General features: G+C 32.8%; 7 protein-coding genes, 1 long non-coding RNA gene and 2 pseudogenes across 22 annotated transcripts; 5 read left to right on the plus strand and 5 right to left on the minus strand.

Moving 5' to 3' along the window:
• Nucleotides 1–552: 552 nt before the first annotated feature.
• LOC146940490 (serine carboxypeptidase 1) lies at nucleotides 553–3,246 on the minus strand. Of its 2 annotated transcripts, XM_085754188.1 has the most exons (7): nucleotides 2,773–3,181; nucleotides 2,268–2,375; nucleotides 1,894–2,168; nucleotides 1,441–1,802; nucleotides 1,212–1,301; nucleotides 1,001–1,103; nucleotides 553–825 (listed from the first exon to the last, which is right to left on the minus strand). In XM_085754188.1, the coding sequence occupies exons 1-7, from the start codon at nucleotides 3,158–3,160 to the stop codon at nucleotides 673–675; spliced, it is 1,479 nt and encodes a 492-aa protein (XP_085610314.1). In that variant the 5' UTR covers nucleotides 3,161–3,181; the 3' UTR covers nucleotides 553–672. The 2 variants fall into 2 exon arrangements, with proteins under 2 accessions (XP_085610314.1, XP_085610313.1); XM_085754187.1 differs by lacking the exons at nucleotides 553–825; nucleotides 1,001–1,103 and having other exon boundaries at nucleotides 1,212–1,314; nucleotides 1,894–2,375; nucleotides 2,773–3,246.
• Nucleotides 3,247–4,953: 1,707 nt separating this feature from the next.
• Nucleotides 4,954–11,614, plus strand: LOC146940491 (5-methyltetrahydropteroyltriglutamate--homocysteine methyltransferase 1). The gene is made up of 11 exons (XM_085754189.1): nucleotides 4,954–5,127; nucleotides 7,006–7,359; nucleotides 7,615–7,702; nucleotides 7,922–8,049; nucleotides 8,134–8,525; nucleotides 8,611–8,774; nucleotides 8,850–8,930; nucleotides 9,019–9,185; nucleotides 9,276–9,381; nucleotides 9,489–9,739; nucleotides 9,839–11,614. Exons 1-11 carry the CDS (start codon nucleotides 4,979–4,981, stop codon nucleotides 10,407–10,409), a joined length of 2,451 nt encoding a protein of 816 aa, XP_085610315.1. The 5' UTR covers nucleotides 4,954–4,978; the 3' UTR covers nucleotides 10,410–11,614.
• Nucleotides 10,788–15,901, minus strand: LOC146940492 (uncharacterized). Of its 11 annotated transcripts, none has more exons than XR_015032035.1 (10): nucleotides 15,542–15,901; nucleotides 15,343–15,427; nucleotides 14,816–14,882; nucleotides 14,596–14,721; nucleotides 14,240–14,497; nucleotides 14,045–14,085; nucleotides 13,216–13,301; nucleotides 12,392–12,472; nucleotides 11,675–11,809; nucleotides 10,788–11,168 (listed from the first exon to the last, which is right to left on the minus strand). It is a non-coding gene; the product is annotated as an uncharacterized LOC146940492 (long non-coding RNA). The 11 variants fall into 11 exon arrangements; XR_015032027.1 differs by having other exon boundaries at nucleotides 14,240–14,514; XR_015032031.1 differs by having other exon boundaries at nucleotides 15,343–15,436.
• A 3,118-nt stretch (nucleotides 15,902–19,019) lies between these two features.
• Nucleotides 19,020–29,103, plus strand: LOC146940493 (uncharacterized). The gene is made up of 10 exons (XM_085754192.1): nucleotides 19,020–19,360; nucleotides 20,122–20,223; nucleotides 20,358–20,530; nucleotides 21,129–21,348; nucleotides 21,576–21,686; nucleotides 25,967–26,068; nucleotides 26,210–26,409; nucleotides 26,525–26,744; nucleotides 26,908–27,024; nucleotides 27,169–29,103. Exons 1-10 carry the CDS (start codon nucleotides 19,141–19,143, stop codon nucleotides 27,423–27,425), a joined length of 1,722 nt encoding a protein of 573 aa, XP_085610318.1. The 5' UTR covers nucleotides 19,020–19,140; the 3' UTR covers nucleotides 27,426–29,103.
• On the minus strand, nucleotides 27,582–28,378 carry LOC146940494 (uncharacterized; annotated as a pseudogene). Its single transcript, XR_015032036.1, has one exon. The product of XR_015032036.1 is annotated as an uncharacterized LOC146940494 (transcript).
• Nucleotides 29,104–34,824: 5,721 nt separating the features above from the next.
• LOC146940495 (uncharacterized) lies at nucleotides 34,825–41,498 on the plus strand. The gene is made up of 10 exons (XM_085754190.1): nucleotides 34,825–35,060; nucleotides 35,820–35,921; nucleotides 36,064–36,233; nucleotides 36,727–36,946; nucleotides 37,178–37,288; nucleotides 39,527–39,628; nucleotides 39,762–40,003; nucleotides 40,288–40,507; nucleotides 40,737–40,847; nucleotides 40,982–41,498. The coding sequence occupies exons 1-10, from the start codon at nucleotides 34,841–34,843 to the stop codon at nucleotides 41,314–41,316; spliced, it is 1,833 nt and encodes a 610-aa protein (XP_085610316.1). The 5' UTR covers nucleotides 34,825–34,840; the 3' UTR covers nucleotides 41,317–41,498.
• A 2,407-nt stretch (nucleotides 41,499–43,905) lies between these two features.
• Nucleotides 43,906–46,990, plus strand: LOC146940496 (double-stranded RNA-binding protein 1-like). Its single transcript, XM_085757974.1, has 5 exons — nucleotides 43,906–44,371; nucleotides 45,035–45,249; nucleotides 45,750–45,969; nucleotides 46,212–46,322; nucleotides 46,467–46,990. Exons 1-5 carry the CDS (start codon nucleotides 44,149–44,151, stop codon nucleotides 46,751–46,753), a joined length of 1,056 nt encoding a protein of 351 aa, XP_085614100.1. The 5' UTR covers nucleotides 43,906–44,148; the 3' UTR covers nucleotides 46,754–46,990.
• Nucleotides 46,991–69,394: 22,404 nt separating this feature from the next.
• LOC146940497 (uncharacterized) lies at nucleotides 69,395–74,142 on the plus strand. The gene is made up of 10 exons (XM_085754193.1): nucleotides 69,395–69,467; nucleotides 69,724–69,977; nucleotides 70,363–70,567; nucleotides 70,770–70,860; nucleotides 70,954–71,099; nucleotides 72,030–72,273; nucleotides 72,389–72,493; nucleotides 72,610–72,792; nucleotides 72,885–73,089; nucleotides 73,413–74,142. The coding sequence occupies exons 2-10, from the start codon at nucleotides 69,758–69,760 to the stop codon at nucleotides 73,895–73,897; spliced, it is 1,884 nt and encodes a 627-aa protein (XP_085610319.1). The 5' UTR covers nucleotides 69,395–69,467; nucleotides 69,724–69,757; the 3' UTR covers nucleotides 73,898–74,142.
• Nucleotides 74,143–82,239: 8,097 nt separating this feature from the next.
• Nucleotides 82,240–98,767, minus strand: LOC146940498 (uncharacterized; annotated as a pseudogene). Its single transcript, XR_015030018.1, has 11 exons — nucleotides 98,109–98,767; nucleotides 96,720–97,818; nucleotides 96,102–96,593; nucleotides 95,555–96,071; nucleotides 90,534–91,432; nucleotides 90,116–90,412; nucleotides 88,653–89,974; nucleotides 85,615–85,871; nucleotides 84,376–85,495; nucleotides 83,952–84,263; nucleotides 82,240–83,812 (listed from the first exon to the last, which is right to left on the minus strand). The product of XR_015030018.1 is annotated as an uncharacterized LOC146940498 (transcript).
• Nucleotides 98,768–100,646: 1,879 nt separating this feature from the next.
• LOC146940499 (disease resistance protein Roq1-like) lies at nucleotides 100,647–104,308 on the minus strand. 2 transcript variants are annotated; one of them, XM_085754194.1, is made up of 4 exons: nucleotides 104,196–104,308; nucleotides 101,791–102,383; nucleotides 101,152–101,592; nucleotides 100,647–100,934 (listed from the first exon to the last, which is right to left on the minus strand). In XM_085754194.1, exons 2-4 carry the CDS (start codon nucleotides 102,363–102,365, stop codon nucleotides 100,826–100,828), a joined length of 1,125 nt encoding a protein of 374 aa, XP_085610320.1. In that variant the 5' UTR covers nucleotides 102,366–102,383; nucleotides 104,196–104,308; the 3' UTR covers nucleotides 100,647–100,825. The 2 variants fall into 2 exon arrangements, with proteins under 2 accessions (XP_085610320.1, XP_085610321.1); XM_085754195.1 differs by lacking the exon at nucleotides 104,196–104,308 and adding an exon at nucleotides 102,499–102,592.
• Between the last annotated feature and the right edge of the window lie 3,239 nt (nucleotides 104,309–107,547).

Genomic DNA, 107,547 nt, shown 5'->3' on the forward strand with positions numbered 1-107,547 from the left:
ATTACAATAGAGTGCCCGTTTGGTTCAGCTTTGAATATAATTGATTCTGAGAGAATTGATTCTGATAGAATTGATTCTGACAGAATTGATTCTGAGAGAATTGATTTATGTTTGGATACAATTATGTAGAATTGATTAAACAAAATGATTTATGTTTGGATGCAATTATGTAGAATTGCTTTTGAATGTATAATTACTAAAATAGACATAGCTAAAGGAGAATTGATAAAGAATGAGAATTGATAAAGGGCAATAAAGTAAAATAACGTGTTGTAATAATAAAATATACAAACCTATACACGTTGTTCAAGGAGAATTGATTCTAGAAAAGCTAGAAGCTAGGATTTGTAGCTTCATGGAGAATTGCTTTTGGAGGACAAAAGCAATTCTGAAAAGCTGAACCAAACACGTTGTTTTTGGCTAGAATTGCTTTTGGCACTGTAGAGAATTGATTTTGGGCTAGAATTGATTCTCAGAAGCCAAACCAAACAGGCCCAGAAACTAACATAGTTAGAAAAAGAGAAATGATTTCTACAACCATTTTGTAACAACTTTTTAACAACTCTCTCATACTCTTACTGTGTTAAATTGAATTATTTGAAAGTATTTGTTTGCCGCAAAATTGTGAGGCCTAAATCCCTGACTCAGTCGTCCATGCATACTTAGAACCCATTAACTTATTGGTGAAGCAGGAGGCAGATTTCCAGAGAGGAACGATGAGATCAAAGTCAAAGCACGTTCTGGTTGCCAGCTTGGAACAAGATGTCCTGCTCCTCTTACTGTCATAAATGTCAATCCTTTGTATCCCACCACATACCCTCCAATCTGTTATTATAATAATTTGGTTACTTTTCACAAATATTATTACTTGATCTACAAGAGAAGTCAATAAATCAAACTATATATTGAGTAAACTAGCATTTCGTTGTTCAAAGTTGTAAGGATTACATCGAGTAATTTAGTCTTTCAAATTTACAAATTAAGAAGTTAACGACAGTACCTCGTTTCCAGAATACCATGGACGCCAAGCAGAGTCGATAGGGAGCTTAAGGGTGTTGATTGGATATCTTGAAATTGTGACTCCCACTGCATCTGTATCACCACTGTAGAAGAACACATCATCTAAATTTAGGAGTTGGAGTTGATAAAACAAAATTGCAACATCTCATTATTCACACAAAATTCTGCATATTATATGAAATTGAGCTTGCCTGTATATCCATAATTTAATGCCACTATCGATGAGATACTTGATGGTGGGTAGGATGGTAATTGGACTGTCTTTCCATTGAAGATTAATACTATCGTCTATCACTATGAATTGTCACAAAAAAATAACACATTCTTAATTAGCATAGGAAAAAAAATAGTTATAGAGGTGTCTATTCTAGACAAATAGTACTATTTTGCAATTTCTTAATAGTGATTATAGATTATTACCTGCAATGGCTCCAATTTGTAGGTTTTGCATGAAGAGCCTTTTGGACCTCTGGTCTATTTAGATAGGCAGTACCATAATAATCAGAACAAGGGTCAAAATCATTGCTTACATAACCAGTTGAACCATTTTTCAGAGAAGAGTCGTGACACAATGGTGCATAGATGTTAAAGGAGTCTATATTTCCTTTCTCAATCAAGGATATATTCATTGCATTGGTACAAATTGCTGAAACATTCTCTTTAGTGAAGTCACAGTACTTCTCAATCAATTCGTGAGTTTGATCCGAGTTCAAAGCATGAGTCCACAAGTTATCATATAACCCCTTTAAACTTGTAGCATCATCGATCCAAGCATTCCCTAACTGAAATATTTGAAGTACAGATAATAAAGTTAGATAAATGAGATAGTGAGTTATATTGCATTATTAGTCTTCTGAAGTTTGAACAACATACAGAAACGCCTTTGAGGTTAACAATGGTGTTGATATAGAGTTTATTGTTGTGAAGAATAGTGGATGCAAGCTGAGGAACATAATGACCGGCATAACTCTCTCCACTTATGTAAAAATCTCTTGTTTTGTACTGTGGAAATCTCTCCAGCCAGTTGATGAGGAAGACATAGGAATCCTTGGCAGTTGATTTATCTCCTGATTTGTCATAGTCAGATGTTGTGTTTGAGTACGAAAATCCTATTCCTGCTGGAGATTCCAAGAAGAGTACGTTCGCCACTGCATATTTCATAATGATATAAGTTGGTAAATATGCATGTCTCAAAAATGCATCATGAAGAAACAATGTAATTATATTGATGATGATGATTGTCTCACCTTCATTCCAAGCGTATGGGTTACGGTATAGTGTTTTGCCATCAGAGTTGATTCTGAAGGGTCCTAGCTCCTCAAAGGCTCCATACCCAAGTGAAGAACAGCCAGGTCCTGTATGGTTCAAACATTATGTTTTCGTAATCGAATTTGTTAAACTTGAGAGTCTAGGTATACTTGTTGAGCTTCTGTAGACTCAAATCATAAACTTGTTAGTTAAATCGAAAATCTACCGGTTTTACTACGATGTTTCACTATTATGATAAAGAAGTTGTCATCAATCAAATATTAACTGATAATCTATCAATTATTTTTATCTTGCGTGGTGTTGTAAATATTCAGGTTATAGAGGTCTTTGCAATCACATGGTAACTATTTTCCTCCTAAATTTTCACGATCTCAAAGATCGTAATGTAAATATAAAAAGATACATAAAAGAACATAAAAACGATAAAATGCATACAAAAGAACAACAGTTATCAGCATAAGAAGTTTCTGATGCAATGTTTACCTCCATTGAGCCACAAAACTAAAGGTTTAGTGGAAGAGTTATATGGAGACTCCACAAAATAATAGAAAAGTTCTCTTCCAGCCTCATGATCAACAGTGACATAGCCTGAATATTGGTCAAAATTCACTCCATAGGGTTGACCAGGCAATTTGTCAATCTTGTCAGCTTGCATTAGACCCTCTTGAGGTGGTGCAACATAAGCAGCAGAAGAAGAAAGTGTTTTCAATGCATCTCCCTCTTCCCAAGAAAGGGTCTTAGGAGGATTCTGTGATTTTCTAGACAGAATAAACTCATCAAGTTTATTAGCTTGACTAGCTTTGCTATATGGAAAAATAACCAAAAGACTCAAGTTGAGTAGTAAACAAGCATAAAGAGAAACCTTCTTCATCTTGTATTCAACTTGATTTCTATATATGCTAAGTTTCTACTTTCAAACTATTTATTTATAGATGAAAAACAGTGGCAATTTTGAAAGAAACAAGAAGTGATAACATTACTATTGACCACTGACCATGCATAGATCAGCCGGCTGATTTTAAATCAGTTTCTTCTCCTTGAATGTAATTGGTTTTTCTTGTTTCCCTTTTTCTAGAATCATGCATAAGTTATTTAACATTTTAGCACTTTGTAATTAACTTTGAAAGTTAATGATGTATTTATTTCCTCTAACTTATTTTTGTTATTGATGCAGTCGTACTAGATCTTCTATGAATTACGAATATTAATACAAGTGCGGATACGATACGAGAATATACAATTGTTTAAAAATTTATTTATTTTTTTGACAAAAATTGTTTAAAAATTTATGATATGATACAGCTAAGATACGCTAACAAAATCTTCATAATAAAACTAATTTGCATGTATAATACTTAAAAGAAAGTAAGAAACACAATTTACAGAAAATTATATTTGTGATTAAAATAGAAAATGTATCGTTATCGTATATATCGTATTCTATTTTCATTCTTGTTTTAGGATATCAACAAAAAATTCTTTAAAAGAACTCAACAAATTTTGTATAATGTTATCTGATTGAGTCTACTCTCTCGTTACCTTCATGCACAAAAAACAAAAATTTTAAGTATCGTTCATCGAGAGACAATTCAATTGATTCACATCTTAAATTGAATCATACACATCTCAACTAAATTTTTATAATATTATCTCATTTTTTACCTTTAATCTTTTATAGAAGAGAAATGATATTTTGACAACCACTTTTGACAACTTTTGGACAACTTTCTCTCTCATACTCACATGATATTGTTATCCTCTCTCTTCCTTTTTCTCTCTTCATTGTTTTTGACCAATAAGAAGTGAGAAAAACAAGGTTGTCAACAAAGTTGTCATCAAATGGATGTCAAAATATCATTACTCTTTATAGAATATGTATATGTGAAGTTCATATAAGTATTCGTGTGTATTTGTTGAATATCTGTAAATATCCGATAAAATATTTTTTAAAAATTTATAATTTAATTTCAATATTTAGTAGATACTCCCTCCGGTCTCAAATATAAGAAAAGATTCTTTTTTTAGATTCATTAAATAATTAATGTATCTGCTTTACAATGTAGACCAGATACATTAACTACTCAATGAACCTAAAAAAAGAATATTTTCTTATATTTGAGACCGGAGGGAGTACGTATCTAAAAATGTCCTTGATTCATACATCTCTTCATTCTAGTTTCTAAGGGCATCTGATTCTGTAAGGGTAGTGCTCTTAATAACAAAATATTATTTCTGTGTGGGGTATGTAATTAAGTAAAAAATAAGTGTAGATAAAACTTTTTTTTTTTTTGAAAGAAGTGTAGATAAAACTTTCTTTTTAACAAAAAATCATACTTAAATAATTTTGAAAATAGAGAATTGATTCACGTACACCGTCCTTCCCCTCACTTTGATGAGAATTGATTCACTAGAAAGGAAAAACACTTTGCCATGAAACATAGAATAATGAATATCAAGAATTACACATTTCATCGTTCATAATTTTAGAATAAAAGGTCAATTATGTTTTTATTATTTAATTGGCAGAGACTCGTTATTTTTTTTTTTAATTATCAATGATATTGAAATGAAGTTTTTAACTAGTTATTTAATTGATTTAAGAATTTCCATAAAAAAAGAAAAAGAAAAAAGTAGAAGAAGAAAGAAATGAGATAGACAGGGGGCAAGAGTGAAGGGTGGTTGCGTGTAAATGAACAAAATATTATCATTCCAGTGTCTCACGCCGTCCTTCAAATTCTCACTCTCTTCTCTCTCTTTCTCTCATCACTCTTATCACTATCACTCACCACAACGCTCCTTTCTTCGTTTCTCCGTTCGTGCTTCTTCTTCTTCTTCCAGGTTTCAAACTTTACCTTTCCACTTTCTTCTCTCATTTTTTCAACTTTTTTTGGCTGGTTACTTTCATCCCAGAAATGAGTTTTTATGTTTTCAGCTTGCCCTTTATGATTTTTCTTTTTTATTGCCTTCAAAATTTGATTTTTATGCTTTCTGCATGTTAAAGTTCGTAACTTGATTTCTGTTCTGTTACTTATGTTATATGGGTACCCTTTTGGTTTTATTCTTCATTTCAGTAGTGTAGTTTAACTATTTCATTTGGGTTTATTCACGATTTTACTAGTTCTAGCTCTTAATATGTTATGAGTATTTTAATTGAATTAAAGTTTGAATTTTGAGAAATTTTTGCTATGTAGCTCCAACACTTCAATTGCGGGTTTGGTGTTTGACATTGACGCATGTGATTGCGTTTAATCACATCCATTTTCTTAAATTATTATCGGTGTTTGTGTGTCGGTGTCATGTAGAGTGTCTGTGTATGTGATTTACAGCTCTTTTGAATAATAGGAAGGATGGGTTGATGAAATGGAGACTCTTGAGGTTTGTAGGTTGGGAACTTGAATTGAATACTATAGAAAGATTTAATTTTTAAGTTGTGTATTCAATTTCCTAAAAGATATGTAAAAGTGCCTAAATGCTGAGTATTCATTTCTTTTGATTTGGATTTGACTACCCTAAAAGAACCAATTCACTTTGGAAAAGAAAGGTGAAATATTTTAACTGTTAACGTGAGAATCAAAGTCAAGGGTGTGGATTTTAACCATTATGCATGTACCATGTGCATACAAAATTAACGGATGATTTTCCACCAATGATTGAAATGTCGTATCTTTTTCCTTCTAAAGTGACCTACTCATTGTATAGTGAACCTTTTGATATTTTAATGTGTACTGTATAATAGAAAACATACCTATGATCTGGAGATGGTAAAAGTAGTTGTTCAGTTTAGTCGCAAATGAACTTTTTGGCATTTGAGACGAGGTGTTGACTTCGATTCCAATGTATAATTCCTCCACGTTTACGAGGGAAATTGAAGAACTGTCTGATTGATTGTCTTCTAGCTTTAAGTTTCATTAGTATAACTTTATAAAAAAAAACATTTGCCATTATGGTTTTCTCACTTTACAATTAGTTGTTATATGGAAACCTACATGCAATTCATTTCCATTTATGATACATTCACATTATTCTTCAATTGTAACTGCACATCTGAAGGTCAATTTTTATTACGAATGTCTTTAATATCGCCTGCACTATGAGTTATAATCTGAAGGCCCAAATTAGTTGGTCAAGGCTATTAGGTCTTCAAATCATAAGTTTCTTGGTGTTGAAGATGTTAAAGTTATGATATAAAGTCTATTCTTGTTTACATTCTATTGAAGTCTCTATCACCAAGTTATCTAGAGTTTGATTTTTTAAGCTACCTTTCTTCTAATAAAAAGCTGAATTTTAGCTCAAGGTTGGTGGGCTTGTGCAGCATCCACGGTTCCAGACTAGAGGACTCTTGTGTGAAGAGACATGTTAAAGATATAATATCCAAACTATCATGTCACATGTGTGTCTTTACCTGATAGCTTAAGCTTTTGGCAGAGCTGGTTCATAAAATTAGACATTGTTAAATTTGGTTCCTACACAGGCAATATACATGCACTCTGCTACATTTTGTCTATAATTTGATCTTTGCCGATTTTCTTAATAAATCTTGTGTTTCATTGATTTATCTGGCTGTGTTGAACGAACATATTTCTATGAACTACGAATGCCATATTCCTATTGACTCTGTCATCATTTTACAAATGTGTAGTAGATTTGCAAGAAACATTTTTTTACCTTAATTGAGTGGTCATATGATATATTCAAATTGTGTGTTTGCAATAACAGAGCGATGTCATCCCATATTGTTGGTTATCCCCGCATGGGACCCAAAAGGGAGCTTAAGTTTGCCCTGGAATCATTTTGGGATGGAAAGAGTAGTGCTGAGGAACTGAAGCAGGTTGCTGCTAACCTTAGATCAGCTATATGGAAGCAGATGGCCGATGCTGGAATTCAGCATATTCCAAGCAACACCTTCTCATACTATGATCAAGTATTGGACACAACAGCCATGCTCGGTGCAGTTCCTGACAGATATAAATGGAATGGTGGGGAGATTGGTTTTGATATTTACTTCTCCATGGCGAGAGGAAATGCATCTGTGCCAGCTATGGAAATGACCAAGTGGTTTGACACCAACTAGTAAGTAACCCCTGTTAGAATTTTTTTTCTTAATTTTAAGTTATACATTTCAGAAAGTTGTAGGAATGGAGATTTTGATGCATAACTGTACATAATACTGTAGTAATTTGAAATAACTGAAAGAATGTATCGATATTTGAAATGCATTATATTCATCATTGTATTTCATATAAATATATAAATACAAGTTGAATTTAGTAATTTGATTTGATATTTATCATAGTTGTGACAAAATCATAATCTATTATGGTACAGCCATTTCATTGTTCCTGAATTGGGTCCAGATGTTAAGTTCTCCTATGCATCACACAAGGCAGTGGATGAATACAACGAGGCCAAAGCTGTAAGTTTAAAAATTGCTTTAGCTTAAGTATCGTAAATTTGATTTAATTATTTTTAATGAACTACTGAATACTCTGTTCTTGAAGAATCTTCACTACCTGACCAGTGATATATTAAAGAAGATTGAAACCTGGGAAGAATGTTTGTTACAAGAGAATTTTATTTTGAATAATTCATTTCATTGACTGATGTTTATAAAATGTATTTTGGTTCTATGCAGCTAGGAGTTAATACCGTACCTGTTCTTGTGGGACCAGTATCCTACTTGTTGCTGTCAAAACCAGCTAAGGGTGTTGAGAAGTCATTTTCGCTTCTTTCTCTAATTGACAAGATCCTTCCTGTCTATAAGTAAGGCTTTAATGTAGAGATATGTTCTTGAATCGTGTATTTTATTTTTGTTAAATTTTAATCGTAGTTTGGTATTTATCATAGGGAAGTGCTTACTGAACTGAAGGCTGCTGGTGCTACTTGGATCCAGTTTGATGAACCTACCCTTGTCAAGGATCTTGATGCTCACCAGTTACAAGCATTCAATTATGCTTATTCAGAGCTAGAATCAACTTTATCTGGTTTGAATGTTCTGGTTGAGACATACTTTGCTGATGTCCCCGCTGAAGCATACAAAACACTCACCTCTTTGAAGGCTGTTACTGCATATGGATTTGACCTTGTTCGTGGAATAAAGACCCTTGATTTGATCAAGCAAGGATTTCCTTCTGGAAAACTTCTTTTTGCTGGTATTGTTGATGGAAGAAATATCTGGGCCAATAATCTTGAATCTTCGCTGAACACCTTGAAGGAACTTGGGGACATTGTTGGAAAGGGTACTTATAAATTACTCTCTCTTGTTCTGTTGATATATATATGGTACGCTACAATCTAAATTTGAATTATCATTTTCTTTTGCAGAGAAAGTTGTGGTTTCCACATCCTGTTCTCTTCTTCACACTGCAGTTGATCTGGTGAATGAGCCCAAACTGGACCAAGAAATTAAATCTTGGCTTGCTTTTGCAGCACAAAAAATAGTTGAAGTAAATGCCTTGGCCAAGGCATTGTCTGGACAAAAGGATGAGGTACATCATACCCTCTAAGGATGTTTTGACTCATACTTGATATTTTTCTGCTTCTTAATGTGTGATATTTTGCAGGTTTACTTTTCTTCAAATGCTGCTGCTTTGGCTTCAAGGAAGTCCTCCCCAAGGGTGACAAATGAGGCTGTCCAAAAGGCTGTTAGTGCTCTTCATTATTTCAATTATGTTATTTCCATCAATTTTAAGCTAGTAGAATTTTTACATTATATTAGTTTCGTTTACTCAGGCTGCTGCTCTTAAGGGGTCAGATCATCGAAGGGCCACTAATGTCAGTTCTAGATTGGATGCGCAACAGAAGAAACTGAACCTTCCTAGTCTTCCAACCACTACAATTGGATCCTTCCCTCAGACTGCAGATCTTAGAAGGGTTCGCCGCGAGTTCAAGGCCAACAAGTAAGCATACGTCTTCTTAAGTTATTTACCACATTCCATGATTATCACATATTTTAACACTTAACCTGCTATATATCATTATATGAATAGGATCTCTGAGGAGGATTATATCCGTTTCATTAAGGAGGAAATAAACAATGTCATAAAGATCCAGGAAGAGCTTGACATTGATGTCTTGGTGCATGGAGAGCCTGAGGTATGAAGCTGATATTTGTTATTTATTCAGTGGTTTAATGAGGGCGTGCAAATACGGTCCAAAACAATAAATATTTATTAGTTGAATTTATTTTTTTGGCAATTCAGAGGAATGACATGGTTGAGTATTTCGGAGAACAATTATCTGGCTTTGCTTTCACTGCCAACGGGTGGGTGCAATCCTACGGATCCCGCTGTGTCAAACCACCAATTATCTTTGGTGATGTGAGCCGTCCCAAGCCAATGACTGTCTTCTGGTCTTCAACAGCTCAAAGTTTGACCAAACGGCCAATGAAGGGAATGCTTACCGGCCCTGTTACAATTCTAAACTGGTCCTTTGTTAGAGATGACCAGCCTAGGTATGCAAAAGAACCTTTACTGCTGCTGTGCAAGTTTGAATGAAATTCATTTTGCAGTATCAGTTTCATTTAACATTATGCAATTGTTATTGTTATTAGATTTGAGACTTGCTACCAGATTGCTTTGGCGATAAAGGACGAGGTTGAGGATCTTGAGAAAGCCGGTATTACCGTCATTCAGATTGATGAGGCTGCTCTAAGAGAAGGTTTGCCTCTAAGGAAGTCTGAGGAGTCTTTCTATCTAAACTGGGCAGTTCACTCATTTAGGATTACAAACTGTGGTGTACAAGACACTACCCAGATTCACACTCACATGTGCTACTCAAACTTCAACGACATCATTCACTCAATTATAGATATGGATGCAGATGTGATCACTATTGAGAACTCCAGATCAGATGAGAAGTTGCTATCTGTCTTCCGTGAGGGAGTTAAATATGGTGCTGGCATTGGTCCTGGTGTTTATGATATTCACTCACCAAGGATTCCACCCACAGAAGAAATTGCTGACAGAATCAACAAGATGCTTGCAGTTCTTGAAAGCAACATTCTTTGGGTCAACCCAGATTGTGGTCTTAAAACGCGAAAATACACCGAGGTTAAGCCTGCTCTCACCAACATGGTTGATGCTGCCAAGCTCATTCGCAAACAGCTAGCTAGTTCAAAGTGATTGATAATCCATACACTTAACAACATGAGCACCCCAAAAAACCCTGTAGATGGCCAATTATCTGCCCACGTTTACATTGTTGTCGTTAGTGAGGCTTATTTTGATGTGTGTTTCTTTAATGGCATTCTAAATTGTAATGCTCCGTTAAATTTTGGACTGCAAAGGTACTGTGTCAGTTTCTTTAATGGTTAATTTTGTTTGCATTCCCCACTTTATGGCATTCTGAATTGTGCGGCGCCTTTGAATTTTGCAGACTGCAAAGGTATTGTGTAAGTTTATTTTTGTCTGATGTTGACATAAACCCATGTCTTTCTCACATTAAGTTTGCTTTTCTAACAATGCTTCTCTCTAAAGTCAAAAAGTCTACAAGGCTACAAATCACTTTTCAATTTAATTTTATTATACAATTTTTTTATTTTTTGGATTCATCCCCTTTTCAGCACCATAACCAGACAATGCTTTTCTCTAAAGTCAAAAAGTCTACAAGCCTACAAATCACTTTTCAATTTAATTTTATTATACATTTTTTTTTTTTGGATTCATCCCCTTTTCAGCACCATGACCAAATTCTCTATAAATACATGAAGCATTGTTTTGATCATTGCCAAATCAAAAAATTCGGTTCCTTCCTTCCTTCCTTTCTTTCCTTCCTCTTCCTTGCTTTCTTTTCTTGCTTTCTTTCTTTCTTTCTTTCTGCCTACAATAAGCTTCTGAATTTCAATAAGCTTTATATTCATCAATAAGCTTCTGAATTTCAACCTACAATTAATCCATGCTGAAATTTAGCAAAAGAATGAAAATAAAAATCAGTAGTTGACATGCAGCATATAATTTCTCTTTATATTTCTGTTTTCCCCTGCTAATGATACAAGCAAGATAGATAAGTTATTTTCAGTTTCTTTTAAATGTTTCCAACTAGCAATGATTTCTAATGTTCTTTTAACAATTTATTTTTCACTACACAGGTATGATAAAAGCCTAATAGGGATCTTGCTGAGGAGGCATTGGCAATTTGTACAACATAAGCAGATAAATATAGTGTCTTCCATGCATCACATAATTTCTGTTCATTTTTCTGTTTTCCTTTTTCTTTGTCAAGGTTTTCCCCTTATGATACAAGCAAGATAGACAAGTTATTTTCAGTTTATATTAAATGTTTTTAACTAGCAGACAATTTTAATGTTATTTTTACATTTTACTTCTCACTGTACAGGTACAGGTATAATACTTCTCAGTGCACTATTAGATAGAAAAGGAAAACTTACATGCTTTTGTTTCATTATTTCTCCTCTTAACTCCCCGCAGAACTTGTGCTTCTTCTAGCTGCACAAAATTAAAACTAGATCCTTTTCTTTCAATGATTCAAAGAAATCAGCATACTCCATCAGTCAATCAACATCCTACAAAAATGTCCCAAATGAGTAAAATAGTTATATTCAATAGTTATATTCAAAGACAAGTTTGGATTAATTAATTTTTGTTATACAATCTGAGCCAAAAAGTTTTAAAACAAAATATCACTATTTATGTGACCCCCCTGAAATAAAAGTGGGTAAGATATGCAATGAACAAACCAAATGGGCAATAATGATTCAAGATTGTAATACTATATAATCCCTTATTTATCTTTAAGTTTGTTTATTTTAATTTTAAGGTTTTTTTTTGTTTAATTTGGATGTTCTTAAATCTGTGGCTGCATTATTTAATGCTATGAGTAATGATGCCAAACTGTGTGGAAACAATCCTATTATGAACAGGATTTTGATTTCTAAATTAAAGAAAATATTGAAGAGTTTGGATTTTGGTTTCTCATGTCTATAAACTTGGTATAATCGTTGTATTGAAAATGGTATTAAGCCCTATGCATTCTTTAGACATATTTAAACACTTCCTTTATTCATTTTCTATCATTTTAGAAGGATTTGGATATCTTAAAAGAGAGAAAAAGAGGTATTACTATTAGATAGAAAAGGAAAACTTACATTTGTTTCATCATTTCCACTCATAACTCCTTTCAGAACTATTGCTTCTTTAGCTACCCAAAATCAAAACTGGCTCCATTGCTAACAAATAAACAAACAAAAACATATTATTGTCAAGGATGGGCATCTTAACAATTATTTTCCCTTTATACACAATTTGAGCCACTTTACTTTCTCGCACCATGAGCTAAAAAGCAAAATTAGTATACATACATGATTTACAACAGGAAAAAAATATTTGTAGACAAGGAAAAAAATATTTTTAGAAAAGAATAACACAAATATAAATTTATGGGATACAATTGCTACAATTTTTGACTTTACATATAAATATCTTTTTGTCTAAAGTGCAGAATCTAAGGGTGATAGGCAGCATTTAAACAAAATCATATTGAAACAATAAAACAGTACGTCATAATTAAGGAGAAATTAATTATTGAAGAATTATACATTAAGCTTGATGAGGGGTAGCTAATCGGGGTCGCTAATCTTATGATGAATTTTAAGCAATTTTTGTGCCGATGCATTGTTAATGATGAAAAGAATTTCAAGATTTTGTGAGTATTTGATTGTGGAACACTACCAAAGAAATTAAACCTTGGATCCAAGAATGTTAAAGTGCTCATGCCCTGAACATTTATTGAAAAAGACTTGAAAATTTGTTGTTTCTTAAATCGAGCACATAAAATAAGGAAGTTTAGTGATTTGAGATGTGATTGTGCCAATGAAATTGTTGGTATTTGCATTGATAAGAGTAATATCACGAAGTTTATCAGTAAAACCATTAAGGGTAGGAGCATTTAGTTGGAAACAATTGAAATCACCTGATGCATTTTTTCAGTAGAATCCTTTATAGCTGCATAGCTGCATATGTCAGAACCTGCCCATGATTTTGTATCACCTGATGGACCTGAAGTAATCAAGGTTTTGAAAATTTAAATCACTAGATACACTACATGAAGTCTTTGGCCTTCAATTGTACAAAGTACAAGTTAGAAGACAAATGTATTAAAGAGAATAAAGAAAAGTTGACTTTTATGTATGTTTATGCAATCTGAGCAAAAAGAAAGATTTTTTTAAGCAAAATATCATTTTATTTATTTTAAAAGTTGAGGAGTTACTTTACAGGGTTTGGTGAGTTGAGATAAAAATATTAAATCAACATTGATTATAAATAATTTTGTATCTCTTCATCACCTCAAAATTTCCACATTCTATTTCATTTCAATGATTCATACTCATATTCTTCCATAACAAATCAGTGATTCATACTCATGTTCTTCGATAACAAATCATGTAGTCAAAGCACTTCAAATTCACAAATTTCAATTGGGTTCTGCTATAATTTCAAGAATTATGTGGCGAAGAGAGCAACCAGATTAGTCATCTAAAAAGAATTATGATTTAAAGATACAAGACCGAGTAATAAAACACGAAATTTTCATCGAAGTTTGTTCTGCAATGTTATATTGTTTGGATGACTAAATAATCAAATTTCATCCAGCTGTACACCACAATTAATGTAACAAACAATACAGCCTTCCAAAATCTTCACAAAAGCATCAAGGACCACATAAAAAAATCAGCTAACATAATCTTTTCGGGCCTTAAAAATAACTAAAACAAACAGGATAACAAAAGATAACCACTTACTTCTTAGCAATGTCACTTCTTCCAGCTTTCTCCACAATCACCTACACACGAACAATATATTTAAGTAATCATGCATATAACCAAGAAGATAAAGGAAATTTTCAAAATTCAACCCAACTACAGTAATTGCTCAATTGTTTAGTGGATATCAAAACTGATAATTGGAAATCACTACAAATGAATTAAACCACTTACCAGAACATTATGAAGATCCTGCAGAAGAACAAGAGGTATCTTCCCAGAAATCATGTTGTCTTAAGGTTCCATCTTCACTGCCTCTCCATACTGCATTCCATACTGCATTGGGGTTTCCATTTTCATTGAAACTACCAACTGAGGATTTTCTTAGACCACATAACTTACAACCAACTTTTGGACTCTACGGGTGTGGCATTGGAAAATAGCTGATGGAGTGATCGGATCATCGTTAAGTCCATCACACTTATGCAAGACCTATTGAACAACCAAACCTATCAACAGGAAAATCATATGAAGTTATGGGATTAAAAATTTAAAATTGCAATAGCACAGAGCGGGAAATGAAGTTATACCTATAATTGAAGGCAGTGAGCATTGAACATTCCCTTCACAGATTTTGCATTATATGCCAATATATATGACCTATAAGCTTCTTTAGCGATAGTGTTCAGATGATAAGTACTGGCCACCATCTTCTCCTGCAAAATCCAGATGATATCGTTAGAGATAAGCTGCAATTGCTTCTGTATTAAAAAAAAAAATTGATTGCCACTTTAGGAAGGAGGAATATACCAGTTGAGATTGTACTTTTGCAAGCAATTTATCATCAAAACACATCTCTCATGGGAACCTTTGCTGCCTGAAATTAAGCACACGAAAATCATGATCCAGGATAATGAAAAATAACTTTTCAACCAACATAATATTCTACTTTAAATTCACCATTTAAATTTATACAAAATTTAACCAAAAGTATTATCTTTCACGTAATCAAGTGATATTATATATAGTTCAACCAATACTAATTTACTTTTATCTTCTATTCCATATATTTTCTTCCTCTATCCAAACTTCAAAAATAAAAGAAAAAGTATTACAAAAAGAAAAAGTATTACAAACTTTGAAAAACAGATATATTTAGAAATCTACAACGGTGAAGTAATTCACACTACAATTCAAAAATTGTTTTAAAAATTCCTAAAAACTGAAAGAAGGGGAGGAAAAAAAAACAGAAATATATCCACAATTTTCAACATAAAATCAATTAAATGAACTCCAAAACACCAGAGAAAAAAAAAACACAAAATGAAAACCTTTACCATAAGCAGTATCAATCAGCTTATTGTAATCCCGTAGACTTTTCCTTCACAGTAGTGAAAGTCCCCCTTCAAACAATCGTTTTAACTGGATCCACTACAAGTAATCACTTAACACTTACTAGAAAACTCAAATTTAACTTTATAACTCGAAATAGAACAAGAATAATAGAAATAATGTCATAAAAAAGTTCATACGTACGGAGAGGACTTCGGGGGACGAATTCCGGCACGGTGGTCGACGGTGACGTGCCCAAATCTCGAAATAAACCAACCCATCCGACGGTTTTTCGTGATGAGGATCATAGATCCAGTACTCAATGGATGATCGGAGGTTGTCGGAACTCGGAAATGGAGTATCGGAGGCAGAAGTTCGACAAAAACTTCAAGTTTTCGAACAATGAAACGGGTAGAAATATAGATCGCAAAGAAAGGAGGAAGATGGTGTTGATCTCACATTCAACTAAAGCTTTGGAGCGACAAAGGGAGGCCAAGAAGGAGTCCGGCGGCTAGGGTTTGAAGGATGGAGAAGAGTTTTGTTTTTGGAAAGATAAAATAATTCAGAAAGGGATAGGTGGAATTGTTTTAATTATTTTAGCAAAAGGTGATAATTTTTTAATAAAATAAAACACTCACGTTTTTTCTTTTTTTTAAAGAAGGGGGAAGGACACACACATTGGAAAACTCTACAAATAACAAGAAAATATATATTTTTTTAATTTTGTAGGGGAAATAAAAATCAGTAAAAATAAGATAAGATTACAATGCCAACTAGCGGGGCATCTTTTTTATATTTGTGGGTGTAGAAGCTTTTTTTTTTTTTTTATGTAGAATTCTAATGGGATATGAAAAATGTTTTAATTGCTATTACCATTTGGGATTTCATCATTAAATTCATACCGTGTTGGCAATGGTTCAAATTGGCCCATCCACATGAGTCTCTTCTCGAAATCGAATAAATATATATCGATATGAGGTTGGTGTAATCGGTATAGTTTTAATTGCGTAAACATCGATATGGACATCAAAAACAACCTGAACAATAATACAATAACACCTTAACAATTTGAAAATGATATACTTTTGTATATTTAAGGTATCGTGTCGTGGCAGTGTCGGAATACTGACTCACACGTATTCGATTTTGGTACACGCTTAATTCAATATGTGACACGGGCTGCTGTGTAAACAAAAGGTAAACTTACCCGTGCGTCCGCGCACGGGTCACACACTAGTGAGACTACAAAGTCATCTATCTATGTGAGAGGACGTGCTCTAGTTGGAAAACTGAATGCTATATATTTTGAATAATGTTTTGATATTAGAGTTTGTCCTTTGTTCTCGCACATGATGCTTTTTTTGATGTAGGTATGCATTTTACAGTATGTAATAGGCATATGAATAAGCTGTTCAGTTGTCTATTTTGTTTATCAGTTTTTCTGGTATGTTTTGTTGGATAACTGGGGGGATTTGGAGTAATGCTATTCTGATGCTCAAAATCTCAGAAAGCTGCTCCCTTGCAGCCTATAAGCAAAGGAGCTGTCCATTTTTGAGTTGCTTTAGACAGATACTTAACTTCCATATATTACACTCTTAATTTAGCCTAAAATCTGAGACAAATTTTCTCAATCATAATAGTTGTTTGGAATGGAATTACAATAGAATAGAAGTTTTCCAAGATCATGTTCTTTTAATTGTTCTGAATGGAAAATGTACTACAGCTACAAGTATGCAAAACCTATAGGACATTGCTTGTCTCTGTTTTAAAAGAAAAAGAAAAGAAAAAGAAAAAAAACTAAACTCTCCAATCGATTAGAAACAATCTTTACGGTTTTCTAGCTCAACTGAGAACAAAAAATTTAGAGTTGAAATTTGTTAGGGTCATTCTTAACATTTGCATACACGTTAGGTATACATTGTTGTATAGTTTTTGGTATCATGTTATATGATTGCAAAGCTCAGTTTTGTGAGAAAAACATAATTTTTACTCCCTCCGTTTCAAAATTAGTGTCGCTTTAACAAAAAAAATTAATTTCAAAATGAATGTCACTTTCAGTTTTCAATGCAATAATAATTTTTTCTTTTCAATTGTACCCTTCAATTAATACTATGGTTGCACTACTTCCAAAGTATTATTTTTTCTTTAATAAAAAACAAATCAATAGTTGATTAGGATAATTTGGTAAAATTACTATGACATTTGACTACTTTATTCCATTCCTTAATCTGTGTGCAATTGGCTAAAGCAACACTCATTTTGAAACGGAGGGAGTATTGTTTTAGTTTTTTGCTGAATTTTAAGTAAGCTACGTGGGATATCCAATAAAATTGAAATGATTCAGAGATGTAAGGTGTGTTAGGACTTAGGACGGTGGAGTGTAGAAAAGAAAAACGGTAAAAGAAAGCCATTCAAAAAAAAAAAAACGGTAAAAGAAAGTAAATAAGCAACATAAAAAGTATACTACTGACGGAGTTGATTACCATACAAAAAACATATTTTTATCATATCAATAGTGTTTTTTTTTTAATCATACATGTTTATTGTTTAAATGTGTTTTGTTATTGTCTGCTAAAGAAGGCTATAGGGAAAGAAAAAAAACGATGTGCATTGGCAATAACAAATAAAAATTAGAAAAATAACAAAAAGTAATAATAATGGACACATACGGTGAGCCTTTTTACTTGTCGTAGAATAGAATGTGATTTGAGTTCAAGTCTAAAATTCTCTAGTTGTTAGATTATACTAAAAAAACCAACAAACACAAAAAGTTGACACTGTGTAGAAACTCGCATAAAAATACATTTAAATTCAAGGGTTGATTTGTTTGAAAGAGATAATAAATTAAAGATTTTGTTAACCTGTGTTATAAGTGCACGTATTAAAAAATTCAAAAGTAGCAATATTGCATTGGAAAACATAATATCTTTAACTATTAAGATATATTTTTATATTAAATTCCTTAACATATACCCGTACATGTTAGTATTTGCCATAAATTAATAATTTGTGGTGTTTGATGCAATTTTGTGTCAAAATAACATTTTTAAATACTAAATACCAAGGTTTGTGGTTCTCTTTAGATTTGCAAGAGTATGCTTAGCTATAAATTTGTTTCTTTTTTTAAAAGAGAATGAAAATGATAATTACAAGTTATAACAAAATCATTTAAAGAAAAACAAGTTATAGCAAAATTTCTAACCAACGTTATAAAATCAATCCAAAATAGTCAAAAAGAAATGTATATTTTCACAGAGAATAATCTCCATTTTGAGCATAGGATCAAATTTACTTTTTGGAGTATCTCCAACTTTGTATCCATTTTAGTGAAGGCAAGAACACAGTTAGTTTGATAGACACCAACCATTCTTCCTTTCTCTTTAACAATTTGTTCCAACAAACAATAACATTACTTCTCTAACACTCAATTCCAATTTCCACCTATATCATAGGATATCAAAATGTATCATACTTATTCTCAAAACGAATGTTTCTTATAAAAAATGCTATAAACAAAAAGACAAAATACACAAAATACCAAATTAGGCTTCAAAATATACCACATGGCTTACACAAAGCATGCAACTCTATATCACGTAATTTTAACCACATATCTACTACATTATATAACGGTGACAAAATATGTGATACTTCATTATTCAAATTACATACAAGAGTTTTTGTAAGTATAGTTGACATTGGTTTTACTTTTCATTTTCATAAATGGTTCACGTTATATCTTCTTCAAATTAATCTCATATTGTTCATGCAGTAGCTATAGTAGGAAGGAGTGAAAGTGAAAAATGTTCAAGACCAAGTTGCAGCAGCTATGCCACCAGAGACGGTGGAGTTTACCGAAATACACTGCCACAAATGACGGTCCACAACACAAGCCAAGCTTTAATGCCTCTGTTCATGTCAATGGTGTCACCTTTAATTCTTCTGATGCTTTCAATTCCTCCAAAGAAGCTCAAAACCAAGCTGCTATGAAAGCTTTCCGCAACTTTACTTCTCCTCTATCAGGTACTCTTTCTCAATTTTTTTAATCTTTCCTTGGAGATGATGATGATGATGATCTTGTAGTTGAGACTTTTGGTATTTCAAATAAGTTTTTCTGTTTGAGTTCTTAGATTGTTTACTTATGAGTTATAAGCATAGGTGATTGGGACTCAACACTGTTATATCATTTATTATTAGCTTTTTTATGAGATTATGGTTAAGAGTGATCATTTTATTCAGTTATTATGAGAAGAGTTTTTAGAATTTGCAAACTGTTTGATCATAAGAGTGAAATGATTCTCTGATGGTATTAAAGGGTTAATGTTGTTTCATAATAGACTACGTAGAATCCTGTTATGGAATTGGAATTAAGCATACTTTTCTGTATTTTAGAATCACATTTTTAGAAAGTCTTCTTGTGTGTTTGATTCCACTTTTGAACGAGGCAAATCGATTCTAGACGAGTAGAATTGATTCTAATTTGAAGCTAGAATTTTGCACTTTTGCCTCTTCTACGATTGAGTTTTGGCATTGAATTTGTTGTTCAAACCACTTTTATATGAATGTTTCTAAACATAAATCACTTAACATTTAATTCAACTTTAGTCGGAATCAATTCATTCAAAATCAATTTTTGTCACCGTAGGACCAAAACACTCTTGCATATTTTCCCTTTTACTCTTCTGCCTAGCAATGACTAGGACAAGGAAAACAATATGATTATAGGAACTAGTAGGTTACATACAATGTTACTCTAATGTTTGTGGTTCATGATTTCCATCTAGGCTTTTCAACACCAACAGATGAATATGGTTCAAAAGAGAAAGTTGAAGCTACCAAACTTCAAGAGAGTCCACTTCCTGCACAATCTCCAGTCATTATAACAGGTAAACAATTTCTTTCACTTTATTCACTAATGTGTTTGCAAATATATAAATATTTTTGTTATTATTATTCATATAATTACTTTCCTTTTCTATTTCAACATTATCTAACAAGAATAATCAACTTACTCTTCCAGATACGAATCGTTTGAGCAAAAAACATCTGCAAAACTATGCTCGAAAGAACAATCTTGATCCACCTGTTTTTACAATCAAAACTGAGAGGCTTCACTATAAAGCTGCTGTTGTTATTGATGAGAAATCATTTGAAAGCCCTACATTTTGCAACTCTATAAAAGAGGCAGAACAGGCTGCTGCAAAAATTGCTTTGAGGGAATTGCCGATTTCAGTTGACTTGTTTAAGAAGGTAAGTGTCCTTGAAATTTCTTATGTGATTCCAAATTGACATTTTATGATCATTAAATTGATAACTAGATATTGGATGTTAGATAACATATTTCTGAGCTAAGGTTGGGAAAAATCGTAGTTGAGTTACAAAATACATTTAGATGTTAATAGATAATAACCCAATTTATCAGTAATAGAATATCTACTTAAACTTGTGAGGTTGTTTAGCAGAGCTTATGGAAACAACATATGACATGTCCATAAGTTTTTTTCAGCTTATTTTGATTAGCTTGCTAGGATAGCTTCTGGAAATAGCTTATAACTTATATGAAAATAGTTGACTTTATATAGTTTTTACCATATAAATAGATTATACATAAGCACTTATATGCTAAGCAACTATGCAACAAGCGCTTAATTAAGTTGTTTATCAAAACAGGGTCTAAAATTATATCAATGTGTTTGAAGGTCAAACTTATTCAACTTTACTTGTATGATCGTGCTCTATCTACATTAAAAATAGTTTTAGTTGAATTTTGATTTTTATCCAATTAATTCAGGATGAATCTTGTCCATCCAAGAGTTTACTACTAGAATTAACTCAGAGAGAAGGTTATTCCAGACCCACGTATACAACTATAGAGTCTGGTTCTCTTCATATGCGAACTTATTACTCAACTGTGGAAGTAGAGGGCTTGAAATTTCATGGAAAGGCATCTAGATCCAAAAAACAGGCAGATATTGATGCTGCAAAGATTGCTTACATTGCCTTAAAAGAGTGTAAGTTCATTCACTTGATTTTTCTTTCATTCATAAGAATAATAAACAACTTTAGCCTCTATTATATCGTCGATATAATCATATGCTTCCGTGTCGGTACCGAACACAAAATATGCCTGAAATCTCGAGTGTCATTATTATATATATGCAGCATACAGCTGAATGTTTATATAGGCAGAATATCCATGAAAATGATTAAGCTTTGATAATATTATTGTCTTGCACAGGTGGACTGGATATGTATGCGGCTTTTTCTTCCTCTAACAAAGAAAATCAAGCAGTACAATCAACTCTTGAACCAGAGGTTGTTAAACACAAGCAGATCCTCAACTCTGAAGGTTTGTTTCTTCATCTTCAGCCAATAGTATATATTACTTATCAATAAATTTTTTGAATCATTGTGAAACTATTTCGCCTTTTTCAAAGTTGTAATACACTGATCATTGAGGACGTTAATGACATTGTGTTTATTCCTACAGATAAACGTTTGGATCAGGAGAAATTACCTACTGATGATGTCAAAGTTAACAATGACATGCACTGTGAATCTTTACCAATTCCCCCTAACAAAAAAATGAAGATGAGCAACATGAGCTCTTCATCTTTACCCAAATCATCTCCACTTTCACATACTGAACTTCCTTCTACAATTCCTGACTCCAACATGGCAATGACTTACAACACAAGTAATTACCTACTTTGCGACAGGTTCAATGTGTACACAAGTTTTCCAGATTTTGTATTCCCTGAGGACATCACAGTTCTGCCTATCGATGAGGATAAGTGGGTTGCAGCATGCTTGGAATTTCCAAATGACGAAGACTTCTGATTCTTGTGAAAAAGTTTCATATATTACTTTGCTTTCAAGTTTCAATTTTTAGAAAACATGAAATTATATGTATGTTGCTACTTGAATTCAAGTAAAACTTTAGATGGCTTATTTAGATGTTGTGCGTGTTCGTATTTAATTTCGGGAAAGACAAAAATGGTTCTAGTATCAAAAAGATAGAATTGATTTTTATATTTTGGATATTTTCATTTTTTAAAAATGTGTTACCATTGCTGCTATCAAGAACAATAGCTAATGTGAACTGTGAAATGCTGTTATATGACAAAAATGAAAACAATGATATAATCTTTTCTTATTTCTCACAAGGTCAGATAATCGTAAATACTTTCAATACTACTTTTTGATAAAACCTGTATGCATGCTTGGCATTTACATGGACATCATTTTTTGGGTTTTGAGATATGGAGAAAGGAAATTCAAACTAGGTGTTGATGAGAAGAAATTTAATTTAACAAGCGCGCCTTTAAGGAACACTGCAGTTACATTTCCATATGGTTGGACTGCATTAAGGTTTAAGGCAGATAATCCTGGTGTTTGGGCGTTTCATTGTCACATTGAACCACATTTGCATCTGGGAATGGGTGTTATTTTTGCTGAAGGTGTTCATAAAATTGGGAAAATACAGACAGAAGCTCTTACTTGTGGCGCTCCAGCGAAGATGTTCCTAAACAACACCCGCTATTGAGACTAGTTACGCATGCCAAACCTTGATTCCGAAGAGTTTTTTTTATTTCTTATCTTTATAAGTTATCACTTTATTGAATATGATTTGAATTAATGTTTAGAACTCTCTAGTTGTCAAGTTATACTACTTTTTACCAAATTCTATTGTAAATTTAATTTATGTTGGTGGTATAATCCAGTCCACTAGTTTAAAAAGGATAGAAAATCAATCCAAAACAGTAAAACATAAAAGCATATTTGCAGATAAATAGTAATCTCCCATTTTGATTATGGGTCAAATTTCCTTTTTGGAGTGTCTCTAGCCATCTTTGTTTCCATTTTGGTTAAGGCAAGGACAAAGACAGCATTGTCTGCAACCTTCCTGCAGCCTACTAGTCTAAGATAACTGCTCCTGCAGCATGCACATGTAATGAACTGTCTCGTACCAGTACAAACCAAGAAATGAAAAAAGCCAGAAAACAACATTCAGATTTCAGAATCAATCAAACAGTCAATGATTGACTTCTTAACATTATTATAATGATTAGTTATAACAAGAAGCATCAGAATTTATAAAGAGACAAAGTAGAAGAAAAAAAGAGCAAACAAACCAAACTTAAAACAAGTGATGTGATATTAAAACAGGTGAAATAAACAAGGTGTCAAAATATATCATACATGCTCTTAAAATGCTATAAACTAGAAAACAAAAATACACAAAACACCAAAATAGTCTTCAAGATTGACCAGACCACATGGCTTACACAACACTATCCTCATGGTTAGGAACTGACTATTTTTTCATGTCCCTTCTCTCCTTCACGCCCAATGCATTTCTCTGCATGCAACCGTTTATTATCATGTACTACTAATATTCACATGGTTAATAATATTAATTTGGCTTATTTGATTCATTGGTCCCCTAAATAATTTCAAGTTTTCATTTTGATCCCACAATTAATAAAACGTACCTTTTGGTCCCTCATTTTTTCCTCCGTTTGCCAAATAAATCCCGACCGTTAAGTTTAACCTCAAATGTATGTGGTCCACCATAGATCTCATTAACTTAAACCGTTTGATTTTATTTTTTAAAAGATAACCAATGGATTAGAGAGGTCTATTTTATCTTACCAAATACCACCAACACCTAATTTTTTTTCTTCTTCTTCATCTTCTACCTTTTCATCCAGTAAACCAAAACGTTGCCCCGTCACATTTGCAGAACTCAAATACATGAAATTGGTACCCTTATCCTTCCTTCCCTTAATGAATACAACTGCTACTTCATCACATTCATCCAAATCCCCGTCACATTCATCCAAACTCAGCAACAAAAAATTCATAACAAATTTATTCAATCAAATCCATTTTCAACATGAAGAAAACATAAACAAATGAAAGGTTAAACAAATTAATTTCTTTCCAACATAAAACCCCATAAAAATTAATGCCTTTGCTGATTGTATATTCTCCGTTTTTAGTCCTATCCATCGTCGTTGTAACCACCGTAACATTCTTCACTTTCAACGCCACCGAAAACTATAAAACCGTAAAACCGATTTCGCTGATTTTGCGATCTGAAGAAGTTGTTGAACAGGGAGATCTAAGTCGAAATTACATGTGCAACAATCCCTTATAACAGAGAAATCGGGTAAGGAAGAAGGAAAAGGATTTTTCAGAAGAGAATTGGACGGAGTTTGTTTCTTCGGCGCCAGAGAGAAACATTTGTTCTTGTTGTGTGGTTTGTGATCAGATAGCGAGAACGAAATCAAAGGAGAAGAATTCGTGTGTGTTAATTCAGAAAACGTTGTGTATGATTTTTGTTATGGGTTTGTGTTAATTTAGGATTTTGTTGATTTTTTGGATTTGTTAGGGTTTGTTTGAAGTAATGAAATTGTGGTTGAACTGTTGATGTGAATAATGTCCGTTAGAAGAAGAGATTGAAGTTGGGTTTTGGATTAGGAAGAAGAAGAAAGGTGGAAGTTTTGGGTTTTGGATTGGGAAGAAGATGAAGATGAAAGATGGAAGTTCAGTTTTGGATATGAAGAAGAAAGGGGTAAATCGGTAATTACACGTGCTGTTTTTTAAGATAAATCTAACGGCTCTTTTATGATAAATAGATCAAATGGTTAAAATTAAAAAAATTAGTAAGGTCTACGATGGACCACTTTTACGGTTGGTCCACCATAGACATTTGGAGTTAAAATTAACAGTCTGGGATTTATTTGGCAAACGGAGAAAAAAATGAGGGACCAAAATGTACGTTTTATTAATTGTGGGACCAAAATGAAAACTTGAAATTATTTGAGGGACCATTGGATCAAATAAGCCTATTAATTTCAATGTCATTTTAATCATGTATATATACTACAGTATATGTGTAACTGGGACAAAAGAATACTTCACCTTATAAACATGTGAATGTGATACTGATACCTCAGTATTTAAATTTTACACTCTACTTTCTGTAAGGATTGTTAAATTATAAGTGATAGTATCAATAGTAGGAGTATAAGTGAAAATGCACAAGTCCAAACTGCAGGAGCTATGTCACCGGAGACGGTGGAGTTTGCCTAAGTATTCTGCCATTCATGTTGATGGTCCACCACACAATCCAAGCTTTAAGGGCTCTGTTTTTGTGAATGGCCTTACCTTTACTTCTTCTGATACCTTCAATTCCTCCGGAGAAGCTCAAAACCAAGCTGCTATGAAAGCTTTCCGCAACTTCACTTCTCCTCTATCAAGTACCCTACTTCTTTCTCTTTCTGTAGTTGAGACTTTTGCTATCTTGAAATGAGTTTTCTGTTTGAGTTCTCTTTGATTGTTTGCTAATCAGTTATGATTGTGACTTGTGAGCTTCATATGATAGAAATTATGATAAGTTTTTACTGAATTTACAAACTGTTTCTGTCTAATTACACATAAATTTCTGTATTTTAGAATCATATTTTTCATATCACTTTGTTAGAAAGTTTTCTTGTATATTTTCCCTGTAACACAATTCTGCCTAGTTGACTGAAGGATAAAGAAAACAATATGATAATAGGAACTAGAAGGTCACATACAATTTTACTCTAATGTTTGTGGTTCATGATGTCCATTTAGGTTCTTCAAAACCAATAAATGAGTATGGTTCAAAAGAGGAAGTTAAAGCTGGCAAACCTCGGGAGAGTCCAGTTCCACAACAATCTCCAGTTATTAAAAGTGGTAAACAATTTCTTTCCCTTTACTGACTAATATGTTTGCAAATCTTTGATACTTTTGCTACTACTATTCAAGTGATTATTACTTTACTTTTCTATTTCAACATCAATATATCTAACAACAATAATCAACTCATTCCTCCAGATATGGATCATCACAACTATGCTCGAAAGAACGATCTTGATCCACCTGTGTTTACAATTAAACCTGAGGGGCCACCTCATGACATTCGTTATAAGCCTACTGTTGTTGTTGATGGGAAATCATTTGAAAGCCCTACATCTTTCAACACTATAAAAGAGGCAGAGCAGGCTGCTGCAAAATTTCTTGACATGTTTCAGAAGGTAAATAAACTGTGTTTGAAGTTGTCGAACTTATTCAAGTTTACTTTTATGTTTGTGTTTTATCCGCATTAAAAATAGTTATAATTGAATTTTGATCTGTATCCTACATATCCAGGATGAATCTTGTCCATCCAAGAATCTACTTCAGGAATTATCAGAGAGAGAAGGATTTTCCAAACCAACATATAAAACCACACAAATTGGTCCTCCTCATATGCCAACTTTTTTCTCAACTGTGGAGGTAGAGGGCATCGGATTTCATGGAAAGGCATCTAAATCCGAAACCGAGGCAGAAGAAGATGCTGCAAAGATTGCTTACATCACCTTAAAAGAGTGTAAGTTCATTCACTTGGTTCGGCATTCATGTTTAAGAATAACTTTGAGGGAGAATTTCGATATAACCAAACAAGTTTGGCCACTACTATATGTCGAAAAGAAGACACACCTTCAATTTGAAATGTTTGTGATTATGCTTATTAATATTTATGTCATGCACAGGTGGACATCATACATATGCTGACTTATCTTCCTCGATTGGAGAAAAACAAGCAGTAAAATCAACTCATGAATCACACATTGTTAAATCTAAACAGAAACTCAAACCTGTCCCTGAAGGTATGTAAATTTCTTCATCTTCATCCAATAACATATCTTACTAATTATCAATCACTTTTTTAAACCATCGTGAAACTAGTTTACTTTTTTCAAAGGTGTAATATGCTGACCATTGAACATGTTTATGACATTGTGTTCTAACAGATGAACTTTTGGATGACGAGATATTACCTACTGATTTCCAAGTTAACAATGGCAAACAAAATGAATCTTTGCTACTTCCCCCTAACAAAAAAATGAAGATCAGCAAGGAAAAGACTCCCAATGCAAACAGTTACATGCTTGGTAACAAGCTTAAGGTGTATACAAGTTTTCCAGATATTGTGTTCCCTGAGGGGATTACAGTTGTGCCGATTGGTGAAGATAAATGGATTGCAGTGAGCCTTGAATTTCCAAAATGACTAGGATTTTTTATTCTTGTGAGAAGTTTCATATATGACTTTTCTTTCAAGTATTCGAAAACATGATGTTAAATGTATGTTGCTACTTGACTTCAAGTTTAGATGGCTGATTTGGATGTTTTGCATGTTTGAATTCAATTTCGAGCAAGATAGAAATGATTCCCAATTCAGCAACATTTTATTTATTTATTTTTGCAATTTAATAACAGGTATAATACCTGCTACTTTCTAACAACAACATCATAGTTAGAACACAAATGTAACATCTCAAAAAACATTATTTCATCAGAATCAACAAAACAAGCTAAAAGCCACAAACAAAACCCCATAAAGAAAAAACTACCTGGTAGCATTACTCCTACCAATCCTCATGTTACTCCAGGGAAACTTGGCAGCAGAACCATCAGCCCGGTTTGAACCGGGTCGCTCAAACCTTCCCCGGCTCGAACCAGAACTCTCGAACCGATTTGAACCAGAACGGTCAAACCCTCCCCTATAATACCCATTTTGGGGCTTAAACCCACGAGGGTCCTTATTCTCATCAAGCCAATGACTCTTCCCCGGCGCTTCCTCAACAATACTAGCCGCCATAGCCTGTTTATTCAAACTCTTCCTATCCTCTTCAATCTCTCGAATTGGAAAAAGATTCGGGTTAATCAAAAGCGGGGTTTTTAGGGTTACAAAAGCCTTTTTGTAATCAGGTTTTGCAATCACTATTCCACCACGTTTCTTCTTCTTTCCGTCATGTTCAATGTTCGAACCTTTTCAACCTCGAATCCATAGAGGGATTCCAGAACGCGCTTGATTTCGATCTTGGAAGCTGATGGGATGGTTTTAAGAGCGATTTCATGGATGTCAGTGAAGGTGCTTGGTAGGAGAAGCTTGATTGGTAGGTTTGCGAAGTACACCACTCTTCTTCCTAATCTGCTTCCATGGTTCTCTTCTCTGCAACTTTTTTATTTCACCAAACACATGACAATTTTTAAAAGCCTTTTTCAGCTTATTTTCATAACTTCTCTAATATAGCTTATAAAAACAACTTGCAGCATATACAAAAAAAACAATTTAACTTTATTTTATCCTTTTCTATAGAAATGACTTATGTGAGCTTATACATAAGCTCTTATCATGATAAGAGCTTGTGCTATAAGCTGCAAATAAGCTGTTTATCCAAACAGCCCATGATGAAGCATAAATAATCAATCACCCATACAAATCTATATTTTTCATGTTAAGAGCAAGTAATGTTAATAAACCAACACTCGAAAAAACCATTGCACGTTACTTTAAACTTCAAAATTTGCTTCGAATCATACATGAGAGCAATGTATGAACTGAACAAATAAATCTGAAGCATTAAAGTTTAAATTTTCAACAAACAAAGCCAAAAAAATAAAATAATAACACCAAATGAAATTACATAATTTTGAAAAAGAAATTCACTGCGATTAGGGAAAAATTGACAGTGATTTTTCCCAAACCATACAGTAACAGTCTCAGAAATGAGGTGAAAATTAAGAAGTTAAAGTGAAGAATAAGAAGAAGAAATACTCACAGAAACGGAAAGAGTGACCGGAATACGAATTGGTGAAAGAAGAGAAGAAAAGAGAGGGAAAACGAAAACCTAATTAGGGACCAAAACGGTACCGTTTTGCCTCTGCTAAATTACTTGTATTTCAATTTGCCTTCTAATTTAACGCCCAAATTATGGAAACTCTATCATATACCCCCTTAAATTAGACATCATACTCCCACATAGCATATCAAATAATCATTTTATACCATTAACATGTTTGCAATCTAAACATCACTCAAACTAATAAACCATTAGAATCCTAATTTTGTCTCAAAAATTGCCAGGGTAAGTTTTTTTTGTGTGCAGAGTTGGAACCTCAAACCTTGTATATATTATGTATGAGCTAAACGGACATTGTCATGGTAAACGGACATTGTCATGGTAAACGGACCATTGGAAAGAATCCAACATCATACAAAGCATTACTTTAAATACCGGCCGCGTAAAAGAATTTATGATGTCATCTTATGAAAATTGATCGTCAATGTAAATTTTTTTTTTTTTACAATTGTAAAATTAGTTTAAACGTGAATATTACTTTTTTTCTCAAAATTTTATAGATTTAATTGGTATTTGAATAACCCCTTAAAAACTAGTTAGGATCCTCTCTTAGTGTCCTCTCCATTTCTTCTATTTTGAGAGATAAAGACACATAGAAATTTTAAAAATATATAAATAATTAATAGTGGTGAGACCCAATATCTACTTTTTATGTATTTATCTCTCACCAAATAACATTCTTTGTTTATTTTAAACAAATGAAGATGATCTTCACTCAAACTGAGTTAGGATCTTTACTTAAAAACTATGCTCGGCTAATTACATGGGTAGTGCTTGAGTCTCCCTTATTAAAGGGATCATGGGACTCACATTGGACTATGAGTTTCCTCCTTCGTAGTGTGGTCCATTACCACGGTTTTTGGCGTGCATCTCCACTATGAATGCACTTTTTCCCTCATTACTCTTTGCACTTAGTGGTGCTACATAGAAAACGATGGATTTTGTGCATAATTGTTCAAACCCATTAAGATCTAACTCAATCCGGGTTTATTCACCCCATGTACTCAATTAATGGTCTTGAGAAAGAACTATATTCGCTCGCTCGATATATTGTTTGTGTCATTTGAATAGAGAAGTATAGTTTACTGCAATATAAAAGTGCAAAATATCTATAGCTATAATTTTAATCAAAATCAAAATTTCATTAAAATTATTATTCGTAATTTATATGCATCAGTGCAATAAAAAGGTAAGATATGAGTTTGGAGAGACTTTTTCACTTTCAATTATACCATTAAATAAACACTACAAGAAAAACGTGAATTAGAGACGGATTTTAGGGAGGGACAAAATTATGTAACTAATTGTGACGGATTTAGAACATCCCTCACAAAAATTGAATTGTCAATCATTAGTGAGGGAATGGTTTAAGCATCCCTCACAAAATACCCCTCGTAAAATATCCCTCACTAAATCCCTAAGAAAATTGATGAGTTAAACATTTGTTTCGACATTTGATACGAAACTGATCCTTCTCTAATGACTCCCTCGCTAAAACCATCACTAATGTCAATTACATAGTTGGTGAGGAAATTAACTCGTCACAAACAATTATTGATATTAATGAGAAAACTGAATTATTCCCCCAATTGTTTCACGTTTTGGCTTTCCCTCCTCTTATGCTAAAACATTCCCCCTCTTTTTTCACAAACCCTAAAATAAAAAAATTTCCCCCAAAATATTCCTACAAAATCAGAACCCACATAGCATATGAACTCTAAAATGCACAAATCATATGAACTCCAACTTATGAACTCCAAACAGCATCTAGAACGTATGAACTCCTCAAACAACTTCCAGTTCGCATGAATCCTCTAATCTCTCATAAATCCTCAAATCAAACCAAAATCTTCACCGAATCTTCATCGAATCTCTCTCAAATCCTCAAATCGTACCAAAATCGAACCTCAAAAATCTCGGCCACCACCAAAAATTAGATTTTTGGATGGGGTATGCAATTCCCTTGTTTATAAGGATTTTTTTATTGAATTTTTGTTTAAAAAGAGCTTATGGAAACAACTTCATTAAACACTTATTGTAAAAGTGCTTATGTCCTCGTGAGCTTAGCTCAGTTGGTAGGGACAATGCATAATATATGCAAGGTCCGGGGTTCAAACCCCGACTACCACAAAAAAAATAGTAAAAGTGCTTATGTTCTCGTGAGCTTAACTCAGTTGGTAGGGACAATGCATAATATATGCAAGGTCCGGGGTTCAAACCCCGACCACCACCAAAAAAAATAGTAAAAGTGCTTATGTGGTTAAGCTATTTCTATATTAAAATGATATATTGTTGGTATCATTAAAAAAAGACGTTATATTATAGTTGCTATATTGTTGGTGACTTCAAAAGGTAAGCATAGTTAGTTACAATATGACAGTGCAAACTATATATACCTATAACTTTAATCAAAACTAGTGTATTTACCCGACGTTGTCCATGTTAGACATGATATCCGCAAATAAAATTTTGAATGCATGCTATCTGCAAATAAAATTTACCATGGTCCGGTGTGGTCGAATATATTAATGGGTACACATAAATAGAGTAAAATAAATCATATTTTAATTATCTGTAAATTAATAGATGCACATGTGGATGAAATTAACTGGATTTAGTAAAACTATTAACACGTATATATAGAATAAAATAAACATTTTTTAAGTACTAGGACTCGCATAAATTAGTACCCGTTATTAGATTATTAAAATTATATTATGGTCGTATTACTTAAATAGAAATCTTATCGTTATGAAATAAAATATAACTGGATTTCCTAATTAATCATTTTTGTTTGATTAGTAGTTTGTTTTCAAAGTGACAGTGTGTGGTAAATATGATTTTTTTTGTTACAAAGGATGCAAAAGTGTAAAAATATAGCAAATACAATATAAATTCTTATATTTCGTGTGTAAAATTCTTTTTTTTTTTTGTGGTGACCGGGGTTTGAACCCAGACCTTGCATATATTATGCATTGTCCATACCAACTGAGCTAAGTTGACGAAGACAAATTCTTATCTCTTTAATGACACCAAAAATATAACATCTATATCTATACTATATATAGAAAAAGAATAGAAGATGGTTTTGGGTTGGTTTTCTCACTTTCAATTATTATACCCTTAAACAAATTCGACTATAAAAATGCTATTTTGTAGATGTTATTGAAAAAAAAAATTATATTATATTTGTTATATTCTTGATATCATTGAGAATGATTAATGTAGTTTGTTACAATATAAAAGTGTAAAATATCTATTATCTAAATCTACAGTTTTAATCAAAGTCAAAATATTTTTAATCAAGAATATTGTTCAAATTTCCAAAATTTCTTCTACTAAACAGGAAATAATAGGAAATAATGAATTAATTAAAAGAAAAATTAAAACAGATTGAAAACAATCTTGTAACCTCTTTTTCCTAGTCACACGACCATACCATCTTTAATTCCTCTCGCTTAGGAAGGAAGTTAGTGCAGTATTTTTTAGGGCAAGGTAGTAACAATCGGTTCTCTCTTTCTGTCAAAAATAAAAAAGCAATTGGTTCTCTCCCTTAATCTATTAATTCTCTTTACTGATTCTACACATAGTAAAATAGAGAGAGGGGGAGAGAGAGAATTTTGAGGGAGAAACAAGTACAGCATTTAAGAAGTAAGAAGAATCAAGTGAGATTAGAGCTAGAAAACCTAAAGAATTTCATCATCAACAAGTAAGAAATATTCTATCACTTTCATTGTTTTATTCTTCACACTGTTATTATTCATAAAATAAGAAAAATACTCTCTCTTTGGCTTTAGAAACAAAATAGTAACATAGAAGAATAAATGAGAGAATTCTGTTTTTCATATTTAGCATTTTTAATACGAGGTATGTTTATTTAATTGATCAAGAATGAATATACCAACAATGAATTGGTATATTCAATACACCAACAATTTTTACTATGATAAAGGAAATTTTCAATGTACCAACAATGAATTGGTCCAATGATAAAAGACTTAGACTCCTTAAGCATGTGATCAAGGTTTGATTCCAGCTCATGCGTAGGAAAAAATTCTGTTGGATGGGGGAGAGCCCACCTCCCCACTGGTCTATCATAACCATTCTTGTGTTTTAATGAATATTGTTATTTTAGGCTTACATTTATGCTAGGATGTTTTTCTATTTTTGGAAATTTCATATTATATTTAAATTATGGCAAATGTTAACAAATGCCCTAAGGGCACTTGATAAGAGGTTTAAAATGGAAATTTTGTCTTGAAATTTGTGCATTTAACACATTAAAACATCAAAAAGTAACTTTTTCTACATAAAAGTTATCAATTGTTTCTATTTTTTGAATCCTTAACAAGTGCCCTTAAATTATAAAGACTTGACTTTTTGGTACTTACTATATTCAACACCTTTATACCACATAGGGTAAATTTTATCGAGTGATTAAATTTAGTTACAACATCTCAACAAAAAAAAAAAAGTTACAAATCAAAAGGAGTCTTATTTTATCTACAAATTGATTGGGTGGGAGTCGATTGTAAATTTTACCTTAAGTTAGTAAGGAATTAGAAGTCTTGAGTAGGAATTAGAAGTTAGAGGAATTGGATACTAAGTTAGTAAATATTTAATGAGTTTAATTAATATGTTCTGTCGATGTACTGTTATTTACCCAAGTGATTAATGTTATGTTGCCATATTAATTAATGAGTTAATTAATGAATATGACGATCATGTATTTTCATATTCATTAAATGACATGGAAACATGTCATTGGATGCTTGTCTAAATAATTGTACAGTAACGACTAATTACATTCATATTTAGTTTTGAAGGTATAGAGGTAGTGAAACAAAAATCAATATGTGAGAGTTTAAGAACTAATGTTTTGAAAGTAAGGGCATCACTCCACACACTTTCCTACTAGCGGTATGTGTTATATAAATTGTGTTGTGATACTATGTGGTGATTATCTTTGTATTACTGTTTGACGTGATTAGTTACTTTTTTTTAGGTGACATGACTAGTTTTTTTGACCGAATGTTATAGGTGATAATTTCAGTTAGATAAATTGGTGTTATATTATAAAGATTGGTAACTCATGGTTACCAAAGGCTTTAATCTTGTCTCTAAATCAGATGAATTTAGAGTCCATTCAAATAATCAGGATACTCGGCATGGATAAAAATATGTGTATATGTTTGTTATTGGAGATGACTCTCATTTTTGGAAAGATAACCGTCAATCTCTATTTTCTTCTTGGCGGTGACATCGAATAGGACAAATAGATCTAGTAGATGAGGGCAAAATGGTGGTGCGCATTTGGAGGCTTCCAAATACTCTCACACCGATGTTAGCCTGTGTGAAAAAACTTTTTACAAGCATCCAAAATTATGACCAGTTAGGTTCTCTCTTGGGTAGAAAAAGACCAAGAGTCTTGACTTTTGTTAATGCAAGCACTTGCTTATATGCAATCACAATGACTCAAATTTTTGAGGAAGTTAAATAAGGAGAAAAAAAAGTATTTGGTTTAGAGAATATTAGTATGTAAAAGTTGTTGAAACAACACTATCCTTCTAGTTGGTAAGAATTGTCCATGTTTTTCATGACCCTTATCTCCTTCACACATAAAGCATTTCTCTGCATGCAACCGTTTATCATGTAATACTAACATTCAAATGGCTAATCATATTAATTTCACATGGTTCCTCATTATTTAAATGTTCACATTAATTCTTCAAATTAATATTTTCATGTTCCTGTAGTAACTATAGCAGTGTGAGTGAAAATGAACAAGACGAGGCTGCAAGAGCTTTGTCACCAAAGAAAGTGGAGTTTGCCTAAGTACTCTACCGTGAATGTCGATGGTCCACCACACAATCCAAGCTTCAAGGGCTCTGTCTTTGTCAGTGGTTTAACCTTTACTTCTGATGCTTTTCGTTCCTCTAAAGAAGCTCACAACCAAGCTGCTCTGAAAGCTTTGCTCAACTTTTCTTCTCCTTCATCAAGTAAGTACCCTACTTTCCTCTCTTTTCTGGTTTTGCTTTGTTTCTCTAAAAGGATTTTTTTTTTTTTTTAATCTTGCCTTGGAGATGATTATGATCTTGTAGTTGACACTTTCGGTATCTTGAAATTTTTTTTTGAAGAAATTCGGTATCTTGAAATTAGTTTTCTGTTTGAGTTCTTAGATTGTTTACTTATGAGTTAGGAGCTTCATTCATATATAGATTATTATTTTTATTTATATTTGAGTTTTAGTTTTATGGTTGAGTTGAGAGTGATCATTTTATTCAGTTATGTGATTTTTTTTAGAATTTACAAACTATTTGATCGGCAGAGATGATTGTTTCATAACGGAAAAATAGAATCTTGTCATGGAATTAAGCATCATAATGTTATGTATTTTAGAAGAATTTAATTAATATACTCGATTAGTGTACGATTATTTTACATATGCATTCAATGATGTGTTGTCACGTCAATTAATGAATATAAAAACTTATGTGTTTTCATATTCATTAATTGACATGACAACACATCGTTTAATGCATGTGTAAAATAATTGTACATTGACAGAGCATACTAATTAAACTCATTTTAGAATCACATTTTTCAAATCACTTCTGTTTCTTGTATATTTTCCTTTTAGTACTATTATGCCTAGCAGTGACATAAGGATAAGGAAAACAATATGAATATAGGAACTATTAGGTTTCATCAAACACAGGTTACATACACTTTTACTCTAATATGTGTGGTTCATCTAGGCTCTTCAATACCAACAAATGAATATAGATCAGAAGAGAAAGTTGATGCTGCCAAACCTCAAAAGTATCCAGTTCCATCAGAATTTCCACATATTATGAGTGGTAAACATTTCTTTCACTTTAGTCACTAATGTTTTTGCAAATCTTCGATAATTTGGTTACTATTCTTCTTCAAGATATCACTTTTTTTTATCCTTTCTATTTCAACATCTATCTAACAACGTTAATCAACTCATTCGTCCAGATACGGATTGTTTGAGCAAACTTCAGCACCAAAACTATGCTCAAAATAACAATCTTGATTCACCTGTTTTGACAATTGAAGCCGAGGGGCCATCTCACGACGTTCATTATAAGGCTAGTGTTGTTATCGATGCGAAATCATTCGAAAGCACTAAAAAAGAGGAACAGCAGGTAAGATCAGCCCTTGTAATTTTTTATGTAATTCTAAATTAACATTTTTTTTTATATTTTATGATCATCAAGTCGATAACTAGATGTTGGAGGTTATTATATATCAAAATAGAACTTAATCTCATTGACCTATTAGTGTGTTACTCTTTTTATGAGAACCTCTTTTGAAAAAAATAGTGAACTAGACCTTTCAACAGGATTTCATGCATTGTTGGAGTTTCGAGACGCCTAGATCAGCCCTTAAAATTTTAGACCTTTAAAATTTCAGACCTATCATCTTTAAAGTAGGCCGGACTCAGGCCTTGCAATACCTAGCTTAGACTAACATATTATCACCCCCTAACAGTGTCTAGTTCATCATTAATAGACTAAAGTAATAGTATATCAACTTTGTTTGCATGTGTCAAACTTATTCAAGTTTACTTGTATGTTTGTGAATTATCTGAATAAAAAATAGTAAAATTGAATTTTTATTTGTATTCTACTTGCTCAGGAAGAATCTCGTTCATCCAAGAGTTTACTTCAGGAACTAACACAGAAAAAAGGGTTTTCCAAACCAACATATAAAACTACACAGACTGGTTCTCCTCATAAGGCAACTTTTTTCTCAACTGTTGAAGTAGAGGGTGTGGAGTTTCATGGAAATGCATCTAGATCCAAAAAAGAGGCAGAACGTGATGCCGCAAAGATTGCTTACAAGACCATAAAAGATGGTAAATTTATTCACTTGATTTAGCTTTCATGCGTGAGAATCGTTTTGATGGAGAACTTTAATATAACACCATAAGTTTGGCCTCAATTATGACGTCGTTGACACTAGTAATAATTTAAGAAAACGAAAGTGGTTGAATATATATAATTACAGTGTCAAACAGATAATAGACTTTCAATTTGAAGTGTCTATGATTACGATTATGAATTGATAATATTGATGTCTTGCACAGGTGTACTTCATATGTATGCTGCTTTTTCTTCCTCTATCAAAAAAAATCAAGCAGAACAATCAACTCATGAATCAGATATTGTTAAATCCAAACAGAAACTCATCCTTGAAGGTATGTTAATTTCTTCATCTTCAACAAGAAACACATGCTACTCATCAATCACTTTTTTAATCATGTTAATGACATTGCATATATTCTAACAGTTGAACTTTTCTATAAGGAGATGTTACCTACTGATGCAAAGTTAATAATGGCATGCACAATGAATCTTTTCCATTCCCCCTAATAAAAGAATGAAGATGAGGAATAAGGTTCTAAAAGAATAAAAGTTGTTCCTTCAGTTATGCCAACTATCTGGCCGTTTTATATCATTGTTAGAATAGGAGTCTAATTTGTTGGTAGTTTTCTTATATGTAGGATCATTGTACACTTGACAATGTCATGACTTGAATGTGTAATTAAGTGTCCTCTATTAAAGAAAGTTGTAATAAAATATATAAAATTAGAGAAGCTTGGACAAAACTTGTGTACTTCATGTATCACTTTGCTTTTAAGTATTAGAAAACATATGCTAAATCTATGTTGCTGCTATTTGACTTTAAGTGAAACTTTAAATGACAATAATATAATTTCTTTTCCTTATTTTTCACTAGGTCAGATCATCTGAAAATCTTAATTAGTGAGATAGTAAAATTTAAAGTGCAAGTGTACAGATATATCAATACTTTTGAGTTTTATTAGTATACTCTGTTAGTGTACAATTATTTTACACATGCATCCAATCATGTGTTGTCATGTCAATTAATGAATATGACAGCTTATATGTTTTCATATTTATTAATTGACGTGACAACATATCATTCGATGCATGTATACAATTATTTTACACATGCATCCAATCATGTGTTGTCATGTCAATTAATGAATATGACAGCTTATGTGTTTTCATATTTATTAATTGACGTGACAACATATCATTCGATGCATGTGCAAAATAATTGTACACCGATAGAGCATATTAATTAAATTTTTGTTTGATTGTATCCTACACATGTACTCAACATGAGCACCCTATGTCAAATTCATTTCCATCATCCAGCTAACTATACCAAGCTCAAAACCTTTGGTTGCTTATGGTTTCCATGGCTCAAACCCTACACCCACGACAAACTTGAACCTCGATCTGAAGTCTGAACCATGCTTTTTCCTTGACTACACAAAGTGCATATATTCGCTTCAACTTCAAAAATCACAAAACATACGTATCTCGCCATGTCCAATTTGTGGAAAGCATTTTTTTTCATTCTCTTGAAACACACTCCAAGTCTCGAAACCAATACGCCCATTGAAATTGTAACAGACACTTTAACTTCCCGCAAACGTGCAAAATCATACCTCTCTGTAACCTCCATAACCTGAACCACCTTCACGCACAACAGTTGAGCCTCTACCTACACCGGCCTTGCCAAACCCTACCTCTCTGAAACCGTCACAATCTGAACCATCTTCATACTTATTACATGAGAACAAATTACCTACATCTCAATCTGATGCAGACGTTTCTCTCCCAACACCCTTCACTAAGACTCATTCCATAACAACTAGCGGAAAAGCTGGAATTTTTAAACCAAAGAAACTTTTCTCGGTCACCAAATATCTTTTGCCACCTTCTACAGAACCAACATGTGTCACACATGCTCTCCAGCATAGTGAATGGAATCAAGCTATGTCTGATGAATTTATTGCCCTAATGAATAATGGCACATGGTCTCTTGTTCCTCCTCAACCGAATTTCATATATATCATTGGCAATAAATCGGCATTTCGTCTTAAGAGGAACCCTGATGGCTCCATTTCCCAGTACAAATCATGGTTAGTTGCAAAAGGTTTTCATCCAGTATTGATTATAAGAACACATTCAGCCTGTCGTCAAGCCTCAAACAATCAATATGGTGTTATGCATAGCATTGTCCAAGAGGTGGAATCTGATGAAAATGGACGTCAATGATGCCTCATCCTAATTATGTTTCAAGCTTAATGAGTTTCTCTGATACACTCATTTGGGGCTAATTATGATTTCTCCAAATCAAAATCTAATCCTATTTTTATATGAATGTATCCAAACATAAATCATTTTATATTCAACTTTAGTCACAATCAATTCATTCAAAATTAATTTTTTTTACCATAGAAGAACCAAACACGCATGTATTTCTTCCCTTTTACTCTTGTTCCTAGCAATGACTAGAAAAGGAAAACAATATGATTATATGAAGTAGTAGGTTACATCAATTTCACATTTTACATACAATTTCACTCTAATGTGTGTGGTTCATGATGTCCATCTAGGCTCTTCAATACCAACAGATGAATATGGTTCAAAGGCGAAAGTTGAAGATACCAAACCTAAAGAGAGTCCAGTTCCTGCACAATCTCAAGTTATTATAACTAGTAAACAATTTCTTTCACTTTATTCACTAATGTGTTTGCAAATCTTTCAAATTTTTGTTATGATTATTCATGTGATTACTTTCCTTTTCTATTTCAACATTATCTCACAACAATAATCAACGCATTCTAACAGATACAGGTCGTTTGAGCAAAAACCAGCTGCAAAACTATGCTCGAAAGAACAATCTTAATCCACCGGTTTTTACAATTAAAACTGAGGGGCTACCTCATGACCTTCACTATAAAGCTATTGTTGTTATTGATGGACAATCATTTGAAAGCCCAACATTTTTCAACACTATAAGAGAGGCAGAGCAGGCTGCTGCAAAAATTGCTTTAAGGGAATTGCCAATTTCAGTTGACTTGTTTCAGAAGGTAAGTGTCCTTGAACTTTCTTATGTGATTCCAAATTGACATTTTATGATCATTAAATTGATAACTAGATGTTGGATGTTAGATAACATATTTCTGAGCTAATGTTGGCAAAAATAGAAGTTATGTTACAAAAGACATTTAGATGTTAATAATAATAACCTGATTTATTAGTAATAACGCTTAATTAAGTTGTTTATCCAAACAGCGCTTAATTAAGTTAATCATGCCCTATCTGCATTAAAAATAGTTTTTGTTGAATTTTGATTTTTATCTTATTTATTCAGGATGAATCTTGTCCATCCAAGAGTTTACTACTAGAATTAACACAGAGAGAAGGTTATTCGAAACCAACATATACAACTACGGAGTCTGGTTCTCCTCATATGCCAACTTATTACTCAACTGTGGAAGTAGAGGGCTTGAAATTTCATGGAAAGGCATCTAGATCCAAAAAACAGGCAGATATTGATGCTGCAAAGATTGCTTACATTGCCTTAAAAGAGTGTAAGTTCATTCACTTGATTTTGCCTTCATTCAGAAATCACTTACAACTTTGGCCTCTATTATTGCATTGATATAATCATATGTTTCAGTGTCTTGTCGATGCCGACGCCAAATATGCCTGAAATCTAGAGTGTCGTTGTTATATAGATGCAGCATATAGCTGAATGTTTATATAGGCAGAATATTCATGAAAATGATTAAGCTTTGATAATATTATTGTCTTGCACAGGTGGACTTGAAATGTATGCGGCTTTTTCTTCCTCTAACAAAGAAAATCAAGCAGTACAATCAACTCATGAACCAGAGGTTGTTAAACACAAGCAGATCCTCAACTCCGAAGGTTTGTTTCTTCATCTTCATTCAAAAGTATATATTACTTATCAATAACTTTTTTGAATAATTATATGAAACTATTTCACCTTTTTCAAAGTTGTAATATGTTGATTATTGAGGACGTTGTGTTTATTCTAACAGATAAACTTTTGGCTCCGGAGATATTGCCCACGGATGATGTCAAAGTAAACAAAGAATCTTTTCAAATTCCCCCTAACAAAAAAATGAAGATGAGCAACATGAGCTCTTCACCCAAATCATCTCCACTTTCACATACTGAACTTCCTCCTTCTACAATTTCTGACTCAAACATGGCAATGACTTCCGATACAAGTAGTTACTTACTTTGTGACAGATTCAAGGTGTATACAAGTTTTCCAGATATTGTATTCCCTGAGGATATTACAGTTATGCCTATCGACGACGATAAGTGGGTTGCAGCGTGCCTGGAATTTCCAAATGACAAAGACTTTTGATTCTTGTGAAAAAGCTTAGTTTCTGATTTTGCTTTCAAGTATTAGAAAACATGATGTTAAATGTATGTTGCTACTTGACTTCAAGTAAAACTTTAGATGACTTATATGTTGCGCATGTTGGAAATCAATTCGGGAGAGACAAAAATGTTTCTATTAATAAAAAGATAGAATTTATTTTGATATTTTGGATATTTTGATTTTTCAAAAACATGTTACCAATACCATTGCTGCTATCAAGAACAATATCTAATGTGAATTATGAAATGCTGTTATATGACAAAAATAAAAACAATGATATAATATTTTCTTATTTTTCACTAGGTCAGATAATCGTAAATAGCTTAGCTACTATAAAACCTATGAAAATGATAATTACAAGTTAGAACAAAAAATCAAACCAAAATTCGAAAAACAATCCAAAGAAGTAAAAGAGAAAAGCATATTTGCAGATAGAGAGAGTAATGTCTCATTTTGAGTATGGGGTCAAACATCTTTTTTGGAGTGTCTCTATCCAGCTTTGTTTCCATTTTGGTTAAGGCAAGAACTAAGACAGCATTGCCTGCAATCTTCATGCAGACTAATGGTCTAAGATAACTGCTCCTGCCTCCTGCAGCATGCATGTGTATGGTATGGTATAGCACTAGTACAAACCAAGAAGTGAATATAGTTAGAAAACAACATTCAGATATCAGAATCAAATCAAATAGTCATTGATTATTTTCTCAACATCATAATGATTAGTTAACAGGTATTGAACAAAGAACATTCTGATAGACAAAGGAAGGACAGGGAAATAAGATGCTTCATAATTTATAAAAATGGATAAAGTAGAAGAAAAAAGGAGCGAAAATCTGAACTTACAAAATTTGTTGACATATTTCAGCAGGAAAGTCTCGTAATTTCTTACGTGATTCCAAATTGGCATTTTTTTGCATAATTTCTGATCATCAAATCCATGAATAGATGTTGGGGGTTAGATATTAAGATAGAATTAAATCTTATTGACCTATTAGCAGTTTATTTTTTTTATTATGAAAGCACCTTTCGAAAACATTGTGAACTAGGCCTTTAAACCGGCTTTCAGACCTTGTTAAACTTTCAAAAAGCTCAAATCTGCCCTTAAGAAGGGGCCTATGGCAAGTAATATGTCAAATTCAGACCTAACAACTTAAAAGTATGTCAGACTAATTAGGATCACCCTGAGGAAGAATTTTGATATAACAAAACACGTTTTGCCTCTATTATTACGTTGAAATGAAAGTGATTGAGTGTAACCATATATTCCAGTGTCACACAGCAAACACACCTAAAATTTGTAGTGTATGTGGTTAGGTGGACGTCATACGTATGCTGATTTTTTTCCCTCAATTTGAGAAAATCAAGCAGTAAAATCGACTCAACAATCAGACATTGTTAAATCTAAACCGAAACTCAACCCTGTCCGTGAAGGTATGTTAATTTCTTCATCTTCATCCAATAACATATCTTACTAATTATCAATCACTTTTTTAAACGTGAAACTAGTTTACTTTTTTCAAAGGTGTAATATGCTGACCATTGAACATGTTTATAACAATGTGTTTTAACAAATGAACTTTTGAACCAGGAGATAACCTACCGATTTCAAAGTTAAAAATGGCATACACGATGAATCTTTTCCACTGCCTCCTAATAAAAAAATGAAAACGAGTAACGTGACTTTAGATGGCTTATTTAGATGTTGTGCATGTTTGAATTCAATTTCGGGAGAGAAAAAAATGGTTCTGGCCAGAAGATAGAATTGGTTTTGATATTTTAGATATTCTCGAATAGAATTTGATTTTGCCAATAAACATTGATTTATAAACAACACATAAAAAAATGCATTAGCTACCAACGGAAAGTTATTTAATTTTTCTAAACGGCAGTGCTATATGTCCCGATTGACAACATAGCGAAATCATCAAGAAGAATTTCCAACGTTAGATTGTTCTTTGGCGGAAAAAACAGATGGTGGGATGCAAAAGAGGATTCTACCACAGTAACCTGCATGTGGGAATACAACTGTTCGGGACTTATCGTGAAAAAAAGCGTCGGGAGATTAAGCATTTTCCTTTTCTAAAATGTGCTACCATTGCTATCAAGAACAAGCCACTTTTTGTGTTAAGTCAAAAATTGTGGATTCATTTACATTCAATTTGTCCCATAAATACAAGCGTCTATACCATTTCTGATATCCCAAAAAATACGGCTTCACTTGTGAGGTTTTTTTAGTATTAGTGTTCTCCAATTTTTAAAAGATATTGTAATTGTTCTCTCCTTGTATTTAGAGAGAAGTCTTGTAATTTTTTCCACTTAGTGAAAACTCTTTTACTCTTGCCAAGTGAATTTACTCTCGCCTCTTATTTTAGCTGCAGAAAAATAGTATTTTGTTAATCTCCTACCAACGCATTACACATATATGATACACTAACCAAGACATAAACAAGAGACGCAGCATAACTTTTAAAAAGAGGCAAAACAGAAGAAAACCAAAATTATAAAAGTGTATCATATGATTATATTCTCAAAAGAAGACAAGAATACACAAAACACCAAAATAGTCTTCAAGATAAACCAGACCACATGGCTCACACAACACTATCTTCCTCCTTTGGTAGGAACAGTCTATATTTTCATGACCCTTCTCTCCTTCACACCAAATATGCATTTCTCTGCATGCAACCGTTTATCATGTACCACTAACATTTCACATGGTTCCTCATTATTTAAATGGTTCACGTTAATTCTTCTTCACATTAATCTTTTATATATGTTCATGTGATAACTATAGTAGTGGGAGTGAAAGTGAAAATGTACAAGTCGAGGCTGCAGGAGTTGTGTCATCGGAGAAAGTGGAGTTTGCCTGAATACTCTTCCATATATGTTGATGGTCCACCACACAATCCAAGCTTTAAGGGCTCTGTCTTCGTCAATGGTTTAACCTTTACTTCTCCCGATACTTTTCATTCCTCCAAAGAAGCTCACAACCAAGCTGCTATGAAAGCTTTGCTCAACTTTTCTTATTCTTCATCAAGTATATACCCTACTTCTTTCACTTTCTAGATTTAATTTGCTTTTTTTCCTTTGTAGTTGACACTTTTTGTATCTTGTAATAGTTTTCTGTTTGATTTCTTAGATTGTTTACTTATGAGTTATGAGCTTCATATATGATAAAACATAGGTGATTGTGAGTTAGTGTTAATTGAGTTGTATGGTTGAGAGTGATCATTTTATTCATTAGTTATGAGAAATATTTTTAAAATTTACATATGTTTGATCGGCAGAGATATTGTTTCATAATAGACAAAATGGAACCCTGTCATGCAATTAAGCAAAATTCTCTATTTCAAAATCACATTTTTCAAATCACTTTTGTTTCTTGTATATTTTTCTTTTAGTACTATTCTGCCTTAGCAATGACCGAAGGATAACGAAGACAATATGATAATAGGAACTAGTAGGTTACATACACTTTTACTCTAATATTTGTGGTTCATGGCGTCCATCTATAGGCTCTTCAATGCCAACAAATGAATATGGTTCAAAAGAGAAAGTTAAAGCTGCCAAACCTCAAAAGTGTCCAGTTCCGGCAAATCTTTGATAATTTTGTTACGATTATTCTTTAAGATATCACTTTATTTTTCCTTTTTTGTATTTCAACATATATCTAACAACATTAATCAACTCATTCTTCCAGATACAGATCGTTTGAACAAACCTGAACATCAAAACTATGCTCGAAAGAACAATCTTGATTCACATGTTTTTACCATTGAAGCTAAGGGGCCACCTCATAACATTCGCTATAAGGCTACCGTTGTTGTTGAAGGGAAATCGTTTGAAAGCCCTAGATATTTCGACACTAAAGAAGAGGCAGAGCAGGCTGCTCTACAAATTGTTGACATGTTTCAGGCAAGATCAGTCCTTGTAATTTGTAATTTCTTATGTGATTCTAAATTGACATTTTTTTTGGATATTTTATGATCATTAATACATAACTAGATGTTGGAGTTGGTTACATATCAAAATAAAACTTAATCTCTTTGACCTACTAGCGTGTTAATTAGTCTTCTTAATTAAACCTCGTAGTGAACTAGACCTTTCAACAGGCTTTTCAAGCCTTGTCAGACTTTTGAGAAGCCCAGATCAGCTCTTAATAATGGGCATATGACAGCTAAAAGGCAAAACTCAGACCTATCATTTTTAAAGTAGGCCGGACTTGGGCATTACAAAACCTAGCCTAGACTAGCATATTCTCATTCCAAATAATGACTTGATTCATTGGTAATAATATAATAGTATATCAACTTTGTTTGCATATGTCAAACTTATTCAAGTTTATTTACATGTTTATGTTTTACCTGCATAAAAAAATTTAAAATTGAATTTTGATCTGTGTTCTACTTATTCAGAATGAAACTTGTTCATCCAAGAGTTTACTTCAAGAATTAACACAAAGAAGATATTGTTCCATACCAACTTATAAATGTACACGGACTGGTCCTCCTCATATGCCAACTTTTTTCTCAACTGTTGAAGTAGAAGGCGTGGAATTTCATGGGAAGGCATCTAGTTCCAAAAAAGAGGCAGAATGTGATGCTGCAAGGATTGCTTACAAGGCCTTAAAAGATGGTAAGTTTATTCACTTGATTTTGCTTTCATGCATAAGAATCGCTTTGATGGAGAACTTCGATATAATATAACACCATAAATTTGGCCTCTATTATTAATATTATTATTATGTAGACACTAGTAATAATTTACGAAAATGAAAGCTGTTGAATATAATTACACGTGTCAGTGTCGAATAGCAAACAAACTTTCAATCTGAAATGTCTATGATTATGATTTGATAATATTGATGTATTGCACAGGTGGACTTCATATGTATGCTGCTTTTTCTTCCTCTATCAAAAAAAATCAAGCAGAACAATCAACTCATGAATCAGATATTGTTAAATCCAAACAGAAACTCATCCTTGAAGGTATGTTAATTTCTTCATCTTCAACAAGAAACACACCCTACTCATCAATCACTTTTTTGAATCATCGCGAAATATTTTACTTTTATCAAAGGTGTAATATACTGATCATTGAGCATGTTAATGACATTGTGTTTATTCTAACAGATGAACTTTTGGATAAGGAGATATTACCTACTGATATCAAAGTTAATAATGGCATGCACAGTGAATTTTTTCCACTTCCAGCCAATAAAAAAATGAAGATGAGTAACATAGGATCTTCCTCTTCTTCACCTAAAAAATATCCATTTTCACGTATTGATGATACAAGTCCAGGCCAATCCTCTGGATCTACTAGCACTGAGTCGGGTCCAATTCCACTCACTAAGTCTCAACGCATCAAAAAGCCACCCTGCTGGCTAGAGGATTATATGGAGAGTTATGAGGAATAAGGTTATAGAAGATTAAAAATTGTTCCTTCAATTATGCTAGCTATCTGTCCATTTTACATCCTTTCTAGAATAGGAGGTTAATTTGATAGTAGCTTCCTGATATGTGGGATCATTGTACACTTGACAATGATTGACTTTGGTATGTAATTAAGAATCCTCATATATCAGTTTGCTTCTAATTAAGTATTAGAAAACATGATGTTAATATATGTTGCTGCTATTTGATTTCAAGTAAAACTTCAAATGACTTATTTAGATGTTGTGCATGATTGAATTCAATTCCGGGAGAGACAAAAATGGATGTGTTACCGTTGCTATAAAACATAGGCAATAGCTAATGTGAATTGTGATATGCTATTATATGACAATAATGAAGACACAATGCTATAATTTTTTCTTATATTTACTAGCTCTCATCATCTGAATATCTTAACTATCGAACTGGTAAAAAGGTACAAGTCTACTACATATCAATTCTACTACATAATAAAATCTCTATGCTTATTTTATTCTAATTGAATTTAGGCTTCAAAATACATATGAAACCGGTGTCGTTTATATGTTGACATAAATTATTTCAGTTAGGAAAATAATTACAGCTCTTGAGTTCTCGATCCTTCCAAAATATGACCTAATAACATGTTTAACATAAGCCCTATAGAACCAAAACACTGATTAAAAAGTGTGAGATAGTGGCCAAGGGTGGTGCAAGAACAGTTAGAACCATGTTTCCCTAACCCAGCTCTAATACTATGTTAAATGGACTTCGATCTCACTTCAAAAGTTAACTCAAATGATAAGAATGTCTAAACACATTTATACATCCAGCAACCTGGAACACCAATGTGGAATTTCGGACAAACTTTAAACAATTTCAGTACTCACTCTCACACCTTGTGATGGTTAGTCTTAAAAAATGTTACTTGACAATATTATAACTCAATAGTTTAAGTATCTTATTACAAATTTATCCAATTAATATTTTATAGTACACTATGTTATGTTGTTGGGTCATGAGAGTACCAGGGGTCGTTGCAATGGACTAAGAGCGAAGTGGATTGGACATTGTATGCTAACCTAAAACCTTAAGTCATTAGTATTATTTGGTTCCCATATCTATTTGTTAATTTGTACACGCATGATATAAATTATTGGTCAAAGATTTGGAAAATCTACATATAGGTAGTTTTAGTTAGAGTAATGATATTTTGACATCCATTTGATGACAACTTTGTTGACAACCTTGTTTTTCTCACTTTTTATTGGTCAAAAACAATGGAGAGAGAAAAAGGAAGAGAGAGGATAACAACATCATGTGAGTATGAGAGAGAAAGTTGTCCAAAAGTTGTCAAAAAGTGGTTGTCAAAATATCATTTCTCTATTGAGTAAGAGAAAGAAAGGAAACAACTTTATTTTCCACACGGGATCAAAAGTTCAAACTCGTGTCTTTAAGCTAAATACCAAGTTGTTTCAAAAAAAAAGTTCAGACTCTTATTTAATATGAATAATAATCATTAATTTTATGAAAAAGCAAGTTAACTTTTACTCCAAAATTATTAACATGTTGTAATTTGAAATAAGAATTCAGTTACAAAAATACAACACAATGCAATTTTATAGTAAAAATTTGACTTGATGTAAATGTGTGTTTCGATTCGATTGTGTTGTTTCGAAATTAAAATACAAATATTATATTTGACATGTAGTATGTGTTTATATTCATTTCTCTTACTTTTTACTATATTTTATTATTCTTACAGCTTACCCTCATTTTATTAAGGATAAAATATGCTTTTCGTCCCTGCAATTATAGGTCATTTGAATTTTCGTCCCTGAGCTTACTAATCCTCCCATTTCGTCCCTGTAAAAGTTAATCACTTGAAATTTCGTCCCTCTTCCCTTTTAATCACTGCCACGTCAACAATTTATCAAAATGGCATGGGGAATTGACGAAAATACCCCTGGCTTATTTTTTTTCCTTAAAAAAATTTCAAAATTTTGAAAATTCTTTTTTTAAATTAAAAAAATCTGAAAAAATAATTAAAAATCATAAAAAATTTCGGAAAAAAATGTTAAAATTAAAACTGAAAAAACTGAATTTTTTCGGAGAAAAAATTGTAAAAAAAAATCCGGGAAAAAACTGGGAAAAAAAATTTTGAAGGAAAAAAAACAAAAAAAAAATAAGCCAGGGGTATTTTCGTCAATTCCCATGCCATTTTGGTAATTTGCTGACGTGGCAGTGATTAAAAGGGGAGAGGGACGAAATTTCAAGTGATTAACTTTTACAGGGACGAAATGGGAGGATTAATAAGCTCAGGGACGAAAATTCAAATGGCCTATAATTGTAGGGACGAAAATCATATTTTACCCTTTTATTAATCAATGGATTTTGATAAAAAAAATCATATATATTTTTTTTATACATCAAAAAATATATATTTTTTTTAAAGATCATACTCCCTCTGTCTCACAATATTTGTCACTTTAGCATTTTTTTCTATTTCTCAAAATAATTGTCACTTTAGAATACTAATGCAATATTTATTATTATTTTTATTATTATACTCTTATTTATTGAATTTCATCCAACTTAACTACTCCACTAACTTTAATTAATAAGGTGTTTTACTAAATGATACTCCCTCCGGTCCTTATTATAAGAAACATTTGACTTTTTAGGTTCATTGTTTAAGTGATGTATCTAGCCTACATTTATAACAAGATACATCACTTAAACAATGAATCTAAAAAGTCAAATGTTTCTTATAATAAAGACCGGAGGGAGTACTAATTTTATCATTGAAATCAACATAATTAAATATTTTCTTAATAATCGTGCATAAACTTTAAATGACTACTATTGTTTAGAGACGGAGGGATTGTCTTATTTTAAATAGGAGTACTTCGTAAATATTGTTTGGTCTTCCAATTGCATGCGTGGTGCGCCCCACTCAAGGCACAACGGTACAATAATTTGACCAATTTGAGATCAAGAAGCAGTCTTTTTTGAAGATCGAACAATAAAACAAAGGCGCATGCTTCCGAAGCTTGTTGATATTAAAAAGTTATAGTGATTAAAAAATTGTTAAAATCAAATAAAAAAAACTTTTGAGTGTGAAGCGGATATTATTTTCTACACATAACCGTTGAGATTAACTCTTCAAATTTTGTAGGATTCAAATAAACGGAATAAAAAAAAATTGTCAACAAGTAACTTTTTTAAAGCTACAAAAAACCACTTTTTTAACACTCCAAGTACAACACACTTCACGGAAAGAATTGAAGTGTCTTGACTAATGAGCTTTATTGTACCGTACTATAGTCTCTATTTTATGTTTGTTTGCCGTAGTAAAAATCATTTTTTTCTTTAAATAATTTAATTTGTTCGGATACAATTATATAAAAGGGGTTTTTGTTACAAAATTAATTTAATTTTTTAAACCTTTATTTTCTCCCTTCTTTAAAAAATATCTAATATTTGAAAAGTTACTCTTGTTTCTCTCTTTTGAAGTTGATTTTATATTATTTTTTAAAAAAATCATCTTTTTTTAAAAAAAAAACAAATGGTTGCAATACTCTTAAAAATAGTTGTTTTAAAAATAATATTTTTTTAAATATCTATAAAATTTTAATGATTTTTTTTTTATGGAAAAGTGGATGGGGGGTACGAAGTAAGATAATTCATAAACAAAATGCCTTAGAGTTTTTGGTTAAGATATTGTATCAAACTTTCTTATATGGTTGATTAAAATTAAATATGATGATCACCGAATCCGCTCATAATTTTAGGTAAAGATATTGAATTTATATGTGACTAGACTTTTGACCCGTGCGTCGCACGGGTTTTCTCGACTATAATAGAGGCCAATAAATAATCTTTAACCCGTAAGATCATTGATATGGTAGAAAATATTTTCTTCAAAAAAAAAGCAAGAGGATAGGAATGAAATTGGTGTGCAATGCATTTTTTAGATGAAATTTGTTAGGTTAAATAATTACAAACCTAATAAAGCAAATGAGCGGGAAAAAATTAGGTTAAGTTGCTGCAGACGTAACAAAATTAATAAATAAGGATTTCTTAAAACTCAATGTAATGATCCCTAACCAGATTATTACTGGAGCAGCCATACCATATACTCCCTCCGTTTCAAAATGAGTGTCGTTTTAGGTGTTTACACACATATTAAGAAATGCAATGATTAAAAGAAAGAGAATGGTTATTTTACCAAATTATCCATTGGTTAGTTTTAAAAGTAATACTTTGGAAGTAGTGTGCAGAGTATTAATTGGATGGTACAATTGAAAAGAAAAAGTTATTATTGCATTGAAAACTGAAAGTGACATTCATTTTGAAACAATTTTTTTTTGCTAAAGCGACACTCATTTTGAAACGGATGGAGTAGTTTATTGAGCTTTATTCTCTCTTAGATTGGGATAACATGCAATACAAAAGTTAAGAAAGTAATTGAGGACCAATGGGAAGCGGGAACTCCTTTTCCATCGGTGCCTGCTAAATGTTTTTCAGTCCAACCCAGTTCCAACTTTCTTTTAAGGAAACCCTCTTCCAACTTGTCAAATAAAGGTGTTGAAAAATAAATGAATTTAATTAATGATTTTTTTATTAATAATACAGTTATTAACATTAATTACTGATAAAATGTTGTTTTTGGATTTCCAAACTATTGTATTTGGATTTTCAAATTCTATTATCTACCGAAGTTGTTACTAGGTTGAGTCACGACCAGGTCGCTCTCTTTAAGACGTTTCGTGGCACTACCCAAAGTTGTGCAAGGTAGACTATCAACCACGCCGCCTCCAGGATAAAACAAGCCCAGCTACAACTGTGCGGTTAACTACTGCACTGTAGAAAACCGTTCGAGAATTACACCTTCAAATATGGTACTAAGACCACTCTTTAATACTGAAACCACTTTAATATGGTATTATTACCATTCTATATGGTACTAAGACCACTCAAATATGGTGTTTCCACCATTCTAACTTTTAAGTTCTCCAAACTTTCAATATGGTACTATGACCACTCAAATATGGTGATACCACCATTTCTCCTCAAATAGAAAAATATTTAAATAATTTATATACTGTTAAGATCATTCATAATTCCGACGGGACATTATTATTACGAAATGGACTATGATCTTAATAGTACTCTTTATTCCGAAGGGACGTATATTATCGAAAGGGACTATGAACTTAAGACCATTCTTAATTCCGAAGGGACATTAAACCGGAAAAAGGGACTATGATCTTAAGAACACTCTTAAAATATGGTTCAATCGATTGATCGAAGCCACTCGATACGGTACGTAACCGCTCTATTTGAAACCGAAAGGGACAGAAAGGAGTAGAAGCAGAAGAAACTTGTTAACACAAGTCGGAGGGAGAAGAGAAGAAAAGAATTCCCGACAACTCAATGAAATTCTTTTCGGTGTGTGGAATGCACTATGTGAGTTCTCTATTTATAGGGAAAATTCACAACTAATAAGTGAGAAACTTTGGGAACAAGTAATATGAGAAACTTTGGGAACAAGTAACATATTACTTTGCGATTAAGTAATTCACATATTAGATTTAGTACAAAAATATCTTAATTGAGTACTAAAATATATTAAATTTAGTACAAAAATATATCATATTATGTACCAAAATATTTTAGCAAAACTTGGGGACTAAGAAAGCACTTTCTAATAATGATTAAATTAATTATTTAATTTATCATTTTCAAATAATAAAATATATATCAATATATATTTTTTTCTCTAGTGCTTATGTACCCCCATTAATTAGAGGTACACCCCCACTATATAAACACTACTAATGTGTGTGTTCCATCCGATGTGGGACTTCCACTTTTTTCAATTCACACAACACTAGTTCTACCCAACATGGGAATTTGTGTTTAGTCTTTTTACTCAATTTCCACACATGTTCCAACAATCCCCCACTTGAATTTAAAAAATGGTTTCAGAAATAACGTCAAAAACGTCTCCATAAGATTTGCTAGTAAACAAAGGTGTCGCCTACAACTTGAACCTCTGCATAGCGAGTAAAATTCTGATTAACAAGAGTTGCTTACAGCATTGAACTCTATCTCAGACATAGAACCCACACACAAACCTTTTCATAAGGTGTATTCTAAAAGCCCGTGCGTTTATGGCCTTGCACGTGTATCCCGGTTTTAACGAACGCTCTAGGTATTCTGCCCCGAATCCCATAGGAATCGGCCCTTAGTTCCACATTCGTATAGGTGAGTCTATCAAGAGTACTCCTGTAGCTATGTACTCCACTCCAAATAGAGTATAGATCTCATTAAGAGTTTCTATTATCTCATCCTTCTATCGCTGCAGGAATCATGCTTTCTTACTTTTATCATAGCATGTTCTATCACTTGTGACTTGTTATTACCCATTGAACCTATTTCTTGGGATCTCCAGTCATGTAGGTCGGGTTACCATCACTTGTGACCTTTGGGCATTAGTCCCATCCTATTGGATGTGTTTAGGACTTTCTTTCTAGTAATTCCTTTCGTCAAAGGATTAACTAATTCTTTATCAGTACGTACATGATCTACTTTAACCGTTCCTTTTGAGAGTAGCTAGCTCTCTAATCCTTTATGTGTTCATGCCTTAATTATCGTCTCTAACGATTCTCAATTTTTGTAATAGCTGCAGACTATCACAATGAATTAACACTTCTGAAAACGGTTTTATCCACTAAGGGATTTCAACTAGCAAGTATCTTATCAACTTGCTTCTTCACTAGTTTTCTCTAGTGTTCTCATCTCAGATTCATTCCATAGTGGACTGAGTCAATATCATTTGTTTCAACAAATAACTCCTCTAGTGATGCTCAATATGCAAACACTAGTCGCTAAATATTCATCTGAAAGATGTTCTATTTTATATCTTGTACCATTTAAGTACAATAGGTCACTCCTCATGAAGTAATTCTAGAGTCATAGTCTTCTTAAGGCACCTCATGACTCTTTCTATAGCATGGCAATGCTTCTCATCCGTCTACTAGTAAACTTGCACAAGAGGTTTACGACATCGGCAATGTCGGGTCTAATACATTCAGTGACATACCTAAGGACTGCCAATGATGCTCGCATATTTTATTTGTTTAACTCCATCTCAAGTGTTCTTACACTTGGATCATAATATATGATTGCAAGTTTACGGTGAAATAATAATATTTCCTTAAGAACTTCAACTTTGTCTAGGTCTTTCTTATCAATGTTATTGATAAACAATGATTTCACATAATTCATAACATGAATCTTTAAATCAAATATGAGCAAGTCGTCTTTATAGAGACTTATGATCGTGCAAATATTATTTGTCACTTTCATTCACTTTATACTCATTCGATAGCATTAGAATGTCAAATTTTTCATGTCATTCCTTAAGAGTTTATTTTAGACCATACAGATAATTATCTAACTTACAGACCTTGTTTTCTTGTCCATGAATCGCAAAACTTTCAGGTTGTTTCATATAGATTTCTTCTTCTAGTTCACCATAAAAAGAGGCAACTTTCACATCCATTTGGAGTACTATCGAGTTATGAACGGCGGCTAAAGGGACTAGTACTCTTATGGATATGATTTTCGTGACTGGTGAATGAATGTCGAAGAAGTCTATATTTTTCTCTGTCTAAAACCTTTGACTACAAGGAGAGCCTTGTATTCATCAACCGTTCCATCAGGTTTTAGTTCCTTTTTCCAAAATCCAAATATAACCGATTGATTTTGCAACTATGAGACAAGTCAACAAAGTGTCATGTTTTGTTAGACTCTAGAAGATTAATTTCATCGTTTATTGCTTTTTGCCAAAATTCAACATCCAAATAAGGATATAGCTTCGTTTAAGGCTTAATGAATCTTCTTCCAGTGTATAAACCATAAGGTTCATACTCTTTAGCAATTCTTGCTTTCTTACCTCTTTGAGGTTCTATAACATCCCGTACGATGTTCTCATAACTATTTCTAATTACGGAATTTAGTTTACCCCCACTAGTGCCCCCACTATCCTTTAATTTACAGGGGTACTTACTTCATAAAAATCAGCATCTTTTAATTCTATGATCACTTTAACATTTAGGTCCTAAAACCTATATGTTTCGTTATTTATCGCATACCCGATGAATACACATTCATAGGCTCTACTAGTGAGTTTAACTCTCTTGGGTTCAAAGTCCGAACTTATGTCAAACAATCCCAAGTTCAAAAAATAAGACAAGTTGAGTTGTCTTTTCTTCAAAAATTTCTTAATTAGAATTTTTGTTCTTAGACTTGGGTTCTCTATACAACATAAATTTCAATTTTTGTTATAAAAATTGAACATTCAAGCATATCAATTTTATTTTCCAAAATGCACAGTCATCAATAAATATGATAAAATATCATTTTATCATTTCTAGTTTATGTGTCATCAAATTCACACATATCATAATTTATTATGTTTAGAGATTCATATTCTCTAAATTCTGATTTATATGAACTTTTGGTTCATATATCTTGACTGCAATAAATAAAATTGTCTAATCATATAACGTTGGAATTAAGTCCAAGTTACTCAAGTTTAAAATTAAACGCTTGTTCACGTGATAAATTTTTGACATGTCAAATATTAAAATCACACAACTAATAAAATAGAAGGAGAATTTAATTTTGATCATACCATCAAAGCGCAGTCTTTCCCCAATAGGAATACATGATGTACAAGTCACTAGACTTGTTCTTTCAGGATCAAAATCCTAAAATAATTGAGCAGTCGAGTTCATATATGTCCAAAAAATGGTACTCGATCTCAATTTCTTAAAGATGTACATGTGCTTTAATTTACCAAATAAATCTTAGTCCATGTACTCGAAAAGAATGTTGGTCTAGTGAAAAAAAAACACAACATCCTTCTTATATGGTAAGCTCATGCTCAACCTTAATTAGAACCTTTGCATCTTTTACATTTGCCATCGTACTGTACAAATTTTTTCCAATACTTGACCACCGCTTGCTTCCACTAGTCTGTTATTTGTATTTGTTTGTCAAGTAGACGATGCAACACAGGTTCTATTCTCCAAACAATTAAAGTTACTTACTCACAATTCGATTCTGAATTTGAAAATAAATTTCAAGCAAATTCCAAGTCAGATATGTGAATTTCTTAGTGTTGTTGTTATAACAACATACACTTCATTGTTTCAGTCGAAAGATGTAATTCTATAGCATGATTTATCTTTAATATATTTAGGGACAACTTAACCTTAATAAGTAACTTCTTCGGTAAACATAGTAGATCGAAACGTCTTAAAATTGTTGTTTTTGGATTTCCAAACTATTGTATTTGGATTTCCAAATTCTATTATCTACCGAAGTTGTTACTAGGTTGAGTCACGACCAGGTCGCTCTCTTTAAGACGTTTCGTGGCACTACCCAAAGTTGTGCAAGGTAGACTATCAACCACGCCGCCTCCAGGATAAAACAAGCCCAGCTACAACTGTGCGGTTAACTACTGCACTGTAGAAAACCGTTCGAGAATTACACCTTCAAATATGGTACTAAGACCACTCTTTAATACTGAAACCACTTTAATATGGTATTATTACCATTCTATATGGTACTAAGACCACTCAAATATGGTGATACCACCATTTCTCCTCAAATAGAAAAATATTTAAATAATTTATATACTGTTAAGATCATTCATAATTCCGACGGGACATTATTATTACGAAATGGACTATGATCTTAATAGTACTCTTTATTCCGAAGGGACGTATATTATCGAAAGGGACTATGAACTTAAGACCATTCTTAATTCCGAAGGGACATTAAACCGGAAAAAGGGACTATGATCTTAAGAACACTCTTAAAATATGGTTCAATCGATTGATCGAAGCCACTCGATACGGTACGTAACCGCTCTATTTGAAACCGAAAGGGACAGAAAGGAGTAGAAGCAGAAGAAACTTGTTAACACAAGTCGGAGGGAGAAGAGAAGAAAAGAATTCCCGACAACTCAATGAAATTCTTTTCGGTGTGTGGAATGCACTATGTGAGTTCTCTATTTATAGGGAAAATTCACAACTAATAAGTGAGAAACTTTGGGAACAAGTAATATGAGAAACTTTGGGAACAAGTAACATATTACTTTGCGATTAAGTAATTCACATATTAGATTTAGTACAAAAATATCTTAATTGAGTACTAAAATATATTAAATTTAGTACAAAAATATATCATATTATGTACCAAAATATTTTAGCAAAACTTGGGGACTAAGAAAGCACTTTCTAATAATGATTAAATTAATTATTTAATTTATCATTTTCAAATAATAAAATATATATTTTTTTCTCTAGTGCTTATGTACCCCCATTAATTAGAGGTACACCCCCACTATATAAACACTACTAATGTGTGTGTTCCATCCGATGTGGGACTTCCACTTTTTTCAATTCACACAACACTAGTTCTACCCAACATGGGAATTTGTGTTTAGTCTTTTTACTCAATTTCCACACATGTTCCAACAATCCCCCACTTGAATTTAAAAAATGGTTTCAGAAATAACGTCAAAAACGTCTCCATAAGATTTGCTAGTAAACAAAGGTGTCGCCTACAACTTGAACCTCTGCATAGCGAGTAAAATTCTGATTAACAAGAGTTGCTTACAGCATTGAACTCTATCTCAGACATAGAACCCACACACAAACCTTTTCATAAGGTGTATTCTAAAAGCCCGTGCGTTTATGGCCTTGCACGTGTATCCCGGTTTTAACGAACGCTCTAGGTATTCTGCCCCGAATCCCATAGGAATCGGCCCTTAGTTCCACATTCGTATAGGTGAGTCTATCAAGAGTACTCCTGTAGCTATGTACTCCACTCCAAATAGAGTATAGATCTCATTAAGAGTTTCTATTATCTCATCCTTCTATCGCTGCAGGAATCATGCTTTCTTACTTTTATCATAGCATGTTCTATCACTTGTGACTTGTTATTACCCATTGAACCTATTTCTTGGGATCTCCAGTCATGTAGGTCGGGTTACCATCACTTGTGACCTTTGGGCATTAGTCCCATCCTATTGGATGTGTTTAGGACTTTCTTTCTAGTAATTCCTTTCGTCAAAGGATTAACTAATTCTTTATCAGTACGTACATGATCTACTTTAACCGTTCCTTTTGAGAGTAGCTAGCTCTCTAATCCTTTATGTGTTCATGCCTTAATTATCGTCTCTAACGATTCTCAATTTTTGTAATAGCTGCAGACTATCACAATGAATTAACACTTCTGAAAACGGTTTTATCCACTAAGGGATTTCAACTAGCAAGTATCTTATCAACTTGCTTCTTCACTAGTTTTCTCTAGTGTTCTCATCTCAGATTCATTCCATAGTGGACTGAGTCAATATCATTTGTTTCAACAAATAACTCCTCTAGTGATGCTCAATATGCAAACACTAGTCGCTAAATATTCATCTGAAAGATGTTCTATTTTATATCTTGTACCATTTAAGTACAATAGGTCACTCCTCATGAAGTAATTCTAGAGTCATAGTCTTCTTAAGGCACCTCATGACTCTTTCTATAGCATGGCAATGCTTCTCATCCGTCTACTAGTAAACTTGCACAAGAGGTTTACGACATCGGCAATGTCGGGTCTAATACATTCAGTGACATACCTAAGGACTGCCAATGATGCTCGCATATTTTATTTGTTTAACTCCATCTCAAGTGTTCTTACACTTGGATCATAATATATGATTGCAAGTTTACGGTGAAATAATAATATTTCCTTAAGAACTTCAACTTTGTCTAGGTCTTTCTTATCAATGTTATTGATAAACAATGATTTCACATAATTCATAACATGAATCTTTAAATCAAATATGAGCAAGTCGTCTTTATAGAGACTTATGATCGTGCAAATATTATTTGTCACTTTCATTCACTTTATACTCATTCGATAGCATTAGAATGTCAAATTTTTCATGTCATTCCTTAAGAGTTTATTTTAGACCATACAGATAATTATCTAACTTACAGACCTTGTTTTCTTGTCCATGAATCGCAAAACTTTCAGGTTGTTTCATATAGATTTCTTCTTCTAGTTCACCATAAAAAGAGGCAACTTTCACATCCATTTGGAGTACTATCGAGTTATGAACGGCGGCTAAAGGGACTAGTACTCTTATGGATATGATTTTCGTGACTGGTGAATGAATGTCGAAGAAGTCTATATTTTTCTCTGTCTAAAACCTTTGACTACAAGGAGAGCCTTGTATTCATCAACCGTTCCATCAGGTTTTAGTTCCTTTTTCCAAAATCCAAATATAACCGATTGATTTTGCAACTATGAGACAAGTCAACAAAGTGTCATGTTTTGTTAGACTCTAGAAGATTAATTTCATCGTTTATTGCTTTTTGCCAAAATTCAACATCCAAATAAGGATATAGCTTCGTTTAAGGCTTAATGAATCTTCTTCCAATGTATAAACCATAAGGTTCATACTCTTTAGCAATTCTTGCTTTCTTACCTCTTTGAGGTTCTATAACATCCCGTACGATGTTCTCATAACTATTTCTAATTACGGAATTTAGTTTACCCCCACTAGTGCCCCCACTATCCTTTAATTTACAGGGGTACTTACTTCATAAAAATCAGCATCTTTTAATTCTATGATCACTTTAACATTTAGGTCCTAAAACCTATATGTTTCGTTATTTATCGCATACCCGATGAATACACATTCATAGGCTCTACTAGTGAGTTTAACTCTCTTGGGTTCAAAGTCCGAACTTATGTCAAACAATCCCAAGTTCAAAAAATAAGACAAGTTGAGTTGTCTTTTCTTCAAAAATTTCTTAATTAGAATTTTTGTTCTTAGACTTGGGTTCTCTATACAACATAAATTTCAATTTTTGTTATAAAAATTGAACATTCAAGCATATCAATTTTATTTTCCAAAATGCACAGTCATCAATAAATATGATAAAATATCATTTTATCATTTCTAGTTTATGTGTCATCAAATTCACACATATCATAATTTATTATGTTTAGAGATTCATATTCTCTAAATTCTGATTTATATGAACTTTTGGTTCATATATCTTGACTGCAATAAATAAAATTGTCTAATCATATAACGTTGGAATTAAGTCCAAGTTACTCAAGTTTAAAATTAAACGCTTGTTCACGTGATAAATTTTTGACATGTCAAATATTAAAATCACACAACTAATAAAATAGAAGGAGAATTTAATTTTGATCATACCATCAAAGCGCAGTCTTTCCCCAATAGGAATACATGATGTACAAGTCACTAGACTTGTTCTTTCAGGATCAAAATCCTAAAATAATTGAGCAGTCGAGTTCATATATGTCCAAAAAATGGTACTCGATCTCAATTTCTTAAAGATGTACATGTGCTTTAATTTACCAAATAAATCTTAGTCCATGTACTCGAAAAGAATGTTGGTCTAGTGAAAAAAAAACACAACATCCTTCTTATATGGTAAGCTCATGCTCAACCTTAATTAGAACCTTTGCATCTTTTACATTTGCCATCGTACTGTACAAATTTTTTCCAATACTTGACCACCGCTTGCTTCCACTAGTCTGTTATTTGTATTTGTTTGTCAAGTAGACGATGCAACACAGGTTCTATTCTCCAAACAATTAAAGTTACTTACTCACAATTCGATTCTGAATTTGAAAATAAATTTCAAGCAAATTCCAAGTCAGATATGTGAATTTCTTGGTGTTGTTGTTATAACAACATACACTTCATTGTTTCAGTCGAAAGATGTAATTCTATAGCATGATTTATCTTTAATATATTTAGGGACAACTTAACCTTAATAAGTAACTTCTTCGGTAAACATAGTAGATCGAAACGTCTTAAAATTGTTGTTTTTGGATTTCCAAACTATTGTATTTGGATTTCCAAATTCTATTATCTACCGAAGTTGTTACTAGGTTGAGTCACGACCAGGTCGCTCTCTTTAAGACGTTTCGTGGCACTACCCAAAGTTGTGCAAGGTAGACTATCAACCACGCCGCCTCCAGGATAAAACAAGCCCAGCTACAACTGTGCGGTTAACTACTGCACTGTAGAAAACCGTTCGAGAATTACACCTTCAAATATGGTACTAAGACCACTCTTTAATACTGAAACCACTTTAATATGGTATTATTACCATTCTATATGGTACTAAGACCACTCAAATATGGTGTTTCCACCATTCTAACTTTTAAGTTCTCCAAACTTTCAATATGGTACTATGACCACTCAAATATGGTGATACCACCATTTCTCCTCAAATAGAAAAATATTTAAATAATTTATATACTGTTAAGATCATTCATAATTCCGACGGGACATTATTATTACGAAATGGACTATGATCTTAATAGTACTCTTTATTCCGAAGGGACGTATATTATCGAAAGGGACTATGAACTTAAGACCACTCTTAATTCCAAAGGGACATTAAACCGGAAAAAAGGACTATGATCTTAAGAACACTCTTAAAATATGGTTCAATCGATTGATCGAAGCCACTCGATACGGTACGTAACCGCTCTATTTGAAACCGAAAGGGACAGAAAGGAGTAGAAGCAGAAGAAACTTGTTAACACAAGTCGGAGGGAGAAGAGAAGAAAAGAATTCCCGACAACTCAATGAAATTCTTTTCGGTGTGTGGAATGCACTATGTGAGTTCTCTATTTATAGGGAAAATTCACAACTAATAAGTGAGAAACTTTGGGAACAAGTAATATGAGAAACTTTGGGAACAAGTAACATATTACTTTGCGATTAAGTAATTCACATATTAGATTTAGTACAAAAATATCTTAATTGAGTACTAAAATATATTAAATTTAGTACAAAAATATATCATATTATGTACCAAAATATTTTAGCAAAACTTGGGGACTAAGAAAGCACTTTCTAATAATGATTAAATTAATTATTTAATTTATCATTTTCAAATAATAAAATATATATCAATATATATTTTTTCTCTAGTGCTTATGTACCCCCATTAATTAGAGGTACACCCCACTATATAAACACTACTAATGTGTGTGTTCCATCCGATGTGAGACTTCCACTTTTTTCAATTCACACAACACTAGTTCTACCCAACATGGGAATTTGTGTTTAGTCTTTTTACTCAATTTCCACACATGTTCCAACATAAAAAAACATCAATTACATGAAAAATACAACTTTATGTTTTTAAATTCGCAATTTCTCACTTCTAGGTAAGTATCTTGGGCAAGTTTTGTTATCATACTTTTTTGAAGTCGACAAAAAAGTTAATACTAATAAATAATTAAAATATGTTTAGTTTTCATAACATTATCCGTGTAAAAAATAATTATTCTTGAAACTTCACAACCATTTATATGTAGAACTTCAACTGCTAAATATTATCTTCAATGGGGTTTTCCCTACTCCAATTCAATTTGGATTTTCTTCTCTCTGTCTTTTTTTTCGGTTTTGTGATTCGTATCCTCACGAGTAGGGGTGGACAACGGGCGGTTACGGTCGGAAATTGGTTGAGAAATCAAAATCCGTTCATAACCACGGTTGATATATACACAACCATTTTCGTCCGTTTGAGACTTCAGTTTCGTTGGATTCGGTTGTTTCGGGTAACAGTTAATTTCGGGCGGTTTTTTCGGATCCAAGAGAAGAACAAACTAAAAAAATCCAAAATTTACATAATGACAACTTGAAAAAAAGCAACTTTATTTCATATCTTCATGGTTATTACAAGATGAAATTCAACAAAATTAATTATCAAGAAAGCAATTAAATAAACAATCTCGGATCAGGCCATGAACAAACATATTTATTGGATCTAGCCATGAAAGATGAAGACTTGTGAGGACATTTTATCAGATCTAGCCATGAAAAAAAGATCTATTAGATCTGTTAGAAAGCTTCACCTTCATCGTTTTGTTCATGAAGCTTCACCATTTTGTTCTTTTCATGAAGTTTCATCTATTAGATTTATTAGATTTGAGTCCATGAAGCTTCACCGTTTTGTTCTTTTTGGTATGAACACAAAGAAAGATCTATTAGATCAAGCCACCAACGATCTGGTAATGGAGATGAAAGCTTGAAAACCTTTTAGTTATCAACAAAGAAGATGATAAAAGAGAGGAAAATGAGGAAGTGGGAAGAAGAAACTAGAAGAGAAAAAAAAGGGTTGAGAGTAGAGAGAGGTTGTGGAGCGGCAACTTCTTAGAGAGAGAGAGAGAGAGAGAGAGAGAGAGAGAGAGAGATGATTGAGAAATGGGAAGGAAAAAAGCTTTTATATCAACCATAATATGCCAAATATTTAAGAAAAAAAAAAGAAGCTATTGTCGGACGGTAATGGGTTTCGCTGGATTGGATATACCCATCCGAAACCGCCCAACAATAACCACCTTTACCCATGTTTCCTTGAACTGATTGACCCGATTGAACCAGTTCACCCGCCCGAAATGAAACGGGCCTTACGGATTGGCCGGATTGGGCCGATTTCGGATTTTTTTGTCCAGGCCTACTCACGATCAACCTTATTTGTCTTTGGAATCAGAGATGATTCAGTTAGTATTCGTATCTCTCAGGTTAAGTATCATTTAGAGATTGAAGATTGAAAACATAGTTTGCACAGTCTTTTGACTTTCCAGAAAGGGGATCATGCAGTAACTACGAAGAGCTCCAAAAAAGGTAAGAGTTTTTTTTAGTATAATTTCAATTCTATTGAAGATGTGCATATAATTTGGTCCTTGGTCCTTGGTCCTTAAGATTGATCAATTTGAATCCTGGTTTATTAAGATTCTTTCGATGGACAAAAGATTTTAATCCCCAAATCCAAAAGCAAACACACACTCTAATGTGGATTAGGTTATTGAATCTACCTCGAGAGTATTGGAGGACAAAAACACATTTAGAGATTGCATCTGTTGTAGGTACTCCATTAATCATAGATGGCTATACTAAGGCTAGGCTATTTGGCCATTATGCTCGAATTTTGTTAGACATTTATCTATTTGTTAAGTTAGAGGTTGTATATCAAAAGCATCCACTGCTTTAAATTGGAGGTTGTGTATGAAAAGCATTCAATGTTTTGTAGTAATTTCAAATATATTGGTCATTCTATTATACAATGCCAAAAATTAACAAATCTCAACTCTATTGCTCATATGGATTTGAAGAGGAATTATGGTAAAGTTGTGCCAAAGAAAGTTAATGGATCTTTGATGATGAACTTGTCCCATAAGGATTTTGGTCATAGTTTGGGGACTGCATTTATGTGCCAGACATGGAAACTAATAAGGTGCATTGCAATATTGCTAACCTTAAAGCCATTGCAACACATCTTAATGAGGTAGCATAGGGTAAGATTCCCATAGTGTCCGACATGCTTGAAACTTTCAATTTTGTGCTTGCTTCAAATCATACAAAGAATAAATTTAAGCAAGAAATATCTCTCAAGAATTCATTTGACCTACTACATTAGATTGAGGAACTTTCTAGTTATGAGGCAACTTTTCAATTTGACACAACTCACAAGACTGCAGTTTCAGTCTTTAAGGGTGTATCTCCTTGCATAACAGTTGATAATGGTATGTTTGATATTGACGTTTCCTTTGATGGGGAGGCTATGTTTGGAGTTCAGGATAGAAATTTACAATCCTTTATGGATGCTACTTGCTTAGCAGATAATGCGATTCAAACTAATTTTCAGTCTCTTGATGCTAGTTCCAAGGTGAACATATGCTCCAAGATAGTTGTTAATTGTCTTTCAGATACTATGGTTCATAAGGGTAGCTTGCTTAGTAATAATTACCTGACAAATGTGCAAAGTCTTATGATTATGCCAATGACATACTTTCCTTCTCTAACTAGTGACAAAAAGCTTATGTGCAAAGTCTTAGATTCAATCTTTAACCCTTGTACTAAAGCTGCCCATAAGAGTGTCTCTATCCTCCAGAAGTTTTGGGGTGACCAGGTTGATGATGAACCTGGTGATGGTCGTGAAGTTGGTGAGGATATGGAATATCCGATGTTGTATAGCTCTGCTGGAACCACTTTCAATCCAACACATAAATAATAACTAGAAGAAATTAATTGAAAAAATTAAAAGAGAAAGTAATTGAATGATGTGACTGAATTCTTTCTCATTTATTTTTCTACATTTATGTGAGTGTGCCTAAACATTTTTAATTTATATTTGTGTTTAAGGAAGACTTGCTCCTCTGAAGGTGTCAAAACCCGTTCAAAGAAGGGTGGTTGTTCAATTTGTTATCTCATCAATTGTTTATTTTTAGCTAGTTTGCATGAACAGTTATTAGTCATTTGTTGTTTTGTCATATTTGTTAGGCTAAAATGCACTTTTGGCCCCCTATGTTTTGCCCCGTAGCAATTTTGGCCCCCTATTAAAAAAACCATTTTCCAACCCCTCAACTTTACCCCCTTTTGCAACTCATAGGCCCCCTCTGATTTTGACTTGGTCAAAGCACATGTGGCCAATAGATGGACGCCACGTGGCATTTAATTAATTAAAAAAAATAAAAAACAAAAAATAATTTAAAAAGAATTAAAAAGGTTTTTTGGCCAATTAAAAAGGAATATGGAAAAACTCTCAACAGCAGCAGCAGCTGCTTTCTCCTCTCCCCTCAATCGTTTTTTCTTTACTTCTCTCATTCTTCTTCCCAAACATTCAATCGTACAAACACAACAAACTATTGAAATCGATTCTGCTCTTCCTCCTAAACTCCTTCAACCTTCTAAACACACAAGACTCAACACAAAAGGAAAACGAAATATAGTGGTTTCAGCGAACAGAGAGCAAGCACAACGAACGAAGGAGATGATTCGGTTCGAATCTGCTGATGATGATGATGATGATTCGGTTCTGTTTCTTTTTCTCTTTTCGTTCAAGCCTTCTTCCCTTTCTTTTGATTCAGTTCCGATCCGGTTTGTATGAGTGTGTTAAGGGTTTGGACCGATTTGCTACTGTTGATGTTGTTAAGTTAGGATTCGAGCTTGATGTAGTTCGAGGATGTTGTGAATTCCGGCCGAGAACGCTTGTGGTTGTTACAAGATCTGTTGGCGATTGTTGTTCTGGTTCATGCTATGGGTTTGAACGTTGGAAACAAGACGAGAAAGGGAATGGGGGAATGTGGGTGTGCTCCTTTTTTGATCAAGATGTTAGATGGGAAAGGTGTAGAGGAGAAAGATGATGGTTGATGTTGGTAGTTGATGCCATGTTTGAATATGGGAGGATGATGAAGAACAATGATTTTGATAGTTGATGATGAATCTGGGAGGAAGAAGATTGGGAAGAAAAAGAACCACGTTTCCTTCCTTTTCTATTTTATTTTATTTTATATTTTTTAAATGGTCAAATACACATTTTAATTCTTTTTTTTTTTTACCAAAATCCCTTTTTAATTCTTTTTAAATTCTTTTTTGTTTTTTATTTTTTTTAATTAATTAAATGCCACGTGGCGTCCTTCTATTGGCCACTTGTGCTTTGACCAAGTCAAAATCAGAGGGGACCTATGAGTTGCAAAAGGGGGTAAAGTTGGGGGGCTCGAAAGTGGTTTTTTTTAATAGGGGGCCAAAATTGCTACGGGGCAAAACATAGGTTGTTTTTTGGGTTTTGGCCTAGTTTTCCCCATCTGTGTATATTGTATAAGGTTGAGGCTCGCTCATGATTTTTTTTTTCGTTCATGTCCATTTATAAAAAATTTATATGTAGAACTTTAAAAATAATTAGGATAAAAGTTAAATATTTTTAATGATCTAATAGTTATACTTGATTGATGGTGTAAATTTTTTTTTACACATACGATACACTTCATATAAATTAAATATAATTAAATTGTATTAAAAAATATAAAAAAGGGTAGAGTTTGTACGATTATTTTGCACACGCATCCAATGATGTGCTGACACGTCAAACAATAATTGATATGATAATACATCTTTAAATACATGTATAAAATAATTTTACACTATCATAGTTTACTAATTAAATTCTAAATCAAACAATGCTATATCTTTTAACATTAAATAAGCTTCCACTGAAACCAGTTTCCAAATTTTTCAAACTTATTGAAGCATCATCATCATCATTTGTTTTAATTGAAAATCTAATAACATATAATGAAAATAGTAAAAAAATCATAATTGTAATGGACATAATGCCAGAGTATGGGACCAGACTCCTCTAAAAAAAACCAATGACTCATTTTTGAACGATTTTAAACACATCATTCAGCTCACTCTTGCATTTGTGTATTTGAGCACACTCAAAAAATAAAAAAACAATCAAAACAAATATAATTTAATCATATCAAGTAACATCATTTATATGTTATATGAGCAAGAAATTTCTTTTAGCTTAACAAAGATGTTAAATATCTTAAGAAAAAGTTTTATCATGTACTACAGTTTTACCTAACTCGAAAAATTAGTCTCTACAATTATGCGCAGAATATGCCCATAATAAAAAAATATTAAAAATTCATGTAAAAAAAATTAAAAATTCATTTTCAACTTTTTCCCTAAAAAAATTATAAAATTCTTTTTCAGTTTTCTTTTTCAAAAAATAAAAAATTATTTTTCAACTTCGCGCATAAAAAAAAAATCTTTTTCAAAATTTAGAAATTTATGTTAGTGTGTCTAAATATTTTTTATTTTGTCCTCGTGAGTTTAACTCAATTGATATGGACAATGCATAATATATGCAAGGTCCGGGGTTTGAACGGCGGCCACCAAAATTTTTTATTTTTTTTTATTTTAGGTTGTGTCGTAGAAAACTTTCTCAATCTAATAATTATGACCATCACTTCATTAAATAACTTTCAATAAAATAAAAAATTCAAAAATGATGATGATCATGAAAACTGAAAGCAGTCATGGCAATACGAAAATTGGAGTAATGGGAAGTGGGAACCCCTCTTCCACCGGCACCGATTAAGCAATATTTCGTTCCTCCTCTTCCAACTTATCAAAAAGTCTTGCCAAAAAATATAAAATAATAAAGGTTATTAACTTTTTTTAATAAAAAGTAACCTTTATTGAATCCGAATCTTGATAATAAACTAAGTAAATCTATCTAAACAAATATAATAATGGACCCTCGTACCTCTAAAAAAAATGAAATGAACTGCAGTGTGTCTATATATATATATATATACTCCCTCCGTTCCTTTTTAAGTGTCATTTTTGGAGAATTTTTTTTGTTCCTATTTAAGTGTCACTTTACATAGTTCAATGCAACATTAAATGTTATTTTACTAATGTTACCCTTATTTATTATTGTGGAGAGAGAAATATATGTAATGAGATATTAAATAAATAAGGTTATTATAATAAATATATACTCCCTCCGTTTCAAAATACATGTCCAATATTTGCAATGTGCACTATTCACTTGACTTACTTTGACCATACTTTTTAACTAATGTATAAATACAAATATTAGCATGTAAGATGTTGTTTGATTTGTCTCGACAAATATTTTTAAAATATTAAATTTTTATAATTTTTTACTTTAGATAATTAAAGATATTAATGGTCAAAATTGTGCATTGACATGTGTGAAGTGGTTGACTTGGACATGTATTTTGAAACGGAGGGAGTAAATTATTGTATCAAAAGTAGCAATATTTATTGATTGTCTTGGTTTGTGTAAAACGTCAAAATGTGACAATTAAAAAGGAACGGAGATAGTATTATATTAAAAATGAATGAACTGTAGTAATATAAATAAGTTTCCATTAAAATTAGTTTATAAATTGTCTTGTAGGCTTAACTCAGTAGTAGAGATATATTTTATAATATACTTAGTAATTAGAATTCAAACTCCAAACCTTCCACTTATTCATTTTAAAAACAATGATGGATCACTATCTTAATTGTTACTCATTGATGATATTAAAACTTCAACTATCATTTAACTAAGGGCACGTTTGTTTTAGATTTTTTTCAAAAAAAATCTATTTTTTTCTTTAAAAAAAATCACCTTTTTCATTTTTAAGTGTTTGTTTGAGATTTTTAGAAAAATCATGTTATCAAAAAAAATCTATTTTGACCCTAGAATGAAAAGCTATTAGGATTAACTTTTCTCAAAATTTATTTTTTTAAAACAAGGAGGTAACCCATGTACATGTTAAAATTCATTTTCATTAAAAAATGGATTTTTATGGGTAGTAGACAAACAAAAATAACTTCATATTTTTTTGAAAATCTCTAAAAATTAATCTCTAGATTCTTTTAACACAAAATCTATTTTTTTTAAAGCTAAAACAAACACACCCTAAATAGATTCAAACATAAATCATTCCTATTTTTAAACATAAATCAAATTTACAAAATTAATTAATTCAAAATCATTTTTATTATCAGATTAGATAAAAAAAACATACACGGGATAATCCATTAAAATATGCAAAAAAGTGACTTGACTTTGTCCTTCAACATGAAAAATATGTAAAAAAATCATAGTTGTAATGGACCCACCAGACCAGATTGTGGGACCAGTGAGTGGACTCTCTCTGGTCTCTATAATAACTCCCACAACCTCCAAATCAATTCCACTCCAGCCACCACCATGTTCTAGATTCTTGTATCTTGTTCTTTCTCTTCTCCTTCACTTAGCTTCTTCTCAGGTACACAACTTCACTTCTTTTTTTTCAGCTCACTGTTACATTTCTGTATTTTCTTTTCTTATATAGCTGCTGTAATTTTTTTAACTTTTTTTTTGTTTTGTTTACATTTTTAGCTTTCAATGTGCATGTAATGTAATATTAACTCTGTTTTGCTAGGATTTACAGTTCTTGAGTCTTTGTTGCTTTGTTTGATCCATGTGTTGAAATGGGTTTTGGTTGTTTTTGATTCATCTGATACAGTTTGCCATATCTGCAGATTGTTTACTCATCTGGGTTATTGAGCTTTTGAAATGGGGAAATCTTCAATCCCTGTAGTGGGGGTTCTGCTTCTGTGCTTTTTGGTTTCATTTTCAGAAGCTGAATATAGAAAGTATAAAGATCCTAAGGTGCCATTGAATAGAAGAATCAAAGATTTGATGAGTAGAATGACTTTGGAGGAAAAGATAGGTCAAATGACTCAGCTTGAAAGGAGTGTTGCTACTCCTGAAGCCATGACCAAGTACTTCATTGGTAAACTACTCATCACTTTGCTACTCAAATCTAGTAGTTTTTTATATTGTTTGATGTTGTCATGTTTTTCTGAATCTGAGTGTGTGATGATAGATTTGTGTAAAGGGTACTATGTAGCAGTAGTAGTACTGACACTTCAGATCAAATGTGTGTGGTGGTGTCGGTGTCCGACACTTACAATGTGTGTGGTGGTGTCGGTGTCCGACACTTACTAGACACTGACACTACATTCAGTTATTCTATTTTCTCAAATTATTATCAGTGTCGTTGAGGTAGTGTCATGTCTGGTGTCAGCATTCCTTAGAATTTTTATTTTTATTTTTATTTTATTGTTTTGCTGTAATGAGGTGATTTTATGGATATGTGACTTGTCATTGATGAGCAGGGAGTGTGTTGAGTGGGGGAGGGAGTGTTCCAGCTGAAAAGGCATCTGCTGAGACTTGGGTGAAAATGGTGAATCAGATCCAAAATGCAGCTTTATCTACTCCTCTTGGGATTCCAATGATTTATGGGATAGATGCTGTTCATGGTCACAATAATGTCTACAATGCTACTATTTTCCCTCACAATGTTGGGCTTGGAGTTACCAGGCAAGTTTATGTATATGCAGGAATTTTAATAGCCATGAAATGATTGAAAAGAAGAACGAATTAGTAGTGACATTAAATTCATATTTGATAACTTGTAACTGGAAGCTATATACTTGAAGAAGTGAACCTTTTCAATAAACACAAATCTAGCAATTTAGTGCATTTCTTTGCTTTTATTGTAATGAAATCTACTGTTTATTAGGGATCCAGTGCTAATAAAAAAGATTGGAGAAGCAACTGCCCTTGAAGTTAGAGCTACTGGAATTCCATATGTGTTTGCTCCATGTATTGCGGTAAAGAAGCAGTGTTTCAATATTCTGTTATTTGAATCATATGTAACATTGATCAAGTTTGCTGATATTTTGATGGACCATTCATTAACACAGGTCTGCAGAGATCCAAGGTGGGGACGTTGCTATGAAAGCTACAGTGAAGATCCTAAGATTGTTAAAACTATGACTGAAATTATACCTGGTCTTCAAGGAGATATTCCTGGCAATTCCAGGAAGGGAACTCCTTTTGTTGCTGGAAAGTAAGTTTTGCTACAAGCTTTGTTTTGAAACGAAAATTTTAATGTCACAAGTCTTGTAGTTGTATGGTTGGTGATTTTCTATGAAGGGTTCAGAAACATGAAATACATTTATAATTTTTTTTTTGAAAAACATTTATAAATTCTTTTGAACATCCATAACTAAAGTTTCCTGGTAATAGCATTGTATTGATTTATATGTTTTCTTAATTACATTTGTTTTGTTTTGCCTGTTTCTGGTCATAAGTTTTATATCAGTGTGGCACTTGTTCAGCTTTCATCGGGGAAAATATGTTTGTTTAATGCGGTAGACCATACTGCAGACATGAGTTCCCCCATCAATCGGAGCATCAATTATTTACAGTAGATAAAGTTTATGTTTTCCTGGCTTTTTCATTCACCAAAATAAAAGGGAGAAGAAAAAGAAATAGAAAAGATGGTGGACCCATAAGCTTCTTTTTTATGGTCCTATGCCGTTATGATGGTCCCACACATATGGGTTTTTTCAAATCATTTGAATGGTTGGGCTTACCATATTTTGCATTCAAATGGCTGGACCATCTATAATGTAAATATGACCATGCACACAACACACACAAAGATATGAGCTGCTAAAGTTGAATTATATATTAGGAGCCCAATTACACAAAAAGTCTTGGTCATAAAGCATGCATGCAATGTCTTTATCACACATAATTCATAAAGTTAAATAAATAGCACATTAAGGTAATGTATGTGTGTTTGATTCGATGTAATCAATAATTTTATCTTATAATTTATATATGATATGTTTAGATTTAATATTTCTGTGTCTGATTTCGAATGACAAAGTTTCCAATTTTCATATTAAATTAAATAATGAATAGCAGCTCATTTATTGTATGTATAGAACTGAAATAAAAATGACCCTTCATTTTTATTACTTTGACCCAGGAACAAGGTTGCAGCTTGTGCCAAGCATTTTGTGGGAGATGGTGGCACAACCAAGGGTATCAATGAGAACAATACTGTGATAAACTACAAAGGACTGCTCGGAATTCACATGCCAGCATACTATGACTCAATTATCAAGGGTGTTTCAACAGTTATGATCTCCTACACTAGCTGGAATGGGAAAAAGATGCATGCTAACCGTGATCTTGTCACTGGTTATCTCAAGAACAAACTGCGGTTCAGGGTAATACAATTTATCTAAATAGATTTCTAATGTAAAAAAATTGAACTACATATCATGTAAGAAAGGAAAAGATGTAGATAGCTACATATCATGTAATTTTTCTTCCATCTTGTAGGGTTTTGTCATATCAGATTGGCAGGGTATTGACCGGATTACCTCTCCTCCTCATGCTAACTATTCATACTCTGTTGAAGCTGGTGTCAGTGCTGGAATTGATATGGTAAATATTATTTTCAGTTCATGCAGTAAACGAGAGAAACATAAACTGTGTTTTTTTTAGTCTGAAAGTTTAATATTTTGAAAAAAAATTCTAATTAACATTCACATTGTTTGCAGATTATGGTTCCCTATAACTTTACTGAGTTCATTGATGACCTAACCTTTCAAGTAAAGAACAATATTATCCCAATTAGCAGGATTGACGATGCTGTGGCAAGAATCTTAAGAGTAAAATTTACCATGGGCCTTTTTGAAAATCCACTCGCTGATCTAAGTCTCGCAAACCAATTGGGTAGCAAGGTACATTTTCTTATGAATGCCATTTGAACATGTGCTGAATGCTTCATGCATTTTGAGTTTGTTTTGTTGATCGCATATCATGTCTTAAACAGGAACATAGAGAGTTAGCAAGAGAAGCTGTTCGGAAATCCCTAGTGCTGCTAAAGAATGGTAAATATGCAAACAAGCCACTGCTTCCCCTTCCCAAGAAAGCCTCAAAAGTCTTGGTTGCAGGAAGTCATGCTGACAATTTGGGTAATCAATGTGGTGGATGGACAATTACTTGGCAGGGACTTAGTGGTAGTGATCTTACAACGGGTAAGTCAACTCATTTAATGTGCACAAAAGTTACTTCGAAAAGCTATACAATTCTAGAATCCGCACTTAGAATGTCTGTTAGATTGTAATAGTTTTTATATATTACAGTTAGGATATCTAAAATTAAATGTCTATATAACAAATAGTATTCGGTTAATGATTCTTAGTCCAAGATGATTCTATGATTTCTTTCTTCCTGTCCGTAAACACAACTGGTAAGATGAAAAACATTCATACAGTGAGATATGTTTTTTTTTCTCTTTCCATAGCATCCTTTTATGGGAAATTGTAAAACATCTGATAAGATTATTTTTTCCTGACAGGTACAACCATCCTTGATGCTATAAAACAAACAGTTGATCCTGCAACTGAAGTTGTCTACAACGAAAATCCAGATGCTAGTTTTATCAAGTCAAACAAATTTTCTTATGCCATAGTTATTGTGGGAGAAAAACCTTATGCTGAAACATTTGGTGACAGTTTGAATCTAACAATACCTGAGCCAGGTCCAAGCACCATCACCAATGTATGTGGCTCAATTCAATGTGTAGTTGTTCTCGTCACTGGGCGTCCGGTTGTGATTCAGCCATATCTATCAAAAATTGATGCACTTGTGGCTGCATGGCTTCCTGGCACTGAAGGCCAAGGTGTTACTGACGTTCTCTATGGTGACTTTGAATTCACTGGCAAACTGGCAAGGACATGGTTCAAGACAGTAGACCAGCTTCCAATGAATGTTGGCGATAAACATTATGATCCTCTATTTCCATTTGGATTTGGTTTGACTACAAACCTTACCAAATATTGAAACCTCATATAACATGTTCAAGAATACAACACTTTTTCACTAGGAGCCTTGAAACTGTCCATTGGTGAGTTATTAGTTCGTTTTTACCTTTCTAATGCAGTTATGAAATTCAACGCTAGAATAGAAATGTGTTGTAAACTGGTTCCTTGACAATTTCAGTAGTATAAACATGTAATTTTGTTTGGTTTTTTTGGATCTTTGAATAAAAATGAGTTTTGCCCGTTGAAGGGACTTCTTTTTGAAAATTAATGTTAGTTCAATTTCAAGCCAAACTCGTTTCTCAAATGGAAAGGATGATATGGTTCATTGCAGAAATGTGTATTATAAAATCATACCAATATAACCAGGCTGCTAAGTTGGTATGGAAGAACTGCTGTTAAGTGAGAAATCCTTCTCTATACAAGTTCTCGAACGAGGTTTTTGAACAGGACTTTGTTAGGCGAGAAGTGTAAGTACCGTGAGGTGTGAAGTAATTTTTTGTTTGAACAGAAAATTAAACTAGTAGTTTTATTTATTTTACATTCATCTTCTCCTTGAAGTTTCGTTGAGAGAAATCTTCATCTTGTAGTTATTCATGCATATCTTATACATTGTGATCATAGCAACCTACTAGTTATACACGAAAATAAAACGAGTAATACCTCAAATTCGTCCTTGAATTATCAGCAATCCATCAAATTCGTCCCTGAATTTATCGAAATATCTATTTAGTCCCTGAATTTTGCAGACGTCCATCAAATCAGTCCCTCCGTCCAAAAGCACCGTTAGTGGTGATGACATGTCCCCTTGCATGCTGTGTTGTCCTGTACACGTGTCAACAAGGCAGCCACGTGTACAGGGACGAAATTGATGGAAATGGAGAAAATTCGAGATTTAACTTTTGAGGGTAATTTTTCCTGTGTTTCCAATTATACCCCTCTATTACCATTGTCTTTCATCCTCACATTTTTTTCACTCAGAAGCATCAAACCAGTCCCTAATCTTTCACCTTCCCGCCTAAACTGTCCCCCTCTTCACTTCTCCAAAATCATCATCATCAAGAGGAAAATGTTGATGGTACTCAAGGAATGGAGGAAATGGCTTGTGATACTCAAAGAAATGATGAAGTCAATGTTGGTGCAACTGTAACCCAACAAACTCAACCTGAAACTCAACCTGAAGAAACAGTGACTCAGGTAAATGTCACCCAACAAACTCAGAATGAAGCTTCAAATGTGGGTAAATGTCACCCAATAAACTCAGAATGAAGCTTCAAATGTGGAAACTGTTGTTGAGAATGTTGCTACTGAGGTGCAACAAGAGAATGTTGCTGCTGAGAATGTTGCTTCTGAGGTGCAACAAGAGAATGTTGCTAATGAGAATGTAGCTTCTGAGGTGCAACAAGAGAATGTTGCTACTGATTATGGACCTGTAATTGATGCAATTTCTAGACAGGTATGACTTTATCCAAAATATGGATCGATTTGAGACTTACTGGCATAATTTGAGGACTAATTTGATGGATTTTCTTATAATTTAAGGGCTGATATGATTGATTTTATTTGCAGATAATGAGTACAAGGAGATATGGCATGAGAGGACCAGTGATTCATTCAAATGACATGCATAAACAAACACCACTGAGGGGTCCTGCTCCATAGAATCCAACTGGTCCTGGAATTGTTAGAGTTCCAAATCCAAATTACGGGCCATCCGCTTCTACTCAACCCCAATACATGGAGTTTATCCCAACTCCAGGATTTCCAAAGCATTGATGCTTGTTTAAATTATGCTTTTGGACTAGTTTAATTATTGCTTTTTGGACTTGTTTAGTTTACGGTTTTTTGGATATGTAATCACTTAAGAACATCAAATGATTTGATGACTTGATGGCTATGTAATTTGCATTCTTTGGCTATGTAATGACTTATGAACATCAAATATATGACTTATGATGGTATGCAATGTATGTCTTTTTATAATCAAAGTATCTATCTTTTACTTTTTACTTTATTCAACAAATGTATGCCCAAGGATCAAAGTGATATCTGGTGTGAAAATTCAAGGACCTATTTGATGGTAATTTCACTAATTTGAGGATCGATATGATGGATATGCATATAATTTAGGGACCAATTTGATTGAAATTTTTTGGCAGAAGGGTTTGATTCATTCATTGACAACCTCTTTTCATTACATCTTTGCAACATTACATGGACTTGGCACAATACAATAGCATTCTAAACAACTCAATCAAACATAATACTCCTATCAATATCTTAATCAACCTAAACTCACTTCCTACACAATCAACTCTATCCATCAACTTTGCCTTCCAAACCTCTTCTCTGCCCCTATCATTTGGCTTCTCTATCAACCTTGCATTTCTTCCATGACCAACGCCATTGGTTATAAAATAGCTTAGTTCTTCAGCTTCATCAACCCACACAAAAAATTTACAATTTTCATCATCATCCTATACAATCGAAAAACAAAATCAGTACTATTTAAACAAACCATTCACACATCACATAACCATTGTTAAACAAACCTTAGGCAGAGGGCAGGTGTAACACCCCGTTTTCCCAACGTAAAAATTTCATAATTAAAAATCAGAGTAATTCAACTTTAAACGGAATGCTACACTTCTTAAAAATTCATAAATTGAATAAATAACAATTTATTCTTCAAAATCATTTAACATAAGTAATTCAAAACTTCGCAGCGGAATTAGTTCATTCAACATAAAAAGTCTTTGCCACGCAAGCCTCATCAGAAAATCTCATAAGTCTTAGTTCAATATTTATTCATAAAAGTTCATAAACAATACGTAAGGAATAGAAGTAAAGTCAAGTCCCATCCCGTTATGTAACACCCATCTTAATTATTTACTTAATTTAATGAGGATTTATATATTTATATATATATATATATATATATATATATATATATTTATATGATTTAAGAATTTAAATAGTTTGCATGATTTATAGATAAATTATGTGATTTTCTAGATTGATGTGAAGTATATTGATGTTGTGAAGTTGTTATGTTGGTGTGACTTATTTTATTATTAAATAAAATAAGATATGAGAAATAAAATAAAAATATTAAATGTGGGGTTGTGTTGGGAGATGAGTAAATTAGCAGTGAGAAGAGTAATTATGAGAGATAAATAGACAACAAAAGTTAGAAAACAGAATACGTACGTTTTTTTTGGAGAAAAAGGGAGAAAAGTCAGAAAGAGAGAAGAACAAAGGGAGGCTATCGATTTCTGCTATTATCAGGTAAGGGTGAGACTAATTTTCAATATTATTAAGGGTATAATTCTGTAGAATGAAATTAGCATGATTAGGTTGAGTTTCGGTGAGAATTGAGAATTAGGTTTAAGATCGATTTTGATGATAGAACCATGAAAAGATGTTAGATTGATGCAAAATTAGTGTACAGACCTTAGATATTGCCTAAGATGATAATTAGATGCTAGTTGGATGAAGGAATCATGAAAATAGGTGAAAAGTTGTGATTTTTAGGTTTCTGGCCGTACTGACATTCATCGCTCGCAACTGCGAGCAGTAACACTCGCAACTGCGAGCTAGGAGCCATCGCTCGCCATTGCGAGCAAAACAACTCGCCATTGCGAGTAACCCGTAACGCTCGCATTTGCGAGCAAAGTAGCTCGCCATTGCGAGCAAGGTCTTAGGAGTTCCAGAAAACACGTTTTGCTCGCCATTGCGAGCAAAGTTACTCGCCACTGCGAGTTAGGCTGTTAATTGCCCAAAATTGTCCCGATGCGATCCTTTCGCACGTGTAGTCTTGAGTTGACCTTAGAAGTAAGTAAGAGAGCTGTTTAGGATGCTTTCATAGGCCCAGAAGTCTGTTCAGGTGACTGAGATTAGAAGTGTGGTTGCATGAATGTTATGATGATGCTTTATGATATTTATGTTGATGTAATCCATTCCTTAGATGATGTTAACGCATTCAAATGTTATTAAATGTTGTATCTTGCTGCTGTTCCCTGCTATTAACTGTTAGTGTCTTGAAGTTGCATGAGTCGGTCTATGTTGTGGAATTTAAGGAGTGGTCCATGATTATGAGTCGTATGAGTTGTTCATGTTGTTGTCTAAGTTGTTGGAAGTTTGAGTTCATTGCATACGCATTAAGGTTGGGGGCTTTAGGCCCGGCAGCCTTTGTGCTCATTAAAGCTGGGGGCTTTAGGCCCGGCAGCCTTTGTGCTCATTAAAGTTGGGGGCTTTAGGCCCGGCAGCCTTTGTGCTCACACGTTGAAGAGCCTATTATGCTCATTTTGTAGTTGATTGGTACCACATGCATTTGCATATCAAGAAGTTTCATGATGGTCTAAGTTGTTAAGCTGTTGTTGAGTTGATAGAGTTGCATGGTCAAAGATGAGTTGTGTCGTCAAGTTGAGTGTTAAGCTGATTATGATTTGAGATGAAAATTAGTAATAGTATTTGATGATTGTATTTGTTTTTTTTGAGGGAATGATTGTATTTGTTATGAAATGAAAAATATGCTAAGTGTTAATTGTTGAGATGTTATTAATGTTTAACTTGTTAAATGCATTTATTGGATTATATGCTTAATGTATTGATTATGAAATCTCATCCCTTCTGCGTATATGTTGCCTCGACCGTGGGTAATGTGCAGGTAATAAAGATTAGAAGCGTTCATGAGTGGACTCCTCACTTGGTGTCTAGGTGCTCTGATACGTAACAGGATGGGGGCTTGCTTTTACTTCTATTCCTTACGTGTCTCTTTTATGAACTAATTTATGAGATTTTCCAATAAGGCCTGCATGCCAAGACTTTTAAATGTTGAACTATTTTCCGCTGCAACAGTTTAAGATTTTCATGATGTTGAATTTGAAGGATAATTATTATTATCTGTTTTGAGATGTTAAAGTAGTGTGTGACATTCCGTTATGAATTAAATACTCTGATTTTAAATGAAATTTTTATGTTGGGAAAACGGGGTGTTACACGTTACGTATCAGAGCACCTAGACACACATGTGAGGAGTCCACTCACGACGCCTCTAATCTTGATTACCTGCAAGTTACCCATACGAAGAGCAACATTTCCAAGCAGAGGGGTGAGATTTCTCAAAACAAAAATATTAAACATATAAATCATATAAAATACATTCATCAACTTAAACAACTTATAATTCATTAATCATATCCAACAACTTAAACTTCCTTAACTAGTGTCATTATTCTTCCTACATTAGTCATATATTAATACTAATCATAAACATCTTCATATATTATCAATTACTAATCTTAACATCATCATATAGCATCAAATAATAGTCTCCAACAATCATCACATAGCATCAATATTAATCATAAACGTCACCACATTTCATCAAACATTATTTATAAGCATCAACACCTAATATCAAATATAATCATAAGCATCATCATAAATATATTCATAAAACATCACTTATAATTCATATCATAGTTCACGTAACATCTTATCCTAAATCACATAACATCATAATCACTCATCAACATAAATGTCATAATCATTCGTCTTCATTCATCATAGCACTTCATTAATAACTTATCAACTTGGCATCTTAACAACTTGACAACTTGACATCTTAACAACTTGACAACTTGACATCTTAACATCTTAAATCATCTTAGACATCTTGCAAATGTATTTGGTACCAATACAGAGCATCAAGCTCCCAACCAACTTATATGAGCGTAAATAGGCTCTTCAGGGCATCAAGCCCCCAACATAGTGAGCAAAAGCTCCAGGGCATCAAGCCCTCATCCATCGTGTGAATGACTAAGAATTCCAGGGCATCAAGCCCCCAACCAACTTATATGAGTATGCAATGGACTCAACAACTTAACAACTTCAACTTCGTAACAACTTACAACTTAACAACTTCGGCTTCATAACAGCTGACAACTTAAACAACTTCGACTTCATAACAACTGACAACTTAAACAACTTCGACTTCATTGAAGACAACAACATCTTCGCATGATAATATCATTATTCATCAATCATCAACAACATCATATAACATCGTATTTAAACATCAACAATAATTCACTATGTATCTTTGTAAAAACATAATAAATTATCCACAACATATTTTCATGTCAAACCAAATCTACTGGAAAGATATCACAAATATCAACAACTTTCATGTTTACAACAAAGATCAATTCAAAACAGAAACATATGAACAAAACGCAAAAACATGAAACAGAGAATGCTGTCACAATACAATTTCGCTAAGACCTCCCTGTAATATTTTCATCATAACTCAAAGACCAAACATCATTTTCACGTCAAACCAAAGCCACTAGAAAGCTAACAAAATTATCTAAAACTTTCATGTTTACGCCTAAGACCAATTCTGTACCGATCAATACTAGTTTTCATTTTAAATTCGGAAAAGTTGTGCTGAAAGTCCATAAAAATTCACTGTGACCTACGTGCAGTAATTTGACCATAACTCAAGTTCTATAAATCTTTTTGACGTGAGACCAACGGCATTAGAAAGCTAACATCCATACCTACATCTTTCGTATTTACACCTAAGACCAATTCCGCACCGATAAATACCAGTTTTAATATCAAAATTCGGGCAGAATGCAGATTTTCTTCAAGTTTCACCTAATCTCATGGTGCTAACCTCAAAACTGATTCTAATTATCATCCTAATGATTATCTAAGGTTTGTACACAATTTCTATATCAATTCAACAAGTTTTCATCATCTAATCATCAAATCTCTCTCAAAACCCTAATTCTCAAATTCTCACAAACTCTCCCCAACTTGTTAGATGTAATCTAATGATTTAACAACTTAATATTAATGCAAGATAGTCTCACCCTCACCTTAGATTAATTCCTGAATCAGCAGCAGCGTTCTTCTTTCCTAAGGTCTTCTTCTCTTCTCTTGACTTTTCTCTTCTCTTCTCTTCTTTCTTGTTCTCCTCTTTTCCAAAAAGCGGTTTAGGGTAAACTCTTTCCAACCTAAGCTTCTCTATTTATAATACTAAAATATTCTTCCCAAATCTATTTAGGCCCAACAACTTATTCTTCTTTCTATTCTAACCCCAAATCCACTCACACTAATAATCCTCATATTCTAATAAATAATATTTCTCTACTAAATATATAATAATACACCAAATAACAAATATATATCTATAACAATTAACAAATATATTATGCTAGTAAATACCAACATATAACATAACAAAATATCGCTCAACAAAATATATTAACTAAATTATAAAAAGACATCTAATCTCAACAAATCATATATCCCTCATATACATCATATAAATATATAAATATATTCTAAAACTAATTAAAATAATTAAATAAAAAGGAGGGCGTTACAACAGGCATATAAAGGCCTTCCTGGGTTTTGGACAGTGTTTGCTTTTCTTACAACACAAATTCTAGGACACCAACAATGAATCTCTCTCACATCATCATTGTACATAAAGCTTGAAGATGAAGACCGGTTGCTGTAGTTGTTTTTGCCCATACGCCCACCACCCATCATATGTTAACACCGAATCTTCAACAATGACCAATGATATTTTAATTTCGAATTGAATCAACAAAATTAGGGTTTTATGTTTTTTGAATTGGGGAAGAACACCTACTCAATTCATGGAAGAATTTTGGGGGATTTTGAACTCTAGGTGACAAATAATAACATTAGGGTTCCATATTTATGTATTTGGGGAAGAAAGAGCCGTTAATTTGGAAGTGGAGAAAGAGCCGTTGCTGAGTTTGTTGAGAAAGAGCCGTTGCCAATTTTCTGAAAATCCATCAATTTGGTCCTTGGAAATTTTCTGTAAATCAATCAATTTGGTCCCTGCTTGTGTGGCATCTGACGTGGCAAGCCTTGTAAGAGGTTAACGTTACACGTCACCTCCGTTAACAGACCAACTTAACGGAGGGACTGATTTGATTGACATTTTGTAAATTCAGGGACTAAATAGATATTTCGATAAATTCAGGGACGAATTTGATGGATTGCTGATAATTCAAGGACGAATTTGAGGTATTACTCAAAATAAAACCCTATAAAATCATATTATGATATCCTTCATTGTTGTAACGTCTCACACTGATTTGGTTGATAGTGAATTAGTGGCTGAAGTTTGTGTTGAGTTGACATTATTTATTGGGGTGACACCAAATGCTCAGATTCAACTCAACTCGATTCTTTCTTCTTCTTTGTTTAAATAAAAACGCCAAAAATTGCCCGTAGGTAGGATAATGAAAAGTAATGCTGGTTGCAAAAGTTGGGTGCCTCATAGGTAGATAATGTCACCCTCAACCTAAAGTTGGAGAGAATGGGAGGGTAAGTGACTACCAAATTACAAAGGGTGAAAACAAAACAGCTAAAATTGCTCAAAATAATGGAGAACCAAAATCATACAACCACAAATTCACAATACATTGAGGGACTGAAAGTACAATTAAGTTAAAAATAAATATGGAATTTATGATTAGGAAGTGAAAATTCACAAGAAGATATTTATCATTCAAGTCCTCCTCCTCTTCTTCTTTAAGGGAATAAGAAGTTGTTGCTAGTCATCTTCATTTTCATTTGTAGAGTCTCTACCTTCAGCTCCAATTGCTTGGTTTTGTAATTCATCAATATCAACTTTTGAGTGTTGATCAGAATCATCATCAGAGAATTGAGCACCGGATTCAACTCCCTTGCTGTGTTCCAATCCATATATAGGGAAGACCCCACAACCCATTATCCCCTTAGTTGATCATTGTACCTTATCATCAACATAATGTTTGAATTTGAATTCAAATGAAAGGTTGTAATGATCACCTCCTCTTGCACTCCCCACCTCCACCAATTTGTAAGTATCATACCAACAGCTTAACAATACATGATCTGAAATTAATGTCCCTCTCACATAAAATACATCACATTCGTCAACATGTTTGTTGTGTTCATAGATAGTACAAAAAATGTTGCCGTAATTAATATTTACGCCTTCAGAGAGAATGATGCAAAAGACGAAACAACACAAGCCAGATTTTGACATAGGAGGAATAACTATTGAAGCCTCTGTTGTATGAAAATCAAACTCGCGCGGAACTTGAGAACCCGGAAGGAAAGATAAATCACCAAGATTAATTGATCTATGCCCATAGTTGATACGGAGTCTGTGTAACATGTTCTCAAGCATTGGTCGTTGAATGGAGTTTGTGTCCAAATAAGTACAGTTCATGGCTGTCAATTGTTGCACGGATGCAGGAAGCTTTGGTAAGGACTTAAGTTTCCTGCATTCATCTAAATTGAGAGTTACCAACATTGAATTGTTTTGGATGTTGTCCGGGAGAGTTTCTAAGTTGCAGCACTCACTCAAATGTAGTTCTTTTAAAGATCGTATGCTATGGAAGATGAACCACATATTCAATGTATTGATTTGTGTGCATCCTGAAAGCTTCAATTCTGTAAGAGACTCCAATCCTGGATCATTTGATAGCTTCTTCCCAACAATGTTCAGCTTCTTACATTTACTTAGATCGAGATAAGTCAGTTTGCTATTACGCCACATCGATGACGAAAATTCATGTATAGCGGTGCCAAGTAACAACAACCTTGCCATTTCCTCCGACGTCACAGAAAATTCCACGAGAGATGAACAATCAGTCAGATCGAGTGTTATGAGAGATTTTGAATGAATGTTAGATTTTAGGCTTCCAATCTTTTTGCATCCATTTAAACATAGTTCTCTAAGCTTGGGCACAGTGAAAATGGATGGATGGATTTGACAGAGACTCACACAATAAGAAAGAGATACCGATTCAAGATTTGGTGCCCTAGATAAGTCTGGGATCTCAATCAGGTCTCTGGAGTAATCAAGATTAATCATCCTTAAATTGTCAAGTGTCTGTAGCAAGAAAGAAACATCACACATAAGTCATAATCATGCATGAGTCTTAAATAAAAGAGAATCGAAACATAATTAAGCATATATAGAACAAAGCATAGAAATGCACCTCTACAAACTAACATTAACAAGAATATACCTGAATTCCATCCCAAAGCTTTCCAAGCTTGCTATGGGAAATGATAAGTTGTACAAGCCTTTCAGCACAAAAGGTTGATGGTAAAGACTCAAGTGGGAATGATTCCCAATAAAGGTGCCTCAATTTATCAGACAACCACTCAAGACCTTCAGGGAGGTGCACAGTGTAGCATTTCCACCCATTTATCTGCTTTATATTATTAGTGATATGAAGACATCTTAAGTTGGTCATGCTTTTGAAGCAATCAGAGCTCAAGTATAGATCTCCAATTTCTGAAATATTGAATAATATAACTTCAACAACTTCAGTTCCCTGAAAAACAAAATTTAGAATAATAAGTGTCATACATATTAACCTTGCTTGTATTTCATAATCAAAGGCATACATGCCTTTTCTGATAGAAGTAATTAAGTCTTCCAGTTACCTTGTTATATTTCAATACATCATACACTTCCTCAGGATCCCACAATCGACTTCTTCTTCCGGGGTTTTTAGGACATTCATGTTTCTACAATCTCTCGTCCCATTTCTACTAACAAATCATGCATTCCAATTTCATCATAATCTCTAGAAGTTATGAGTGCTTTATCTAGAAGGACTTCTATCCCACTTACCGCAAAAAAATTGCAAGCATCCAATAGAACTGTTAGGTATTGTTCATCACAATAACCATCATAGGGATTTAAATATGATTTGGAGAAGAATGCAATGTCTAGAAATATGTCCTGCTGAGTACGATCTAAGTCATCAAAACTCAATTTTAACACATCATGAATTCTCCCATTGGGAATCTTTTTGAGCTTCTCCGATTCACTACGGAAATTTGCACCTAAAACTTTTAAAGCCAGGGGACTGCCTCTGCAATACCAAATTACACTTTCTAAGAGCTCTTCATATCCAACTTTAGCATGTTTTTTTCCGAAGGCATTCCAACAAAATAGTTGAAGAGAGTCATCTCGGTTCAATCCCTCGACCTCATATATTGCACATTCATCAAATTGACTACATATCTACTTATCTCCAGTTGTGACAATGACTCTACTACCCGGTCCCAATATATTGTTAATTATGCTAAGATTTTCTGCTTGATCTAAGGTTGCCACATCATCCAACACAATGAAACTTTTTTCACATGAAAGTCTTCTTATGAAAATTGGGGTTTCTACGTAAGGTGCATCGAGACTAAGCTCCAACAATGTAGAAAAAAGTTTGTTACGTACACCATTCAGTCCACACTTAGTTGATTCTTCCCTTATATTTTCGATGAAGCAATGACGTTCAAATTGAGAACACAGTTAAGCATATAAATCTTTAGCTAGAGTGGTCTTTCCTATGCCCCCCATGCCCCATAATCCAAGGGTTCTAACATCATTTGATCCAATTTTCAGTAACAATTCAGTCTCTTCATACTTTTTCGCAATTCCAACAAATTCATTATTAACTTCAAATGGGTGTCTACCATTCAACTTTTTCAAAACATCTTCGACAGTGTCCTTTACGAAATTTGATTCAACCCTATCATATGAATGGGAAGGGAAAGAAGGTCAACATGGTAGAGCAAGAAAGAATCAGAAAATATTCCAAAAAATAATAAGCCAAAGGCAGAGAAGATAATGAAGGTTCTAAGATATTATCCATGTGCAGTAGTTTATGAAAATATGACTATGGATGCAGATGACTCCTCAATAGCTTTGATCAGTGCTGGCGAGATCTTGTCTCCTTTTTCAAGCTCATTATCATCTATAAAGGTTAAAACTTTCTTGCTCAGAGCTTCATAAAGATGGCTTGTGAAGTTTCTACGAGTATCCTCACCACGAAAGCTAATAAAAACATCAAATTTTTTCAAAGACGCCGCCATAGATGAAGAAGCACCGGTCATTTGCAGCATAGCCATTACGAAATTCCAAGTGTTGCACTGCACTGACCACAATGGTACACTCAAAAAACAATTCAATTTTGAAACAGCGTAGATGAAGAACTTGTCGATATCATGTTTAAAGCTAATAAAAAAGAATAGATGTGTTTTTAATATATCGAATGAAACAATTCAATTTCATTCGATTGTGCACATACATTTCCCTTTTAAAACATCATTATACTTTGTTATCAGCCGAATTAAAAAGAAATTGAGCAATTTCATTCAAATTTTTTGAATGGTAACACTTTTTTTTTTTTTTTTTTGAGGGATGAATGGTAACACTTTTGTAAACAACAACATTTTCATGATGTATACTCATATTATGCTCAGTGACAGTGAAAAAAAAAGGTTAAATTAAAAATAGGGGAAATGAAAAGAAAATACCACAATCGTAATTGATCCAGCTTCTTGATAAGAAAAATACTCTACCTGCACAGATTCTTAACTGCAACAGACACAGTAATTATCATTAAGAAAGATTAAAATAGTGATGAAAAGGAAGTGAAATAAATAATTTTGTAAAGCATGATAATGAGATAATATTGTAGCATAAAAGGTAAAGGTAATAATTACATGTTCATAATGCACCAGGAAATATATAAGGGAAATTAATGAGACATTGGTGTATATATAAAAAGGAAAATGTTAACTTGTGCCCTTAAGGCACAAGATAAAGAATCCAACATAGTAACTTTTTGTTGAAATGTGTGCATTCAATTTACTTTTTGAATTTATAATAATTAAAATGCACAAAATTTAAGAGAACATTTCTACTTTTGGGTTCCTTATCTTGTGCTCTAAGGGTTTGTTTGGGAGATCAAAGAAAGTGAAAGGAAAGATTGTAAGTGGAAAGATTGTTGAAGGAATGAAAGTGAATAGAAAGTGAATGGAAAGTGAGATGATTATTTGACCGTTTGGTATGAAAGAAAGAGGAAAGAAAGATAAAGGAAAGATAGATCTATGTTTATTAAAATGACATAAATATCCTTACATTAAAAATTGATATTGTACTATTACATAAAGTGATATATATTAATAAAAAAACAAATAATAAATTAACAGTAGCATAATATTATATGGGAATTATTTTATTAACCGTTAATTTATAAGAAAAAATGTTAATGGATGGGTGTATATATGTATAATAATAATAAATGTTGAATGCCACCAAAGTCACATATGAACAAAAGAAAGCACATGCCATTGTAATTTTTTTATTCAAATATCAGCAGTATTGTAATTTTACCATTTTGTAACCCATGCCAAGCTTTCTTCCCTCATTTGAGCGGAAAGTTTTAACACGTGGGCCCCATCAATAATTAAACTTTCTTTCCACTCTGACAATGCAACCATGCAAGGGAAAGAATGATTTTCAACAACCTTTCTTTCCTCTTTGCTTTCTTTCCTCATTGCTTCAGCAGTACCAAACATACCCTAAGGGCACAAGTTAACATGACCCATATAAAAAAGGTGACATCAAAATCTGAAATAGCAAAAGTGCTATTTCTTGGTATGTTCCAGGAAGTTTCATTCTGCATCACATGATGAACAATGACTTGCTTTTTGACCCACTGTTTGTAGAGTCAGTCTACTTTTATCGAATAAGTCATTAATATTTGATTCCTAAAGTATTACACTCTCTCTAATTTGCTTCCCGATGCATAAAAATATAATAAATCATCTCTTAACTAATATTAACTCATCAAGTTAGGTTTTAGCTAATATCTTAAAACACATTTTTCTCCTTCACAAAAGTTTGAATATGGTCTTCTAACTCCTTCAACTTGTAGTTTAAATTATTTGAGCAATCCAAACCCCAACTCATCAAGTTAAACTCAGTTTCTATAAAAATGGATTGGGGAGGGAATGGTGGCACATGGACTATTTTGACGGATTACAAACAGTTTAAAAACTACTTATTATATTTTTATAGTTCTAGAACTAAATTAGAGAGAGATAGTTTAATGACCAAATTGAAGGTTGAATTAGGTTCGGAGAGTACTATTTTATCAAAGGAATTCGGATTTTCTTATGATAAAAGGATACTAGTATGAATTAATAGTTTTTTATTTTTACAGAAAAGAAAACTGATAGTTTATTTATTTTGTATTCCTCATAACCTTGAAGTTATTCATGCATATCTCACACATTGAGATCACAGTGATCCCAAATTCGCACAAGAAAATAAATATAAATAAAGTTCTACAAAACTTTAGCTCATTTATTGTGAGCTCCAGCAGAACCCTTCATTGTTCCAATATATCACACTAATTTGGTTGATAGTTAATTAAAATGAAATAAATGGCCAAATGTCACAACTTGCAACATCATAATGCATAAGAATACCATGAATTAAAAAGAAAACACAATCATTATTGATTAATACCAACAAAAGCAAGACACAAAAGAACTGAATAAAATTAGGAAGATTTCTACAACGGTAAAGTCTGTAACAGTATAACCGATGTACTTACATATTGAAAGGATGAATTTATTACAAACATACAACTTTATGTTACAAATCCACTCCATCATGGGATACTGCTCAATGAAAGCTACGATGTTGTCTTGACTTATCGTTTTGCTTGAGAGAACAAGAGATATAGACGTTTTGACTCTTCAAGTAGGTGCTTCAGCAAAAGACCTGTCCAATGAAATGTTTCAACACAATGTTATTGATTGTAATAATCTATCTGACATAGTTTTCTAGAATATATCAGAAGTATCTTTCAAAGAATCAATATAGAATTTATAATTATTAGGAAGTGGGTTAAAATTGATACCTATGAAACAATCACAAGAAGATTTATCATTGAAGTCCTCCTCCTTTTCTGTTGGGATAATAAGAAGTTGTTGTTGGGCATCTTCATTTTCATCAACATCAAATTCATCAGAAGAAACTTGAGCATTGAATGGTAAGTCAACAATTTCAACTTTACTTCTGCTACTACTATTACCATCCAACCCCGAACTAGGTTCCAAGCCAAATACAGGCATGACCCCACAACCCTTTATCCCCTTAGTTGACCACTCACTCTGCCTTGTCATCATAATAATAATAAGGTTTGGTTTTGACTTCGAAGGAAAGGGTGTAATGATCATTATCCACACTCGCAGAATTGCAATATTCACAGACTAGAAATACATGATCTGAAATTAATGTCCCACTCAGAAATCCACCATACATACCAGTCCAGTGGACGACTTTTTCTCCGTGATCATAGATATTAACACAAACATCGTAGCAACTAAGATTTAATCCCTCAGAGAGAATAACGCAAAAAACAAAATAAGACAATCCACATTTTGGAATAGGAGGAAGAACTATTGAAGCCTCCGTTGTGGAGAAATCAAACTCGCATGGAATTTCAGCACCTGGAAGTAAACAGAAAAATCCTTTTGTTTTGAAGTTCTTGATGGGGAGTCTGTATAACATGTTCTCAAACATTTCTCTTTGAATGGAGTTTGTGTCCAGATAACTGCAGTTAGTGGCTCTCAAATATTCTAACGATGCAGGAAGCTTTGGTAGGGACTTAAGGTTTATACAATCATCTAAATTAACCCTTTCCAACATTAAACAGTTTTTGGATGTTGTCAGGGAGAGTATCTAAGTTGCAACATTTACTCAGATCTAGTTTTTTTAGAGACGGTGCGCCATCAAGAATGAACCACATATTCAATGTATTGATTTGCGTGCATTCTGAAAGGTACAATTCTCTAATAGACTCTAATCCTGGATCATTTGATAGCTTCTTCCCAACAATGTTAAGCTTCTTGCATGTCCTTATATTGAGATGAGTCAGTTTGCAATTACGCTACATTGATGACAGAATTTCATGTATAGCAGTGTCATTCAACCATAACTCTGTCATTTCTTCTGATGTCACAGAAAATTCTACGAGAGATGAACAATCAGTGAGATCCAGTTTTTGGAAAGATTTCGAATGAATGTTAGTTTTCAGGCTTTCAATCTTTTTGCAAGCTTTTAAATGTAATTCTCTAAGCTTGGGGGCACTGAAAATGGATGGATGGAGTTGACGGAGACTCACACAATGTTCAGGTCTTCAGAGTTATCAAATTTAATGATCGTTAAATTGCCAAGCTTCTGTAGGAAGAAAGAAACATCACATTGTTCAAAAATCATTAAAATTCACTCGTGATTATTATTAACTAAAAGAGAATCAAAACATATAGAACAGAGCTTATTATACTAAGGCACCTCTACATAGTAACAATAAATCTGTACCTGAATTCCATCCCAAAGCTTTCTAAGCTTGCTATCGGTCATGCTAAGTTGTACAAGCCATTCACCACAAAAGGTTGATGGCAAAGACTCAAGTGGAAATGATTCCCAATGAAGGTACCTCAATTTATCAAACAACCACTCAAGACCTTCAGGAAGATGCACTTTGCTGTCTCGTAACCACAAATTGGTGATATGAAGAAATCTTAAGTTGATCATGCTTTTAAAGAAATTGGAGCTCAAGGATAGATGACCAATTTCAGAAGTATTGAATCGTATAACTTCAACAGCATCAGTTCCCTGAAAACAAAATTTAGAATAATAATTAGCTAAGGTTGCCATACATATTTATCTTGCTTATATTTCGTAATCAAATATATACATGCATTTTCATATAGAAGTAATTAAGTCTTCCACTTACCTTGTTGTATTTAAATACTTGATAAATTTCCTTGGGATCCCACAATCTACTTCTGCTTCCAGGGTTTTTAGGACATTCTTGCTTAACAATCTCTCGTCCCATTTCTACTAACAAATCATGCATTTCGATCGTTGGAGAAGGTCTTCCTTCTTCATGTCTAAAAGTTATGAGTGCTTTATACATAAGGACTTCTATCCCAGTTGCCGGATAAAATTCGCAAGCATTAAATAGATCTATTAAGTATTCTCGCTGACTATAACAAGCAAATTCATTTATTTTTGGGCAGAAGAAGCATGCAATGTCTAGAAATATCTCCCGTTGAATACGATCCAAGTCTAGAAATATTTGAAGAGATTCATCTTCAGTCAATTCCTTGACCTCGTATACTTCGCATCCATCAAATTGACTACATATTTGCTTATCTCTTGTTGTGACAATGACTCTACTACCTGGTCCCAAACCTATGTTAAGATTTTCTGCTTGCTCTAAGGTTTCTACATCATCCAACACAATGAAACATTTTGTACGTGCAAGTCTTTTTCTGAGAGCTGGGGTTTCTACATAAGGTGTATCACGTTCAAGTTTCAACAATGTAGAAAAAAGTTTGTCACGTACAACATTGAGTCCACACCTAGTTGATACTTCCCTTACATTTTGGAGGAAACAATGATGTTTAAATTGAGAACAATGTTTATCATATAAACTTCTAGCTAGGGTGGTCTTTCCTATGCCCCCCATGCCCCATAATCCAAGGGTTCTAACATCATTTGATCCAATTTTCAGTAACAATTCTGTCTCTTCATACTTTTTTTCAATTCCAACAAGTTTCTTATTGACTTCAAATGGGTGTTTGCAATTCAGTTGTTTCAAAACATCTTTGACGATGTCCTTAATGAAGTCTGGTTCAATCCTACCATATAAATGGAAAAGGAAAAAAGGTTAACATTCTTGTTGTGCTGATAATAATTATATAAAGTTTTTTTAGGGAAATTATATAAAATTAATTGTCAACGTGATTGAGGAAGAAAGAAGGAGAAAATAGATTTCATGGAATGAAAATTAAAGAATAGAGAAGGTAAATTAATGTTCTATTTCTTTTTCTAGGCAATGAATTTCCGAAGCAAATTACCATCGAAGAAGAATTTATGTGCATAGTAAATCTTTTTTGAATAACACTACCAAAAAAACAAAAAAAAACTTTTTTGAATAATCCACCACCAATTTTTTTTTTTTTTGAATAAGTATTAAAAGTTTGAAAGTACAAATATAACCCGATGATGGATACTACAAATTCTTAAAATTGTGACATACCAGTATTTGGGGTAAAAAATAGATATCAATGTTTGAAACCTATGGGTGGCAATTTGATCCATCCATTGATTAATTCATTGAATGCATTTATCAAACTAAAGAATTCCTAATTGATGGGATTTAATCCATCCATTTAAAAATATGGATGAACACCTTATTTTAAAGATTCAATGGATCATCTTAAATGATAATATACATTCATTTCGGGGTTCAAACCCCGAGGGTTTGAACCCCGAACCTTGCATATACTTATGCACTGTCCTTACCAGCTGAGCTAAGCTCACGAGGACAATATACATTCATTTGATAAATAAAATAAGGTATTTATAAAATTAATTTAATAGATAAATAACATAAGGAAAAAAAAACTAGAAACAAAAATATTAGGGAGCGGTTATGGCGCATAAGGAAATCCTTATGCACCGTACATAAATCCCATTTGAAATATAATTGCTTCCCTACACCCCCAAGCGAAACCAAATGAAACAAAACGAAACAACACTACAACCGTGAAAATCATCATTTTAGTTCAATGATGATTTCATAGTATTGACTTGGTTCAATGACAGTCACAAATGTCCTTATTATAGTATGTTTTGTATAAAATTATGCCAAAACCATTTTGCTGTGGAAATGGTTTCTGTGAGTTGTACTCCAAAACCATTAGATGTACTTAATGGTTTCCAGCAGGTGAAAAAAAACTAAGGACCTAGAGCCATAGCCATCATTCAGTTTTGGACTGACACAATTGGAGGAGGAGGAAAGAAATAGTTTCTGTGAGTTGTACTCCAAAACCATTTTGCTGTGGGAATGGTTTCCAGAAATTTTTGCTGTGGGAATGGTTTCCAGCAATTCATTTTTTGAGCTTTCACTACAAATCCATCAAACACTTTTCCAGCAAACAATCATCAGAATCACAAACACACTACAAATTTCGAATTCTTCTCTTCTCTTCTATCAATTTCGAATTATTCTCTTCCGTGTCCTTTTTTTTTCGAATCTTTGAAGCTAGATCTAGGCATATGTGTTTGGTTTTCGAAAATTTTAAAGGTGGATTTGAGTTTAGAAAGAAAATGGATGTCGGATTCTTGAATTTTTTTTTGAAAACGGAGGTTTTTGCTACCTCCGGCGCGGCGGTGCCGCCCTGTTGGGCCGGCAGCCACCGCGCCGGCGCTTGAAGAGGAGGTCGGAGAAAAAACTCTTTTGCAGAGCATCTCTCTCTAAGTTTCAGACTTAGAGAGAGAAAGAGTGTTGGTTTATGACTTTTTTTTGTTTCAGACTTAGAGAGAGAAAGAGTGTTGGTTTATGACTTTTTTTTTGTTTGAAGTTGTTTTTATACTGCCTTTTCTTATGTGAATCCAATGGTTGTGAAGTGTTTATGCACGGTGCATAAGAAAATGGCTTATGCACCATAACTTTTGCCAAAATATTAACTGTTTGTGAAATGTCTTAAAATTAATTTAATAATTAAAAAAAATTACTTCAATAAATAAAAATTGAAAAAATGTAAAAAAAATATGAAAATTAATATAAATTATAATAAGGAAGTGGTCAACGTCGAAACATCACCAAACAATGATGGAGCGTCGCCGTGAACCACTGCGAGTGGCCGAATCTCAGTTGTGGTCAACGATGGTGGCTAACGCCACTCCTTTTCAGAGCTTCATTAAGATGGCTTGTGAATTTGCTACGAGTATCCTCACCACGAAAGTTAATAAAAACATCAAATTTTTTCGAAGCCACCTCCAAAGAAGATGAAGAAGAAGCACCTAGAGTTAGTTGCATAGCCATTACAACTGCTACACTGCATTAATCACAACGTTACATTCAGAAAAATAAAAACAAGGAAGGAATAAAAAAAATATAAGTGAAAGAGAGTGTGAAGAAAAAACGTTGTAAAGCAGGAGGAAAATGGCAAAAAAAAAAAGGCAAAGGTAACTCATTACGTTTATGATGCAGTAACAGACAGATGGAACTGATATATGATATGTTATAATAATAATAATAATAATAATAATAATAATAATAATAATAATAATAATAATAATAATAATAATAATAATAATAATAATAATAAGAACAACAACAACGTTTACTTGATTTTAGAGCGTGCTCTCTTAAAATTTCAGATTCGATTTTAGAGTGTGTTATTTTTTTGTTGATGGGCCAAAAACACAAGTTTCTAAAAGTAGAGGGCTAAAAGTGTATTTAAACCATTTTTTTAGTAAAACGAATGCTTATATATAGAGTTAGGGACGGAGAAAAAGAATTTACACAGATAGAGACAGTAATTATAATAAAATCAACGAATAATAATAGTAGGAGTGCTGTGAAGTAGTAGTGTATATAAAAAAAGAATAGTACATTATTATAATCTGAAATAGCAAGTAAGTTTTTCGTGGAATGTTATAGGAAGTTTCGTTCGCCATAATAGTGGGTAATAATTGATTACTAATAATCCCTCAAAAAATTGATTACTAATAAATTGCTTTTCGACGCACAAAAAGTTTCTTTTTTTTTAGACTCTCCGCTGAGCAAAGCATTTACTTGACCTATTCAACGATGGAGTCTTTTTTTTTTTTTTTTTTTGAGCAACACAATGGAGTCTTTGAATTAGCATTTTAAATAATGTATATTGGTAATTATTTATTATAATAATTTTGCTTGCCTTCACAAAATAACGCTTATTAGATTTAGAAAGTCTCACCTATGGAGAGTTGAGTTGGTACAATTTCTTGTGTTTAGTTGAAGTATTTAGCATCAACAAGTTTAAAAAATAAAGCATTGTAGTAAGAAAATTAGGTGTCGGCCATCATAAAGTAAGAAAATTATATATATAGTTGGTGGAACCCAATTAGATAGAGTATTAAAATAATAATTAAAAAGTGTATTAAAATAGATAAAGTATTAAATAAATAATATTGGTGGGACCCAATTAGACCTTTTGTTAGAGGATCTCCATTGAAGTGGTTGAGTACCTATTAGGTACTATTATTAAAAAATTAGTAAAAAGTGATGTGTCAATGTGGGACCCATTTAAGACCTCAAAGATGAGAGTCTCCATTGTGGATGCTCTAATGATGCAAATAGAGGAAGACAAGTGTTATGAGGATATCTTTACATCAAGGCATGAAATGTGTGATGCAATATCTTTACTATCTCTTCTTGAGTTGAGTCTGCTTCTTTTTCTATCTTCTTTTAATTTGGTCGATAGTTAATTAAAAAGGTATAAATGCCAAAATATCACAAATTGCAACATCATAATACATAGTGAATAAGAACTGAAAAAAATTAGGAAGATTTCTACAATGGTAATTAAAGTGTATTAACAGTTGCACTTTTACATTGAAATGATGAATTTATTACAAGCGTACAACTTTATATTACTAATCCATGCTGTCTTGACGTTTGGCTTGAGAAACAAAGAGAAATAGATATTTTGACTGTTCTAGCAGTAGCATGCTTCAACAAAATACCTGTCCAATACGTATGTTGTTTCAACACAATGTTATTACAATTTATTTGACATGATTTTTTAGAATACATCACGAGTATTTTTTGTAAGAATTAATTTCTTCATTCGATGGATTAAATACTTTTTAAAAAATAAAGTTTTTGCCATTTTGTGCCATTGTTGGGAGCAAGTTATCAAATGATCTTATGGACCTGGAACTTGTAGGATGCCCACAAATCAATGCATCAAAAAATACTCGTGATGTATTCTAAATCATTTGATAACTTGCTCCCAACAATGTTAAGCTTCTTACATCTACTTAGACTGAGACAACTTGGACGAATTTGATCGCTGCTCTTACAAAACATAAATGACCAACATTCAAGTTTAGGGGTTTGTATTAAGGACAACTCCTCTATTTTCTCTGACATCATTGAAAATTCCACTAGAGATGAGCAATCAGTGAGATCGAGTCGTCGGAGAGATTTGGAAGAAATGTTGGTTTTCAGGCTTTCAATATTTTTGCATCCTTTTAAAACTAGAGCTTCAAGCTTGGGGGCAGTGAGAATGGATGGATGGAGCTGAATCAAGCTCTCACAAAAACTAAGAAGTACCACTTTTAGTTTTGGGGCCCTAGATAAGTTTGGGATCTCAATAAGGTCTTTAGAGTAATCAAGGTTAATCGTCGTCAAATTGTCAAGCTTCTGTAGCAAGAAAGAAACATCACATTGTTTAGAGACCATTAAAATCAATTCGTAGTCATGCATGAGTCTTCACTAAAAGAGAATCTAAACATAATTAACCATATGTAGAACAGAGGGAATCAACCTAGCTGTGGCGCGACTGTGTTGTGTGAGTTGACACAATAGTATGCAAACTTTAAGTTTGAGGGGATTCAAATTGAATAAAAATATTGTCATTGGTATACACCCGATGTGGCTTCTCCCTTGAGTGTATATCCAAAGACAATATTTAAGTTGTACCTGAATTCCATCCCAGAGCTTTTTTAGCTTGCTGCCGCGCATTTCAAGTCGTACAAGCCTTTCAGCACAAAAGGTCGATGGCAAGGACTCGAGTGGAAATCCAACCCAATAAAGGTGTCTCAATTTATCAGATAACCACTCAAGACCTTGGAGGAAGTGCACATTGTAGTGTTTTCCCTCATCTGGCTGCTGCATTTTATTGAATATATGAAGACATCTTAAGTTGGTCATGCTTTTAAAGGAATCAGAGCTCAAGTATAGATCTCTAATTTCTGAAATGTCGAATATGATAACTTCAACAACTTCGGTTCCCTAAAAAATCAAATTTAGAATAATAATAATTAGCAAAGTTTGTCATACAGATTTATCTTGCTTATATTTCATAATCAAATATACACATGCACTTTTATATAGAATTAATTGAAACCGTCTCCTTACCTTTTTATATTTCAATGCATCACAAACTTCCATGGGATCCCACAATCGATTTCTTCTTCCAGGGTTTTTAGGAGATTCTTGCTTAACAATCTCTCGTCCCATTTCTACTAACAAATCATGCATATCTATAAGATTACAAATTCTAAATACTATGAGAGCCTTATTTGAAAGGACTTCAATCCCACTTTCAGCAAAGAAATTGCAAGCATCCGATAGAGTTGTTATGAATTCTCGGTCTACGTATTTTCCCAAAAAGAAGAAGCATGCTATGTCTAAAAATATATCCTGCTGAGTACAATCTAAACCATCAAAACTTAATTTTAACACATCATGAATTCTTCGATTGGGTATCTTTTTGAGCTTTTCCAGTTCACTTTCCCACACTTGTTTGCTTTTGGTACAAAAATTTGTACCTAAGACTTTTAAACCTAGGGGATTGCCTCCGCAATAGCCAATTGCTCTTTTTGATAGATCTCCATACCCAATTTTGGGATATTTTTCTCTGAAAGCCTCCAAACAGAATACCTCAAGAGATTCATCTTTGTTCAATCCCTTGACCTCATATATTGCACATTCATTAAATTGGCTACATACCTGCTTATCTCTAGTTGTGACAATGACTCTACTACCTGGTCCCAAGCAATTATTAACTATGTTAAGATTTTCTGCTTGCTCTAAAGTTGCCACATCATCCAACACAAGTAAACTTTTTTTACATGCAAGTCTTCTTATGGGAATTGGGGTTTCTAGATTAGGTGCATCAGGACGAAGCTCCAACAATTCAGAAAAAAGTTTATTACGTACACCTTTGAGTCCGCATCTGGTTGATTCTTCGCTTACATTTTCGAGTAAACAATGATGATCAAATTGGGAACACAGTTTGGAATATAAATGTTTCGCTAGAGTGGTCTTCCCAATGCCGCCCATGCCCCATAATCCTAGGCCTCTAACATCATTTAACCCAATTTTCAGTAACGATTTAACCTCTTCATACTTTTCCTCAATTCCAACAAGTTGCTTATTAACTTCAAATGGGTGTCTCAGATTCAATTTTTTCAAAACATCTTTGACAATGTCTTTAATGAAGACGGATTCATTCCTACCATAGGAAGAAGAGGAATCTTGGTCAACATTCTTGTTGTGCATATATTAATTACATAAAATTTATGATCAAGATTGTAGAATAAGAAAGGAACATAAATTATTTCAAAAAAGTGATAAATCAAAGACAGAGAGAAGATAATGAATGTTTTAAACTTCTATTTTATTCATATATAGAATTAACAAATAGAAAACAAAAGGTGAACATGATTTGAAGTAGTTGTTTATATTAAAACTTTGGAAAGAGAGTCATGACATGAATAAATATGTATAGTTCATTTTATTTACCTGTAATTTTGAGAGTCCCACCCAGCTAGATTGGCTGCTTCAGTTAGAGCATCTTTCCATTTCTTCAACATTTCTTTGTTCTGCTTCAGGTCTTGTGCATGTTTTACAAAGGCTTGCTCGTAAATCCCATTCTGATTCCTCACATGTGATGGATCTATTTCGTAGAAAATCGGTATCACAATTTGTCCCTGATCTTTCTTGCATTCTAGAATCTTGACGAGTTCATTCAAGCACCATTTTGAAGAAGCATAGTCTTTTGAGAAGATGACGATAGATGCAGACGAATCTTCAATAGCTTTGATCAGTGCTGACGAGATCTCGTCTCCTTTTTCAAGCTCATTGTCATCTATAAATGTTATAACTTTCTTGCTCAGAGCTTCATAAAGATGGCTTGTGAACTTTCTACGAGTATCCTCACCACGAAAGCTAATAAAAACGTCAAACTCTTTTGGAGTCACCACCCTCGCAAACGAAGAAGAAGAAGAAGAACCAATACTTAGTTGCATGGCCATTGTAAGTAATGCCTTGCAGTAATCACAACCTTACACTCAAAAAAACAAAAACCGGAGATGAAAAGTAAGAATTAGATGACAAGAAAATGATTTGGAAAAATAACAAAAATAAGAAAGATGAAAGTGATGTTATTATAATAACAAACAAAGTTGATGACTTATATAGCAATTCAAGTTGAAATTATGGATGTGCTCATTTCATACATAGTGCTTTGGTCGATTGCTATATAGTATTATATATAGCATATCAAAGTCACATAAATTAAAATCTGAAATAGCAAGTGCTATTTCGTTCGCCATATATCATGATCAACATTTTTTATGCACTGTTTGCAAGTCTTCTCTCTAGTTTAAAGTGTCCTTTCAGCAGCACTGCGGTTCTTATATCCCATTGTCGCACACTTGTCATCTCTTTGGCAACGCGTTTCCTTTCGCACCGATTGCTAAACACATTTCATAACTTGATTGGGTTGGTGTGGGGACTGCACCGTTACGAATGTAGTTTTTCTTTACCAACACCATTACGATGTAGTTAGTTAATCAACAATATAAGGATTGTTACCATAAATATTCATATACTTGTCAAAAGAAAAAAAAAACATAAATATTCATATAAGAGAATTAATATGATAAAATTTAAAAAATTTATGACTATTTTTAAAATATTAATACAAATATAGTGCTTGTATTAAATATTTTTTTTAAAGTGTTTAAAATGAAATATATTACCACAATAGGTGTCCACCAGCACAAATAGTGTTTAGGAAGACATCAAAAATCCAGGATACAATTCCAACATAAAAAAATAGAAAAAGCAAGAGCCTAACAAAGAGCTAAAATAAAAATTAAGTTACAACAATAAGACACATCAAAGGGTTTTGCTTCCAGACATTGTACTGAAAATCGAAGGAAACAAACTTCGATTTATATGTATATATTGTTATTTTATACGTAAAACACAGTTAAATATTTGCATCACACTATTTGCAGATTTTATGTATTTATATATGCGGAAACAAATTTTTATGTTCCAATTTGATAAAATTTTGAAACAAACTTTACTTATTTTATTCGATGATACCAACAATATAACAAATATAATATCTTAAAAAAAACAAATATAATATTTTTTTTAATGACACCAACAAAATAACATTTTTATAGTGATGACTTATTATGGAAAGTGTACCAAAATTCGTACAAATAATAAAGAGATAAGTGAGTTTGTGTCCACATGAATTGTTAATTTCTACTCCACAATTCCACAATTAATTAGTACTTAATTATATGTAAAATTGGGGGGAGTTTGCATAGTATTTGGTTTCGGAATTAAAGCAAACCAAGACTAAATTTATAACATTTTTTTGAATGATACCAACAAAATAACGTTTTATAATCCTTCTTCTTCGCCTCCTTGTATGTTGTCTTTTGCGCATCTATTGGGTTTTCACCCAGCTCCTCCACCTGAAGTTCACAACCTCCAACATGTCTTTGAGATCCAAATTAAAAGAACCTTCATTTGTTAGTGCAATCTTTCGTAGTTCATTCTATTGAGCATGAAAAGACTTCCAAGAAAATTATTTGAAGTTGTTGTCATGATTGCACATCTTCTTGTAACGGCCGAACCGAGCTCACGATACCAATTGTTGGAACATACAATATACTTTGTAATTTGAGATAGAAAACAAGAAAGATTTTGGATATGCTTTCTACTATATATTGAAATAAATGAGAATGGATTGCAACAACACAGAGATGTAGAGAAGATTATTTATATAAACTATGTAAGTCCTACGTTGGTTACAAACTCTAGCAGCACAAAACAACTACTACCAAACATAACTATTAACTACATTTAACAAACCTGAATTAACTAACTTTCAACAGAATATAGCAGAAGTAATCTACTTAGTTTAGTAACATTTATACACAAAATATTCACATTAAAAATACTACCTTTTTTTTTTAACATATGTAAAATATCTCAATGAGACTATATATATAGTAAGACTACTCGATAATTCGATAATGAAATAAAAGGCCTTAAGATTAAACAAAGGTTTAAATATTATAAATCCTACATATAACTTAAACTTCTAAATTATCTTTTTAATTCTAATTGCATGCTCAATCAATACGTGCCATCTAGTTGTTGGCAAACAATGAAACAAAGTCCACAATTTATGTATGGTTATTCTTAATCAGCTAGCTATACTCGGCCATATCTAAGGGCTTGAAATATTTGCCATCAATAATATAAGTTCCAATGCTGCGCCGCACTGCCCACACATCTTCTTGCTTTTTTGAAACAATTCTGCATAAGTGTGATATATAATTAATTACATCATTGCCATTTTATTCATTTGATTATGCTCAAAACAAAGATTGAATTTCACATCATTTTTTGTCTAAAGATTAATTAATTGGATATACTTTTAGATTTTACCAAATCAATTAGTTGCTCCTGCTAGTGTGTGTAAAATTTGAAAGAAAAAAAAAATGATGAAAAATTAAGAGATGAGGAAAAATACCTTCCAACATCACCACGTTTGTACAAGCCAAAATTGGGGCAATAAACCGAATTAGCTGCAGTTTTGACCATCTTTGGAGCTTCAATGATAATAATGGGAGACCCTTTATCCAACTTTGAACGTTTTTCTTGCAACTCATTCTCATGATCTGATGAGTCTTTTGGTTCACGTGACCTCAGCAAAGCAACTGAAATATTTGGTATCTGTTGTTGAACTTTGATTTTGGTGTCGACCTTCAAATATGGCTTGGTGGTAGAGCAAGAAATGGACAAAGACATAGCTTTTTCTACACTGTTTATAGCTTTAGCAGCTAGCGTGGTCTTTCCTATGCCGCCCTTCAGTGACGATTTCTCTTCATACTTTTTCTCAATTTCAACAAGTTTTGTATTAACTTTTTTAGAAACATCTTTGACGATGAGCTGAATGAAGTGAGATTCAATCCTATCATATGAATGAGGGGGAAAGAAGGTTAACATTCTTGTCGTGCAGATAGTAATCAAATAAAATTTATGGTCAACATAGTAGAGCAAGAAGAACAAGGAAATATTTCAAAAAGAATGATAATCCAAAAACATAGTGAAGATAATGATAAGCCATGACATGAATATATACATTGGGTATATAATTTATTTTACTTGCCTGCAATTTCGATAGTCCCAACCAGCTAAGTTGGCTGCTTCAAAAAGAGCGTCTTTCCATTTTTGCAACTTGTCTTTACTGTGCTCTAAATCTTGCTCCCGTTTTATAAAAGCTTGCCCAGTTAGAGCATCTTTCCATTTGTGCAAGTTGCTTCTACTATGTTGCAAATCTTGTTCGTGTTTTATAAAAGCTTCCCCGAAACTCCCAAGCTGGAATCTCACATCTGATGGATTTATTCCGTAGAAAACAGGTATCACAATTTGTCCCAACTCTTTTTTGCATTCTAGAATTTTGACGAGTTCATTCAAGCACCATTTTGAAGAAGCGTAGTCTTTTGAAAAGATGACTATAGATGCGTATGACTCCTCAATGGCTTTGTTTAGTGATGATGATATCTCATCTCCTTTTTCAAGATCACTGTCGTCCATAAATGTTATAACCTTCTTGCTCAGAGCATCGTAGAGATGGCCTGTGAAGTTTCTGCGAGTGTCCTCACCACGAAAACTAATAAAAACGTCATATTTTTTCGGAGACACCACAATAGAAGAAGCTTCAACATTTTGCAGCATAGCCATTATGTGAAACTTCAAGTGCTGCACTTAACTAATCACAATGTTAAACTCAAAAATAAATTATGTTTAAACTTGTAAAGGAAAAAAAAATCGGAAATAGAGTTTAAATCAGTAAAATACTTGTGCGTTTGCATACCTCCACTGATTTTTGTTCAATAGTTAAATGTCCTCGTTTGTTTTTGGAAGATATCAAAAAATCAATGAATCTAACTTATTAGTAAGTGATAAACATTTGTCTCGTATATCAATTTTATAATAAATTATAATTATGAATGACAAATATTAGTCTCATATCTTTAAATTAGTGATATTAGTCTCATATCTTTAAATTAGTGATAGTTATATGTCTCCTATTTCATTTTTATTTATCATTGCAAAATATTAATCTAATTTTTCTTTTTATCATAGACAAAGATTTATCAAATTTTCTAGTTATTAATCAAAAATATGTATCACGTGTTTTTTTATATATATCAATGACAATTATTTTCCATAAACAAATCAATGACTATTATTTGTCCCACAAGTCTTTATGTATCTGTGTCAAACATTTGTTCCGTGTGTTTTTTATGTATAAAAGATTAATATTTTGCTTGTGTTTATTTCATATGTGTGAGTGACAAATATTTACTCTTTTTTTATTTATGAGTGACAAATATGTCCCATGTTTTTTCATATTTATCAATGATAAATACTTATTTTAATTTTTTTATTTATCAATGACAAACATTTCTCTAGTATTTTTCACATAAGAGTAAAATAAAATTGAGTCAAAGTGAGTGAAAAAATGAAAGAAAGAGTTAAAAAAAAGTTCAGAAAAGAGAGAAAATGAGAGAGAGAAGATAATAATTTTTATCAAAAAATATAAATAAAAATAGTGAACCGTGAAAAATAAAATGAAATTGGAGACTAGAGATGAGAGAAAGATAATATGTGAGTGGCGTGTGAGAGAAAGAAAAAAAAAAGGAGGGAGAGGGAGAAAAAAATAGCGACTATAATTGAAATAAGATAAGGTTATTTATGGTTTTTAGATAAAAATTGGAAATTGAACTCTTGTTTAGTTATTATGATGAAATTATGCTTAATTTTTGCTTAATTTCTCTTTCATAGTTGCAATCTCCATTTATTTTTATAAATTAAGAGGATCTCAAGTGCTCCTCAAATGCTTCCAATGCTAACCGGTGGTCATTCACTCTCTAAGGCTTCAACTACATGTAACGGATGGAGCTCGACATTGATGACACACTGCTCCGTAGCAGCTCTCATTCAAGCAAAACCAATTGCTTGAAACCAATCCTATAAAAAAAAGTCTCCTTTACAGCAAATGCAAGGTACACATTATTTACCAAATTTTTACCTCATTCGTTGCTCTCCTACCAACTTAAATGTCAGATTCTTTGCAGGTACCCTTCTACCAGCATCTTGACGATTACTGTTCGACTAAGGTCATCATTGTGATCACTCATGATCAATACATAATTTTGTTTTTAGTGGTGCAGTAAAAAAAAAAAACCTATAGTATACTACTCTCTTTCATTTGAACCTGCACTCATGGGGTGTAGTATTTATTTTTTTAACCATCAGTAAAAGGGCAGGATGAAAAATAAGAAGTGATAAGGGGTTAAATTAAAAATGGGGGAAATGAAGACAGTTCCCGATTAACCCAACTTATTGTAATTGTAATAATAAGATAAGATAAGAAGAAGAAGTGATAACAAATATGAGATGAGAAAAAGACTCTACATAGATTCTTCACTGGACAGACAGTAACTGTAATAAAAGAAAGGAATAATATAAAGAAGAAGAACAGAAGAAAAGGTAAAGCTAAATTACCTCTGCTCTGCGAGACTGAATGATATGGATGTGGGCAGTTCAAAGTCAATAAATTAGCCAAGAGTTCAGACTATGGATGTTGGCATATAGTAATGCTTTGGTTGGAGTACTATATATGGAACAGTAGTGTAATATATATATGTATAAATAAATTACTACCTTAAAAAACTGACTGAAATAACAAGCACATTTTTTATTTCTTTTTACGTGGAATGTTACAGGAAATTACGTTTGTACGCACAACAATTAACCTATTCTTGAACTTTCCGCTGAGCGAAGTGTTTGTTTACTTGACCTATTCTTTTCTATAATAACAAGAACAACAACAATTAACATTTTTAACGATCGAGGATCACTTCAAGTAATTATTTAAAATAGCTTAAGTGATATACTTTGGCAAATGTGGCGAATCAAAATTTTAATTTGTTTGTTTAATTGAATGAGTGCATGTACTGGATTAGTATTAGTATTGAGAATCTCACAAACTAGAAGAAATTTTTAGACAGAATACGTGTTTAGTATAATTTACAATTTCTTGTGTTTAGTTTAACACTAAAGTACCTTATTCCAATCGTCATTTTGTCCCTAACATTCGTCTTTTTGGTCAATTCAATTTTAAAAGTACCTTAATTAAATAAATTATCATCTAAATGGACACAAGACAAAAAATAGGTGTCACCCATCATAAAATAAGAAAATTTGATACATATGAACAAAAAATTTCATTCAAGTAACAACAATGTGGTGCAAGATATATTGTCGGTCCCATTGTTCTATTCTAGTTGACGTGGATACACATTTGCTTGGATTGGAAGGACTAAAGGAATGGAGAGTATACGACTAAAACCGGTTATAGAAGATCTGTGATGTGAACGATGCTGCAGGAGGTGAACAATGAAGAGAATAATAGCAACACGGAAAGCTTGCAGCACAAGAAACAAATTTAGAGGACATTTTAGACTTTTGCTTTCATCTCTTTTGTTTTAGTTAGAGTTATTTACATTACTTTCACTATCAATGAATGTATAAATACTGATGTACTCTTTCATTCATCAATAAGATTTTTCCCTCTTTCATTCATTTGATAATAGAAGGTGATTGGACCCTTCAAAAAAAAAAATAGAAGGTGATTGGAGTAGGGTTTGTACAGCTAATATTTAATCAATATTTAATCACTTAAATAAACTCGGTATTTCTGGAAGAAAAAAAATAGTAAATGCATTTCACTAATAATGTTACATCATTACATTTCAACAATAGGTTATTTGTATTTATTTTAAAATTTGTAAAAATATTATCTTTTTACTCAATAATTTTATTTTATTTTTTGAAGAATTTTTACTCAATAATTTGTTTTTAAGTCACAATTATATCATTTATGAAATATTAAATTCAATTATGAAATTTATTTGTACAATTTTTTTCTACATGTTCATTTGAAGGGTTTTCTCCAAAATTTTAAAAAATTACAAAATAAAAATTGAATGCAAGCGCTTTAAAAATTACAAAAATAAAAATTGAATGCAAGCAAATGAAATATTCTTTTTTTTTTTTGTGGTGGCCGGGGTTTGAACCCTGGACCTTGCATATATTATGCATTGTCCATACCAACTGAGCTAAGCTCACAAGGACACAAATGAAATATTCTGAAGTTGGGGGATGTATATGTATTGTAGCGGTACTTTCTTGTTTTAAATGCATATATAGCAACAAAGTCCGCTCATAATTGATTCATTGTTTAAACCACACTTTTATCTTTGAGAATTTCTGAGTTTTTTCAACCGTTTTTCCAAACTTTTATATTTTTACTTTATTGTTGTGACAAATGATTTATTTTATTTTCGTAGTAAGAAGTTTTCTACTGGAAAGTATAACTCCCCAATCCATGTGATATCGATATCGATATCTTTTTATACTATAACTTGGACGGTGTATACTTGCACTTAGTCTTTTCATCTTAAAATACTCATAGTGTTTTCGGAGACACTAGAGATCTTTAACAAGCAAGTTCAACTATGTGGTATGCTCTATTAAATAATCAAATGATGTAACAACACTCTCCATTGATGAATTGCAAAGCAGCTTGCTTGTGCAAGAACAACACATGAAATCACATTGTCAAGAAGCAGATACAGAGCAAGCCTTGAAGGTCTCAAATAGTGGGAGAGGATATGGATGTGGAAGAGGGTGTTAAGGATCAAGAGAGTGTGGTAGAGGAAGAATCAACAATGATTTTGTGGAATGCTATAGGTCCTCAATGGAAAGAAAATGCAAATTTTGCAAAATTTGAAGAAGGTGAAATGCTTCTCATGGCTCAGAAGTGTCTGAACACAAATGCTAAAGATGAGGTATGGTTCTTAGATTTAGGTTGTTCAAATCATATGGTAAGAACAAAAGACTGGTTATTTGATGGTAAGAACAAAAGATTGGTTATATGGATGGAAGGAAAGGTAGCAAAATAAAGAAATTAAACTGTAATTTTCTCATAGGAAATTTTTATTTCTTGAATGCTTCAACGATTGAATGTCAAAACTCTTGTTGGTGAGCCCTATTTATACTACTCTTGTAAGGCTATGCATATAGAAAGATCTAGAAGCATCTACTACTTTATTACAAGAAATTTCTAGAGATATTAGTATCTATTTCATTGAACTAGAAAGTTCTAGAGATATGAAGATGCTCTTAGTTATTATGGCTTTATTTAGTAGTATTCTTGAAATTTCTAAAATATTCTCCACATCTTGGAAGTTTCTTTGAGAAACTTAACAGTGGTAAACTAAAGTACTCTACTTATGACAAGGAGTTCTATGCCATTGTTCGTGTTTTGCATAACAATGGAGCCGCTACTTGTTTAGTAAGGAGTTTATGCTCTACTAAGAGGCTCGGACAATGAATTCCTCAAGCACTTGAACTCTCATTAACACTATGTTTGGTTGTGAGAAGAAGTTGAGAAGAGAGAAAGTGGTGAGAAAGAGAGATAGAAGAGAGAAAAAGATGAGAAACAGAGTAGATTTGGTGTATTGTTTGGTACAAGAGAAAGAAGAGAGAAATAGAAGAGAAAGAGATGCTACTATTTTTTGAAAAGACAAAAATATCCTTGAACTAAAAGTAGCATATAATTTATTATATTTAGCTAAATTAATTTATTGATTCTTTATTGGTTCTATATAATTAAATTATTGTTAATTGAATTCAATTTTTTACAAAATTAGTTTATTTAATTTAATTCAATTAATAAATTAATTTAACAATCAAATTTAAGGTGTATTATGTATTTTCGAAACCAAATTTTGAGCACAATTTTATTTTTGTCTTGTTGCTGGTCTAGCCTCATTTATTTTATTTTTTATAA

Source organism: Medicago sativa, chromosome 3 (assembly GCF_051527215.1).
Source record: "Medicago sativa cultivar Bolivia chromosome 3, Bolivia_mono, whole genome shotgun sequence".
Classification (NCBI taxonomy): Eukaryota; Viridiplantae; Streptophyta; class Magnoliopsida; order Fabales; family Fabaceae; genus Medicago; species Medicago sativa.

Bases quoted from the DNA above. Each gene is read 5' to 3' on its own strand.
- LOC146940490 (XM_085754188.1), bottom strand. From the start codon at position 3,160: ATGAAGAAGGTTTCTCTTTATGCTTGTTTACTACTCAACTTGAGTCTT. The intron at 2,376-2,772 runs GTAAACATTGCA...TGAACCATACAG, and splicing joins AGTTTTGTGGCTCAATGGAG to GACCTGGCTGTTCTTCACTT. The intron at 1,104-1,211 runs GCAAGCTCAATT...GTTCTTCTACAG, and splicing joins ATTAAATTATGGATATACAG to TGGTGATACAGATGCAGTGG.
- LOC146940496 (XM_085757974.1), top strand. From the start codon at position 44,149: ATGTACAAGTCGAGGCTGCAGGAGTTGTGTCATCGGAGAAAGTGGAGT. The intron at 44,372-45,034 runs GTATATACCCTA...TCATTCTTCCAG, and splicing joins CTTTTCTTATTCTTCATCAA to ATACAGATCGTTTGAACAAA. The intron at 45,250-45,749 runs GCAAGATCAGTC...CTACTTATTCAG, and splicing joins AAATTGTTGACATGTTTCAG to AATGAAACTTGTTCATCCAA.
- LOC146940495 (XM_085754190.1), top strand. From the start codon at position 34,841: ATGAACAAGACGAGGCTGCAAGAGCTTTGTCACCAAAGAAAGTGGAGT. The intron at 35,922-36,063 runs GTAAACATTTCT...TCATTCGTCCAG, and splicing joins ATTTCCACATATTATGAGTG to ATACGGATTGTTTGAGCAAA. The intron at 40,848-40,981 runs GTTTGTTTCTTC...TTATTCTAACAG, and splicing joins GCAGATCCTCAACTCCGAAG to ATAAACTTTTGGCTCCGGAG.
- LOC146940493 (XM_085754192.1), top strand. From the start codon at position 19,141: ATGTTCAAGACCAAGTTGCAGCAGCTATGCCACCAGAGACGGTGGAGT. The intron at 21,687-25,966 runs GTTTGTTTCTTC...ATGTCCATTTAG, and splicing joins GCAGATCCTCAACTCTGAAG to GTTCTTCAAAACCAATAAAT. The intron at 26,069-26,209 runs GTAAACAATTTC...TCATTCCTCCAG, and splicing joins ATCTCCAGTTATTAAAAGTG to ATATGGATCATCACAACTAT.
- LOC146940497 (XM_085754193.1), top strand. From the start codon at position 69,758: ATGGGGAAATCTTCAATCCCTGTAGTGGGGGTTCTGCTTCTGTGCTTT. The intron at 69,978-70,362 runs GTAAACTACTCA...ATTGATGAGCAG, and splicing joins CATGACCAAGTACTTCATTG to GGAGTGTGTTGAGTGGGGGA. The intron at 72,793-72,884 runs GTACATTTTCTT...TGTCTTAAACAG, and splicing joins CAAACCAATTGGGTAGCAAG to GAACATAGAGAGTTAGCAAG.
- LOC146940499 (XM_085754194.1), bottom strand. From the start codon at position 102,365: ATGGCTATGCTGCAAAATGTTGAAGCTTCTTCTATTGTGGTGTCTCCG. The intron at 101,593-101,790 runs GCAAGTAAAATA...TTCATATGATAG, and splicing joins TGGGACTATCGAAATTGCAG to GATTGAATCTCACTTCATTC. The intron at 100,935-101,151 runs GTATTTTTCCTC...ACACTTATGCAG, and splicing joins AAACGTGGTGATGTTGGAAG to AATTGTTTCAAAAAAGCAAG.
- LOC146940491 (XM_085754189.1), top strand. From the start codon at position 4,979: ATGAACAAAATATTATCATTCCAGTGTCTCACGCCGTCCTTCAAATTC. The intron at 8,526-8,610 runs GTACTTATAAAT...TTTCTTTTGCAG, and splicing joins TGGGGACATTGTTGGAAAGG to AGAAAGTTGTGGTTTCCACA. The intron at 9,382-9,488 runs GTATGAAGCTGA...TTGGCAATTCAG, and splicing joins TGGTGCATGGAGAGCCTGAG to AGGAATGACATGGTTGAGTA.